General features: G+C 42.7%; 1 protein-coding gene and 1 long non-coding RNA gene across 3 annotated transcripts; one reads left to right on the top strand and one right to left on the bottom strand.

Moving 5' to 3' along the window:
* Nucleotides 1–48,332: 48,332 nt before the first annotated feature.
* On the top strand, nucleotides 48,333–119,226 carry LOC310754127. Of its 2 annotated transcripts, none has more exons than XR_014543635.1 (4): nucleotides 48,333–48,529; nucleotides 100,610–100,696; nucleotides 111,904–112,364; nucleotides 115,029–119,226. It is a non-coding gene; the product is annotated as an uncharacterized lncRNA (long non-coding RNA). The 2 variants fall into 2 exon arrangements; XR_014543636.1 differs by having other exon boundaries at nucleotides 48,387–48,529; nucleotides 111,904–112,371; nucleotides 115,046–115,985.
* LOC310753963 (high mobility group protein B2-like) lies at nucleotides 106,947–107,684 on the bottom strand. Its single transcript, XM_083595291.1, has one exon. It carries the CDS (start codon nucleotides 107,639–107,641, stop codon nucleotides 107,084–107,086), a length of 558 nt encoding a protein of 185 aa, XP_083451417.1. The 5' UTR covers nucleotides 107,642–107,684; the 3' UTR covers nucleotides 106,947–107,083.
* Nucleotides 119,227–144,179: the final 24,953 nt, after the last annotated feature.

Here is a 144,179-nt window from a genome sequence, read left to right as displayed (position 1 = left end):
TATTTAATAGCCCTCCAAAATAGTAGACACTTAAAGCTGGGGATGGGAGAGATCTCTGTGCAGTAGGTTATATTCTGCCCTAATAGGGATTCTCAAATTTTCTATTCCCGGGGCCTATTTGACTCTCCAGGCCACCTTTGACAGGTGGGTGGGTCCAGTTTCCCAGCCCTGCTATGAGCCAATAAGGCCTTTTATTTTCTTTTAGGTAGCTTCTCCTCATACACCTCTCAAAGTAATTTTTACTTATCTCCTAATTTATTCTCCCCTTCTTCTTTCGCACTAAATATTCTCCTTATTTGGCTAAATTGTCTGTTCCTTTAATCCTTCCTCCCACCACCTTTAACATTCACTTATCCCTGTTACAACAGTTTCCATCTCTTATAGTCTTCTCCCTCTCTCTCTCTCTCTCTCTCTCTCTCTCTGTGTGTGTGTGTGTTCACCCCTTTTAGCTATTTTCTTTCAATGCCTTCCCTGGTCCTTTCCCCTCAGAGAAGGGAGAACTCCTTCCTCCTTAAGTTTCTTTGTATTTGCCCATCTTTACTCAGCAGTTGGTGGGTTGGTGGTAGTGGCTTGGGTCCAGCCAAACGGTTACAAGTATGGCCAGATAGTGGAGCAGGTCAATGAAGAGTTCTTGGGTGGGTTACAGCACTGAAGTCTTCCTGAAAGTGGACTGAAGCCTCCAGTGGCTCACAGTCTTCCATTTGAAAAACATGATCTACGTATCTATGTTTCTTAATAGGTCTGAAGAAAGATGGTATCAGGTCCAGAGGAAAGCCAGCAGGCCAGAAAGTAGGCACAAGACACACAACTCTAGCATATCTCAGTCTGCACCTGTGTCTGCACCTGCATTTGCATAGATAGATGAGCCCAACCAGAACCAGCCTCTTTAGAAGATGGGGCAGAACACTGTTGGACCATTTACTCATTTGGTCCCTGCTCAACTGGCAACTGATGGACCACCCATTGACCATTCATGGTGGTGTCACTGAAGTATAGCAGATAGCAGGTGAAAAGCTTTCTCATCAAAAAGTCACTACAGTGCAACAGAATGAATGGCCTAGGGCCATGATTCAATGACACCTGGAGTTCAAGATCCTTGGTACCATAAAACAGGTTCATTCATACCAGAGATGAGGAACTTGTGATCTGCAGATGTTGTTGCACTACAACATCTATCATTCTTGACTATTAGACATGCTGGGTGCGGATGATGGAAGCTGGAACTTGACACCAAGGATGGATGTTCCCCATCCTTGGTTTGCAAGATTTAAAAATGTGACTTTATCAGCATCGCTTTTTGGGAGGTGGGGGTGGGGGTGTCTTTTGGAGACTGCATGTCTTGAAAATGGAGTCAAGTGATTACAGAGCCAGGCTCTGCTTGTTTTTAATCATCTCTATAGTCCTAAAACAATCTTGGATAATTGCACAACTAAATATGAACATTGACCTTTGTACTTCCTAAAGCCCTAAATCAGTGAGTGAAATAGTACAATTATTTGTCAACATTTGAATTCACGAAGTGAGAGCTTAAGCCATGACCCATTCCCCAATGGTGACATTTTCTAATGGACTATTGTGTGCCTGCCAATAAGAACTGGATGCCACAACTAGAGATCGTATTCAGACAATGCTTTGGTATGACGCAGTGCTAATTTATGTCCCCTCATTTTGGATACAAGGGCAATCTCATTTGTCAAGTAGCTTTCCCCCTTTATGTACCCTTGAGCCCTAGGAGCCTCACTTTAGTGATTCATTGTATTTTTATTGGGAAATGCATCCAAATGCATAAGTCACCCGTACATTGTGATTACTGCAATGCCTCCTTCATTGGCCTGAAAGACTAGCAAAGTGGTTTTCCACATTTCATCCCACCCCCAACATCATATAAATTTGCTTGTAAAGAAACATTTGCATGGTGCTAATATGGAAAACCTGACAAATGTTTAAAGAGTTGAAATCTAATGAGCATTAGCCATTAACCCATACACTGTTGGTGACTCACAAATTCTCCTTGGTGAGCAGCAGGCAGGGGCCTTTTGGGGGCTGGGCCAACCTGACCTGGATCTGGACCTCCAAGTGAATCCCCCCCCTTTTATGTTCCTGCTGCAGATGCAGCTTGTTTTTAAGGGCTAGTATATTTTCCTCCAGCTTATGTGCAAAACACATGTGATATGAATTTGTTTATATGCTTAATGATGTTTCTTCATGTGCACCCAGTGACTCTAGGGTCATAGAGTCCAGCTTCATGCATCAGTTGATTTCTCTGTGATTCACTGTGGTACACTGTAATGATTGGCAGCTGAATGTGAGAACTGAAACTATGAGAAAGTAAGACTTTTCGTAAGACTTATCAGTAAGTATTGTAATCTCATAGGTGATAGTATGAGAAGAAGCTAAAAGGTTCTACAACGAAATCTCTTTCATTTTCTTAGACAACAGTCCTCAGCATTGCTCAAAGCAAGGCCTATAACTTAGTTTTGTGTATTGGACGAACAGTGTACGAACTATTGGAAATTTCAGCTCAGATTCAAACTGTGATAGTTTAGACAGGGGACAGCTCAGTGGGAAAACATCTCACCAAGTATTAAATATCTTCCCCATAATTTTTAGACATAATTAAAAATTTACAAAATTTAAGATTTACAAAAAAGAAGTACACATACCAATAAATAAAATTTAGAAAGGGACAAGATTAGATGTGGAAGGTTCCCCCCCCAAACAACAACAACTCCTTTCACTCCACTCCACTCTCCCTTTCTTCCCTCCCAAGGTGCCATTGGCCTCTGCCTGCCCCTCTGAGCTACAAACTCTCCTCCTCCTCCTCCTCACCATTTCTCCAGCAGACATGATGAGCTGCCCAAGGGAAGATGCCAGCAGCCACGGAAAGGCCACGGAGAGACAATGGGATTCTCCCTTGCCATCACCACAAGCACTATTACATCCATCTTTCTGAACTTGGTGGTGGCACTGGTAGGCAAAATAGGCACATTCTGGGATCAAATCCAAAGCTGGTATGGCTTTTGTAATTCTGGGACTGTTCTTGGAAAATTGGACACAGAGGGTATGATATGGGCTACCTGATCAAATAGACAGTTTTTGAGCTCAGGACGCAGGTGGCGCTGTGGGTTAAACCACAGAGCCTAGGCCTTGCTGATCAGAAGGTCAGCGGTTCGAATCCCCGCAACGGGGTGAGCTCCCGTTGCTCGGTCCCTGCTCTTGCCAACCTAGCAGTTTGAAAGCATGTCAAAGTGCAAGTAGATAAATAGGTACCGCTCCAGTGGGAAGGTAAACGGCATTTCCGTGCGCTGCTCTGGTTCACCAGAAGAAGCTTAGTCATGCTGGCCACATGACCTGGAAGTTGTACGCTGGCTCCCTCAGCCAATAAAGCGAGATGAGCGCCGCAACCCCAGAGCGGCCACGACTGGACCTAATGGTCAGGGGTCCCTTTACCTTTTAACATACAATTACTGATGGGTGAACTGCCTTTGTTAGGGTCGGAGCCTGGCTCAGGAAAATTGAGCTGTTTTCCCTCAAACCATAGGAGTTTGCCTGGTGCTGAGATGGGGAAAGTATAGGACAGATAGGGAGTTGGGAGTTGGGAAGGTGTGTTTGTTGGAAAAAGAGTTTGGCTGTTTCTATAGCTTGGATTAAAATCTGAACTGAGAAATAGTTTTTGGGACCACAATACCTCTCTTATATTTGATAAAAAATATTTTTGGTGACAGATATTTGTAATTCCAGAGGTGATATTGCTTCACAATCTAAACTAGACAATGCAAGAACATTTCGGGGGGGGGGGGGGTCAGCAGGAGACAAGGGCAGGGAGGGAAGAATGTGGGCAAATGCCCTCAACATACACTTTGAAAGCCTGGGATCTTTTCCAAGTCAGAAATAAAGAGCACTTTAAAATTTAATTGTTTCACAGGTCACATCATTGGCTACTGGCATCAAAATTTAAGATGGCATTAAATGGGGGAGGGAGAAACCCCCAGGGATTCTAAAGTAGATGTGAAGTGATCCTATTTGCTCTCCCGCTCACAAAGATTTTATCTATTCAGATAAGGATGGACAAATAAATGACAAAGAAGAACATTGGGAGCAGGACGATTGTCTTTGCACTTCACGGAAGTCTCCAAATACCCATAAACTATTTGGCATGTCTCTCACCTTTATGTAGCTCATCAATGACAATGACCGAGTTTTGCACTTGGAAGCTAAAATACTTTTTTTAAAAGAAAGAAAGTAAAGGGAATGTGAGCAAATGTGGGGGAAATTATGGTTTGCAAATGTAAATGCCCTTGATGCTGAAATCCACCTGGAAGAAAGGCTACACCTGTTTTCAGCTGCCTTTGACAGCCCCTCTAGTTGACTGTGGGAATTGGAATACTTACAAAAAGCCCACGTTCCATTAACTCAGAGCCCAAATGGTGCCATCCGAGCCCCTCTCTCTGGTCCTCAGGACTCTCTGCAGGCTATGCCACTTCCCTAAGACAGCCCTCTCACTGGCTTTGTTTCACACCCTCCATGTGTGTTTTTGCCTGACTGGAATGTGTCTTTGAATGCTGATATTGCCTCTTCCTTGCTTGATGGAGGATAGTGAGGGTTGTGTGAGTATGTACCCTGCTGTACACACATACAATATTACATTAATTGTTCTGCATACCCATAACCGGCATATGGCCCCTGGAAAGTAGCCTGGAAGTAAGGGGTGGATGCGCCTTCCTTGGAGGTTTTTAACAGACATTGGTTGGCCATCTGTCATTGATGCTTTAGTTGAGATTCCTGCATTGCAGGAGGCTGGACCAGATGACCCTTGTTGTCCCTTCCATCTCTACAATTTTATAAAGTGCAGCCCTTGGGCTGAAAATTGCAGGGAGTAACCCTGGAAGACCCTACCGAAGGTCTTTTGTTTTGGTTCGTTGGCACCTAATCTCTAAACCTCATAGAACCCCAACGTGGTTGTGAACCCTCTTTTTGGGGGAATTGTTTCCATAATTTTAATATGAGCCTCAGTGTAGAGAGGAAAGAGGCTGGGAATGACAATGGGTAGAAATGGCTGAGTTTTTTCCAGTTGTGTGCAGTGGTGAAGAGTTCTGTGACAGGAGAGGCATTTTGGGCCTCCAGAATAAAAGGGAAAATGGGAAGGAGTGGGAGAATGCATACACAGGTCCTGAGTGCCAATATCATTGTGGTTCTGTGTTGAGCCCTATTCAGAAATTAAGTGTTATATGTGCATGAGTAGGGAGTAGGTCACTGCTAAGTAGCCATTCCTCCAACACACTCCATATTGACTAGCCCTCTTCCCTGGCATCTAAGCTTTTGCACATATGCACAAAGATTTTCTCCTTGTAGACCAGGAGTAGACAATGAGGTGCCCTTCACTTATTGTTGGACTTCAACTCTCATCAGTGTTTGAAAAGGAAAAGATCCCGACTTCCTTTGTCTCCTCAGCCTGGTCCTCGGACCCTTCTTGGCATAAAAGAGTCCACGAGAAGAGTGTCCTTGCAGAGTATTTTCTGCTTTTATTCTTAAAAGTCTTTATCTGCAAAACGACTGACGAACTGTACACACATCAACACTACCAGCTTTCTTTAACTAATTGATTGACTGACTGACTGACTGACTGACTGACCAACCCACCCACAACCCACACCAACATTGACCACTCTATATATACAGGTATAATTAGGTGAAAGGTTGCATGAGTCATTGAAGGCCACTGACTCATGCTGACTTAGTTCTTTTAGCATTAAAGAAACAGCGGCCAATTTTTAGCCGTGACAAACCCCAACCAGCATGGGCCAATGAGCAGGGATGATGAGAAATGCAGCCCAATAATGTATAGAGGACAGCACATTCGTTGTCTCTGCTGAATACTTTTGCATTGTATACACAGATCCCAGAGGTGAGTCTCATTAGATACATACAATGCAGAGGTGAGACAATTTTATATGGTTCCACAGCCTTCTCAAACATTGATAAGGACATGTAAGTGTATCTTCTGAATAGGGATTAGTCCTTGCATGTGTCAACATTTAGCTCTGCTGATGGAAGCCTCAAAAAATTGGGATCAATCCTATCTATTATGAGTTTCAGGGGATCGCTACAGAAAGGGATGGAGGAAAAGGAATGAGAGTGTGAAAGAGTCCAGATCACTTTTGGAATAGCTCCATTGGTCTGTCAGATTTAATATCCCAAATGAATTTAACCTAACAAGCTTAATTAAAGGGAAAGAAACAGAAAGAAACAGCAAGAAACAGAAAATTCTATTCCTCTGGGAGTACAGGGTGTACAGTTCATCCAAATACAGACCCTAAAAGTTCTGGTGCAGTAGTATTTTTTCATAGCCCCAAAATCCACAGCGCTGAATTTAATGACCTTTGCCTTGTGTTACAAGTAATGGTCCCTCTGTTATAATGAATAGCAATAGTGCTCACTATAATGCAGACACACATGGTGGACCTGAGAGAACATTACTTTTCAATTGAGTAATTATCTCAGGGTAACTGCTGTATCGTTGACTGTCTGCCTGATGCCTGCATATTCCTGCCTTTGGATTGGACTAACAGCCTTTTGGTCCTTTCCAATTGTGGAACCCAAACTTGGGGAGAGAACTGTAGAATTCTGATGTGAATATTCATCAGCATTTTGGTATGAATTTCTCCCAATAAATACTTTTTATATGCTGTTTTGGTTAATATACAGTTTTAGGGGGGGAAATCTTTTACTTTTCAACAAGGTATGAACAAAACACAAGGTTTTCCCTGTCAGCATTTCACTCCTCTGTTGCTGGATGTGTGATTGCTACATCATATGTCTGTGTTTACTTTCCAGGCTTGGAAAGTGTGAGAACAGAAGCCAGTCTTATCTCTTCTGCTTGTACTGTACTTTTGTACTTTTTTTCTCTCTCTCTCTCTTGGAGAAGAAGTGAAAGGATGCCATGATTGCTTTTTCCTGTATATATTACTTAATAAATACTTAGAATAAACACACCTATGCTCCACGTTGTTTCTGCTATACACTACTGATAGAGTTTGCACATATCTTTTGATATGTGTCACTACAGTGCACCAGGACTGCAGATTGGAGAACGCCCCGGGGCTGCGCTTAATCAGGAAGATGCCCAGAGAGGTCTGTCTCATCCTGAGGGCTGCATGTGCCCCCAGGCGGCGTGTTCCGACATTCCCCACCCCCCACCAAAGTAGCAGATTAATTTATCAGTTTTTGCCATAATCTGTTTTCGAATTAAGTGGGTTCCAGTCATCAATGTATTCATTAGAATTTCTGACAAAGGAGTACAGTGGTACCTCGGGTTACATACGCTTCAGGTTACATATGCTTCAGGTTACAGACTCTGCTAACCCAGAAATAGTGCTTCAGGTTAAGAACTTTGCTTCAGGATGAAAACAGAAATCATGCTTCGGTGGCGCGGCGGCAGCAGGAGGCCCCATTAGCTAAAGTGGTGCTTCAGGTTAAGAACAGTTTCAGGTTAAGAACGGACCTCTGGAACGAATTAAGTACTTAACCCGAGACAGCACTGTACTATATTTCAATAAAGTCGCCTGCATCACATATATTATTCAAGGCATAAACCCTTTTTCAGTTTTTCTGCAAGAAACAAAAACACCCTCCCTTATGTAATGTAATGCATTTTTCTATGGTGTTTTCACAAATACAATGTTTTCTATGCACACTTTCCCCGAATATATGCATTTCTGTAAACATTGTTTAGTTGGACAACTGTATTACATGCAGAAGGTTTTATGCCTGGCATTTCCAGTTGGTGCTGGGAATGTACCCCCTGCAAAACCCTGAAGAGCAGCTGCCAATCAGAGGAGACAGTATTGAGCTGGATGGACCAATAGATCAACTTGATGTAAGGTTTCTATGTGCGTCATTCAAACATCATCAATGCCATTTGATCACATTAACAGGGCAAACCTTTCCCTATAAATTTAGCCCTGAAAACACAATCATTTACACACACACACACACACACACACTGAAGGGCAAAATGTAGGCACTTTGGATTCTTTGTAATTTGTTTTAAATATTTTTATTTTTTTTTACATAATTTTTATTAACTGGCCAATCACATCAAATTAAATCACATCACATAAATTCCAAATTACAAAGCCAAATTTTTAAATTTTGTTGGGGGAACCCATACTTCAAGATCCAAAGGGGGATTCAGATCATCTTCTTATTACTGCGTTAATGTCCAAATCAGTCCCGATCAGTCCAAACAAAATTCATAATTCTATCCAGTCTTATCTTGGTGTTTCCACATCATATCTTGTTCATATAATTTCTATTTTTCCTTTACGATCTCTTCTGTTAGTCTCCTTAAGCCGATAAGCAAAATAATAATCCTGTGTGGATTTCCCGTTCCTCCACTAAGTCCAGATGGTTTCCATATATCTCCTTCGTAGATAGCATCACTCTTTCCATTATAAATTTGGCATTTGTCACTCTTAAGTCCCACCGAGAAGTTGATCCACGATATGTAAACAACTCTATTTCTCTCTTTCTCCTCCCAGACCCAAGAGCTCCAACAATGCCTCCCAAAATGGCGACGGCATTTTTAACTGCGTCATTCCAAAACTCTTAGCTTTCCAGCTTCATCTTGAAACATTGCTTTGGTTCGAAAGTTTATCTCCACACAGCCTTAAATCCACAGCTTAAGTCCTTAGTTTCTGACTCATTAGGGGAGGGGATTCTTGTTAAATCACATAAGAAAAAGGAAGGCAGGTTTTCCCCCCTCCCCCCTCAGTCATTTGTCATACCGTATCTTGACGTATCTTCTCATATTTTATTCTTGTCTTGTTATCAGAGATCTCTTCTGTCAGAAGTCTTTACTCCCCTTTTTCCTTGAAGCATGTGCAATTTATCTCGTCCAAATTGTTTCTTTTGAAGATGCTTGCAACTAGCGGCGCGAATCAGGGACAGCGTCCAGGAGTGCCGGAATCCCACAGGAGGGCTTTGTGCCTAGTGCCCCCACCCCCACAAATTCGGGGGTGGTATAGGGCACAGCAGGCAAGAGCTGTCCCCCCCACAATCCTGGGGAGGTTAAGGAGGCTAATTACCCCCATCATAGCCTCCAAATTACCTTGTGTGGGTCGGAGAGATGTTATTGTCAGCCATCTTCCGATGCGCCACCTAGTGGCCCCCTTGTTTTAAATATTTTGGCTCAGATGTCTGAAATAACATCAGTTCTCCTTGCTTGTCACACTTGACAGTTGTTTTGCATTTTATGTCTCAGTTATCCTCTTTCACATCCAGTGTGGGTAGTTTTAGGTGTGGGGAGGGGGGCACAGTTTGGAAAAATCAACATTTTATACAACACATTCATGTCTATTTTTCTTTTGATTCCTTAGTAAGCCTTGACAACATTGTCAACAATTACACAACATATAATTCTATTTCTTATAAGGGCACTTTGAAAACTTACCTGTGAAGTGCGCTTGTTGAATATTATGATTAATTTGCCTGTCAGAAGCATTTTCCATGGTAGCATTTCATTCCTGAAACACTCTCATTTCTCCATATTTCCAAAGCCATTTTAGGTTTTTTAAAAGTTTTTTTTTATCTTATCGGTTGCTCTCTCTCTTTCTCTCTCTTTAAAAAAAAAGTAAAATGATGGTTTTAAGTTAATGAGAGAACATGTATGCAATCTCACACATCTCTACTCAGAAGTAAGTACCATTTAGTTCAATGAGACTTACTTCCAGCTCAGCATGTATTGGGAGTGCAGCTGGAAAGCACCAACTGAAAGTCCTGGTTTGTAGAACAATCCTTAGGGTCTTCCATTATCTGGCTCACCTGCACTTTCAGTTACTGGATTGTGTTAAATGGCATTGGCAAGGTACGTATATATTCTGTGACCAGGGTGGCAGAACTCAAACCTGGGAGCTGAATCAGGTCTCTCTGCATGGTCCTCAAGAATCTCCCTAGGACACAGGCATATCAAAGCCTTCTCTGCACATATTTTTGGCTCATTGGAATGTGTTCTTGAAATGTGATGGTGTCTCTTGCTCCCTTGGATGTGTGTATGCATGGGTGTAGAAAGCTCTGGCTAGAATGTAGTCTAGTTTGCAAATTTTAAAATTCACAACAGTCTGTTCATCAATTTTTCCTCTGGCTTTGCCCATCAGTGGTAACCTACAGGCCAATGTTGTCCTCTGGCTAAGGAAGTCACCTCATTCTATGCTGCACCATTGCTTCTTTTATACAGCAGTATTTGTGAATTCTCATACGCTTTCAACAGATTGGGGGGGGGAGAGAACAGTAACACAAAGGATATTGCTTGGAGCTTGGAAACATCAAGGAGAGGGGTAGATTGGATAACATCATTTGCTTGTTTAACAGGCTTGTATTCACCTTTCCCACTATTTGTGCCCTTGCGGTGGCTTGCAAACATGCTTGAATAAAGATGCATAAAGAAAGTCTCCGCATGGGAGGGCTACCCCGTGAAGCTCTTCTGCCATAAAACTGTGGGGATGGCGGATGCAGCATGGGGGCACACCCCCACCTCAGCATAAGACACGCCACAGCGTGTCTAGCCGCCATGCCCACTCTCTGACCTTTGCCTCCCTCGCAGAAAGCTTTGCTTAATGTTTCACTTGGCTGGAGCGTGATGAGTGAGGCAGACTTTCGAGTATCAGGGGAACATTTGGGGGAAGCACCTGGTTTGAAGCATGTATCACTCATGCTAGAAATGTGCCCTTGCTGGAAATAAGTTAAGTTCAGGGTGGTTTCACTACTGTTTCCAATTGTTTATTTCTGCTAATAAAAAGAGGCTCTGCAAAGCTAGCCGGCAGCTTGCTTGCTTGCTTCTGCACATGTCACATGCATTCAACTGCCATGTCGTCCTCCCTTATTTCTACAAAAACCCAAAGGGTCTGTCAAAGCTACAAGCAGTAGACCACTTGTTTTGTGTCTCAAAGCTCTTAGGCCCATTACATTGATTTCCTCCACTAAGCTACCAAGGCAACAACTGCCTGCACAGAAATACTGAAACTAATTTACACTGAGTCAGACCTTTGACCTTTTATTGGTGCCATTTACCAAAAAGTTGCAATCCAAACATGACCGGCCCTACCATTGTGCAAAGCATACCAGTCAGTTCTGGCAGTAGATGCTGGAGATGTGCAGCTGTTTATGCATTCATAGCTCAATTCTTCTCTCTAAGAAGCTCAAGGTGGCCTGCATGGCTCCCCCCTCCTCATTTAATCCCCACAACAACCCTGTGAGGTTGGCTGAGGGGCAGTGATTGATCCAATTTCACCCAGTGAACTTCATGTGCAAGTCGAGATTTGATCCCCAGTCTCCTAGGTCCTTGTTCAACACTCTAACCACGACACCACCCTGGTTCTACAGGACAACAGGTGTGTGAAATCCTTAGAACTATGGGCTATAGCATTCCTTTTTGGGCAGAAAGGCTACTTGCCACTGCAGATGGGAGATGATCTTTGTTCCTTCTCAAAAGCCAGTAGCATTGCTTACCCAATGCTAAAATGGCTTTTATTTATTAAATGAGTGGCCTATTTTTTTCTTTTTCTTTCTTCTTTTTTTGCATTTCACATGAGTTTCATGTGTGTAATTTAAAGATACAAAAAAGCCTAAACCATTACATTGCCAGTATAATTTCCTCCCTATAGTAATCATTTTAAAGGCCCACAGGCAACAGCAGTAGGTGACTGTCATTCCTACTTCATTAAGTGAAAGAAAATAAACACCATTTATTTTGGAAATGTAATTGAATGCCTTTTTAGGGAAAAAAAATTCTCATTATACCAGGCAGGAGATTGAACATAAGCTTTTAATGTTTCTTCTTCTTCTTCCTGCCTCTAATAAGTTAAATACATTGTTTGTAATCTGAAATTGTTTCAGGTACAATCAGCTAGGAACTACTTAAACAAGTTTTTTGCTTTTTTTTTTTTGCAAGGCATAATTAGGAAACTATTACAGCAACCTTCTTTGTGCAGCTCACCTTGGTGGGCGTTTTAATCTCAGATGAGGCTGGTTTGGTCCCTCCGTGTTAAGACCTCAGTGATATTTTACACACTTTAAGTAAATGGTTGTAAAAACATTGGAAACTGTATCACACCAGGTCAGATTCTTATGCCATCTAGCTCAGCATTGTTTACACTAGGGGCAGGGAGACTTTTCCAGATCAAGGGCCACATTCTCTTGTGGGGAAGATGGGACCATGTACCATCTACTGATAGGGTCAGAGACATAACTGAGCGCAGCAGTGAATGTCACTCTTACCTTTGTGCACTGGTCTACTTTTCAGCCAGACGGAAATCAGAGAAGTATGCAGCCTTCCTCCATCCAGGCAAGCAAGAAACATTAGCCTAGTTCAAAGAGATATTCAAGCCAGGTGTGTGTGGTCTACACTCACTGGCAGCAGCTCTCCGGGGTTTCAGACAGGGAGTCTCAGCTTTACCTGGGGATATTGGGGTTTGAGCTAGGGCCCTTCTGCATGCACACCAGATGCTCTACCACTGAACTATTATACCTCATGTTTTTGGGGTTTGTGCATGGTATACAAATATTGGATTCCGGCCAGCACTTGTTCAACACTGTGTAAACTGACAGAAGCAAATCTCCAGAGGTTCAGGCAGGTGACATTTGCAGCCCTACCTGCAGATGCTGCTGGGGATTGAATATGGGACCTTCTGAATGGACAATGGATTCTTGACTGTTGAGCCATTGATCTTCCTTCAAAAAAATAAAGCTGTGTTTTTTATTATGATTATTATTAAAGGGGCATTGGCAACTGGTATAAGAATAATTTAGAAGCACTTCTCTGCAATGGACAACTAAAGCAATGAGGTTATTGATGCAACAATACTTTCTCTGTTTCTCTTTGTCATGTACAAGGTACAGTACAATATAAAGTTGCATTCATTGTCCAGCCCATCAGCAAGCATTCTGATACAGTCACTTATGCACTGCTTTGCCAGATGCAATGCCATAGGAAGGTTATAAGAGGAGTGGATTCCAATACCACTCTTAACTTTATGAGCCATGAGCTGTTTCTCATTGTACAACATGAACTCTGGGAGAGAGACATTTTATGAAGCCTCAAGTTACTTGGATTGCTTTTATCCACCCAAATCTATGCATGCTTGCTGAGAGATAAGGCTGCCTTTGCTTGATTTAAGAACGCCCCATTTACAATTCTGCCATGTTTTTGTCACTTGCAGCACTGTTTCATTTCTACTGAAGTTCGCCTTCTGACCCAAACGACATTTTCCACCTCGCTGCCCATTGTGGTGAAATCATGTAACTATTATAATTTACATAATTATGTAAAAAATAAAATTGCCATTATGTTATTCCACCCCTTTATTCCAATCCAATGGAAACACAATGCAAATGGGCTGGGGGAGTAATCTATTGTGTATTATTTGCATACTGAAAGCAGCAGCACAAAACAATTGTATTTGCCAGATTGATTTCCATTTCAGACATGGGCTGAAGAAGTGAATGTCATCCATTTTTGCATCCATTTCTGTTTTTGTTGAAATTATCCAATAGCCCTGCTCCCTGGTCAATATATATAGGATTCATGTCTACTCTAAGACCATCGACAGCACATTCCACCATTCTGAGTACTGAAGCAGATTGGACAAAGGCAGCTGGACCTTTACTTCATTGCTGGTAGTGGGACATTATAACCACTATGGCATTAAAACCAATGCAATAAACCCCATGTCTGAATGCTGCCTAGGGGTGACCAAAGACATTTTGGAACCTGAGGCAAAGCACAGGATGCTGCCAGAAGTGGATTTGGGTCAATACAACTGGTCCCCCTGCACTGGGCGCCAAGCAGGACATTGCAGTTATTACATAGTACACACGCAAAACAGAAGGCAAAGGCCGGGGGCATCAAATTTTCGCCTTGCACAGGGCTCTGCTGAAATTTGGAAGACCAAAGTCCACCTCTGATGGTGGACCTATTCCAAGTTGGACTGGGAGTTGAATTTTACTTCACTGATTGTGATAGGACTTCATCCCTGCACTTGAGAGCAGCTGCATAGCTTAGGGGGTGCAGGTTTGGTGGTGTGGCACACACAGCTCTGGAAAATGGCCGAAAGGGAGCAATGGTGAAGGAGATTACGTCACTGCCTTCTACTGCCTAGCAAAGAAACAGGAAGTCATTTTCAGCCAAAGGCCACATTTCCTTTCAGACTGCCCCTTGAGGGTTGCATGCCAGTGGTGGAAGGGAAAAAGGACAGAGCAATGAATGTAAATTATACCTTTGTACAGTATGTTACTCTCAGCACACAAAGAGCATTATCGGAATTCAAGGACTTGCTCCACCCAGGCAAAAACACATAGGGTGTGGAACCCGTCTGGAGAAAGTGCTGTCTGGAGAAAGTGCCGTATTCATTCCCCAGGTTGCTGACCCCTGTCTTAGCCCCTATTGCCTGAAACACCTGCCTCACTCTGCCCTAATGGTAGGGCCAACCCTGGTTGTGACCTGAATGAAGAGAATGTCAGGTTGAAGACTCATGGGGGTGGGGAAGGCATCAGCCCCCGTTAATTTCCTTGTCACATGTGGTCCAACTAACTTGGTTTGCCTTTGAATAAATTGAGGTTTCCTAAAGCAAAAGTGGAGGTGGTGGGGCTTCTATCATTAAAACCAAAGAGAGATTGCAAACTGGCCCATAATTAATATCAACCCAGCTGCTTCTGCCCTTGTGCATCTCTTGAGGAATAGAGACGGGAGGATTTTGAAAGCACTGTGAATTCTTGTGTGGGATCAGCACTGCTTGTTCCAAATCCTTGGGAGAAATCCTTACGGGCTTCTGTGCATTCTTTCTTTCCTTTTCCTTTTTTCTTTTGCTTAATAGCATTATGCAGACTACACTTGCTGACCTATAGATTTATTCCTACAGTGTTCTCTTCCAATGCATAAGAATACATTCAGGCTCAATGCGGAAGGTGAGGAGTTGACAGAGCGAGAGAGACTCTGTATTAATTAGCTGGGTGCAAGAGTCATGATTAATCCCAGGGACTTGGTGGGAAATGAGTTGGAGTTGGAAATCAGTTCTGGCGCCTAGATAGCTTGCTTTATTGTTTTATTTTATTATTTTATTTTATTTTAAAATTATAAATACATTACCGGGAAGTGTCTCCCACCTCCATGTGATACATATTTCCTTAGACCTGCACCTGAATAAATGTGTTAGGGTCAAACAGCACTTAGTTACCATCAGTGTTGCTTTTCCTGCATGAAATATATATTGTGCAGTTTTAGTCATATCTAGAATCAGACCCCAAAGGCCACCCTTTCAATATGGAGGAAGCTGCCTTATACAAAATCAGAACATCTCTGCTGTATCAAACAGTTGGTCCCTTACCTTTCCCACCCTGATCTGGCCACAGTGATCCATGTGATGGTCACCTCCAGGCTTGACTACTGTAATTCCCTCTACGTGGGGCTGCCCTTGAAGTTGTCCCAGAAACTCCAGCGGGTGCAGAATGTTGCGGTGAGGCTCCTTACGGGATCCTCACCACAGGACCACATTCACTAAGTGCTTTTCCAGCTGCACTGGCTCCCTGGTTTAAGGTGTTGGTTTTGACCTTTAAAGCCCTTTGCGGCCTAGGGCCCTCGTACCTACGGGACTGCCTCTCCCAGTATGCCCCGTGGAGGACCATAAGGTCCATAAATAGCAATACTCTAGAGGTCCCAGGCCCTAAGGAAGTCAGATTAGCCTCAACCAGTGCCAGGGCCTTCTCAACACTGGCTCCAGCCTGGTGGAATGCTCTGTCTCATGAGACCAGGGATCTGCGGGATCTGATTTCTTTCCGCAGGGCCTGTAAGATAGAGTTGTTCCACCTGGCCTTTGGCTTGGAATCATCCTGATCCCCTCCCCCTCTTTCCTTTTCCTTCTGTGATGGAACCCCTACTTGGGGACTTCCCTGGCTTTTCTCTGGCCCATGTAGGACCAGTCTGGATAGTTGGCCTTGGTGAAGATTTGACGTTTTATCCCCCCAAAGAGTTTTTGATCTGGGCTTCCACTGAAATGAGGCTGCATTTTAAGTTGTACTTTAATCCTGTTTTTACGTTGTATTTTAATCAATTGTTTTTATACTTGATGTTAGCCCCCCTGAGTGTGGTCTTGGCTGGGGAGGACGGGGTATAAAACAAACAAACAAACAAACAAACATTGGTCTGTCTATCTCAGTATTGATAGTGACTCTCCAGGGTCTCAGGCATGATTTTCGCCCAGCCCTACCTGGAGATGTGAGGGATTGAACCAGGGACCTTCTGAATGCAAGGCAGATGCTCTACCACTGAGCTACAGTCCTTCCCGCTTCCATCTTCCAATCTATCAAATGACACAATCAACTACAGAGCACTCTGTAAAGCAAGGATTTACAGATTGCACAATGGAGCTCCCTTCCCATACTCCCCTTGAGCCCCCAATCCTGGGGAGGACACAGAGCATGTACAGGGGAAGGAGAGGGGAGAAACTTCCATTTCACAATTGCAAATCCTTGAGCTAATGGAACAAGGATATTGGACAGCACACCGCCCAATGAATATTACTTCATTAACTTTGTGGTATGTAAGCCCTGCTGCTGTTTCGGGACCCTCCGTCACATTCTGCTGAGAGACACCCCAGGCAACTGCCCCCAGGTCTGACCTTAATGGCATCAATGTCCAGGGGTCTCCTCTGTTGCTTAGCTACGCTTTATTACTTGTTTGTTTGTTTGTTTTTGTTTTTGGGTCCAGAAAGGCCAAACGTATGTTCTGTGATGCTGCTTTAATGCAGCAAAAAGTCTTTGATGTAACAATAATGGCAAGTGATTATCTTTCATCCTGATGAGAATGGAGGACTTGGGTTGGCAGGGCGGAGGGACTCAGATGTGGAACATCATGACAGCCCTAGAGGACTGCCCCTGATTAAAGCTATTTCCATATCAGCATTTGGGAGCGATCGCTTTCAAAATTAAACCATGGAGAAATGCTGCACTTGGGAGGCAGTTATTATCACATCTAATAATAACCATGGGCCTTGGTCATATTAATGATCTTGACAAGGAAAATAACACAAGTGACACAGCAAGATGCATTTATTTAAAGCTCAGGTGGTGGCCCCAACCTCATTTAATGTGGCCCCCATAGCCTTCGAAAGCTATTCCATTCTACCATCCCACCAGAGTTTATTCCTCCCTGTTCATTTCCTCCCTTTGTTTTCCTGGTTTTTAAAAGACGCCCTCCCTTTATGTATAGTTCCAGGACAATTGGAAACCCCAACATTTTATTTCATATTTTTTAAAAAAATGATTTTATTATTTTTTAAAAAATATTGTTTTTATTTATTGCATTTGTATCCCATCTTTTCTCCAAGGCTCTCAAAGTGGTGTCTGTACTTCTTTCTCTCCTCCTTTAGGGACATGGGTGGCACTATGGTCTAAACTACTGAGCCTCTTGGACTTGCCAATTGGAAGGTCAGTGGTATAAATCCCCACGATGGAGTGAGCTCCCATTGCTCTGCCCCAGCTCCTGCCAACCTGGCAGTTCGTAAAGCACACCAGTACAAGTAGATAAATAGATACCACTGCAGCAGGAAGGTAAACAGCGTTTCCATGTGCTCTGGCTTCTGGCACAATGTTTATATTGTGCCAGATATGGTTTAGTCCTGCTGGCCACATGACCCGGAAAGCTGTCTGTGGACAAACGCCGGCTCCCTCGGTCTGAAAACAAAATGAGTGTCGCAACCCCATAGTTGCCTCTGACTGGATGTAACTGTCCAGGGGTCCTTTACCTTTACATTTCCTCCTTTAATCCCCGTGATGATCCTGTGAGTTAGGTTAGGCTGAGAGGCAGTGATTAGCCCAAGTGAACTTCATGGCTGAGGGAATTTGTACCCTGGTCTCCAGGTTCTAGTTCAACAATCTAGCCATTCTACACAACATATGCTGTGCACAGGTAAGTTTCTAATGCCCAGTGCAGTTAAGTAATGCAATGAGCATACAGAAGTAAATGGTAGAACGTTGTATGCTGCACTCTAGAACCAGAAAATAATAATGGTAAACAAACATCTCCTTTCCCCAACTCTCCCCCCGCCCCAGCTGTTTGAGAATAGATTGATGAATTCTGATTTCTCTCTGTGTGTCCTTTGCTCTGTGTAAAACACTGAAATAAGAAAGGAGTTGCTTTCACTTGTATTTCAGGACAGCAGCTGTACTGAGCTGTTATACCCAAAATCAAAACATCAAAACCAAAACCTGTGTACTTATTGGAGAGTAACCCAATCAAGCCCAGTCAGGCTTACTCCTGAACAGAATTCCCTCCATAAAGTGGGGAATTCTAATCTGTGGCAGTCACGTGCAACACTACCAAATCATTCAGACAACCACAATGACCCTCAACAACCAAATGATGCAAGTGATAAGTGCAAGGCACTGGTGTAAATGACAGGCTTTCATTGCACCTAAACGATGGCAGAGGATCTCTCTTGTGCTAGGTGGATCTCTCTTGTGAAGCTGTGTCAGAGGCATGGGCATAGCCAAGAGGGAAGGGCAGGGGGTAGCTGCCCCCCTAAATAAATAAAAAATCAATAAAAATACTTAACTAACTGAGTTTCTGCCCCCCCCAACACTCCTCCCAACAAAAATCCTGGCTACACCCATGGTCACAGTTGGGGTGCAACTGCAGAAAAAGGCTTTCCCCCAGGAGCCATTGACATACACTTAAATGGCAGACAGCCTCTCAGAGCACACATTGTTGTCGCTACTATGCAAATACAGTTATGTCTATAGACAGAAACAGAATTACAGTGAAATTGACATTCTAAGACACATTGTTATGCTTTGCTTTGATTTCTTTTGCTTCCATTTATCTGTTTATCTTCCCATTCCCTCTTCTGTTCATGTTTTGCACTTTGCCCACCTAACCAAAACTCAGCTGTCCTTCATCTTGCAGCTTCCTTTATTCCCTTTGTTGGCTGTCCTTAGTGGCATCTGTGTAATGCTGTGTTTTTAATGACACATGTAGCATAAGATAAGCTTGAGAGATGGCAGGGGGGAAAGGCAAGGCAAATCTGAACTGGGAAAAGCCTGTGGATTTTGCTAATGGTTGCCATAGTGGGATCTGCAATTTAACAGTACAGCTGAACAGCCTATCTTCCCCTGTTTTCTGTAAATATACACATATTCTTACCACCCAACCCCAAGAAATCCCTAAATATTTAGGCTGCATGAAATACATGCTGGCTAAGCCTCTGAGTGCTGTCCTATACATGTCCACCAAGAAGCAAGTTCTAGTTGATGTCAGTGGGGATTAATTCCGAAGAAAGTGGGCAGAGTGAGGGTTTGAAACTGGATCTGGATTCTTATCTCCCCCACCTATCACAGTCCAAATTTGACATGTGAGTAGAGCCACCCAACTGTCAATCACCTGACATTATAATGACAATGTAAGTGTTGACAATCAGCTGGTTGTGCATGGGTCTTTGGAGGCAGCGCCAATCAACTGGTGAGCAATACCAGCATCCCCCCATTTGGCTGATGGGTTGGGGGATCCCCAGTTTGGGGGCATAAAACGGCTGAGCTAGCATGCAAACATACGCTGCACCACTGAGTTTCAGCCCTTCTGGTTTGAGTGGAAAGATGCAGAACCGTGTTCTTTATCACAGAAACATAGAACTGTAGAGTTGGAAGGGACCCAAAGGGTTATCTAGTTATTTAGCAGGAATCTCAGCTAAAGAGTCTCTGACAGAGCCAAACTCTGTTTAAAAGCTTCCAATGAAAGGGAGTCTACCACTTTCTGATGTAGTCCATTCCACTGTTGAACAGCTCTTATCATGAGAAAGTTCTTCCTTATGTTGAGTTGGAATCTCCTTGCTTGTAATTTGAATCCGTTGGTTTGGCTCCTGCCCTCTGGAACAGCAGAAAGCAAGCACGTGCCATCTTCCACATGACAGCCCTTCAGATATTCATGTTATTGTGTTTAATGATTTTGTATTAAGTTCTTATGTTTTACTGATTCCCACTTAGATTTTTGTTGTTGTTGTTTCAAAGACAAAACACAGTTGCATATTGGCAACCCTTCCAACAAATTCCAAAATAAACAAGTAAATAGATAAATAAAATTCTTTGTGGTTGCAGTTGCTTTCATTGTTTTACTGTTGATGGAAATTTGTTTTAATTTCCAGCAAAACACAGTGAATCCATAATGTCATCATATCACGTCAGGTGTATCACTGTGGTGACAATAATATTTGTCAGCAGAGCCAATTTGGCAGGGTGGGCAAATAAGCAGAAGGAAAAATGATATTGAGATAAACAGCAATGAAATGATACAAAAGTATTCACCCTGGGTGCTGAAAGTGTCCTGGATCTGGAGGTGCTTTTCAACACACATGAAGAGAGAAAAATACTAATCATTTCAGTTCGCCTCTAATTGAGTCCCAGTGGACTTGTTCACCTTGACTGGAAAGATGCAGTGAATTCCTAATAAAACTAAAACAGAAATCCAGGTAGGTAGACCTGCCACGAGTGTTCAAATCTATGGAAATTCTTATTGTGCAGATTTTAACATGGACCAGAATGAGAGCACATTGATACACATTGCTGAATTTTAGCATCACAAAGATGATGCAAAACCTCCCAGTGAGTTGGACGAAGAGAGACATGTAATTGATTAGAACTCTCCATTAAAATTCAAGGCTAAAAGTCCAAATTGGTCACATTGAATGCCAAGCTAATAAATGATTTTATGTCTGCACCACCTTAACAGTGTCTCCAGACCTCACGTAGTGTTCCCTTTGAAAGCTGATATGTATTCCAAAAGATGCCCAAACTGAATGGACTATTTCATTAGGCTGATGAGCTTCAAAGCAGTCAGGGGGCACCTTCCAAGTTTGAAGGCCACTGAGCATAAAATTAATTCTATTGCAACTGCAGGTAAGTATCAGATAACCTGTTCCCTATGTGAAATACTTAATATGATGCTTTGTGTGAAAGGGCGGGAAAGCAATCTATGACTCTTCTATAGTTATTTACATTAGGAGACCAGAAATAAGGAGGCAAGACAAAAGTTTCGGGGGAAAACCATGTGTGAGAAGGAGCCCTGAACTCTTCAGGCTCTGAAGCCTGTTGACTAGATGAGCCTACCCTGAAGGGAGTAAACACATAGCTGTCAACCGTCCCTTATTTGGCGGGAAACTCCCTTATTACAGCGCCGTGTCCCGTTGCTGTCCCTTATTGATGATGTCCTTAAATTTCCCAGGTTTCATGCTCGCCTGGCTCAGGAGGGAAGCAGTGGCTCGGGGTCCTCCACAGCGTGAGAGATGCATGCCGTTGTCCTGGCACGAGGAGTTCCATCGGCGCTTCCCCGCCCGAGAGGGGGGGAGGGAGAGAGACTCTTGCCCACGCCGCCCACGAGCCCGGAGGCGGCAGCGGTGGTGGCAGCTGAGGAGGCGGACTGAGGGAGGAGGAAGAGGAGGGGATGGGGAGGGACGCAGAAGGGCGGTGCTTCAGTGGCTGCCACGGCACTTCAGTGGCCGCCACGGCACTGCAACCACCTCATGCCGGTTGACAGCATCTGTCAATCCTACCAATGTATGTAACTCTTTACAATAGCAAAATCCCTTATTTTGGCTGCTGATCCCTTCTTTTCGAGGCTGCTGGTCCCTTATTTTCAAATCTGTAAGTTGACAGCTATGAGTAAAGATTCCAAGTCTTCCCATCTGCCACATCCTTAAAGTGAAGGAGGTCTTCCTGATTCAGAATCCCGCGGGGCTGTAAAACCCCAAGTCAGAGATACAGGTTAACTTCAGAAGTTATATATATACCCTGCCCCATGTGTCACAAAGCCTTATGTGTAAGTTTATTGCATCACTATTCACCTTAAACATGCTGCAGGTACTCACCATCTGTCTGAATCTCTTCCCTTTACCGCACACACCTTCCAAGTGACAAAGGCTATTAAACTAATCAGTCTAATTATCCAGCACCCACAGCTAACTGTTCCTTCCCAACAGTACAGTGTGGAATAGGCATGTTATTTTCACCATTTTCTACTTTTTTGTGCACTTTTGTACACATATATTTGTATGGATCACTACACCACTCAATTTGGAGAAATGCAAATAGGTTTTGTGCATTCCCCCCCCCAGGGCAGTGCATATAAGGTAGTATAGTAGTACCTCGAGTTACAAACACCTCAGATTACAAGCCCCACTAACCTGGAAGAGATACCTTGAGTTGAAAACTTTGCCCCAGCATGAGAATGGAAATCATGTGCCAGTGGTGCAGTGGTAGCAAGAAGCCCCATTAGTTGAAAGCATGCCTCTTGTTAAGAACAGTTTCAGGTTAAGAACGGACCTCTAGAACGAATTAAGTTCGTAACTCGAGGTTTGTTGTTGTTTAGTCGTTTAGTCGTGTCCAACTCTTCGTGACCCCATGGACCAGAGCACACCAGGCACTCCTGTCTTCCACTGCCTCCCGCAGTTTGGTCAGACTCAAGTTTGTAGCTTCGAGAACACTGTCCAACCATCTCGTCCTCTGTCGTCCCCTTCTCCTTGTGCCCTCCATCTTTCCCAACATAAGGGTCTTTTCCAAGGAGTCTTCTCTTCTCATGAGGTGGCCAAAGTATTGGAGCCTCAACGTCACGATCTGTCCTTCCAGTGAGCACTCAGGGCCGATTTCCTTAAGAATGGATACGTTTGATCTTCTTGCAGTCCATGGGACTCTCAAGAGTCTCCTCCAGCACCATCGAGGTAAAGGTAAAGGTAAAGGTACCCCTGCCCCTACGGGACAGTCGTGTCCGACTCTAGGGTTGTGCGCCCATCGCACTTAAGAGGCCTGGGGCCAGCGCTGTCCAGAGACACTTCCGGGTCACGTGGCCAGCGTGATGAAGCTGCTCTGGCAAGCCAGCACCAGTGCAGCACACACGGAAATGCCGTTTACCTTCCCGCTATAAAGCGGTACCTATTTATCTACTTGCACTTAGGAGTGCTTTTGAACTGCTAGGTGGGCAGGAGCTGGGACCGAAAGATGGGAGCTCACCCCACCGCAGGGATTCGAACCACTGACCATATGATCGGCAAGTCCTAGGCATTGCGGTTTTACCCACAGCGCCGTACCACTGTATTAAAGTTGGAACTGAACTGAATTTCTCCCCTCATCCCTAGATGTAAAGACAAGGTTTTAAGCTCTGGTGCGCTGTTGAGTTTGCAGGAAGATGTGCTGAGAACTGCTCCCCTGCTCCTCAGCTGCAAAGCTAACTGTCTGTGCTGTCAGAAAGCTGGCCTTCCACCTCTCTGCCGACTTCCTCTCTGCTCCAAAGGTACTGTTCTTTGGGCCTCGATGTCAGACAGTTACATTTTGGAGAGATTCTGACTTAAACCCAGAGGCATTCTAAATTCAGGGGGAACCTCATCATTTCTCCCTCTCCTGAAATGTGATTCATGTCAACCGAATGCAATCACCTTTAACTGGGGAAGCCAGACTTTTGAACTCTGAAAGGCTAACGTGTTGCATGAAAGATACTATTTCCCTAACATGTAGAAGCAGGAATCTCCCCCAGGAGGAAAGCAGCAAGGTGGATTCCTTTCATAATTATTCACGGTTCCTTACATTTCTGAAAGTGGGGGGGGGAGCACACTGCAGTATCTCCTGTACACCTTGGTAAAAAAATAATCTATTTCGAGAGGGTTTGTGGAAATAGATATTAAAAAGTAACACTCCTGCTATAAAGAAATGAAGCACACTGCAGACAGTATGCCACACTATTTGGTTGCTTGAAATGCATTTTGCATGATGTGCAATGGCTCTGTTGGGCCCCACAGGATGCAAATGTTGCTTAAGAAGACATTGTGTGCACGTATTTTTAAAGGCAAATCAGAACTGAATGATCCCCATGCACGTTGCAGTAATCTAACCCATTGTGATAAGGCAATCACAATTTAAACCATTGTGATAAGGTTGCTTCCTCTGCTGTGAGAGACAGATATCCTTGCAGGCTACAAAATTCTAACTTTGAAGGAGTGAGGGGAGAGAGGTTTAAAAGTGAGAGATTCCAGTCTAGGAAGGTTAGAAAATCTGGTGCTGCCAGCGAGTTTGCCCTCAGCCCCTCTTCCTCTGCAAATATGACACTCTGGGGTTTGCGCCTGGAGGGGAAAGGTTGTGGGGTGGGGGAGACAGGTGATGACCACCAGACAATGGACAGGGGTTTATGCCTGACACATTGGTGAATGCAATGAAATTAGAGCATTGGTTTACTCTAGGTCAATTTAGTCTAGACAGGGGTAGTAACCCTGAGGTCCTCCCTATGTTGCTCAAGACCAATTGCCATCAGCCTGCATGGTTGCATGGTCAGTTGTCAGGGATGATGAGATGTCCAAAACACACCTGGAAGGCTACAGGTGCCACATCCCTCATTTAGACTGGCAAGCAGAGATTATGTTGGGTTTTTGAAAGGGGCGTTTTCCAGCCCTGTCTGGAGATGCCAAGGATTGGATCAGGGACTTTCAAAGCTCACATTCGTACCCTCCAACATGTCAAAGTGAAAAATCTAGACTCTGTCTTCTGGGGCCATGCTCCAGTGTGAGTTATGTGATTCACGCAAGATCACAGCCCCGCCAAAAGTGCATTTTGGGTGTGAGACCATGGTGTGCTCAAGCATGAAAAAAATGGGATGTTCTGGGACCGTTGATGAGTGTGCATCTTGTGGATTGTTTTCAGTTTAGTTGTCTTGATTATATGGGCAGGACTCTTGCGATGATGTAGTGACTTCTTTTTGTCTTAACCCTTGCCCAGTCTGTTTCCAGTTGTAAATTCAGTTTTTCACATTATCACTTTTAAAAATGTAATCAAGTCTATTCAGCAGCATTCTACTGCACATTTTAATGCAAGTTTTTCTTAATATACACATCCTTATATGCCATTTTGCTGAATAGATGCTTTTGCAAATCAATTTTCCCCAGCATAGTTCATTTCTATATATTATTTTCCCTGATATTCATTCTTATGCACACTTTATACCAGTACATGCATTTTTGTACATATGACTTAGGTGCACTGCATTGCAAAACTCACAGTGGTGTGAATTTTGAAGGATTGCAATGTTTTGTTTCATGTTCTTTTTCAGAAAGTATGAACTAATAGATTTACATTTCCATGTGAACTGAACTGAAGTCTCTAGTTGCTTCTCAGAGCCATTCTTTTTTTTTTTTTGCCTTTTTTTGTCACAGAGCCCTGTCTTCACTGCCATGTTTTCCAAGTGTATTGATATGAAACGGCAATCTTGAAATGTTTAAGAATCCTGGGAATAAAAGACCCAATTCATCTCACTAAAAACATCTACAACCAGAAAAGTCCTCCAAAACACTAATTAAGATCTCAATTCACTTGACAGTTGAGCCACATTCTTTGTCAGACTGGAGATTTTATTTGTTTTCTGTGCTATGTTGATTAAGAGGTCTTCACTTTGGTCAAACTTCACTGTTTTTTCCACGACTGACAGACAACAGAGATGACAACCATGGGAAGAGAACAGAATATACTGCATGCAATTTGTCGCTGCAGTCCTGTTCGTTTACTCTCACAGACACAAATCAATAGGTTTATAAGTGAATCTAGCTGGCTGCTAGAATATTACCCGAACTTCTACCAACAGATGAGTTTGATCTTTCCACCATATTGGCATTCACTTTTAACACTTGTTAGCTATTGTGCCCAGCTATATGTTTGTAAGTAAGCATTTTCAGAGAGCAAAATATTGATCACTATTTTTTTTATTATTTTTAAAAAGGTATGTATGATGAGATGGGGATAATGGAATTTAGAACTTTTTGTGGGATTTGTGGCATAAGTGTGTCTCTGCAACTTTCCTAGTTGGACCAACTCTGAACTCCACAAGAGGCCAGGCATAGATGTCACTGACCCTGAGTTCCACTTGGAATGCTGTGTAAAGTCCTGGTCATCTCACCTCAGAAAGGTTCTTGTAAGGTTGGGAAAAGGTTTAGAAAAAAGCAACCAAAATGATGAGGGGGTAGAACAAGCTCCCTATGAGTAACAGTTGCAGTAAATGGGACATTTTAGTTTAGAGAAAAGGCAAGGGAGAGGCAACATGATAGTAGCTTATAAAATGATGCATAGCATGGAAAAGGGGGATAAAGAAAAAGCTACCACCCCTCTCTCATAACACTTCTTTCTTTCTTTCTTTCTTTCTTTCTTTCTTTCTTTCTTTCTTTCTTTCTTTCTTTGATGATCACTCGTAGCTGAGTAAGATTGTCTTTCATGAACACTGTCTTAACTGTGAGTCTGTGACTGTGGAGGCTAACTCTGGATCCACACATCCTTCCATAGTAGGGACATAGGTTTCCGGGTGGGAGTTGATCATGGTGCGGATTTGCCAAACGTGCCTTCCTCTTTGCTCATTTCTCCTTTTTGCCCTGAGTTTGTGCTTCTTCAAAGTCCACCTTTGGTAAAGGCTATTCTCCAACTGGAGTGCTCGCAGGCGAGTGTTTCCCAGCTATCAGTGCTTATACTACATTTTAAAAATATATTTGCATTCAGAGTATCTTTAAACCTCTTTTGTTGTCCACCAGTATTTTGCTTTCCATTCTTAAATTGCGAATAGAGTAGTTGCTTTGGAAGACAATAAGCAGGCATCTGAACAACATGACCAGTCCAGCAAAGTTGAAGTTGAAGAATCATTGCTTCGACACTGGTGATCTTTGCTTCTTCCAGCACGCTGACATTTGTTTGCCTGTCTTTCCAAGTGATATGTAAAAAAAATTTGTAGACACCGTTGATGGAATCTTTCGAGGAGTTGGAGATGGCACAAACATACAGTAAAGTTGGTAGTACAATAGCTTTGTAAATGAGCATTTTGGTTTCCTTGTGAATGTCCCGATCCTCAAACACTCTGTGCTTCAATTGGGAGAAAGCTGCGCTTGTAGAGCTCATGTGATGCTGCAATTCGGCATCAATGTTGGCCCTTGTGGAAAGATAACTGCCCAGCTAGGGCTCCAATAAAAATGTATGTTAGAAGATTCATGACACATAAAAAAGGAAGTACTTCTTCATGCAATGTAGAATTAAACAATGGAATGCAGTCCCACAGGAGGCACCAACTTGGATGGCTTTAAAAGAGGATTAGACAAATTCATTGAGGACAATATGATCCATGGTGACTGCTCTGTTTACAGAGTTAGAGGCAGTAATGCTTCTGAATACCAGTTGCTGGCAACCATGGGAGGGGAAAGAGCTCTTGTGCTCAGGCCCTGCTTGCAGGTTTCTCATGGGCATTTGTTGGCCAATGTGAGAACGGGAAGCTGGACTAGATGGGCTACTGGCCTGTCCCTATGTTCAGGGACAGTGTTCGTAACCCGAGGTGTTTGTAACCCGAGGTACCACTGTATATCTGTTTGATGCTCTGGACTCCTTCAAGATGAAGGACAGGCTATAAATGAATAAATATTAATGATAATAATTCTTGGCTTTATCTATTCCTGAAATTCCATGGTTAGAAGCAGCCTCTTCATTGTGAGTCTATATCACAACTATCATCATGTGCTAATAGTGAACTTGTCCTCTATGTGGATCCTTCTATAGTAAGATAGAGAGAGGTTCCTGCACAGGAATGACTTGGGGAAATACAGGGGGGGGGGACATAGAAAAAACTCTAAGGTGGAGGCATAAATTGACAATGAGCATGCTCAGTAGTCATGGAATGCTGTCTGACAGGAGAAAAACAAGGGGGAGGAGGAATGGAATGGAATATCTTAGAAGAAAGTATGGCTGATTGGTTGAAACTATCAATCGAAACTATCAATCGAAATGAATCGAATCAACAGTGCAACGTTTTGTTGCATGTCCCACTTATAGCTATTATTCTTTACCTGAAAACATTTCTGTTGGAAGGGGGAGATTCCTCAATCCTCATAACAATCAGAATAGACCCACTGAAATTATTATACACTATTACTGATTGATAGAATTCATTTCCATGGGTCAGTTCTGAGTATACAGAGGAGACACACTAAAATGAATGGATCAAAGGCAGACATGTTCATTGATTTCAATGGGACTGAATAGGCTTCAATGGAGGGAAGGTTTCTGTGTAGGGATATTTCTCCATGTGTTGCCGACATCGGTGGAATTCTGACTTCAAAGCCAAGCAGGTAACAAGTCTCTGTGCCTAATGAAACCAATGGCCCATCTTTAACTAAGTATCAGATGTGGAATGGAAGAATAATGCCTGCAACTGTTCTACATCCGCTTTGATATACTTCATTTTTGATCTTCACCACCTGCTGGATGCAGCACCGGCTTTGTTCCCATTTTCTGCCTCCTGCTGAGAGATATTTAAATCAACCAATATGCCAAAACCCTCAAAAAGTGCAGCAAGCCAGGGAAAGGGGGTTCAGTTTGTGGCAAAGATGAAGGCAAACGTTGTTTGTCATCTCTTGAGATAAAAGCCAAAACTTTCTCATTAAGATTCAGACATATACAAAGTGATGGCAATGAAAGCATCACAACTGGCTATGGTGCACATTGTTTTGAGAAATTCTAGATTGCTTCCATAAAATATTTATATTATATATAACAAAAGGAGATTAAAAACAAATGTATGGGTTAATGTGAAAATGTATTATGAAAATGAGAGGAGGGAGCTAATTAATTAGAATGCTGGTACTCTGTCACCATGCCACGCTGATTGCAATCCCCCCCTCCACATTTGCGTTTTCTTTTAAACAATTTGAGGGATGCATTTTAATGATGCAGGCAGTGTAAATCCTGCACATGGGAAACAGGGCAATACAAGTGTGAGGGGTAATATAATCAAGACCCAATGCCACTGGAGAATGAAAATTATTATTATTATTATTATTATTATTATTATTATTATTAATTTATTATTTGTACCCCGCCCATCTGGCTGGGTTTCCCCAGCCACTCTGGGCAGCTTCCAACAAAGATTAAAAATACATTAAAATGTCACACATTAAAAACTTCCCTGAACAAGGCTGCCTTCAGATGTCTTCTAAATGTTAGGTAGTTGTTTATCTCTTTGACATCTGATGGGAGGGCGTTCCACAGGGCAGGCGCCACTACCGAGAAGGCCCTCTGCCTGGTTCCCTGTAGCTTTGCTTCTCACAATGAGGGAACCGCCAGAAGGCCCTCGGTGCTGGACCTCAGCGTCCGGGTAGAACGATGGGGGTGGAGATGCTCCTTCAGATATACTGGGCCGAGGCCGTTTAGGGCTTTAAAGGTCAGACCAACACTTTGAATTGTGCTCAGAAACGTACTGGGAGCCAATGTAGGTCTTTCAAGACCGGTGTTATGTGGTCTCGGCGGCCGCCCCCAGTCACCAGTCTAGCTGTCACAATCTGGATCAGTTGTAGTTTCCGGGTCACCTTCAAAGGTAGCCCCACGTAGAGCGCATTGCAGGAGTCCAAATGGTAGGTTGTAATATTCAGATTGATATGTCTTTTACTTTTAGGGTATCCAGCATGGTGTCTCACCCCCTAGATGCCCTCTCATCAGCTCCATCCTGCATGACCAGTGGTCGGTACAGTGGGAGCTCTAGTCCTCAAACATCTAGAGGGTGCCAGGTTTCACATTTGACCATTTGATCTATCAGGTTCCTTTTTTCATAAGCCAAAGCCGCAAACACTCAGGCCTTTCTTCAGAGTGGAAGCCCTTCAAATTCCTGTCTCGTTGTGCACCTTTTCAGTCTCTGCAGATTTGTTTTGAAACGTGGTGAGAAAATATGCACACAGTATTCTAAATGGTCTCTTTCTCCTCCTGCCTCTTTCGTATATGACAAGGAACATCAGGTCTGGAGGGCAAATGCTTTTCCATGTGGCCCTCAGTCCTACCCTCCAGCTACACCCCTGACTGATCCTGCTATGCTTACACACAAAGGCACACACACACACCACATTTCAGCCAAGATCTCATAAGATGGGTCCCATCTTATAGTAGTGCATACAGTAGTACAAATCACAATAGAAGCAAAAGTGCCACAGAACAAAAAAAAGCAGGTAAATGCCATAATTAAAGAGCAGCGGCAATAAAACAGCAGCAAAACAACAATAATAAACAGCAGTATTCAACTCAGCACAATATCATTAAAACAAACAAAACAACCATCACCTGATGAATTAGCAGCAGAAACATTATTCTTATCAAGAGAAAGCAATTTGGCAGAAAAGGGTCTTGATTAACACATGACAAAACTGGGAGGTTTATTTTCAATCCCTTTCCTGACAACCCCTAGTATGGCGGTTGCCTTTTTCTCAGCTGTCGTTCACCAAGTTGATATTTTCATTCAGCTAGCCACCACTGCCCAAAATCCTCTCTTTGACTAATCACCTTCAATATGAACCCCTTACTGGCGTACCTAGTTTGGATTTGATTTATTATATTTCTGTGCTGCTTTCCATTCCAGTGAATCCCAAAACAGTTTACAAGCAATAAGCAGCAACAGCGGCAATAAATGTAATCAAGTATCACAGCTTTAGCACAAAACATCAAAATCACTATACCTGGGCCAGAGCAAGCTGGCCTTCCCAAGTCATATAATCCCATTAACAAATAATAAAACAATTAAAAGTAATTATAATCTATAAAAGAATATTAATCTTACTTATGTGCAATACTTATATTTGTATGATGAATTGTAATTGATTTTTTCCCCAGTGTGTGTGTGTGTGTTTGTAATTGCTACATACACCACTTAGGAACTTTGGTAATTAAGCAGTATAAAATAGCTGAATCAAATAAATTACAACAACTAAAAAGTAGGCTAAACAATGCATGTGAAATTGAAATGTGTTTTACTTTTATTGCTCCAATGTATACCACTTTATATTTATTTACACTTAACATTGCTTGTGATTTTGATGTCTAGCCTGGGGGGGTGGGGATAGAATTCTGGTCTTAAATTCCTCTGCTTGCCAGTTCAAGATACTTTGTGAGCTTTCACCCTAGAACTCATAAGCATCTATTGACTGTTGGAAGATGCAAGGCAGATAAAAGAAAGTCCTTCTTCATGGAGGACATGGTTAAACTATGGCACTTGCTTCCACAGTGGGCAGTGATGGCCACCAACGTAGATGGCTTTAAAAGAGGACTAGACAAATTCATGGGGGGGGGGGCAAGGTTTTCAAGGGCTACTCACCATGATAGCTATGCACTGGCTTGGTTCAGCAAGCTCTTTCTTTTTAATGAAGCTGCCTGTAGGGTTTCTTGTGGGTCCTGTGAGCAAAAATATTATGAATCAATCCCCTGTATCTTCACTTTGCATATTTTATACAGAGCAGATATGGAGAACCTCTGGCTCAGTGCCTGAATGGAGCCTCCCCCGCCCCTCTATCTGGCCCTCAAAACTCTCTGAGGCCACACCCCTTCTCTTCAAGTCACAACTATGCTTTGCATCTTCCTTGAGTATTTTTGCCTGCACCAAATGCATCCCTGTACCTGCCGGTCTCACAATCCAAATATAATGCATTCTCAGGAAATTGTTAGGTGAGTATTTCAACTGAGTCCTATGGGGTAAATTCTAATGTGTCCCTGACCACTGAATTTTGACCCCCCAAATGATGAAAAGACCTGGTAAGACCCCGGGGGAAACATTTGAAACCTTGTGAAAGGCAAACAAGGAAGGAAAGGGGGAGGAGGCCTCTAATTTCTCCCCCCATCCCGTTTTCTGGCAAAATGGCTGCCATGGACCAGCAAAACGTTAGGCAAATAAGGCAATCCCCCAATTTCCCCTCCCCCCCGACTTCCCTCAACTTCCTCTTCTCACTTTTGATTCTCTTTTTGCCTACCACTGAAATATGGCCCAAAAAACAGTATTTATAAGGGAATGGGGTCCTCAGTTTGAAAAAGGTCCCTACCTGTGATGATGCCCATATCATTTCCCTCAGCTCTCAATTTCTTGAGTGCATTGAAAAGGAAGAGGAAGAGAAAAAGGGGGGAAAGGTGCCTTACACACCAACACCCCACTAACCTGCCTACAAAATATATCTATGCACAATTTGGTGGATTTAGCCCACCTTATAGTTTGCAAATTTCATCCACTTGCACATTTGATGCTTGCATATTTCATCCACTTCTGTGAATAAAGTTATAGCTGCTATACATTTCCCACTGCATTGCATTGAATGAGGGGAAATGATATTTGTTTTTAACAAATCTGACTAGGTCACAAATGACAAGCTGAATTGGAAAGGCACAAAATGGCTCAAAGCCAGCTTGGGCTGTTTTGCAAACAGATACAAGTTGAAACCTGTAGCCCATATACACATGTATGAGTTGCTGTCTGCATTGTGCAGGAGTGTGACTAGATGACCACCATGGTGTCTTCCAACACTTTAATCAATGCCATTTAGGATAATTTACAACTTGCTTCAAATGCTATTTTTGCTAAGAACAAAAATTGTTTCTGGGAACTGGTAATCAACTGTCTTAATGAATATCATTTTCCTGGAAATTCTGAATTTTCATGTAATGGCGCATGGAATAGGGAGAAAAAGAAGATTATCACCCTATCGTCATTGTACCATGAAGGTTCTGCAGTAAAACATTCATATATGCAATTGTATTTCAAGCTACTTTTTATAATAGCATGGTTGGGAGGACTTTAGATATTATCTAGTCCACCAGTTTCCAAAATAGTATTTGATTCCCACAAGTAGGTTATGAGATGCTTGTGGGTTGATAGCTAGACTGTTAGCAGTGGGCATCCAAGCAAAAACTGCCAAGACAATATCACTCTATCCTTTATTATTTCAGCTTGGTCTATATGTGCAGCAGAACATGATGGTAAAGAGGGGGTAGACTGGACTGTACAATTGCAGTCTACAGGTGGGATGTTACCTTTCTGAACAATTCACTACAGAAAATAAAACAGCAAAAAACAGCAAACAGAAACCCACCACCATCAACAAAGACAGTAGAAAGTTGTCTGCTTTAGAATCTTTCCTTTCTGATGAACAACTTAAAAACAAAAACCAAACCAAACAACAACAACACTTACAGGAAGGAGTTTCTATGAATATTTTTCAAAAATGGCACCCACCACTCACAAGCTAAAGTAATACATAAGAATAGTCCTGCTGCCTCAGACAGAATTATACTCTGGTTTTGCCACCAATTTTTGGATCCTGCGCATTCCTGAAAGGATCCGTAGCTCACTTGGTCTGGAGCTAGGGATGGGCAAATCTGTCAAGTTTGGTTTCTTCCAGTTTCTTATTTTTCCAGTTTTAAATTCCCACATCAATTTGTGATTATTATTTTTAAGTCCTCATTAAAATCCACCAGCATTATATCGCAAATTTCTCCCATTCCTGCAAAACAATTTCCCCTAATATATATTTTGTTTGTTATTTTCAATTATTTATTTATTCCTAATTTATATCCCACCATTGGAGGCATCTTGTCCAACCCCCTGCAATGCAGGAATCTCAAGTGATCATACATGACAGATGGCCAGCCAATTTCTGCTTTAAAATCTCCTCCTGAGGGAGACCATTCCATTGCCAAACAACTCTTACTGTTTGAAGTTCTTCCTAATGTTTAGTTAGAATCTCCTTTCTTGTAATTTGAATCTGTAGGTTCTTGTCTTACCCTCTGGAACAGCAGAAAGGATGCTTGCTCTATTTTCCATATGGCAGCCCTTTAGATTTTTGAAGGTGGCTATCATATCTCCTTTCAGACTCCTCTTTTTCAGACTGAACTTACCAAATTCCTTCAACTGTCCCCCATGAGGCTTGGTTTTTCAGACCTTTGATTAGGCAGAGGGGCTTCTGAGTAGTAGCACCCACCCTGCTGAATGCCCTCCCATCAGATGTCAGGAGATTGTTAACCTTTAGAAGACATCTGAAGACAGCTTTATATAGGGAAGCTTTTTAATGTGTAATGCTTTATTAGGTTTTTTATATACTGTATGTTGGAAGCTGCCCAGAGTGGCTAGGGCAATAACATTATTATTATTATCATCATCATCATCATCATCATCATCATCATCATCTTGGTTGCCCTCCTCCACACACTTTCCAGCTTGTCAATATCCTTCCAAAATTGTGATATCCCAGAACTGAACATACTACTCTAGGTGTGGACTGACCAAGTAAGAATATAGTGGTACTATTACTTCCCTTGACAGGGTCACTAGACTCCTGTTGATCCTACCTAGAATAATATTAGCTGTTTTTGCTGCTGCATCACACATTTTTGCTCACACTTACCACTTATCTATGCATTTTTTATTTTTTCATTTTACACCGTGGTTGGAGAACTGCATTGCAATATTTGCAGAAGTGTGGAATTTGAAGGGCTGCTGTGGTTTGGTCCTTGTGTTGTGTACGAAGGTATGAATTAGGTAGGTTTTACTTTAAATGGGAATTGAATCAGATTTCTCCCTCATTCCTAGCTGAAACCTTTGTGTTGCAGCTTCCAAGGGATGTGACCCTTCCCTCACCAGCTGTCCAGATTTCTCTCAGCTAGGTTTTATTTATTTCTTTTCATCTTTATAGGGAAAAGCAGTAGAGTCACTTACTGGAAGTGGGGCTTTCAGTTACGACAATGAACATGTAAATAGAGTACTTATTAATTTTAAGTGGAGAAGACAGCTTTTGTAGTCTCATTCCAAGCGTAAATCAGAGGTTCTGGGTGAGTGTGCAAGGGTTTTTCTTTTTAAAGAACCATTAAAAATGCTTGTGAAGATGGATTATAAAAAAGGAAGATGAATTACTATTCCAAATATCTTTCCACAAGCAAACCTTGTAGGTCTAGTGAGGAGTCATTCACACAACCAGCAGGATGCATAAGTACACAAGGAATTTGCATGTGGCGACATTTAGCTTTTAGCCCATGGTGAATTGGTTGTTTGACCATGACTTACAAGGTCTAACTATATACTAAATTGTGAAATGCATCACTACAGGGTGCCTGTGTTGGTCCTTGCATGTTTCCATCTTGCTTCATGAGGTTTTCAGCATATAAAAATAATTACAGAAGCCAACTTTGACTCCTGTCAACCCTGGCTAACATAGCCTGCATGGGAAGGAATTATAGTTCATCAACATCTGAAGGGCACTATGTTGGAGAAGGTTGGCTTATAGTCTTTCAAAGGGATCTCCCCTTCCTGAACACTACAGCATGTATGTCCAGCTTTACCCCTGTTATGTAATGGAACATGAAGGTGGAATAAAGATGCCTACCTAGATAAGACAGAATAATACCTTTGTCCGGTGCTGTTTTATTGGATTGAAAATTGCACTTCACAGGTAGGGAACAGAGTACAATTTCCAACAAAAGAAAGCCTCGCATTATAATGAACATTAATTATTCATGGAACGGCATGGCGCTTCCTGGAGCAAATCTCCAAAATGATATCCCATTTCATGTAACTGAACCATTTCAAACGCCTTCAAAGGCTCCTTTGGAAAGAGCTCATTAACTCCTTATCAGAAGACAAACTGGATTGTACTGCTGCAGCAGCAAATATGAAAGCCCCCAGAGCTCTCTGCAATGAACAAAAAGGAAGAAAGTCCCACTTCTTTTGGATTTATTAAAGCAATTGTGTAGGGCCAAACCATACAGTCCTTAGATCTAAGGGACTCAATGTGGGAAGCTCATATATTTCCATTGCCTGCCCCCCTCCCCTTACTAGGGGATAGCCCCTGTGAACTCACTTTTTCCACTTCACCCCTCCTGTCCCCCCCCACATAGAACCTGTCTCTACCTGCTGCAATTTCTTTTGAAAGTCCCCCCAGTGCAGGCTTCCATTTTTGTAGTAGGTTCCATTTAAGAACCCAAGAAGAGATAGATCTCTGGACCAGCCCTATGGCTCATTTAGGCATTACTCTATTCTCACTTCCAAGGGCATTCTGGGAAAACCCCGAAATGGCTACTTCTAGCAGCAGCTGCAGAGTCAATTCTTTTCCTCCAGTTTCACCAGCAGGAAGAATTATTGTAAGAATTAAAAAAACCAGGGTGGGGTGATGACTCATAGATGATAGCGTGTTCCTTTACAAAATATTCATTCATTAATGAAACACAGAACAAACCACATATTCATGAGACAATGGGTTCTAGTATGTTCAGTGGAAATTCGTCGCAGGGAAGTATGCACAGGACTGTGGCTTTCATAAGGTTCTATGTAGCAAGCATTAATGTAATTCCGAAATGGGGGGGAATCATTGCAAACCCCCTCCAACCCCCCACCACAAAACTCTTGGCTGCTCTGTTGCCCCAGTTCTCCTTTAAGATTTCTATTAATACCCATCTCCAACATGAATCCCACCAGAACAGACCTTACTGATGTTAATGTTTGTTAATGCAAAAAATTAAAATAATGAAAATGTTATCAAATGAAAATGCAGCAGCAGAAACCCATTTAGGATTTAATATGGATGTCTGTATCTTTCCGCCTTTTATTTTAAAATAGAACCCACACACTGAAGGCCAACAAGGAATGTGGGAGAATTGGTCTTGGTTGCCCTGGGTTTCATCTAATCAACCTTGGTTTCAATCTAATGAATCCTATACATTCCTGAAGTGACCTATCTCGAAAGAGGTTACTGTGTGGGTGTATGTGGCTGAAGAAATGATTGGAGACCTAAAACAGATAATAAAACTTGTAGGGTGGGGGAGAGAACTCTCCCATGAACTTATGTCCAATCTTACACTGTTTCCTCATGTCTTAAGCAACTCTGAATCTTCCAGATAGAAATTACTCATCTGAAGTAAAGATTTTGGCACCAATTTACTTTACTTCTTACTGTGTTGCCTTTATTTGCTAAGTTCTTCTCCCAGCTCAATTGGATTTTATCTGCTGGAGCCCTCCCCTCTTTCTATATCATTTAAGAAAAATAGATTGTTGACACTTTCATCCGTTTAAGCTCCTTATCTCAGGGTCTTTGTACAGACTGCACTTTTTGCCTACAGATTCCATTAAGAGACGCTGTTTCTTTTCACTCTAGTACATGTTGGTGAAAAGGCAGAGGAATGAGTGAATGCTCCATACACTTTCAGAACAGGAAGTCTCCTAGGATGCAGTTGTAATCTGGCACAAGGGGAGCAGGGAGGCCCAAGATCCTCTCTCGGCCACTGGGCGAGGTTGGGCAAGTCACGCCCTTTCAGCCTTACCTTCCTCACCCAAATCATGGCTTTTGCCCTTGGATGCTAACCTCAAAATATAGTAACATTTTGATATGGGTGACATTAAAAAGCACAGAGAGAAAAGTTGAACACTTTGTTATAGAATGTATTATTATTATTATTATTATTATTATTATTATTATTATTATTTCTATACTGCCCTTCATCTGAGGATCACAGGGTGGTTTGCCGTATAAAAATACAAAATTTTTACCATAACACAGTTTAAATGGCCATAGATTGTTTAATTAGCCAAAGGCCTGGGTGAAAAGGAATGTTTTTGCCTTGTACCTAAAGATATGTAACGAAGGCTCAAGACAAACCTCCCTGGTGAGAGTGTTCCACAAGCAGTGAGCCACCACAGGAAAGGCCCAAGTGAGCAGCCTGGATGCCACATCAAGGAGAGAAGGGGGTGGGGCTGGATGCTACATCATTCTAGAAGGAAGAACAGGGCAAAGGGAGAGAGAGTTTTGACAGGTTCTGCAAGATGGAGAAACAGAGGCTTGTCTTGCTCTGTACTGGACCCACAACTATGGATTGAGGAAGCCAATGGGAAGGCAATATCTGTTGTGTTAATGCTATGAGACCTTCCATCATATGTTCAGGTCATATGGACCATTAGGTCCAGTCGTGGCTGACTCTGGGGTTGCGTCGCTCATCTCACTTTATTGGCCAAGGGAGCTGGCGTACAGCTTCTGGGTCATGCGGCCAGCATGACTAAGGTGCTTCTGGTGAACCAGAGCAGCGCATGGAAACACCGTTTACCTTCCCACGAGAGCGGTACCTACCGTATTTTTCGCCTTATAGGACACACCGGCCCATAGGACGCACTTATTGGGGGGGGGGGGAATAAAGGGACGGAAATTATCCCCCCCACAGCCCCAAAGAGCAAAGAAGCCATGACAACGAGCGGGATGGATCCCGCTCGCTTTCCTGGCTTCATTTTTAGCCTTGGGGCTGGGGGTCCGGGAGTGAAGGCGAGGTTGCGCAACCTCACCATTGCTCCCTGAGCTTGTGGGGCTGGGGAAGCCCGAGCTTCCCCCGACCCCAGCCCCCAGAACGGGTCGGAGAGTGATGGCGAAGCTGCGCGCAGCTTCCCCATCGCTCTCGGAGCTTGCGGGGCAGGGGGCGGCCTTCTGATTGGCAAGTCCTAGGCTCTGTGGTTTAACCCACAGCGCCACCCACACCCCATTTCAGGTCATATATGTGTGTGTAAATAAAAACATACATTGTAAAGACACCACAGTCTCCATTGACCCTCATACTAAGAAAATCAAACCCTAGGTAAGTAGTACTGTAAGGGAAAGTCGAAAAGAACTTTGAAGAGAGTTCAAAGGGACACAGGAAATGTGGTGTACAGAAGACCCACTCCCCGGCACCGCTCTGGTGGGGGCCCCAAGTCCTTCTGATTAAAGCTTGAAGCACAGCCCATGGACTGTGTGAGGCTGGTGGAGGCCCCTGGCATGCCAGGACTGTGTCTTCTCAGAATCGGGTTGCTTGGGAATGCAGCCCAAAGCTGGTGGTAAACTCCATCTAAGGCTAAATATGGGCACAACCCTGGGTAAGTGCTGGAGCCCCTGAAAACTCTCACTGCACAGACATTGGGGTGCATGCAGATATACAGAGGCATTTGTGTTGTGCTAAGTTCCTGCAATTAAAAATTGTTGTATGTACCAAATTGTAAGAAAGAGGAGGTGAACAGAAAGAGTCAGATGTCACAAAGACTCCTTGGGAAGCTTGACAGGCAATGGGATTCTCTCTCTCCCCCCCCCCCCAATCTTTATTTTTCTCCACAATGGCAAGTAATTATCACAAAGGATGCTTAACTTTGGGGAAAGAAAGGAAGAAATGCTTTACAACATGCTGAAACAATTGTGACATGCTGAGGAGAAAATGAAGACATATGACATATGGGGATATGAAGAATGCAATATGCTTTGATAGACTTCATTGTCTGACAGTTAAATACACCAACTGTTTGACATAAATGGCAAGGCGCGTGGAGGTAGCAGAACAAGAAACCTGTCTTGTATTCCATGTGGGATTTCCTTATATAAATTGTACAGAATACTGTTTTTTTCAATGTACAGCTATGAGCTAAGGACATACTTGTAGGGTTGAGAGCTTCAGCAGGGCTCATGCAAAATGTCCCTCTGTGACTAAGGCTACCTTCACACCATACATTTAAAGCACTATCATACTTCTATTAAAAGTCACGGCTTTCCCCAAAGAATTCTGGGAGCTGTAGTTTGTTAAGGGTGTTGAGAGTTCTTAAGAGACCCCTATTACATTCCCAGAGTTGCAATGCGTGGCTTAACAGGCAATCCCTCTTTGCATTGAACTCTGGGAATTGTAGCAGAGGAAGAAGCCATGGTTCAGAGCCTTCCCAGTAAAGCCCCTTGGAGTCAGGCTCTCCACTGAGACTCTCTGCAAGTCTCACTGGCCAGTTTTTTCTTGGCTTTAGAGTGAGGAGGCAGAGTCATCCAATCTCAATGAGGCCTCTACTTTGTCATAGGCATCTGGTCCAATACTGTGGGGAAAAGGATGCTGGACTAAGTAGGATGCTGGACTAGAGTAGATCAACCTTTGGTCTGATCTAGCAGAACTCATTTTATGTTCTGGTGTTTTCTGCCTAGATCAGCTCTGTTCTCCTTGTCTAAGAACAAATGTGAGCAGAAAAGCTGACTGCAGCTTAAGGTCACCGGGACCCCAAAGGACGTGTCACTAGTGCTTTGAATTTTCTTCCTTTTATTACCCAAAGGAAGCATAAACTCTCAAACCAGAAGGCAAATGTTTTGGTTGGGTTCATGGTGCGGTTAGCATACAATTTGACTCATAGAAATGCCCACTTTGTGGCTTCCCTTCTCTCTCTCACGTACATAGTCTTGGAACAGTGCAAAGTCTTTATGTGCATAGGATACATATGAGCTGAAGCAACTGCTTAGAATTTAAATGTTCTTCACAAATCTTTCAAGATCTATAGAAATACATCCTAAAGCGAAAGACTGCTCAGAGACCTTTTGTATCCCACTGTTACGCTGTTCCTTGTGAGATGGGTTAAATGTAAACTATCATTCTTTCCTTCTTAAAGCAGGCAAATGTGTGAGCTCTTTCTTGATTTATTGGATTCTTTTATGAACTCCATTCAATAGTAAGTTTGTTCACATATTACACTGAAGCATGTGCTGAAAAGGTGCCTGCCTGGTTTCAACAGGCAAGAACTTCTTCTGAAGACTGATTTTGTTACAATGTGGAGCAAGTATTGTGAGCACCGGTAACCTTGCCATTTCTGTAGACTGAGGTAGTCATATGAGGAATAGAATTATTCACTCAAGAGGGAGAGAATTTTGTAAAGAAAACAAACTTTCAGTTAATTCATGTTTTCCCCTTTTCAAAAGTAGGGAGACACAATACATTATGCACTCTTGATGTGGCTGTATGTTTGTCTGTGTTCCATGTGATTGTGTGCGGTGTTTTACCAACGTACTTGACTTCATTCAGATGCCAATGTAACACTGCACAAAAATAATCTTGGTGCAATGCTATGCTAGGTCACAGCAGGACCAGTCAAAGTCATTATGCTGCCTGAGGCAAAGGACAGGATATACAGAAGCTGGCTAGACCAGCAGGCAATTCCTTCTTCAATAACTGAGGACATGCAGGGCAGGGTGTGGCACAGACAGGCCTGTCCTCTCTGCTGATGTCTCACTCTGCCAAATGTTAAGACTGGCCTTGAATCACACTGAGATGATGACGATGATGATGATGATGAGGCACTGTTTTATCAATCTATGTGCTTCAGTAACTTGTGGGGCAAGGGAGATGGTGGAACTGAAATCTGCATCAAATTCATGTTCAAATTCCATAATTCATTGTGGTAACAAATGAGGCATGCAAGAAATATAACAGTGCAGTGTGCTTCAGGGTTCCAGTCAATCAACTATGCTCCTTTCTAGGATACACCATTCTCTTTCTCCTCTCACCTGATCTTTGGTTCCTCACCATCAGCAAGTGGTCTGCTGGTAATCTAGGCCCACTGAGCATGCTCAGTCCTCATTAGGCTGTTGCAGAAATTCCATCTTTCCCCTTAGTTTTCTTTGAAATAAAAATATTTTGCATTTCTGAAAAATATTGTGACTCCCTTGAACCCCATGCCCCTTGTCCTCAGGTCTTATGGATGGCTGTTGCTGTCAATAATAATAATAATAATAATAATAATAATAATAATAATAATAGAATTTATATACCACCCTACACCTGGAGGTCTTGGCGGTTCACAGAATAAAATCAAAATAGAAAACCACAAACTACCGTAAAAACAACAACCCAATAACCCCCACCCAAGCTATCAGGACCAGCCTTCAGCAAATTGTGGTTGCTGTTAGAAGGCTTTCCTAGGAAATTCAAGGGGAGTTGGAATGCCAGGGGGCAGAACAAACTCAGGAGACAACAAAGGAATAGAACTGGGGGGAAATTGCTCTTTCTAAACTGTATGTATTGAAATCTTGGATAATGCTCCAGCAAATATTTCACTGGTAACCTTTACTGCTTTGACAATGCTTGACAATTTATTGCTGAAAGAATAAGGCTTCTACACAACTGTCAAGCAATTTTTCTACCTGGATTTCACTGCTTAAATATGTATTGTCTTAGATGCTTTATGCTGACCCAGTCAGGATTTTTCCTGTGCTCAAAAGCTTTGCTGGCTCTTCTGTATGCCTCTCCCCCTCTCCTTGAAACCTGCCTATAGTTGTCTGCAAAGCAGCTTTATTTTACATTTTGTCTTGAAAGTCACTCTGCTTCACATTTGTGTGTGTGTGTGTGTGCGCGCGCGCGCATGCAAGCATGAGGAATGACACCTAGAATTCCCAGTGGGCTTCCTTCTTTGCTTCAAGGGAAATTTACTGTGCAAACTTCCATATATGTGTTTAAGCAGCATCATGTAAGGTTTGTAAGAGAGGCAGACTTAGGCCATTCACACCATATGTTTAAAGCACTATGGCACAACTTTAAAGAGTCATGGCTCCCCTCCCCCCAAGCATTCTGGGAGCTGTAGCTTGTGTTGAGTGCTCAGAATTAACAGAAAGCCCCTATTCCCTTCACAGAGATATAATTCCCAGAATGGTTAAACAGGGAACTCCACAAACTGTAGCTCTGTGAGTGGGATAGGGGTCTCCTAACAACTCAGAGCAGCCTTACCAAAGACTGCTCCCAGAATTCGGGGGGTGGGGGTGGAAGCCATGCCAATTCAAAGTGGTATCACAGTGCTTGGAATGTATGGCGTGAATATGGCCAGAGACACAGTCAGACACATATTTAATTGTCCCCAAAGATTTTAGAGCCGGGGTGGGGTGGGGAATGCGGCCCTCCATGTTTCTCTATTTGCCCCTCAGGAATCTCACCAGGCAATACATTCACCCTAGCCATGCCTCTTCATTCTAGACCATGACCCTCATCAACCTGACACCATGCTCTTCTTGAGTGTTTCTAGTTGGCTGGAACATGTCCTTGAACTCTTGTTTGTCTGGATGGTGGACAGAGTGGTGTGGGCGTGTAGAAACCAGACTACTGTACAAAGGTAAAAAAAAAAAAAAAGAATTCATTGCTCCATACACTTTTGCCTCTGGCATGCTGCCCTAGAAGGTTGTGAAGAAGGGAACATGACTTAGGTCATGTTCACTGAAAAAACAACAACAGCCTGAAGTCCATTCTCTTCAAAAACAACATTTGTTCAAATTTATTTAAAGTTATTGTTTATTCATGGCATATAGAAATCTCACCCTTTTTAAAAATAACTCAGGGACCTATACAAGGGCTTCCTTCTGTTTATTCCTCACAACAACCCTGTTAGGCAGTTTAAGCTGAAATAATGTGATGGTCCCAGGTCTGCTTGTGAATCCCATGCTACCTATATGAGGATCTGAACTTAGCCCTTATGCATCTGCCTTCCCTAAGCTACTATATCAATTAGAAAACCACATATTCACAGCAGGTCCATGTTGCTACAAAAAAGCTGATCCAGCATAATTACTGAGACTTAAAAAAAAAAAAAAAAAAGCTAGCTGGTCAAGATTCTCTCAGTCTCCATACATCCCTTTCTGCAATATTAGATTTTATTTAATTAGTCTAAAAAATATTTATATGCTGCTAGTCATAAAAAAACCAGAGTGGTTTACAACCGTTATGCATAAAACCATACAACAAAAACCATATAAAGTAGTTCAAGTCAGAAATTGTCTAACTCTTGTGGAAAGATTTATTTTTAATTGCCTGAATAAGCCTGATTGAACAGAAAAGGTTTCAGAAGGCATTTATAAGTTGGCATGGAAGGTGCCCGCTGAATATTTCTCAATACTGGGCCAATGACATTAAAGGCTCAGTCTCTTGTTGTTGCTAAATAAGCCTCACAAACTCAGGGAATATTACGCAAATGCTTCTGCCAATGATATCAGTGACTGAGGTGGGATATAAGGGTTCAGGTGGTCCTGGAGCTGGCACAGGATCTTGGGGTGTGGGAACTAGGCACTTCCCCCGTATGCGCCCAGCACCCTGGTGCACAAGCGCCCCCTGTCAGCGGTGGAAACTGGGTGAGTGCAGAGGACTTGCTCCGTGTGTTCACCCAGCCCCTGCCTGGCACATGAGCACCCTCTGCATTCTGTCCCCACCTTAGCACCGGGAGGGCATGGAGGGTGCTCTTCAAACTCTGCCCCCTGCCCCCACCCAGCTTGTGAGTGCCAGCCCATTAGTGCCAGGGCTAAGTGAGCATGCAGAGTGAGCCCTCTGTGCTCACCCAGTCCCCATTGCTGATCAACATTCGAAACTCCCATTGTTCTAGGGAATTTCATTAATGTGAGCAGTTTCTGAGCTCTGGGCACAATACTGTGCCTAAGATTTAGAATTAGGATTAGAACTGCCACTGCTGGAAGGGAATTTTCAGCCACTCTCTTAAGATTGGAGAAGGGACCCTCTTAAGACTATTAGGGGGTGGGCAGGGGAAGTATGGCTTTGTTTTTTCCAGTCTTCAGCCACAGTTCATTCATTTTCAGCTTGTATTCTTGTTATAAAAAAGTGCACCCAGGTACTATGTTGGGGCACTCATAACCTAGGTTTAATGTGCCATTTACCTCCTAGCTTTCATATCTCAGTTTCTAACACTGCCGCTGATGGGCAGTCACTCACGCACCGGGGATGGGAACAGGTGCAGAGGAAACTCTGCCCCCATTTGGCAGCGGCAGCAGCCTTTGTCCCTTGACAGTGGGGCGTGGGGCAGTAACCTCCATTCCCCCATGGGAGAGGATGCTCCTGCTCGTCTGCTACGGGTGCTGGGGTGTGTGTGCTACACCACTGCAGCCAGTGTAGAAGTTTAAACAATGGTAGCACATGTTGTTGGCCAGATGTCCCTGTTGACAGTCTGCTCACAGCATTCTCCGCCAAGTGTAGCTTCTGAACAAGACCCCTGGGCAGTTCCACACTGAGCACATTGCAGTAATCTAGCCTCAGAGTTACCAGTGCAGGATTACAAAGTTGAGGCCATCCTGACCAATATGTTAATAATAAAACAAATAATATAAATCCCAGAACATTGTGAATATGTTGCAAATCCTAAAACACTGAAGACTATAATCAGCGTAGTGATATTTATTATAGCTAATGAGACATGTTTTGATCATTTTTCATTAAAGGAAGCAAAAAGGAAACTAAAATAATTATAATAAAGCATCGCACAACCACCCATCCCAGAGTATAATTCCTGCAAACTCCTGGGCATCAGAATGTGGAAGATTAAAATATGTTTTATTTATTATCTCTCACATTAAAGTAATGTAGGGACCAATTATGTTTTGTAGTACATAGCTGAAACTTAAAAGTCTGTGTGTGTGTGTTGGCTGGTTAGAGCTTTTTGTAAGACTGATGCTAGGGTTAGAGTCTCAGTGATTAAGATTCTGCTTTTGAAAATGTGGAAGGTGCAATTTGTAAATGTAATTTTATTTCCTTGTCATGACAGCAAGGCAGAATGAGTAATACGGTTCTTGCTGGACTTCCCCATGGTGAAGGTGGGCCTCACTGGGTCATGTAGCCTCCTCTCGATGCTCATGATGTTTTGTGTCTCTGTGTGTGTGTGTGTGTCACTCGTGTGACCTTACACAAACATGACAAGCCCCCCCCCCCCGTGTCAAGCAGAACTTGGTGCTTCTGCCTGAGGGTCATCTGGTCCACACCCACCCACCCACCCTGCAATTCAGGAATCTCAACTAAAGTATGAGCAATATTGTGAAGAGTTTGGAGGATCTGCATCTGTACCAAAGAGACATGGTTGTCATGTTCACTTCATGGCACTGTATGTTCTGATAAAGCAATGTCTGACTGGCTTTGAAAAAAAATATGAACAAAGTTCTATTTGGTTAAAAAAAATGTTCGAAATGCCATGTTTAAGTACCTCTGCATTGTGTAAAACCATGAAGTTTTATATGATTTCGGATTTTTCATATTGAATTCGCAATATGATCTTGATTTTTCCATATAATATTAACACATCACCATGACAAATTGAAACAAAAAAATTTTTTCCCTTCCAGTAGCACCTTAAAGACCAACTAAGTTAGTTCTTGGTATGAGCTTTTGTGTGCATGCACACTTCTTCAGATACAAATTGAATTATGACAAATTGAATTATTGTTGAATTGGTTAAAGTAATAATGAGTGAGCTCAACTAGACTCAAATCATATTGTTTCTATGGCCTCCCAGCACCACTGGAGGACAATAGGGACTGAAAGAAACTAGGGTCCTTAATCTAAAGAGGATTCAGTTACTGAAGCTGCCACACAGATGGAGCTGCAGCTCTGTTTAAGGACCCAGCCTGAGTTTGCTTGTAATTCAGGTAATGCTTGAGCCTGAGAGTCATACAGAGAACGTGCTTCACTTTCAGCAGGGACTGGCTGTAAAGATGACATCCAGTGCAGTGGCATAGTGTGGGTTGCCAGTGCCAAGAGCTAGGGAAGCATTGCACCCCTAAGACAAGTAATGTGGCCCCTAACCAGTGCCTCCATGCAGTGCTCCATGCAGTGCTGCTGGATGGAGCTTTGGAGCAACGTTGGGACATGTGTGTACGTATTCTTGGGCTGGGGTGCCACCACCACCACTGCCACAATTCTTGCTGTCCGCCTGCCTCCCCAGCAAGTAGGGGATGCCACATGGCCAAGGAATACAAGGGCCCATCCTTTCTCAGCTCCTGAAGTGAAATAGGCAGGCAGGACACAGAGCGCCTCTCATCAGAATAGCAGCCACAGAGGTGCACCCATAAATTTCTTTGTGCTCAGGGCACTCACCCCAATATGACCCTCCCCTCCCACACACCACACCTCTGGTCTAGTGTAAGGTTGGGAAACACTGTTCTGAGAGTGCTCCAATTGGAGAATAGCCTTTACCAAAGGTGTCATGGGCTTTGAAGATGCTTGAACTCAGAACAAAAGGGAGAAACGTGCAAAGAAGAAGGCATGCTTGGCAAACCCTCACTATGAACAACTCCTGCCCGGAAACCTATGTCCCCACTGTGGAAGGACGTGTGGATCCAGAATTGGCCTCCACAGTCACTTACCAACTCACTGTTAAGACCGTGTTCATGGAAGACAATCTTACTCAGCTACGAGTGATTGCCGAAGAAGAAGACGAAAGAAGAGGTGGGTATGACTCAGGGAAAACTTCTAATTGGGCAATCTTAATCATGCCCATGGGCCAGAAATTCCCCACTAATGAGAAGGAAGGAAGGAAGATAAAAGGTGCCATTATATTTTGCTTGCTTGTTTTCCTATGCTTTACAAGATATCAGATTATAGGAGAACATGCATTTAAGAACCAATGATGAAAGAAAGAAAGAAAGAAAGAAAGAAAGAAAGAAAGAAAGGGAAGTCTAGGCTTCTATTCCATCCAGTCACAGCAAGTCCCACCCTCTCCTCCTTCTGTACCTCTTGTGTACCAAGAAACCTATCTGGAATGCAGCACAGTGAGATTCTGAGCTGCATTTGTGTGTGACCCCAAACTGGACTTTGCAAGAGCACTCAAACTGCAAGATCAACCAAATTGCAAGATATAACTTAAGGAATTCCCCACCCTTTTACCCCTCACCCCACCCCACATTGTTTAAAAACATTTTGAACAGCCACAATCTCTTCCAATGAAGATGTAAGTCCAGGTAACAATTTCACACACTACGGCAATTACTCTTTTGTGGCAATCATGTTCAAAAATGCATTTAACAATCCACACACCTTTAAGATTAATGGCAGAGATGTGATACCAGAAAAAAAAATATTCTAAAGATTGATGTCAGATTTAAAGAAGAGGTCAGAGAGAGAAGGAAGACCTTTTCTCATTAAATGAGAGTTGAAGGATGAATATCAGGAAATAATGAGGGAAAATAAGCCAGATTTTATGGACAGTGAAAGCTTCGATCTTTTAAAGTTTGATAAATAGGCATAGCAGGGTGGTCTGATCAATGCGGATTAATAATGATGCCTTTAAAAAAAGAGGACACGGAGTTCCATGCATATTTCTATGACACATAAACATTTATAGAAAAAATGAAGCATGGTATCTTAAATATAAAGTGATGGAAAAATAGTCATGTTTTTATTATGAGATCACCACAAGGTCCTCACACTGCATTAATAAGAACTTGGTTTGCAGCAAAGAATGTCCCATGTAATGATGCAGCTTATTTTCAAATAAGCTAAACTCAAAGATCAACACGAGGGATTAAACTAATTCACAATGAATGAGGAAGAAATTCAGTTCACATTTAAAGGGAAAGTATTTTTCTGAAACAATATGCAAACCCAAACACAGCTACCCTTCATTATTCACACTTACTGGGGTGAAGGGTTAGCATGCAAGCCTAATGGCTGCCTAGTTGTTCCAATAACCACAGGAATTCAAAGTCTTCTGTGAATGATCAAACAGAACAGACCTCAATTAAAAAGAACCCACAGGATTGGAAAGTGGTATGCAGAAGAGCACGAGAACCCTGCAAGCAAAGTTGCAGAAACTTCACTCAGACAACATAATAGAAAAGCAAACCACTGACACTTCAGACAAGGAAGGCCTGGCCAAAATGGTGTGAGGTGGCTCAAGGGCAAGGCAGGGCTTGAAAATGACTTACATGTCAGATGAGCCAGTGAATATATTTCATAGGTTAGGCATGCTCCTAAAGCAACCTGGACAGAGGCCTTTCAGCATCTTGAAACTAGAATAGAAACCCCTTCAGCTAAAATGCTGGATGTAACTAAGAAAGCTAATGGATCTGGTGACAGTCTGAAATGGAGATTCTCAAAATGACAGTGCAGGATCTAGAGCTCATGCTTGAAGATCAAATCAACTGTGAGTGCCTCAATAACTTTTGCTTTGGCGTGCACGGCAGTGTCTGTGTGTGTGTGTGTGTGTGTGTGTGTGTGTGTGTGTGTGTTCTATCAGATGCAGGGGGAGAGGAATGCTTTCTTAGTAACATTAATCCCAGAACTCACCTCATTCTGATTGATATTGAGAGAGTGTTGGACGTGTCTTATAAGGCCAAATAGTGGTCTTGTGTATGGGACGCAGCACTTTCAGAACACTTAACCCACCACTGTTTAAGGGAATGGCAAAACATGATAGCATTGACAAAATTTGATTTTCTTTTATCCGCTTTATAAGCAAACATAATATAAACTGTTGCCCTCCAGGGACTCGGACTTCACACTGGAAAGATTTTCTTAAGTCATGACTGGGAATCAGCTTTTCTCCTCTTGGTTGCTTTAATACAGTGTTGTGCTTGTATGTTTATGAACTGTTGTTCATGCAGTGCCCGTGTTATATTTACTTGTTTTATTAAAAATTAAAAACAACACATTTAATAATAATAATAATTAACACTTGTCTGAATTTTGCAGTGCCATTCTCTGGTCAAGCAATGTGTACAAAAATGCATATTTTAGCTAAACTAACATACAAAGATACATTATTATATTAATGAAAATGGGTTTACCAAAATGTGTGCATTGTTAGAAAATACATGTGTATTTTAGAATAAATTTACACCAAAATGTTGATGAATTTCTAAAGATTTCTTATAAAAGGATGTAAACTGGTGTGAAAATGTGGAGCACAGAATTTAAGATTGGAGAAATGAGAAAATGAGAGAGATGCAGATTGACAAATTTAGATTTAGGTGGGACAACCAACTGATTATGCAGTCATTTGATAGGAAGTTATCAAGTGCCATAACAGATAACAGAAAATTAAATGTATGTATTCATTAGGTCTCTCAGGACTTATATACAATACCAGAAATTATGGAGTATAGATTTAGTTAAGCTAATAAAAGCATCATGTAAAAGACAGAGAACTTAACTGTTCCATTCCTAACTGGGGGACCAGATGTATGTTTGATGCATTTATGAGATGTTGGGCTCTGTCAAACATGCATGCCCTCAATAGCTTCAGATCAAATTTGTGAAAAGTCTCCACTGGGGGGGGGGGGATGAGTTGGATCCAGACCTGCAGAACAATGCTAACTATGCCTACTCAAAAGAAGTCCTATTGAATGCAATGGAGTGTACTCCTTGGTAAATGGAGTTAGAATTGCAAACTATATTAATCATACTTTAGTCCCATTGTTTCAATTAGTCTGAGATTATATGGAAGTTGTACAGTGGTACCTCGGGTTACAAAACACTTCGGGTTCCAGACTCTGCTAAACTGGAAGTAGTACCTTGGGTTAAGAACTTTACCTCAAGATGAGAACAGAAATCATGTGGCGGCAGCAGGAGGCCCCATTAGGTAAAGTGATACCTCAGGTTAAGAATGGTTTCAGGTTAAGAACAGACCTCCGGAACGAATTAAGTTCATAACCAGAGGTACCACTGTATCTATGATTCAGATAGGTAGCTGTGTTGGTCTGACACAGTTGAAATATATAAATACTATCCCATGCTTTTTCCTGTAGGACTAATTGCAGTAATTAACAGTCGTCAACAGGTTTACCATACCCATTGAGTCAATCACCCATCTCTTACTACCCACCTGAGAAAAACCCCACCCCACCCTCCCACTATATATAAAGGTCTGGTGAATTCTGTTTTAGTGTATCTGAAGAAGTGTGCATGCACACAAAAGCTTATACCCAGAACATACTTAGTTGGTCTCTAAGGTGCTACTGGACAACTTGTATCTATGATGTTTAGCTGATGTTGCAGTAAGCATTCATACATATATTAACCAACCCTGAGTTCCATGGAGTACTGTGTCCAGTTTTGGGCACCACAGATTAAGAGGGGTGTGAACAAACTGCGACATTTCTGGAAACGGTGACAAAAACAGTGAGGGCTCTGCAGATCGAGATCTCTGAAGAAAGAGTGAAGGAGTTGTGATTTTTTCACCTGGAGAAGAGATGATTAAGTCATCATCTAATATTTGAATGTCTGCATTTATGACTGAGCAGATTTGTTTTATGTTGCTCCACAACGCAGGACACAAAGCAATGGGTTCAAATTACCAGAAAAAAATTGAAATTAAGAAGTATTAAAAACAAAATCATGATGGTGAGCACTTTGACAGTGGAACACAATGCCTTGTAAGTTGTACTTTCCTTTATTGGAAGTTTTTAAGCAGAAGTCAGATGGCCAGCAGTCAGAAATGCCATAGTGGTGGATATCCAACGTTAACTGGGTTGAAAGGTGGATTAGATTGCTACTGAAGTTACTTCTACTTCACAGTGCAATCCTATGAGTGCCTACTTAGAAGTCTGCCCTTTTGAGTTCAGTTAGGTTTACTTCTAGGTAAGTGAGTATAGAATTTCAGCTTCCGTCTCATTGAAAAAAGTAGGACTTAGTGAAATAGTTACGACTGGCTTGTAATCTTGACTTCAAAGACACTGGGCTATGATTTAATTAGCTGTCTCTGGTACAGTGCCTGGGAGTTTACCCATTTCCCCCCATTGGCACTTGTTTACTATTATAACTAACTTTTCTAGAACAGTGCCTTTCCTACGATCCCCCTAGAGGCAAGGAGGCCCGATTGCCAGCTTTACCAGTTAAATTCATGCCAATAGCCCATTCTTGCAGATTTGGGAATGATTATGTGTTTCTTTCAAATGCCTTAAAAAGGTGCTTGTATTGGTGCTGTGGTGACATGCAAGTGTATGTTTTACATTTAAATGAATAACTCATGATGAAACAATTGTATCTGATTAATTTTTCATTAGTTGACAGTTCTAATTAAAAAGAAAATATACATTTTCAGTCCATGCTCAGGAGGCAGCCACTGTTGGAAACAGGGTCTGACCTTTTTGACTACTTAAATATTTATGGCTGTACAGTGAATTTCTGCTTATAAAAGATGGATTTAGTGCATACAAGGACCTGGACATGTCCTCAGGCATGTTGCCTACAAAGGAAATATTTCACTCCCACCCTGCACTTGCCAGTACACTGATAGAAATCATTTTGATAAAGTTAGCTTGTTTCTTTAGTTTGTTTTTCAAAAGTCAGGCCAATCTGAATCCTTTTTATCTTCTGTTTTATTCACATACCTCACTCTAGTTAAAATACTTGAAAGGTAACTATTCGGCAGACCCTCAAGTATGATGAAATCCTACTTGCATCAAAAAGTCTACCACGTGATAAAAAAAACTTCATTGCAAAATGGGGAGTAACCTCTTCTTCTGAGACTTGGGGCTAGAAGATGAAGCGAGAGGAATAAGCAGAGCTGCTTCCAAGCAGGTCAAGTTGGGTGAGGCAAAGTCTTGGCAAAATCAAGTGAGGCAAAGTCAAGACAAAGCTTTTTAAGGAGTCCAGGACCATGGTCAGATCCCTATAGGCCCTGCTAGCTGAACTGTGAATGATCTCAGCCAAAACCTGGGGCCATCTGAGGCTTTATATATGCTGGCAAGGGCTATACTATTGTTGGCCTCATAGTTGCAAGTTTTGATGACTTAAAGGATCTTTGTCTGATTTTACAGGCACTGGCAGCTGCCAGGAGGAAACTGGGGGAGGTACAGAAGTTCTCCTAGTTGAGCAGACAGCATTTTCTCCTCGTTTATATCTTCTGCAGGGTAGTGCTAAGTTTCAGTGGGCATGACTGGCAGTGTTACTGCTTTTTGTGAATTTTTCAAAATGGTTTCATAGCCTCATCATGGATGTGATGAAATTGACTCTGCCAGTCCACAAAGGTTAGATATTGACAATACCAATATCTTTTAGTCCTGAAGGTACCTCAAAAATTCCTTATTGTTTCATCAGTCACTATAACAGTTCATTCAAAATTGGTTTATTAATCCCTTGCCTAAATGATGGTGGTGGTGATGATGATAACAACAATTGCTTAATATTAAAACAAACAAAATATATAAGTTCTATTTATCCCCATGTACACATATGGTTGAAAGGTTCACACAGTCACTATCCATGGTTTTTCCAGTATGTGAAAAAGATGTATGCATGTACCAAAGTGTGTGCAACCATTCAAAGAGGGACCTGGACCAATCAAGGCCATCTTCTTGCATAGAGGACCTTTATGTATATACATCAGCACATAAAAAAACCCTTTTTCATGCTGGCCAAACATTAATTGGTGAGGAGGCATTTCTCCTGCAGGCACCAGAGCACACACATGTTCACCTGACCTGTGCAGGCCCCTCACACATTTCTACACATGGGAGCAGTTGTGTGCAGCATATGCACTCTTATGTCATAGGCCTGAGCCCCAAGTTAAGGACTTTGCAACATTCCTATCTCTGGGTAAAAATGTGCAAAATTCTTTTGAGAAATCCCACACCTCTTACATAGAAACTTCCATGTCTGCCTCAAAGGCTTGCTTTATGTGAGATAGCAGAGAAACTCTAGCATACACCTTTCAAAATGATTTGGCACACTCTTACAAAGCCCTGCATGATTTCAGACAACTCAGGCTAGCTGTCCTTTCCTGGGAATGCACTATTGTTTAATGTACCTTCATTCAGAACAATCCTATTCTATAAATTATGTATAAATGAATGTCTCAACTGAATGGACACAACCTGCTTGAGTTTCATGTCCAGACACCTGCATTTATCCACAGAAGTGTTGGGATGTTTGGTGATAAGGGTTTATAAATGATGGTTCCATTGTACAAGCTGTCAGTCAGCCGAGTTGTGATTAACCCATAGAGTTAAGAGTATGTTTTCCTGTCATGTACTAATAAAGTCATTTGTCACTTTTTATTTTGTACCTCAGCAGGCACAAAAGAGCAACTTCCACCTTCCTGTTTAATTGCACACCTACCGTTATTCCATCTGACAGCCAACCTAAAAGAAGAGCAAGCAAATTTTTTGGCCAGGTAGGTTTGCTAATTAGGCCATGCTTTGGATGTTTAAGTATAGGGAATCACAGAAGGGCTAAGTTTAATCCATAGTGGTTCTAGCAGAGCAGACCTTGAAGCAGATGCAGCTGTAATGTAGAGCCTGGCTATATATACAATTGATTGTTTGGTATGTTTGGGATGGTAGCATGTAGATAGGTTTGTCTATAAGTTGGTCTATAAGGTGCTACTGGACAATTTTATATATATATACATATTCCATAGTCACCAGCATTCCAAGCTTCTTCAGAAACAAACAAACAAACAAATAAAAATAAATACAAACAAACATAAATAAATCAAGCCAATGGCCCATCTAATCCAGTATCCTGCACAGAAGTGGCCAGCCAGATGCCTGTGGAAATCTACAAGTAGAACAGGAGCACAAAAGCACTCTCCCCTCTTGAGGTTTCCAACAACTGGTACTCAGAAGCATCAAAGCCTCCAACTAGACTTGCTGCGTCTTGTTGCTCTCAGGATACTTCATGAGACCATCTCCTTCCCTCCTTCCAGCCTTCCTTCCAGCCCCTCCTGAAAATTCACCCTTTCTGTGATTTTATTTGCTAAATTTATATATACCAACTTTCATATGTGTATCACAGGGCCGTTTAGAGTAAAGCCTTTTGAATTGCTCACTCATCCCCACAGCCATACTGCAACCTTCCCCGACCAACCTTCAGAGGTTTTGAGTCACAAATCCCATCCATTCCAGCCACCATGGCCTATCATTGGGATTGATGGGAACCCAAATCCAGAAGCCTCTGGAGGGCACTGGTGAGCAAAGGCTCCCTACCTGTATTTAATTCTAAATCCACATAGCTGAAATAACTGAATATGTTTACACTGTTCCTTCTTCCTCTGTTGCTTTCCTTTTGACTATTTTTAGTCTTGTGGGGGAGTGACCTGTTCTTTCCTCCTCTTCTCTGCCATTCCTTACCAGTGATAATATACAGAAGAGTCTAGGGCATAAGAATGAAGACTCCATCACCACTACCTGCTACTGACTCCCCACCATGGATGTAAGAATTAGAAAGAGGAGGGGTTTATAATCACCATTAGCAATCTTATTCTGAACTAAATCAATTCTTTGGACTGACCCTGATGCATTTGTATAGGGACAGGGGGGAAATCTCTGAATTTTAGTTTCAGGTCCCCCCCCCATTCTTTCCCATTTGCTGCCCTCTGATGTGAACCTGCCCTATGCCAAAGGGCAAATTGGTGGGGGGCCCTCCCTCACCTAGTTGGTAGTGAGAAAGACCAAGGCCAGAATAGTGAGAAAGAGATGGCTAGAAGCAGGTAGAAGCCTGAGAAAGAGAGACATGCATGATTCCTTTTCAAACCCCAAGGAAGCGAGACCTTCTGGTGTGAGCCCCTCTACCGTAGGCTCAGGTTGTATGTATGTGTAAACCTGATATCATAAAGGCACTACAGTCTCTGCTGTCCCTCATTCCAAGGAAACTGAGTAAGCACCTGGAACCCCTGGAATCTCACACCTCTCAGACATTTCTGGAAGAGGAATGAATAGTGTGGTGGGGGCATCACCCCAGAGGCAATGAGTAACTGCCACTTCTCAGGATAGAGAGGGGGAGGTGAGGGACGTGGTGCAAATGTGCCACCCTCCTCATTAGATTGGCTCTCCCAGCAAGGTACAAGTGTGTGGACCTCACCACTGCCCCTCCCCTCCCTCTATTTTTCCTGATACGTTGGCATGACTAAGGTAAACAGAAATCAGGTGAGCAGTACAACCTTACCACAATAACTACTGTGGTATCAGCTATGCAAATGCATTTAATGCACACTTTCCCCTAATATATGCATTTTTATAGATATGTGTATTTGGTTGGAGTAATGTGTAGTCAAATTTGTAGAAAGGTGAATTTAGGAGGATAGCTCTGTTTTGGTTCACACAGTGTTTTGGGAAGTGTGAATTAGGCAGGCAGGCTCTCATTTGAATATGAACTGTACCAAATTGCTTCCCCATCCCTAAATTTGTATTCCATGCCCATTTGTTTCTGAGATGTGGTGCGTCATGATCTTATATATAAATTACTATAGCTTTATACTCTTTCTTCTACAGAAGTGTTTGACAAATGTAATTTTCTTCCCTGTTCCATATCTCTGCTATATCTTGTTTCTCCACAAATTCTTTTGCCCGAGCTTTCAGTCTAAGCAACTTGTTTGAATTTATTCCCCCCCTTGCTCTCTTTCTCTCTCTCTCTGATAAGTGAATTAAAATGACAGTAAGAAAACCAAAAGCTCAAGAGGTGAAAGAAAGAGGCAAATGAAATGGCTTTATTTCCCAGACACCATAAATCAGAACCTCCCTACTTATAATGTAGCAAGATGATCAACCGATTCCTTCATGCATGCTGGGCTTATTTGTCTTTTCCAAACCATGGTACTTCACTTCCTCAGAACATACATTGAATAAAATACAGTGTAAAATTCAGCTAGGTAAGGCTGAGAGTCAGGGACTGGTCCAGGGTCACCCATTGAATGGGATTTTGAACCTTGGTCTCCCAGGTCCTAGTTTGACACATAGTGGCCTTTTCACAGAATGACAACTATCTATCTAACACCTGGTCATGCTAAAGTACATTGATTTCCATGTGTTGGATTGTGGTTACAGTTTTTCAGCACATAAAGACTGGGGCAAGTCTGTTTCCCCTTCAATTCCTTGTTGGAAGGACTGGCCCTACCATTAGATAAAGTGAGACAAATACCTCAGTCAGGAAATTCTGGGATGGTAGTGACAGCACAGTGCTGAAAGACAGAGCTTTATGGAACATGTGACCTGCTCTGGGCCCCCAGAATTTGCCTGCTACATTCAGGTTCAGTGAAGGGTGCTGTCTTATTACCAGTGCTGAAGTAGGATTCAACTGCCAGTGCAAACAGGTTTTGTACAGGGATCTGTGGTGTGTGTATGAGCATGCACACACACGTTTGTGCATGTGTGCACATCCTGTCCTGGGCTCGGATTCAACATATAACCAATGTTATATATACATCAGTCCTGGCACAGTCCTCAAGCCCTGCACCTCAGGATAGCCACATTGACAGCCTCCCCTAAAATCTGGCCAGGGACCCCATTTTCAAGCACAGCACTGTTGAAATTATAATTCAGCAAAACATCACAAATCTAATGATGCTTCTCACATGATTGTATCATAAAATTATGCATAAACTCACATATGTTCCTCAACTTTAAAAGGCTTTAAGAATATGGGCAGGATGGTGATTCATTGCCTCGTATCCTTACACCAGCATCCTCTCCCTGGTTGTAATAAGTGCCCAAGGCCTCAGTTTTTGAGAACAGAACTGCAAGGCTTCACTCTCCCTTACATGTGCAAAATCCACAGAGAAATAACGCCACTCTGATGAGCAACATCATAAACCATAATGACAAAAAAAAGTACTAGAAAGGACTGTTCAAACAGCCAGTAGCAGATGTTGGAGAAATAAGCCTTATGGATTTATGGTCAGTTAAGTCTGACAGATGGAGATGAGAGATTAATCCTTTTCTTCCCTGGCAGACTCAATCCCTTTTCCCTAGCCCCTCATAATTGCCTTTCATCAATGGTCTTAGCATTTCAACCATTTCATGTGATAGTTCTAAACTTTAGTTAACATTAAACAGCAACATGATTTTGCCTCAGGTAATTAAGAGCAGGTTGATATGCCAACTTGAGCAGGTAATATCTGGGAAAGCTGGTGTCATGTTCTAGTATACAGATTCAGTGTAACTTTTTGCATAGCCTGTGGGGAGCTGATGCTTGCTCCAGACCTTGCGAGTGAGTAAGTGCTAACAAGGCTTAAATGAGGGTGGACTAGCATCCTAACAACTGAAACTATCAGACGCAAATAATATTGTGAGTCCAAGGCGGATTCTGATTTGTGGTTTTTTACTTGATGCCCATCTCCCCAACAATGTGTGACAAACTTTGGAAATGTGGAAGAGTTTCAAAAGCCGATTGTGATAAAGGAAAGAAATAATAATCATGGGGGACTTCAACTCCCCCGATATTTATTGGGACTCAAACTCTGCCAAGCGTATAGTCTGACAAATTCCTCCAATGCATAGCTGAAACATTGCTATACAGTGGTACCTCGGGTTAAGTACTTAATTTGTTCCGGAGGTCTGTTCTAAACCTAAAACTGTTCTTAACCTGAAGCACCACTTTAAGTAATGGGGCCTCCCGCTGCCGTTGCACCGCCGCTGCACGATTTCTGTTCTCATCCTGAAGCAAAGTTCTTAACCTGAAGCACTATTTCTGGGTTAGCGGAGTCTGTAGCCTGAAGCGTATGTAACCTGAAGCGTATGTAACCTGAGGTACCACTGTACTGTATATAAAATACTTTGCATTTGTAGAGTGCTTTCAAGTCCTTCAGATTTATTTATCATTTATTGGATTTATATGCCATCTTTTTCCCCAAGGCACCCAATTTTTAAATACATTATATAGAGTTTAAAGGGACGGTGTGCTCTCAGGACAAATGAAACCCAGTGGTATGTATGTTCCCTGACCTGGGCTCCCCCATTTCTGCCTTCCCTCGAGGTAGTCCCAAGGAACGTGGGAGAGGAATTGCCTAGTACCTCTCAGGCCTGGAATGGTTGATGGTTTTGTCAGATGCTGATGGTACTGTGCACCCTGAATTGGGCTCCTCACTTCTCCTTACCACATTCCTGTGAGTTTGTATTCCCCCAGTTGCAATAGCAGATCATGTCCTGCTTGCACTCATGTACTGCTTGTAGGCTTTCCATTTTTTAAAAAAATAATATTTATTAAAGTTTCAAAAAAAATTTACAAAAATAAGGAAAAAGAAAAAAGAAAAAATACAGAAAAAGTAAAAACAGTTAAAAAGAAATCCATCTTTCCATAACTTATCTTTCATTTACTTATTTCCTTGACCTCCTCACACCTCCCTTTTTTGTATTCTAAATCAATTGATTGTTTCAGCAAGTCCTTTCCATTCTTGTATTTATCTTATTAATTTATCTTAATATATTGTAACTTTATATTCTGACCTGTTAACAATCCATTCTTCCTTAACCCTATATAACATTACTGCAAAAACCACATTACTTCATTCCAACATCCTTTTAACATTCCTTAATTTTACAATGTTTCTGTAGATAGTCTTTAAATTTCTTCCAATCTTCTTCCACCAACTCTTCTCCCTGGTCTCGGATTCTGCCAGTCATTTCCGCCAGTTCCATATAGTCCATCACTTTCATCTGCCATGCTTGTAGGCTTTCCATAGGCATGTGGCTGACCACAGTAGAAAGAGAGTGCTGTTTATTTGGTCAGAATAAGCAGTGCTGCTTTTTATGTTTCTGTGAATGAGTGCAGTGGATTATATTACTTCTACCAAGCCTTCTGGCAGAGGGTGTTTACAGAAACAGGCTATATTATGGGTCAACATGTGGAATGCACCCCAATATTAGGACTGTTGACTATTTTTAGAGATAGGCAATCTGATCTTTGCTATAAAGAACTAATTACTTTTCTTTTAGTAGCGGATGCCGACTCATGGAATTGGAAATGACTGGAACACCCGTGTATCTCAAGTTGGAAACAGAATGTATGCTCTGTTACTGTACCAGAAAAAATAATCAAGAGATTGCTTGCATTGAATAATATAAATGATGTTGAAAATATGACATCATTTTGTAAAAAATACTTTACTGATAATCCTGAAGAATGGCAAACTTAACTCAACTGCTTTGTCCTGGAGGGGCAGAGGGGGACGAGGGGAATTTAGCTTTAGTATCCTCTCTTTTTTTGGATTTATTTATTGGAAATCAATAAAACTATATTTATTTAGAAAGAAAGAAAAAAGTTTTTAAAAGCCTGCAAGCCCTGCAGAGGAGCACAACTCTTGCTTTGTAAACTTAAAACTCATCAGTCGATAATGCAACAAAAAAGAGCATTGTAGAGTGAAATTTGCTTACTTAACAATGAACTGAATCCCTTCATCCTCTCTGACTAATATCTACACCCACCACCTTGATATTTCTTGTCCAGAGGAATTGGGGAGCTGTGTTGTTGCCTTGATCTGCTATATTATGTGATGTGAACCATGCAAGTGAGATCATCCAGGGATGGGTGTCCAGTGAGCATTTCTCTCTTACAAGCTGGTCTCACTTTCAAATGCCAAATGTTCATGAGGCCATACAAACATCATTTGTTAGATATATAGCATTGACTTCAAAGCCCTGGGAGTTGTGAGTAAGGGGTTGTCATTAATCTTCAGACAAATGCTGAAAGAGGCTACCTTGGACACAACTAGATCTTCCCCTAACATACTTTGGAGGGACATTGCTGTTTGATATGACAACTATGTAACAGATTAGATTACGATCTGGGAAACATGGATTCAAGTAGAACTTTTGCCAGGGATTCATTATATAGGTTTTCTTGACACATAGTCTCTCAACCTCATGCAACCAAATGCAAACTGAATTTGGCATATTAGGTTTGTAAACAATCAGTGGTAGGAGTCTTGTTTTGTGGGGAGCAGTTGCTGTACATTTTTAAATGCTATAGTGTCATACATTAAGATCATGTTGAAACAAATTGGGCAAGGTCTTGAAGGCTCTATTTGAAATCACAAACACTTCCAATTGCACATTAAGGCTTTCTCTGCTAGTGGGCCCAGTTCAAGCTTTTTGTGTTAATTCACAAACTACAGAACAAATTACCTTAAGGACTATCTGATTCCTTATGTTTCATCTTAGTCATTGAGATCCTCTGCTGTGGCACTTATTGTGGTTCCTTATGCCCCCGAGGGTTGCTTGATCTTCGTTAGGGAATAAGTGTTTCATGTGGCAGGCTCCACTTTGCAGGAGCACCTTCCCAGGGAGCTTAGGCATAAATCATCCTTGCCTTCTTTTAGACATCTCCTAAAAACTGCATTTTCCAGACAGACCTTTGTAATGTGATTTTTTTTTTTGACCAGCTAGTATTCATAGATGTTTTAATTGATATTTTTATTGTTTTTGTTGCACTTTAGCATGGTGTATAATGCCTTTCCACATTTTCTTTCACAAAACTATGGCTTATAAATATTTAAACAAATAAGGGAGCAAGGGGTTGGCCCATAGCTCAGTCATATTTCACATGCTCTGGAGGCAGGAAACTATGGATCCAATCTCTTGCAAGCTCCCTCTGTCTGAGAGTCGCCTTCTGCCAATCAAGACAAGCTCTGGTTGGACAGGCCCAATGATCTGATTCAAGTTAAGTAAATTTTTAAAAATTCTGCTCCAATGCGGCATTCAAGAACACTTCAGAGAGTCTCCTGTCCTGGAATGCTTTTCCAAGAGATGCAATGGGGGTGTAAGCCTTCCTATACAGCTGTATTGCTCGTTTAATCATATTCTTTTTAAAGTCATGAATGGAAAACTCTGTGGCCCTCCAGAAGTCAATGGACCAACTCTCACCAGTGCCAGTCAATATGGCCAATGATGTGGGGTGAGTTGTAGGTGAAGAATACATTCCTCATCTCTCTTTTAACTAATGAGCAGCATAGGATACAGCTTTTGATGGTCAGATCCTCAATCCATCTAGTCAAGTTTTGTCTGCTTCCTCTGTCCAGCAGTTCAGTAAGCAGTAGTGGCTGGTGTCCTTTGGGATGCAGAAAGCAGGGAGACCAGTGGTAGATGGAGTCAATGACAGACAGAGACAACTAATTCTAGTTTTGCCCTGCCCGGCTGTGTTATATATGTGCAACACTGAGATTGTAGAGAATGGAGCAGACAGTCAGCATAGCTTCCTGGGCTGGTTAGTAAAACAACAGGTACTTGGGTGTGAGCTGAGGGCAGACTGAGCTTTGTGGGAAAGTGTCCCATTCTTCCTAATATACCAGCCTCCACTATGTAAAAGAAACAGGGTTTTGCCAGTCCTGCTGCTTTAGGTTCTCCTAACTGGAAATGCCAGGAATTCAACTCGATGCCCATTTCTGCATGCAAAACATGTACTCAGTCATTGAGCTATACAACCCCTTCATTGGTTAGAGCCATTTCTATCTTGCATGGGATATCCACTTTTTGGCAAGCTCTTTTAAATTAAGGGGTGAACAACAGAGATGGAAAGTCACATTGCCATTCAGAATAACTGAAGCAGTTAAGGAGACAGGGCTTAAGCTAAAGCATGACTCTTTCCCCTGTGCATTCAAGTTTGTTCCTCCATAATTAAGACATGCAAATTGGTTTGCATAAGTTTCAGAAGCGTGTCCCACAACCTGCATCTTTGTTTCCGCACTATTTGTAATGTACTGATGCTACTAATGTGTATGCATTAAACTCAGCTTTGGGCTGGCCACATTCCAAGAGTACGTAAGCATAGAGAACAATTAGAGGAAGGGTTCATATGAATAGCATAGGACGTGGCTAATATCTCTATTATAACTTTCTGAGAACTATGCAATTATTTTGTCTCTGCCTTTCAAGTCACCTATGTAAAGGTCAGAAAAATACAGGTGTTCTCTTCTTTAGTAGGCAATGGTTCTTTACTTGACAAAAGAAGGAATTAGGAAATTATATGGAGCCCACCCAGGAACTAAAACAGGAGTGTGCCACGACAGAACAACTGAAAGAAGAGGATGTTGCTGAATCTTGGGCGCCAGAGACGGAGGGAGCAGCGGCCCAGCAGGAACATAAATTTTTGGAGTTGACAAATGAACTTGGAAAAAACCAGACTTGGAAAGATAACGTTTGGTTAGGTTTGGAAATGGGGGGCTGGATAGACCCCCCTTTACAGGGAGATTTGGACTTTTCGAGTCTGGCAATGGGCCGTCTGATGTCTGGAGCTGTGGGGGCTCTCAATTTTGGAGGGAATCTGGAACATGTTTTTAAATACCATATGGAGTCCAGTCTGGTCTATAGAAAAGGGGCTGATTTGTTGAAAAGGGTCCAAAACATTACCAAGCTGGAGTTCCCGAGAATGAAAGGAAAATATGAAGAAGAGCTGTGGAAGGGACATGGAAGAGACTTGAGGGCCTCGGATATAAGGTTACCAGGTTAATGTGCTAGATTAATAGGTTAAAAAGGACTGACAAAGCCCGGGAGCAGGAGGAAGGGACGCTGGATGAAGATTGGATAGTTTTTCTCTTTTTTTATATATAATTAAGATTGTTCTATAAAATTAATGAATGTTAGAAAAATGTTGAAATGAAATTACTTGGCTCTTGTAAAAATGTCTAAAGAATTAGGTAAGAATGTTATGGTTAGGAGAAGTTGGTAAAAATAAGATTTAAGCTTTAAACTTTAAGGTTTCAATATGATAAGATGAAAACAGAATTAAGGTAATGTAATGACAGAATATTATGAATTAAGGAAAGGATTTGCTGCGATTATTATTAATCAGGATACAAGAAAAGGGAGGAGGAGGAGGTCAAAGAAAGAAGGTATTGAAAGTGGGGAATCTGAGAATGATGGTTTTATTTTTTTTTTCTGTCTTGTTTTTTCTTTGTGTGTGTGAAATTTTTTATTATTTTTTTTAAAAAAACCTTTTTTCCAATAAATATCATTTTTTTTAAAAAAAAAGACAAAAGAATGAATTGATTTTTTTTTAATAAATTTTTTATTGGTTTTTCAACACATATTAAAGACAATACAACACAATACATAAACAAACAAACATATAAACACGTATAATTTCTTTAACCTTTTTTCCTTAAACCTTCTTTCAACGACTTTCCCATACCTCCCCTTTCTGCATCCCTGTTTTAAATCTTTCCAGCAACCCCTAATTTCAATTACTTATAACACTTTCTTTAAATCTTTTTTCTCATATCCAATTGTTTGTCACTGCAATTCTATTTTGCATTACCCAAGACATTTTAACACTCATTAATTTTACAACAGTTCTTAAGATAAACTTTAAATTTCTTCCAATCTTCTTCCACCGTCTCTTTCCCTTGGTCACGGATTCTGCCAGTCATCTCAGCCAGTCCCATGTAGTCTATCACCTTGGTCTGCCATTCTTCCAGTGTGGGTAGCTCTTGTGTCTTCCAATACTTTGCTAAGAGTACTCTTGCTGCTGTTGTAGCATACATAAAAAACGTCCTATCTTTCCTTGACACCAATTGGCCTACCATGCCCAGGAGGAAGGCTTCTGGTTTCTTCACGAATGTGCATTTAAGCACTTTTTTCATTTCATTATAAATCATTTCCCAGAAGACCTTGATCCTTGGGCACGTCCACCAAAGGTGGTAGAAAGTACCTTCAGTTTCCTTACATTTCCAACATTTATTATTGGGCGTATGATAATTTTTGCAAGCTTGACTGGGGTCATGTACCACCTATAGATCATTTTCATAATGTTCTCTTTTAAGGCATTACATGCCGTAAACTTTATACCGGTAGTCCATAACTGTTCCCAATCAGCAAACATAATGCCATGACCAATGTCTTGTGCCCATTTAATCATAGCTGATTTAACCGTCTCATCCTGTGTATTCCATTTCAACAGCAAGTTATACATTCTTGACAGATTCTTAGTATTGGGTTCCAATAGCTCTGTTTCTAATTTTGACCTCTTCACCTGGAAGCCAATTTTCCTGTCCAATTTGAAAACTTCATTTATCTGGTAATAATGAAGCCAGTCTCTTACTTTGGACTTCAATTTCTCATAACCCTGCAATTTCACTTTTCCCTCCTCATGTTCTATAATTTCCCAATATTTTGGCCATTTGGATTCCATATTAAGTTTTTTCACTTCCTTGGCTTCCATTGGTGACAACCACCTAGGGGTTTTGTTTTCCAACAAATCTTTGTACCGAATCCAAACATTGTATAGTGCTTTCCTAACAATATGGTTTTTGAAACCTTGGTGGGTTTTAACCTTGTCATACCATATATATGCATGCCAGCCAATTCTGTTATTGAACCCTTCCAAATCCAAAATGTCTGTGTTTTCAAGAAGCAGCCAGCTTTTCAGCCAGCAAAAAGCCGCTGATTCATAATACAGCTTTAAGTCCGGCAGGGCAAACCCCCCTCTTTCTTTTGCATCAGTTAGTATCTTAAATTTTATTCTGGGCTTTTTGCCCTGCCAGACAAATCTAGATATGTCTTTTTGCCACCTCTTGAAACAATCCATTTTATCCACAATCTGCAATGTTTGAAACAAAAACAACATTCTCGGCAAGACATTCATCTTAATAACAGCGATTCGGCCTAACAAGGAAAGTCTCAAATTTGACCATACTTCTAAATCTTTCTTAACTTCTGACCAACATTTCTCATAGTTATCTTTAAATAAATTCACATTCTTAGATGTCAAATTAATCCCCAGGTATTTCACCTTCTTTGCTACCATTAAACCAGTTTCACTCTGGAACGTCTCTCTTTCAGCAACTGTTAGGTTTTTATCCAATACTTTCATTTTCTGTTTGTTCAACTTAAATCCTGCTACTTGACCAAATGCTTGTATTAGCTCTAAAACTCTTCTCGTACTAGTGTCTGGCTCTTGTAAAGTTAATACTAGGTCATCTGCAAACGCTCTCAATTTATATTGTTTAGCTCTGACCTGAATCCCTTTAACCAGCTGGTCCCCTCTGATCATGTTTAATAAAACCTCCAAGACAGATATAAAAAGTAATGGGGATATTGGGCACCCCTGTCGTGTCCCTTTTTCAATAGCAAATTCTTCTGTTACCACATTATTTACAATCAGTTTTGCTTTTTGTTCAGAATAAATTGCACCTATACCATTCTCAAAACCTTGGCCTACCCCCATCCCTTGGAGATTCTTTTTCATAAAACTCCAAGAAATATTGTCAAAGGCTTTCTCCGCATCCACAAATATTAATACTGCCTTAGTATTAATATTAACTTCCAGCAACTCCATAATATCTATTATGTTTCTCACATTGTCTGACAAATGTCTTCCTGGAAGAAAGCCCGCTTGGTCTTTATGAATCTCCCCCACCAAAACTCTCTTCAATCTTTTTGCCAAAATGTCTGCAAAAATTTTGTAATCCACATTAAGTAATGATATAGGGCGGTAGTTCTTAACCTGATTCTTCTCAGTCTCTGACTTTGGTATAAGTGTAATATACGCTTCTTTCCACGATTCCGGTGCCTTCTTCCCCTCTAAAATTTCATTGCAGACCTCCTTCAACGGTTGTATAAGCCATTCTTTCAAAGCTTTGTAATATCTGGAGGTCAGTCCATCAGGTCCTGGAGATTTTCCCAATTGCATATTTTGAATGGCTCCCTCAATTTCTTGATCAGTTATCTTCTGGTTCAAAATCACTTTACTTTGTTCGAAAATTTTTTGTAATCCATATTTTTAAAGAAATTCTTCTATTTCTTTCTCATTCACCGGCCCTTGTGCATAAAGTCTCCTGAAATAACTCTGAAAAAAAGAAGGAATTGATTAGTCAATTAAGTCTGAGTAAATAAATGCTACAAATTTCCTATGATCCCTCTTCTAGCCTCCAAAATATATTCACCTGGGGTAAAGCATCAGAATTTTCTAAATTGGGGATTACCAATGTGATGCTATGCAGATTTTGCTTGATTTCAACTCCCATAAGCATGACCAATGGTTAGGGATACTGGAAGTTGTAGTCCAGTAACATCTGGAGGGCTTTCCCTGCTTTAAATGGTTCTGGAGCATCAGGAAGCTTAGTTTGGTCAGAATCAAGTATATAGTTCCAGAGTTAACACTAAATACATTACTTCTGGTAAATGAGCCACCATGGCCGCTAGGGGCCATGAAAATTTGTATCCTGGCCTTTTTAGACTTGTCTACCCATGTACTATCTGAAACCAAAGGGGTGCATTGGTTGCCAGATGTGAAATATATTGGCATTATTTTCAGCTCTCTTAACTACTTCCCTTCATGAGATGGACCTCTGTCCATTGTACAGACAGAAGGATTATAACCTCAGCCTCAGCTGTTTGGGGCTTTAGCTTCAGCTTAATTATTTCTTTATTAGATTTATATAAACCCTTAGTCCCAAAGGATCAGCAAGCAATACAAATGTTTCAAACAACCGTAAAACATCCTAAAAACAAATCCAATACAGAGCCAGACTGGGAAAGGTATTAGAAAGACTTATTGGTAGAGAAAGTTCATCAGTAGGTTCCAAACACAACAGCAGCTGCCAGAACACTAGAGGACTGATTCCTACACTGTGTAGAAGGAAAGGACCTCCTGAAGAGATGCTATCTTCAGAAACCCATCTCCAGCATAGCATAGTGAACAACTGGGCATCTAAGGGGTGACACAGTCTTTCAAGTACTTGGTTGGTTGCCTGCAGGCTTGTACAAATTAATGCAGGCCCATCTCCAGCAAGAATTCAGATGGCTATTCCCATATTTTCTTTACCTTTAAACTGCCCTTAAATTTGTTGAAAGACCTTTTATCTGAGTGCTGTGCTACTATGACATTTAAAAATAACTGTCATTTAAATAAAGTTCTAATGTGTGATCAGTCTTTTCCTAAAGGGGCATTTTCTCAAGGTTCACATCAACACAAAATGCAAGGATCTTCTCAACTGAGCACTGCTAAAATATTTAATGTTTTTCAAGAGATGGATCCCCCCCCCCAGGTGAAATTGCTCCTGGAAGTATTTTATACTAAAAATGCCACTTTGGTTGAGTGATAGTAGTCTGGCACTAGCATTCTTCATTCTGCACCTCCTGAAAGAAGAAATGATTTTAAAAGCAGTGTCATATAGAGAATATCACAGTTTTCCATTCATTAAAGAGAACAGAACACAAGCGGTAGTTCCTAATTTAACTATGGGTGAATATGGTGCTAGTTTACCACTGAGGGCATATCTGTGGTGAGAGGTGAGTGGAGGGTGGGAATTAAAGGTGGACAAACCATTTGGTAGGCTGGATGTTAGGAGCTCTGTTGATGAGACAAATCTGGGGATATGGATGCATGGTAGGTGAAGTGGGATTGTGTCTCCTGGCCCTGCACCTGATTTGCACATATTCACCTCAAGCTCTAAAATCAGCTCTAGAATTGGAGCACATGTGACTTTCTATATCCTTGTTGGCATCCATCTGTCTCAAGAGCCAATGGAGGGTGCCTCCGGGGGTGTAGTCAAGCCACTGGAGAATCACTTGTAGAGGGGCTGCAGAGACTTGTAAATCATAACTGCTACCTCTTGCATTGTTTTTCTGTGTTAGCAGCACTGAAGTGACCTCCCAGGGCAGTGTGTATGGAGATCCTGGGCTGCCCAGAAAACAAGAGCCCCTCTTGGATTCACTGATGTTGTCCAAACAAAGACAGAGAAATACGTTTCATGCCAGCTTGACTGCAAGGATTACCAGAAGGAGGCATACAAAGCCTTTTCTTCTCCCAAAGATATGCCACAAGGCAGTGGGACCAGAGTTTTCCTTCTCCTAGATGAGCTACCTTCATATGTTGATGAGCCCCATTTCCCCCTCTCTACAGCACATGCAAAAACCACTTTTTTGACCATTGGGCCCACCACTGGTCTCCTCTACTCAATCTGCCAGAGCCTATTTTCTCGTGGTTTAGCCAGCCAGTCGAAGCAATTCCCAAGGTGTGGCCACTGTCACTGAGTGCAAAGTGGGGACCAAAGGTGGTGTGCACAAGAACTTAAAATCCACAATACAATATTAAAACAACATAAAAACAAAATTACACAATTTCTTTTTTTAAAAAATAAAATAAAATTAAGAGGGGTGCAAGTATTTGTCAAGCTCGATATTTTAAAATGCTTGGGGTTTATTTTTGTTTTGTTTTTAAAAAATACTTTTAACTAGCCCCCAAATGAATACAGTGTTAGTAATGGTTGTGTGTCTTATGAGAGGACATTCAACATCAGGGCACCACTACAGATAAGGCCCTTCTCTTATGCACTTGTATAGTGAACTTTGTTCTCTTATATAGATGAAACACAGAGAAAGGCCTGTTCTGAAACAACAACAACAACAACAACAACAACAACAACAACAACAACAACAGAGAATTCCTAGTGCATCCATTTCACCTTGGAAACAAGGCAAATTCAGATTCCAGAATCTGGGTAGAAGTTTGTATATATATTTAGTGTGGTTAGATAATTCTACTAGTTCAAGCATTGCCATATGCCATAATTACTTGTCCTCAGAGAGGGAAACCTATCTGGAAGCATACCTCTTGCAGAAATATAGAACAGTAGTAAGCTTATCTGAGAGTGTAGCTATAGCTATAGGAGTGAAGTTCACCTCCAATTTGGATTCAGCAAGAAGTATCTTATAGCTGTCTAAAGTCCAGGTAACACTGTTCTAGGAATTTGCCAAAGGTCAAAATATGGCAATTGGGACTATTGCTTCACAGGGTCTAGAGTGAAAAGAGGAGATGGTTATTAGTGCACTGTTAGTAGTGTACTGCCCTTCCAGAGTCTCTACTGTGAACAGGATTGGCCCAGGCTCAATGGAGTGTTATCATAAATCTATTCATTATTTCTTTAAAGGTCTGATCTTGCACTGTCTTCACTGAATGAATTGCAAGAATGTCTGCTGAGTCAAAGAACTCAAACCCATCTGTAGGGTTGGGGTGATTAAAGGGAGGTGGTGCTTTAACTCAAATCCTGCAAACCTTATAATTGAGAAATAATTGGATGGCCATTGTAGCTAAGCATTACATAACAATTTATCACCACATCTACAAAGATTGGAGGTTTAATTACTAGAAGTAATAGATACTTAAACTGATCAATTGCAAATTGGTAATGAAGTTTGTTCTAATGACAATAATGTTGAACTTTTCATTAACGCTGAATTAAATCCTCATGTTAGAGTGTTGGAAATTTTAACTCCCAATATGCTAGCTTGTGCTTCAAAGGTTTTGAAAGAACTCTCAAAAGGGCATGTTGATGGACAGAGTGTCCTAGGATGGACTGTGAAGTTAAGAGGTTAAGAAACCTCCACATAAGATAATAGAAAGGATGAGTAAACTCTCTTAGGGTAAATCCATTACTTATAGTGAGCTAAATTTTAATGAGTTTGTGTAATAGTCTACTTTTTAAGTTCTAATGTTTAAGTGCATGAACCCTGAAGGCCAGTGCAGTTCCAGCAGAGGTGCAGTGTGTGTGTGTGTGTGTGTGTGTGTGTGTACATACACAAGGGAGGGTAGCTCCAGGACTTTTTCAGTACACAATCAGTAATGCAATCTGCTGGAACACCAGGGTAATTTATGGACTATCTTTGCTCTTGCAAGGAAATAAGGTGATAATGTGGCTTTCAAGTTTTACTGTGGCTTGTGATAAGCATAAAGGGAAGTCAGAGAATGAGGACAATAATAAAAGAGACTGGATATACTTTCCATCCTATTTTTGGATGGGATTCCAAATTCAGCAGCTTAAATGGAAATGCCTCTTTGCAAGAGTTTTTTTAAAAAATAAATAAATTATAAATGTTATTATGCTTATATTAGTTAGCACAAAAATATCCATCAAATATTTCATATATATTTTTCTAATTTAAAAGTTTTTCCAGTTTGAACTGCCTTTTGAAATCAACCTCAGTCTGGTCTTTGGGGTGCATAATTTAATGTCATCTCACCCCATGGTCAGATGCCTAGGACTCAGCATCTCATGTTGTGGGGGGGGTGGCCTTTTAAAATCTATTGTGTGGCCTCTTATGCATGGTCAAAAAAGGGGGGAGGGAGAGGAAATGCATAAGGATAAATGAGGACAAAATGGAATTAAGATTTGCATGTGCTAATCTATACATATGTATTTAGAAATAAATAAATGGAAATACAATAAATCCCATCCTATTGATGAAGACTGACCAGGTCGCCTCTGTGTCTGCTTAGTACGTTCTTCATCTTTAAACTGGATTTGGACTGAACAAATATTTGAAGACAGAAGAAATTTTCTGAGAGATGGGGGGGGGGGGACTGTCCTATGTAAAGCAGGACACATAATCACCCTTGAAGAAGATCAGTCAAGCCTCTGGGTTGCATTCAATTAATTGTACCCAGAGCAAGCCCACAGAAATGAATGAACCCAAGTTAGTCATGCCCATTAGCATCAGTGGGTCTATTGTGAGTAGACTAGCGTTGACTGTCCTTCTTTGTCTCCATAATGCAATCTGTAGAGAATACTATTGGTGAATTTGACTGTACCTGTTTTATTTTGCTTTGCTGGTAAGTGACATCAATAATAGATGAGGTTTTCCATGGAAGAGCAGCTTCCGAGACATGAACTGATAATCCCTAACCACATGCTTGGGTTTTGTATGTCTTGCACAGGATTCTTCCACCTCAGCAACAGCCATCTTCAGGGCTTGAATTATATCAGTGATCTCCAGCACTTAGCTCCAGGGTGGAGTCATGAAACATAAAAGACACTAATATAGAAAAGCAATCTCTGAACAGGCAAAGAGTGATTTCCCTCTAATCACCGTGTAACTGCAACCTGCATCCATACATGAAGGGCTGAGCTTGGTTGAATTAAGTTAGTTTAATTGGTTTTCTCTGCAGATTCCCCAACTTGAAGTGGTATCTTGAGTCTTCCTTGGAGTTGGTGTGATGGCAGTCCAAGCTCAACCCTTCTGCAGAACCGGAAGCATTCTTCAGAAGGGTCAACTGATTCATAAGCCACAGACGTTCAGTTAGACGTCCAAGGCTAAATGTTTGTATTTCAATAAATCTTCCAGCTAATTACGACCTGAGTGCTGTGTTATCAAGATGGTAGCCTGGTCTCCTGACATTTCCCTCCCAACTCCTGAGGCAATGGAACTTGTGCCTTGCAGGAAGGACTGGAAGAATTTTTCTCTCCTTGCTACCTGAGCCCTGGGTTTGTGAACCAGACAAAGACATCATGGCCCCACTAGCTTGGCATTCACCCCAATGTGCATGCCCAGCCCATAAAGCAACCCTGTCACTCACTAAGCAGATATAGTGTAGGGAAATGCCAGAGTGCCCTTATCTCACAATGCCTCAGGATTAAGGGTCCCCAGATCTAAAGCCTTTTTTCCGGCCTAGACCAAAGGCCAGATTAAGATAGATAGATAGATAGATAGATAGATTTATTGCGGCCATTGGCCCATATCAGAAACAATACATCAAAATTTATCCATAAACAATACAATTTAAACAGTTCCAAAATTAAAACACCCATATAAAACCAATTTTACTTCAGTTAAGTAAACACTATACACAATAAGCTCCCTCTATGTAAACTGCAATTCAAATCCATCAGATTTTGGGGGGTATGCGTCTTAGTTCTGGCACTTATTGATGGTACTTAAGTTTAGCTAAGCTGTCAGTGTCATACAGAGATCCATTTCTCCTCTTTTGAAATAAAACAACAGTGTGTAGAAGGTAAAATGGGGAGCAATTGGGGGCTCCCTTCAAAATACATACTCAGCCCCATCAGTAGGTGACTGGCAAGCCCACAATGCAAAAGGAGGGAGGAGGAGCAGGGCTATATATGCCAAGACAGGTCAATTATACCCCAACACTTCCCTAACACTTTTGACTGGGAAGTCATCTGCACTGGCTGTCATGCACATTTATATGAGAATACACCAAAACATGATCTCCCAGTGAGTTTGGTAAAAATCTGATGCATCCATTTACTGCAGAAATACTGTCTGGATAACATACCTCTACCAAAGTAATACATCTCAACATAGATGTAATTCGTGAACATAAATCCAGTCATTGGGGTATGGGATGGTGTCAGGGGTTCAGGAGCAGAGGGAACGGATGGCGAGGAATCGGAAGGAGAGGTTAGCGATGATAGCCGTCCGAGATCTCTAAGTCTGTCCAGCGAATCGGAGGATTCACAGAAAGGGGCTCCCGTGGGCAGAGCTGGGGGGTTACCAAGAGGGGCACCCCAGGAAGAAGGGACCAGAGGGGATTCAGAGAGCAGCAGCTGGAAATCCGGACCAGCTACTCCACCAGAGAGCAGCAGGGGGGAGGAGTTCCAGGCACCAGCGACAGGCAGCTCTCCGGCAGCAGCCACGCCTGCGTCAGAGAGCGAGGAAACGGTAGAGAGGAGGGTCGGAGACAGCGCGCGCGCGCCAAGTTCAAATGTACCAGAGGGAGGCGCAATGAGCAGCCCGGAAAGGGAGCCAGGTCCTAAAGCCCGCCGATCTAGGGAATAGACGTAGAGACGCACGCTAAGATGTGGAAATGGAAACTATACTTCAATAAAGACTTTATTCCGTTCTACCGGCTAGCGTTGGTCCTTTGTGAGCCGGGACCTAGAGGCAGTCTCTGACAGTAAGTCCCATCACCCGAAGTTTTCATCAGTTCTCTTTGACTCAAGCGGCGTGTGGGGAGCGAAGCAGGGAGGAAAGAGGACTGGTGCCTTTGGAGCTCACAAAAGTCAAGCGACATGTCTACTGAAGAGCAAATTGCTTCCCTGCGAGAAGCGGTAACGCAGCTCAGCGCAGAGATAATCGCCTCCAGGAAAAGAGAGGATGAAGCGGCTGCTGCATGCCGAGATCTCCAAGCCAGGTTGGAAGTGCTTACTAAGCAGGCACAAACGGGTTCCAGATCCGAGGGAATCGGGTTGGGAAGGACTGGAGGCAGCATTGTATCTCACTTTGATGGGAATTTGCAGCAGTACCCCAATTTCCGAGCAGACGTGCAGTTTGCGCTGAAACTGCTGGAGAAAGAGTTTAGAGATGAGCAAGAAAAAGTGGGGTTTATCTTGTCTCATTTGCATGGAGACGCGAAAGCATGTCTGCGCAATCTGTGGAGAGATATGGACCCAGCGCTCCAGAGTTCAGCTGCATTCATTAAAGCGATGGATTCTTGCTTTCTATCGAAAATAGACATTGACATTGCCCGTAAGGACATATTTGAGCTGAGACAAGGGAAAGCCAGCGTGAGGCAGTATCACTCCCGCTTTTTTGCATTGGTCAATGCCTTGGGGTGGGACAAGGATTCCCCCCCCGTTAGAGATCTTTATTGGGAAGGATTGAACCCCCAAATCAAGGATGAGATAGCGCGGGGGGAGAGACCCAAAAGCACCCAGGAAGTGGTGGACAGATCGCTTGCAGTGGGGGTGAGGCTGGAGGACCGCCCTTGGGACAGAGGAGAAGGGCGTTGGGGACGCACACCAGCCAGAGTGCCCTCCCTCTTGCCCAGGGATGTCGCGCGTGCGCAATCAACGCCTCCGCAAGCAAGGGGGGAGGAGCCAATGGAGATCGGCGGTGCTAGAGCTCAATCAGCCACCAGAGCCTTAACACCGGGAGCAGTCAAAACAAAGCAGCCTAGAGGGAACAGGAAGTGTTACATCTGTGACAGTTCGAAGCACATGGCGAAAGAGTGTCCCCAGAGGCTCCACAAGCACACTGCAGCTTCTATGACAGTAATGGGAGCAACTCAGCAAAGTGAACCACGGCAGGGAAACGGAAGCACTGGGGGCCAGCCAGGCGAGTCAGTGAAGAAGTCCCCAGAGATTTTGAAGCCCACGGATCCCCTCCCGCCCAAACCAGTGGTGCAGCTCACCGCATCGCTCCAGCTGCCCAGTGGTCTCACTTTAGAAGTGCCGATTACGATTGACTCTGGCAGTAATGCGGACTTTATCGCACTGGAATTCCTTCAACAACACAACATAGCGCTACTGCCAGCCACACTGCCCCTGAACGTGGTCACAGTGGATGGCAGGGAACTGCTAGGGGGGCAGGTGGTGCAGCAGACACCACCTATGGTGATGCAAATTGGGAATCACCGAGAAGTCATCAGCTTCAACGTCACCCAATTGTCGGACACGCCCATAGTGTTGGGCATGAGTTGGCTGGATAGGCACAGTCCGGCATTAGCGTGGTACCAGCGGCAATTGACCTTCTGCTCTTCCTACTGCGCAGCGCACTGCATCCAGACCTGCCAGGAAGGAGAGGGGCGAGAGGATGCACCGCAGCTACACCTAGGCATGGTGCAAGCGGTGCCCAACAAGTACAAGGAGTTTTTGGAGGTCTTCTGCGAGAAGGAGGCGGACAAACTGCCCCCCCACAGACCCTATGACTGCAAGATTGATCTCCTGCCGGGGGCAACGCTGCCAACAGGGAAACTGTATTCCATGTCTGAGGACGAACTGCAGGAACTTAGGGAGTTCATAGACCACAATTTGAAGCGCGGGTTCATTCGGGAGTCGAAAGCTGTAGGGGGCAGCCCAGTATTCTTTGTGAAGAAGCGAGACACGCCCCAGAAGAGGCTTGTAGTTGACTTTCGAATTTTGAACTCGAAAACCAAGCCCTCGTCCTTCCCCATGCCCAAAATAGACGACCTGCTCGCGACGGTTAGGAAAGGACGCGTTTTCACCAAGTTGGATCTGCGAGGCGCGTACAACCTGATTCGTGTGCGGGAGGGCGACGAGTGGAAGACGGCCATGTTCACACCACTGGGCACCTACGAATACAGAGTTATGCCCTTCGGATTACAAAATGGCTCTCACTGTTTTCAAGCCTTTATGCATCACGTGTTGGCGGGACTCCTTTACAAGAAATGCGTATGCTTCCTGGACGACATCCTGATATTTTCTGAGTCGCGAGAAGCGCACGAGATGGATGTCAGGGAAGTTCTGCGGAGACTAAAGGAGCACAGGCTGTACGCCAAGCTGGAGAAGTGCCAGTTCGACGTGACGGAGGTGGATTTCCTGGGCTATAAACTGTCGGACAAGGGGCTCGCCATGGACAGCGCCAAGGTTCGCTCAGTATTGGACTGGAAAAGCCCGCGCAATAGGAAGGAAGTCCAGCGGTTTGTCGGCTTTGCCAACTTTTATCGCAAGTTCATAAAAGGGTTCGCTATGCAAACGGCGGCCATCACCGACACGCTCAGCTCCAAGAAGAAGAAGTTTATCTGGACGGAGGAAGCGGAGCAGTCCTTTCAGAAACTCAAGCGTCTCTTCGCTTCCGAGGAGCAGCTGCTGCATGTGAATCCCAGCAGACCGATGAGGGTAGAGACGGACGCCTCAGACAGAGCCGTGGGAGCTGTACTGTTGCAACAAGATCAGCAGGGGGACTGGAGGCCGTGCGCCTTCTACTCAAGGAAGCTCAGCAAGTCGGAGCAGAATTACACCATCTGGGACAGGGAGTTGCTAGCCATCCATGCAGCGTTCAAAGCGTGGCGGCACTTCCTTATCGGAGCCAGACACACAGTGCAGGTCCGCACGGACCACAAGAATCTAGAGTACTGGCGCACGGCGAGGTTCCTGAATCAGAGGCACATTAGATGGGCAGAGTTCTTCGCGGACTTCGACTTCAAGATAGAGTACATCCCGGGTGACAACAACATCATGGCGGATGCCTTGTCCAGAAAGCCGCAATACCTCGAGGAGGAGGCACCGTCGGCAGCCAAGCACATTTTCGCACCGGAAGCGTGGGCTTGCGCCTCGGCGACCGTGGATCTGGACGCCGTACGTCGAGCGTTGCAGGAGGACCCCTTCGCGCTAGCCAAGATGGAGGAGGTGCACAAGGGCACGGTGAAGGACGACGAGTTCCAGATCAGAGACGGTTTGCTCATCCGCAAGGGAGCACTCTACGTGCCGGGGAATGACCTCCGCGCAAGGGTGCTGCAGCAGCTACACGACGCCCCCACTGCCGGGCACTTTGGCAGAGAAAAGACTGTAGAACTAGTGACCAGAGACTTTTGGTGGCCCAAGATGCGGGGGGAAGTAGCGGATTACGTCTCGAGATGCGACACTTGCCAAAGGGCCAAGTCAGTGCACAAACCGCCGGCGGGTTTGCTGGAACCGTTGCAGACGCCGTCTGAGCCGTGGGAACGGGTGGCCCTGGACTTTGTCACGGATCTGCCCAGTTCGAGGGGAAAGACGGCAGTGCTTGTGGTGGTGGACATGTTTACCAAGATGGCACACTTCATTCCGTGTGCGAAGGTGGCCACGGCAGAACAGACCGCCAAACTGTTCATAGACCACGTGTTTAAGGTCCACGGTCTGCCACGATCTATTCTATCCGACCGGGGGCGGCAGTTCATCTCGAACTTCTGGCAAAAGTTGATGGGCATCCTGAACGTCAAGATCAATCTAGCGTCGGCGAGACACCCGCAGACCAACGGACAAGCGGAGAGGGTCAACGCCATCATGCAGCAGTACCTGAGATGCTACGCCAATCAGCAGCCTAACACGTGGGTGGACTACCTGCCCCTCGCAGAGTTCGCTTACAACAATACGAAGCACGTGTCGACGGGGGTGACGCCGTTCTTCGCCAACAACGGGAGGCATCCCAGAACCTTCCCAGGTTTAGAGAGAGTGGGGGAGGGGGAGCCGCAGGCAGCGGAAGAATTAGCGTCAGAGTTGCAGGAAGTCCACGAACAGCTTAGGAGGCAGTTGGAACTGGCCAAGCACGCATACAAACTGCAGGCTGACAGACACAGGAGAGTAGGGGAAGACATACAGGTGGGAGACTGGGTTTGGTTAGCAGCGCAAGCAGTGCCGACCAGATCGTTGGCCAAGAAGAAGCTAGGGCATAAGCAGCTAGGGCCTTACCAAGTCCAGGCACAGGTCAATCCAGTGGCCTTCCGGTTAGCGCTTCCGGAGGGTTCCAGAATGCATCCGGTCTTCCATAGATCGGTGCTCACGCCCTACAAAGCACCGCATAGATTTCACGAGCCAGGCACAGCACCAGATCCGCCCAGAGGAGAACCCAGGGAAGGGGGGTCGCCAAGAGGGGAGCGCATCAACGAAGCCACAGAGATTTTAGACTCGAGATGGGGGGAAGAGGGAGTAGAATACCTTCTTGCCAGAGAGGATACCCCGGCCAGCGCCAACAGTTGGGTGCCGGGCTATGCCTTGGACGAGCCTCTTCTCAAGGAAGAGTTCCATGCCATTTTCCCACACAGGCCCATGCCAGCCGAGTATTTCGATGACTGGCTCTTCACACCCACACTTTCAGGCAGCACGTTCCAGGGGTTCGACTCGGACGAGGAGACGGCACCACACATACGCTCTCCGGAAGGTTCACCCTCGGGTTCTGCCTCAGACCGCTCCTATTGGTGGGATAATCAACCAGAGGAGCAGTGGCGCAGGAAGTGGCTGGGGGGTCCCTGGCAGGCATCACCCTCAGAGGGGAACGGGGGAGAGATGGACATGGACGTGTTGGGGGAGGACGTGGGATTTGAACACGAAGGCAGGGAGATGGAAGCAGAGGAGATCGACGTCGACGAGCGCACGGAGGACGAGCCAGACCTGCCCGATGTGATGTACGACACGAGGGAAGAACTGTATCCGGCACTCACCCCTGCCACGACGGAGCACCCAGAACCCACACCGGAAGGAGGGGAGGGGGGAAGGGGGGGCTTCGAGGGGGGGATGGATGTCAGGGGTTCAGGAGCAGAGGGAACGGATGGCGAGGAATCGGAAGGAGAGGTTAGCGATGATAGCCGTCCGAGATCTCTAAGTCTGTCCAGCGAATCGGAGGATTCACAGAAAGGGGCTCCCGTGGGCAGAGCTGGGGGGTTACCAAGAGGGGCACCCCAGGAAGAAGGGACCAGAGGGGATTCAGAGAGCAGCAGCTGGAAATCCGGACCAGCTACTCCACCAGAGAGCAGCAGGGGGGAGGAGTTCCAGGCACCAGCGACAGGCAGCTCTCCGGCAGCAGCCACGCCTGCGTCAGAGAGCGAGGAAACGGTAGAGAGGAGGGTCGGAGACAGCGCGCGCGCGCCAAGTTCAAATGTACCAGAGGGAGGCGCAATGAGCAGCCCGGAAAGGGAGCCAGGTCCTAAAGCCCGCCGATCTAGGGAATAGACGTAGAGACGCACGCTAAGATGTGGAAATGGAAACTATACTTCAATAAAGACTTTATTCCGTTCTACCGGCTAGCGTTGGTCCTTTGTGAGCCGGGACCTAGAGGCAGTCTCTGACAGATGGTTATGTCTCTGCAATGTTACACTTAGTCAGCCTCTGTTACTTTTTGGATTGCTGTGCATGCACTTCTAAATTCTTTCAACTGTCATACAAGCCATTAGTATCACCTGGATTTTCTTTGCAGAATGTCAATTACGACCTTGTTTAAGAAAGTCAAGACTATTTTCTCTGATTGCATGGAGACTAGAAGGCCTTGCTAATAAAGTTCCTGTTCATTGCCTCTTGTTGTGTTTATTAGCTCATTTGGTTCAGTGTACAATCCTCTGCAGAGATATTATTAAGATCATGGAAGCAAAGATGGCTGTTCTGAAGTTCAGAGAAAAAACTCCGGAGTAAAGCTGTGTCTTGAATAGAATGTCACAGGGTTCTGCTCTAGACCCTGCTCTCGTCAATGTTTTTTAGAAATGACCTGGATGAGGGCATGGGAGGGATACTTATCGTTTTTGCAGATGACACAAAAGAACAGAATAGGATCGTTTCACCCTTATATACCATATCAATCACTTCACTCTGAAGGAAATGACCTTCTACAGACACCAGCTTATCAGTAGTTCTGCTCCATATCATGTAGGAATCATGCATTTCATATGTATTCCAACCCTCTGTTGTTGTTTTTTAAATTGTAGCATCTATTGAAGGCCTCCCTTTTCCAACATGCCTTTTAAGTGGATCTCTTTATCCTACTATGCACTGAATTTGTCTAATCGTATTTGAAAGAAATCCAAGTTTGTGGCCATCGCTGCCGACTGGGAGCGATTTCCATAGTGCTGTGTGAAGAATACTCCCTTCGTTTGATACGCCCTGAATCTTCTAACATCCAGCTTCATTGAATGCCCACAAATTCTAGTGTTATGAGAGAATGTGCTATCCCCTTTCTCCATGCCTTACATAATTTTACAAACGTCTGTCATGTCAACTCTTACTTCCCTTTTCTCTAAACTAGTGGTAGCCAAACTTGGCCCTCCAGCTGTTTTTGGACTACAACTCCCATCATCCCTTGCTAACACGACCAGTGGCCAGAGATGATGGGAATTGTAGTCCCAAAACAGCTGGTAGGCCAAGTTTGGCCACCACAGCTGTAAACTAAGAAGCCCCAAATGCTGCAAATTTTCATCAGAGGGAACTTTTCCATCCCCTTGTTCATGTTGGTTGCCATTTTCTGAACCCTTCCCATCCCTACAATATCCTTTTTGAGATGAGACAACCAGAACTGCACACAGTATTCCAAATGCGTTTGGAGTCCAGACTCCATGTTAAATTATTATATGTATATATATTGCCCTGATATGCATCACCTTACATGGCTAGTCAGATCCCTAAACTGCAAACCCCACAGAGGAGAAGCTTACTTCTTTCTCTTGCTCTTTAAAGTGTTGCAACATGAATGGTGTTTTGCAAAGAATGTGTAATAATGAATGCTCCGAGATCAGGACTTTGTACGCGTTTGATTCACTGTGCTTTGGCTTTCAGGGTGAAAACATACTTTGTATCTGATTGCTATAAACAACTCATTAATCTGTCTTTAGCTAGCAGGTAAAATGCTGATAAAATATCTCACATTTTCTCTGATGTATGGTTGTGTTTCAAATCTCTAATTGCAATATCATTATAATCCACATGCTTTTTGGGAAGCCTTACAAATCAATGCTGGGGGCTGTGATCCAATTTGTATGCCAGGCTGATTATATGCAATTGTTTTTGTGGCAATTTCCGCTTGGAAATTCAAATGGGATATAAATGCATATCAAAAGTCCAATGGTGCCTATTGTTCACTGGCATAATTTTATTCTGTAATATGATTTTCTCAACTTTTAAAATCACATTATCTATTCTGCATAGATTCCCCCCACCCCCGGAAATCTTTTTGGCATCACACTGTGAACCTACCTCCTCGCGGCCTGGAGAACAGCAAGTTAGATGAAGCTATAAAGGGCATGATTTATAAAGCAAAAGCAGAAAACTCGTGCTGTTAGATACATTGATTGTGCTTTGAACAAACCCACACATGGAATGCAGCAGAAACAAATCCTTTCTCAATGCTCAGAAGTTCCCTTAAAAGGCCATATGGATCTGATAAGGTCATAAGAATTTGCTCTGTTTTATCATTCCAAAGATCCATATAAGTTGGGGAAAATTTAGGAACATAGGAAACTGCCTTATACTGAGTCAGGCCATTGGCCCACATAGCTCAGTAATGTCTATGCTAACCATGTTTTTTAGGCAGGGGATCTCTGCCTAAAAGCTGTCGGGGATGGAACCTGGGACCTCCTGCATGCAAAACAGATGATATACCAATGAACTTTGCCATGTCTTTCCCTTGCACTTTACATCTCAAGGGCCACATTCCACCCTGAGCAACTTTCTGTGGGCCATATGCCCTTGGTGGGGCATAGCCAGATGCAAAAGTAGGGAAGTTCCTTCACACTCCTTCACACTCACACACCTTCCATCTAGGCAAGCAAAAGGCATTATAAATGTATAGCACTTTTGATGGTTATGGTTTCCTGCAAAGCATCCTGGAAACTGAAGCTCTATTTCACTTAGGGAGCCAGTGTGGTGTAGTGGTTAAGAGCGGTGGACTTGTAATCTGGGGAACCGGGTTCGCGTCTCCGCTCCTCCACATGCAGCTGCTGGGTGACCTTAGGCCAGTCACACTTCTTTGAAGTCTCTCAGCCCCACTCACCTCACAGAGTGTTTGTTGTGGGGGAGGAAGGGAAAGGAGAATGTTAGCTGCTTTGAGACTCCTGAAGGGGAGTGAAAGGCGGGATATCAAATCCAAACTCTTCTTCTCTACTCAACTGAAAAACAAAGACAAAGAAGGGAGAAAGATTTGATAATATCAAAATTATTTATGGTTTAGTGTTCCTCCAAGGAACTACAGTGGTACCTCGGGTTAAGAACTTAATTCATTCTGGAGGTCTGTTCTTAACCTGAAAGTGTTCTTAACCTGAAGCACCACTTTAGCTAATGGGGCCTCCTGCTGTTGCTGCACCGCCGCTGCACGATTTCTGTTCTCATCCTGAAACAAAGTTCTTAACCCAAGGTACTATTTCTGGGTTAGCGGAGTCTGTAACCTGAAGCATCTGTAACTTGAAGCATATGTAACCCGAGGTACCACTGTATAAGGGATAAGCACGGGGCTGTCTCATTTTAATCATAATCACCTTAAAGGGTAGGTAAGAGACTGGGAGATGATGACTGGTTCAAGTTTACACAGTTAGCTTAACTTCTGATTGTGGATTTGAACCTAGAATTCTTTCTCTCATATCCAATACATTATACCCTATTGGCAGATCAATGAAAAATCAGATTGCGGTTTCACAATGCCCACATGCTACCTAAACAGGGCTCTCCAAATGCTTTTGATCTGTTCCTTGAAAAAGCAAAGCTAATCATTTCAAGGCATCCATTAGATTATGGATTCTTGGCCATTGCCGCTACATGTGATACCAGATCAATATAAACTTGAGGTTTCTGTGTGTGTCCACGAATATTTTCCATCCCTGATGTGCAACTATTTTTCATTGCTGTTTCACTACCTGAAAAGCTTGGTTTGTGGACTGATAAAATGGATGCTTTTTGTTTTTGTGTGTGTTGTTTTTTTAGAGGAGACTAATAAGGGCACACTTGATCTCTGTCAAAACATTTCCCTCTTCCACTAGTCCTTCAGTGAATCAGGTTGAGTGATTGCTCAGAGGTTGCTGTTCCATTATGGATCATTCTGCAGGATAGTTCCTAATGCATACTTACAAAAAATATAGGAAATTCAAAACCATGATGGATTTAGACTTGTTATTGAATCCCAGAGCTAACATTAGAGTTGCATGTGGTGTGTTGGCACAAATATTTCATCAAGTCTTAATGTAAGGTAGAAAAAGTTCAAAACTATTGAAAGTCACCTTCCTTCTGCAAGGTACAATGAATTCTGGAGGTAGCTTTCTCTAAAAGTATGTTTGATCCATTATCTCTGGGAATGACTAAAGACAAATTACAGCAGTCCATCCATTGACACGATAGGGATGGATCTCATATTATTGTTGTTTTTGTAGGAGACAGATTTGGCCCACTGAAACAACCATTACTTTCCGTCATTCATCTTCTGTAAAAATTCCCTGTTTAATTGTCTTTACAAATCGTGCTACGTATTTATTATTGGAATGAGTGACTTTTCCTCTTTTGAGAGACTTTGGGTGCATGAGTGCATGAGACCAGGGTGTGAGTGGATGAATAACACTTTACCAATAAAATAAAACCCTAAGTATAAAATAAAAGAGAGGATAGAAAAAACAAGAGTGAATATAATGAACAATTGAGAGTATTCAGACTCTACCTGGCTGAAGGATGCCATCAACTCTCAGGCATGTGGTAAAGCCCTGGGACAGGGCAGAACTCAACAGAAGTGCTGACATCTGGCTTCAGTTCCTTCCTCATGACATACCTCCATGGCTTCCTCTTGCACACTGTTTTAAGGTAGTGAGACATGGGCAACGTATATCTTCCAAGACTGCTGCCTCAATGCCTTCCACATGTGACCTGTCAGGAATATTTTGAGTGTCACATGGTAGGACAGAGTTTCAGACAAAGAAGTGCTCTCTCAAGCCCACATTACCCATAGTCCTTTCTCAGCAACATCTATGCTGGCTTGGTCATTTCCACAGAAGGCAGGATGGCAGGATCCCCAAAGACATGCTTTACGGGGAGGTGGCTTCAGGCACCAGGCCCATTGGAAAACTGACCCTGCATTACAAAAATGTAAAAGTGCCATGAAGGCTGGCAACATCAGCCTCACCATGTGGGAATCCCTTGCAGATGACTGCAATGCCTGGAGTCAGACAGTCATGTTGTGCATCCATAGCAGTGACCGGAGGAGGGATGACCACTGAGAGGAGCACAGAGAAAATAAATGCCACAGTGCATCTGCATCCGCAGAAGCAGATGTCTTCATCTGCCCCAGCTGCAACAAAACATGCCTCTCCTATAGCAGTCTCTACAACCACAGCAGGTGCTGCAACCTTCCAACAGTTTGACCTCACCCCCAAAGGCACACTCCTTCATTCACTCATTCACTTCATTCATGCCAACAATCAAAAAGAATAATCTAATAATTCTGTTTTTATGTCTTAGGAAGATAGGAAGATGCCTTGTACTGAATCAGTTCATTGCTCTATATAGGTCAGTACTGTCCACAGTTACCTTTCCACCACAGGTAAGTGTGGATAAACCCTAACCGGGAGCAGCTCTCTAGAGTTCCAGGCAGGGAACTATCCCAACTCTACCTGGAGATTCTGGGGATTGAATTTGGAAGCCTCTGTAGGCAAATCAGATGCTCTGCAACTGAGCTGTGGCCCTTCCCTCAAATGACTGGATGATAATTATACAACCAGCTTATTTCTTGGGGAATTGTACTTCTGTAGCTGTTCATTCTTGGCCTTAGGAGCTTCCAATTTTGTTAAGAAATGTGTCGCAATGTGCATTGGTTTCATTATCTATGTTCATTATTTATGTTTCTGAAATATTTTACATACAGGGGCACTGTTAGATGTTTAAAAGACGCAAAGAACAGGGCCCATGAAACAAATCTGAATAGAATGCACATATGCGGATTTGCATATGTAGATGCCACTAGAAAATTAAAATGGTAAGTTGGAGCCCCCTAATAGAGGGTCCATGTTGTGCTCGACCCCTGAAACTCTTCCCCAACTAGCTTGTGGCTGGGCTTGCCCTGCTCCAAGCCAGTGGTGCCACAGTTATGCCACTGGCCTTTAGCCAATCGCCATCATGGCAAAGGTTGGGGGTTGGGTGTATCTATTTGGCAGCACAACGTAGGGACCTCCTTTTGCTTTGCGCTGCCGAACACCTGCCCACCCATCCGTTAATTAGGTCCTGTTTGGCCTTGCTTTGGACTTCGGTTGGTCACCTGTTTTGGAACGGGGGCCGGGTAGGAATATTTCCCAATGTAGCAGATTGGCTGTGGCCACTTGGTTTTTGCCTACCTCTTAGCAATCGTCACAACTTTGTAAGGTTTGGTGGTTAAAAATTGGTTTAGGGGAATGTGAGGAGGGGAGGTGTGGCCATCACCTGCCCCTCCAATGCATAGGGTATTCCGTTAAAGGAATCCGGGGGGTCTGCATCTCATCCGAAGCCCAGAGAGGGGCTAGGGCCGTGCCAGGACCCCCGGGAACCCCAAGGGTGAGCACCAGTCAATATACATTGATGGAGCTCCCCCTGCTGGTTGTTTACCCTTACAGGCTTCCAGCAGGGTGGGGCAGGAGCCAGATATAGTTTTGATACCATTGCCTAAGTCAATACCAGTCACAATTGTGTATTCAGTAAAGTTGTGGCCAAAATTTGCCCATTAACATTTAAACTAAATTCTGTCTCCACTGTGTCTTTATTTCCATGAGGGATGGGTTTTGGGGATCGGAGCACACATGGTTTGGCTTTGCACTGAGTAAAGTTTTATTTTAAGCTTTAAAATAGAGCAGAGTCAGAAGGCCCAGGGTCCACCATGAAAGGCCCTCATCAGAGTCCACCTGATAATGTTCTTTGTCTGCATGATTAGAAGCGCACTATCTCCTATACTCAGCCAAATCTTCCACTTTTAAACTGCCCAGGTTTTCCCTTACTACAGCCTGGAGCAGCAAATGGCTCAACTGTGCATTGTGTGATGAAAATACTTCATTTTCTCTGTCCCAAATTCTGTTTCAGCTTGAATTGCTATTCTATGTTTGAGAATTTTACCATGAATACTGTTTTCCTTGAAATAGATATTAGGCCTGTAATTTCCAGGATTCCCCCGGGTCCATTTAAAAAAATAAATCCTTTCATTGGCTACTTTTCTAACTTCAGTGATGGAAGCCATTTTTAGGAACAAGTTTTTCTGGGGGTGGAGTGGGGTGGTCAGAATACAGTGGTACCTCGGGTTAAGAACTTAATTCGTTCTGGAGGCCCATTCTTAACCTAAAACTGTTCTTAACCTGAGGTACCACTTTAGGTAATGGAGCCTCCCGCTGCTGATGCACCGCTGCCGCCGTGCGATTTCTGTTCTCATCCTGAAGCAAAGTTATTAACCTGAGGTAATATTTCTGGATTAGCAGAGTCTGTGACCTGAAGTGTCTGTAACCTGAGGTACAACTGTACCAACAATTTCACTTTTGAGTTCTTTACAAACTCTTGGATGATGCCATCTGGACTCAACAATCTTTATATTTATGTTTATTTCTCAGTGAGGCCTATGCTTTTGTCTCTTGCCTACAATATTTTCCTGACTTCCTAAGAAAGTTAGCTCATGCACATCTTCAGTGAAAACAGATGAATATAATATGTTCTGCTTCTCTGCAATCTCATTTTCTATATTTAGCTCACCTTTGACTCCCTTGTCATCTACAGGTCCAAACATTTTTCTAGCCAGTTTCATGCTTCTAATGTATTAAAAGATGACATAGTAGTGGTAGTAGTAGTAGTAGTAATAATAATAATAATAATAATAATAATAATAATAATAATAATAATAATGTTTTAGCTATTTGCTGCTAGAATCATAAATTGAAACAAAGTACACAGCAGCTCAGAGGAAAATCAATTTGTTTGTTTTTAAACAGAGCACAAATACAGATACAAGGCAAATATTGGCACCCACGCACACCCTTAATACAAAAACATACACATGCATGCAATGGTAAATCAGCTTTAAAAATATTGTAGGCCACTTACTGCTTCAGAAATTGAGGCAATCTGACTTGATTGGATTACACATGGTTGAATTTTCCTAAGCAGTAAAAGAATCAGTCATTCTCACCACTTAAAATGTGGACTAGATTTTTTGGGTTTTGATACATGTTTGCTTCAGTAAATGGGATTTGTATAGAGAGAAGATATTGGTTTTGTCAGATCACACCACTTCCCTTTGTGCATTGATAGATCTCTTCTTGTTTTGCCCAATATGACAGTAATAGTGCCACTGTATGCTGCTCTGGTCAGACCTCACCTGGAGTACTGTGTCCAGTTCTGGGCACCACGGTTCAAGAAGAACACTGACAAACTGGAACGTGTCCAGAGGAGGGCAACCAAAATGGTCAAAGGCCTGGAAACAATGCCTTATGAGGAACGGCTAAGGGAGCTGGGCATGTTTAGCCTGGAGAAGAGGAGGTTAAGGGGTGATATGATAGCCATGTTCAAATATATAAAAGGATGTCACATAGAGGAGGGAGAAAGGTTGTTTTCTGCTGCTCCAGAGAAGCGGACACGGAGCAATGGATCCAAACTACAAGAAAGAAGATTCCACCTAAACATTAGGAAGAACTTCCTGACAGTAAGAGCTGTTTGACAGTGGAATTTGCTGCCAAGGAGTGTGGTGGAGTCTCCTTCTTTGGAGGTCTTTAAGCAGAGGCTTGACAACCATATGTCAGGAGTGCTCTGATGGTGTTTCCTGCTTGGCAGGGGGTTGGACTCGATGGCCCTTGTGGTCTCTTCCAACTCTATGATTCTATGATTCTATGATTCTATGACAGAACATGGGGCTCAGTGTACCTCAAATTACCAGTTTCAGCACCAGCACCAGCACCTCTGAGCAGCTTCCAATGGCCCTCTGCAGCTGATCTCATAATATCAAGCCTAACTGTTTTTAACCATGGCATCTGCAGGCTTCATGGATTAGGTGGGAATGACCGCTCCCTGCATAAAACGGGGGGCGCCCTTTGCATGGACACGCACAGCCCCTGGATCTGGAGCGGCTCCATCAGCATAGGATAACATGGGGAGGGATAACACCCAATGCCTGAGCCAAGGTCTACCCACATTTGAAATTTAATAAAGTCGTGGCCAATTTAATCCCATAGCACATTGTCTTGAGTCGTTATTCCACATGACGGGGGGGGGCGCTCGGGATCTGGGGGACTCCGCCTGTCCACGCCATGAGAATAAGGAACCAATGGTTCATTGGATAGCACTTCTGTAATTTTTTTCCTCACCTCCACTTGTTAGAAGACTATTGCCACTAGTGTTTAAGACTATGGATTTCTAAAGGATTAACTTATAGTACTTTTAAGATACAATTGGTGGCATAATGTAGTCTCAATCCCACTGTGAAGGGTTTCACTGTCCTCCAGGAGGTCCAGGAGACAAGTATGGCTCTGCGATGCTGAGCCAAGCATCCTAGAAATAGGTGAGCAGATAAGAAATGCCAACCGAGCCTCCAGGCCTGGCAGGCTGAGAGATAAAGCCGTGGAGGTTTGTGCAAGCAGTGGGAATATGGAAAAGCCAGTATGGAAAGCAAAGGAATTGGAAGAAGAAAGAGAGGGCATGTGAGAGTACAGCTGAAACAGGAAGTGAGCAGGGTTGAGAAGCAGAGAAGCCTTCGAGTGATTGATACAGTGAAGATGAAAGACTGAGTAAAGAAAGGTGAGTTAAGAAGGATGGGTGGGTGGGTGTTCCAGCAGATGGGAATGAGAGCATGAAAGGGAGGAGTGTGTGTGCGGCTGGCAGGGAGAAAGATTAAGGAATGGATGCAACATTGTTATACAAGTGTGTGTGTGTAGAGTGGAAGCAGAGTGGTTGCAGTGCAGATCTATGAGGGAGCTATGAAAAAAATGAGCAGGAAAGAACTGTGTAAAAGCCAGTGCTCTTTTTCCAGGAGGACACAGGGGTACACATACCCCTAAACATTTTGTGAATCTTTGTACTTTTGTCCATTTACTGTATTTATTTCCCCCGATTTCAAGTATAAAATGGTGATTTTCTTGAGTCAAAATGAGAGTACCCCTAAACTTTTTTTAAGGAAAAAAAGCAAAAGGGGGAGTACATAGAGCATTTTGGTAGTGTGTCATACAGTTGGAGAATAGTGTTAGGAAATGAGGTTTCCGAACCTAAACAGAAACAGAGTGTCTGGAACACAGAAATTCAGTGTTGCATCCCAATACTGTACTTAAGGGTGAGAGGAGCCCAGAGTTCAACAGAGTGAGAAGTTCACTGGGTGTTGCAGATAGAAAAGAAGCATACAGGGGCTATGAAGCCACATGGAAAAAGAAAGCCTGCAGGCCCATTTATCCTGTTGCGTCAGTGATTTGTATCCCCCTATACTACCTGCTGTTTCATAAATTCTAGAAAGAATTGTGAAGTTACTGCTCTATCTGTGCCTCTGATATAAACCAAAAACAAGTTTGGCTCCTGACACAATCTGCTTACCACCATTCCAAAAAGGAAAGCTTATGTTGGAGTTCTTTTTCCCCTCTCCACTAGAATGGAACAGTGGCTATAAAAAGCAGAATGACTTATAACTTCTTCTGCTGCAATCAATTCAATAAGCTTAACTACAGTAGAGGGAAGTACAGTGCTAAAGCTATGCTCATAGTGATCAAAGCAACACCCACCCTGCCTCTAACAGGCAGTCTCAAATTCTTGGGTACGTGCTCTATCTCTCTTTCTCTCATTTTTGTCAGAGGGGGAAAGGTTTATGAATTTGTGCCAACCAGCACACATGGTCCAAATGCAAGCAATCTGCTGTATACAACCAGTATGTCTGGGGTTGTTCTTCCTTCACTGTGCCTTCCTGTGAGTGTTCAGAAGTCATAAACAACTACAGTGGTACCTTGTGTTAAGAACTTAATTCGTTCCGAAGGTCCATTCTTAACCTGAAACTGTTCTTAACCTGAAGCACCACTTTAGCTAATGGGGCCTCCCACTGCTGCCGCACCACCGCCGCGCAATTTCTGTTCTCATCCTGAGGTAAAGTTCTTAACCCGAGGTACTATTTCTGGGTTAGCAGAGTCTGTAATCTGAAGCATATGTAACCTGAAGCGTATGTAACCTGAGGTACCATTGTAGTTAGGAGTGACATTCCAGGCTGATTAGTTACAGCTAGGGGTGAAAATAAAAAAGAGGAAGTTGCAGGTTGGACTTGCCTGCACGAGGAAAGAGTACCCACACACTGTGAGTTTATACCATGGCGGAAGGATGTTATGTAAATCGATTTGTATATAGTCACAACTAAAATGTTTGTGAACCAGCCAATAAATAAAGTAACCCTTGACTGAGTATTTTGCACAAGTCTCGTAATCTCTGCTTCAAGCTGTTTAAAGCAGTTTTACAGAGGAGCCACCACACCAGCAGCAAGCACAGCCGAAGTGTGTGGACGGCAACCTCCAATATAAAATCATCAGAACATAGTTATCCTTCAGTTTATACACTGTCCCAAAATGTAATGATACAGTCCTTAGCTCAAAGCAGTGAGTAAACTTGCAGAAAGGGTTTGTTTGAAGAATACAAATAGAAAATTTCCAGTTTAAGCAACCACCTCTTCAAAGCCAATAGATATTTCAGAGTAGTAAATATAATATTAAGATGTACAAGCACGGCAAGATCCAGAGAGTGAGAGAGTGTGTTATTATTTATTAATTAAATTTCAATCCTGCCCTGACTCCCAAAGGAGCCTAGGGTGGCAAATAACAAGAAATCAGTCAATCGAAACATCTTAAGAACTTTTGATGTGCACTGGAATAGTTCTCAGCTTAAAAGGTTTGTTGAAAGAGGAAGGTCTTCAGTAGGCATTAAAAAGACAACAAAGGCAACATCTGTCTAATATTCAAGGTGAGGTGATTCCAAAGGGGATGTATTTCAATAATAAAGGCCCAATTCCTACATTGTGTGTCATGGACCTAACTATATAATGGTATCTGTAGGAGACTCACACCTGCAGTGATCAGCTGGGTTTATAAGAGGTGAGACAATCTTAGCTATCCTGGTACCTAGATGTATAGGGCTTTAACATTTTCATCAGGATTTAAATCAGGGTTTCCCAAACTTGGGTTTCCAGCTGTTTTGGGACTACAACTCCCATCATCCTTAGCCAGCAGGAACAGAAGCCATGGATGATGGGAATTGAAGTCCAAAAACAACTGGAAACCCAAGTTTGGGAAACCCTGATTTAAATATACACACACATCACAAATTGCAATGGAAGTGTGAAGAACTGGGTTTAAGACTGGAAAAATGAGCAACAGAAGGAATTGGAATGAGCAGATTTGTCCATCCCTAGTCTCTCCCAAGCTATGCCTGGGGATTGAGCCTGGGACTTTCTGCCTGGAAAGCGCCTGCTCTACCATTAAGCAAGAGTCCTCCCTCTTTCTTATTCTAGGGAAGAAAGAAAAAGAATCTGCAACTGTGAAGTATAGTTAATTTTTAACCACAGTGTGAGAGAAAAGAAGTTCCTAAACTCTTGGCATTATAATGACGTTTGAAGTTGCATCTGTTTTCACAGGCATTGCCTTGACTTCTTGATCTGGACTTCCTGCCTTTCATGATTGCTTTATTGTTTTAATGGTGTTGTTTCTATTCTGCATTTTGAATGTGGAAAGTTATATTTTAATGGTTCTGTTTATTATTGCCTTTATAGTTTGTAAACTGTTTAGAAGCCTACTCTAGCATTAAGCAGTGTATCTAATGATGATGGTGGTGGTACAGCTTATGGCCAAACAAATCAAATGACTGTTTGACCCACTGTTGAACAAATTAAAAAGCAAAGCAGGCACATGAACTCACTTTGAGAAATCTGGCTTTTGCTTCCTGATCTAATGTGATGATACATCAGTGCAGAGCATCAGGCAATTAAAGTAAATTGCATTTGCCATCCTTATTGGTGAAATTCATGTGCATTAGGAAGATGGCACCATCTCCACATGCTGGTCAGAGTGACTGCCAACATTCCTAACAGGAGGAAATCCATTTGTACCACCACACTAAGTAGGTATAAGATTGCCTCATTTTGGGATGTCTGGATAGTGATATCAAGAATCAGTTCAGTTGTGGCATCTTAAGACTGGAATTCCATTCCTGAGGAACCTTACTCTCTAAATGCTTTCCTGCCTTTAAAAAGTTGATCCAAATATTTCTCTTCCACAAGGGCTGAGGACTTGTGATTTCTGTTACCATTATGCTGTTACACTGGTACCTTGAGTTAAGAACTTAATTTGTTCTGGAGGTCTGTTCTTAACCTAAAACTGTTCTTAACCTGAGGTACCACTTTAGCTAATGGGGCCTCCTGCTGCCGCTGCACCGCCGCTGCACTATTTCTGTTTTCATCCTGAAGCAAAGTTCTTAACCTGAGGTACTATTTCTGGGTTAGCGGAGTCTGTAACCTGAAACGTCTGTAACCAGAGCTACCACTGTAGAATAATACTGTAAAGGTAAAGGGACCCCTGACCATTAGGTCCAGTCACAACCGACTCTGGGGTTGCGGCGCTCATCTAGCTTTATTGGCCGAGGGAGCCGGCGTACAGCTTCTAGGTCATGTGGCTGGCATGACTAAGCTGCTTCTGGCAAACCAGAGCAGTTTACCTTCCCGCCGGAGCGGTACCTATTTATCTACTTGCACTTTGACTTGCTTTCGAAATGCTAGGTTGGCAGGAGCAGGGACTGAGCAATGGGAGTTCACCCCGTCACGGGGATTCGAACCACCGACCTTCTGATCAGCAAGTCCTAGGCTCTGTGGTTTAACCCACAGCGCCACCCGCATCCCTTCAAATAATAGTGTACCTAGCATTTATTTAGAGCTTTCAAATATATAAGGTACATTGGTATGCAACTAAGTGCTTCTGCCAGCTCAAGAGAACTTTCCTTCCTTGTCTTCTACTTGTGTGTGCACATTTGTGCATGCACACACACACACCGTCCCTAAATCTCCTGCAGAGGCATAGGAAAAACTCCACAACAGATGTAGGTGTGTGGGAATATTGGGGGGGGGGAGGAAAAGAAGGGGGGTGTAGCACAGCTAAAAGTTCTTTCAGTAATACTAGCAGAAACACTACATTGGATACTGCCCAGTGTGTGTGTGTGTGTGTGTGTGTGTGTGTGTGTGTAAAACACACATACGAGGGGGGGGGAGCCCTGGCCATTAAAAATAGCCTGGCTGGATCAGATCAATGGCCCTCTTGATAATCCTCTTCTCAAAGTAGATAACCAGATCCCTGTGGGAAACCCATAATCATGAGAGTAGTCTTCCCTCCCATGGTTTTCAGCAACTGGCATTGAGAAATATTACTGCCTTGAGCCTTGGAGGCAGAGTACAGCCTCCTCTTCCTCCACGAATGGCTTTCTCCTTCATGACGACTGATTAGTACAACTTTGTTGTGTCCATAGACTCAACACTCCTTGTACCTTGCATTTGAACAACTGTGAAGCTCACCTATTTGTGTACAGAGGTTTTACACAGAATGTAATGTGTGAACACCTCTTAGGTAGCGTCCCATCAAACTCAATGGGAATGACATCCAAATAAACAGCCATAGGACTGCTCTGCACATTCCTGACACTTTTGCTCCCCTTTTATATGGTAATCCTCACCACCACCACCACAAACCTAACAACATAGACAACCCTGGTTCTGCCGAGGCACAAAGACTAAGAAAACTATGAAATAGGTGTGTAAACTCTGGAGTCAGAGGTACTACATTTTAAAAAGCATAAATATATAGTGATTATATAGATAATGAGCACTCACAGTTTACATTGTGGGTGCTCTTTGCGGGATCGCACATGGTGCTACAATTCCCAGGGAGCTTACTGGCAAAAAGGGGCTGGCTTGCCTCTCAGTGTTAATTTTTGGAGGTTCACGCCCAGCCTCAGTAATCAAGTCTCTTGCTGGGAGGTGGGGCCAGCCCCATTTATAAATAGGGGGTGAAGCCAACAATAGCCAGGCTTTGGAGATTCACCCTCCCTACCCTCCCTTTGTTTAATGTTTCTTGTTTGCAGGTTAACTTTTTCTTCCTGTTTAGTGGGCGCTGCTACGGTCTTTGACTGATTGTTGTTGAAGGACCAGGAAGAAATTTTCCTGCATTGGCAGGTTTTGTCTTCCCCGTAGCAATTCGTCACAACTTTGACGGTTATGGCCTTGGGTGGAATCCTTTAGTCTTTTCTTCCCTATGTGTGTGTGTGAGAGAGAGAGAGAGAGTGAAGTGGTGACTCATCCCCCCTGCGGCGGCGATTCCAGTGTCCCCATCTTAAAGGGGCTATATATATGGGTGTCACTGGCCATACACTGAAAGGTCATCAGTGAACTACCCTGCATGCAGGGATATGGGCTTGGCTGCCTGCTACACTTACGTCTCACAGATCACCCCTATATCCCATTTTCCTTGAAGAGCCCCAGTTCCTCCTGGCTGGGGGTATGGGAGGGATACATGCCCAAGGCGTAAGCCAAGATCTTCCTACATTCAGAAGGTTAATAAAGTTGTGGCCTAATTTTAATTCCATATAACATTGTCAGAGTCTTTATTCCCTCCTTATGATCCCTGATGGCTGGGGCTGTCACTGCCTGGTCACACAATCTCTGTAGGAAGATGTTGTTAAAGTGTGTGTGTGTATGCATGCTAGCAATTCAGTATTTTTGTTTTCTATTGAGGTTCCCCTTAGGGTGAAGTTTGGAATGCACACCAAATGTGTCTGTTGATATTAAAGTCATTAAGTAGCCTTTGGAGGTTTAGTGCAAGGCAAAATCCTTGGCCGATGGCCAGAAAGAGCCAACATCTTCTTTTTCTTTTACAGGCACTATAATAGACTCTCCATTTCATACTCACAAGGTTTAGAGGTTTAAATTCCTTTATTACAAGTTGGGATGGGTTGAGCAACTTATTCCATCCCTGTTTGCTCCCTCTGGCACTCAGCCAGTGGATTGTTGCTTTCTGTTCATTCCCACTATATCTCATTCCTTACCATTGTATACTGTTCCACCTTTTTGTGTACATTTTGTATGCACTTCTTACATAAGATTTGGACTTTTGATGTGAAACGCACACTTTTCAATGCTGCCCAATGCATTCAACAGTAAAACACACATTTTGCATGCATCTTTTATAAAATTGATATTTTTGTGCACTCTTTTCGCATGCTTAAAGTTCCCAGTTCCCAGAGAAATGCTGCAAAACCCAATTGGGAGTTGCATTGTGGTCTGTAAGCAAGTACAAGAGTGATGAATTGGACCAGTCTACTGTGCAAAGTTCACTAAACAAATTCCTCCCCATATCTATCTGTCATCTATCTATAATCTATCATTTCATGAAAATGACATCACACTTGATTGTAGAAAACCAAAAGGGAGAGTGTGTGTTTGAGAGAGTCCACACCCCCTGCAGAACAGGGTGAAATACTTCACCAGAAACCCAACATGACAAAGGCACACAAAGTGAAATGCCTACTATATAAAGGAACATAGGATACAGTGGTACCTCGGGTTAAGTACTTACGGTAATTCATTCTGGAGGTCTGTTCTTAACCTGAAACTGTTCTTAACCTGAAGCACCACTATAGCTAATGGGGCCTCCTGCTGCCACCACACCGCCGGAGCACGATTTCTGTTCTTATCCTGAAGCAAAGTTCTTAACCTGAAGCACTATTTCTGGGTTAGCAGAGTCTGTAACCTGAAGCGTATGTAACCTGAAGTGTATGTAACCCAAGGTACCACTGTATTGCCTTATCCTGATTCGGACCATAAGTCTATCTGGATCAGCATTGTCTACCCTGGCTTGGAGTGACTCTCCAGGGTTTCAGACAGGGGGCATTCCTAATCCTATTTGGAGATGTCCAGGATTGCACCTGGGACCTTCTGCTTTACCACTGAACTTTGGCCCATCTCTCTGCAAGTCCAACCAATGGGTACACACTGGGACTTCATGCTAAAATAAAATTGTTCTGCCTTGCAAAGAAACAGTCACATCGTCTGACTTCTAGGCTGCTGGTAGTCTAGCAAAATGCTCACTTTGTTTTCAGTTATCACTAGAATAATCTCTTCTACTGAGCATAAACATTATTACATATTTACTTTTGGATAAATAACAATACTCCCCCCCAAAAAAAAAGTTACCAGGAGAATCAGCCTTAGCGTTTTCTTCTCATTAGCCCTTTGCTTGTTGCCACCTGCTTATGAAACAAGAGCTAAGTAGGAAGTGCTAAAGTGTTCCCACTTGGCTAATGAGAGGAGACAACAGAACTCACTCCACTAATTATTTTTTTGCCAGGAGCAAATCTAGGGGCCTTGCTAGGTGAAGCTGAAAGCACTCCAACAAATTATATGTATGGAGACCAGTTCGGTGTGCATTTTAAAATCTTCCCACTGTTTTCCCCATTCCTTGAGGGCTTTATTCTTAAAGGCATCATTCTTTATAATAACCATCATGTGGTCCATTTTTGTTTTTGCTACAGCTTGTCTGTCATTCCTTGTACTGCCTCCCCCTCTCTTTCCAACTGACCCCTGAGTAACTGTTCTGCCTACCTATCTCCTTGAATAAAAGCAAGGAAGGAACTGACCCTAGCATTACCTGTAATTATATAACAAGTTTAAAATTACAAGCTTCCTTGTGGAAATGCTCATTAATCTTTCTGGCAATAGACTCCTTTTGTTGTGGAATATTTCCCAGAGTGCTGGAAGTTAACTAGATGTAAGAATTTGGCCTTGGTTAGGTTTATTGGTTTCTTATCCATTGCTTCCATTCTCTGAGGCTTGCTACTTGCAGGGGGTCACTTTGGACTGATTTGCATAAGTATGCTCTTCCTGTTCATACCCAGTGCTGACTTGCACAAGTGAAATTCCAGTAATTGCACAGGTAAAATTTTCATGTCACCGAGCATCACCTCACACATAATGGTTTGGAACCAGATTTTATCATGCATAGAGCAGAACAATTGAACTCACTTTAGCAACAATGTATCTACTTTAAGCATGATGGGAAGCTTGGCTCCAACCCAGTGAACAGATGGGTGACATACCCCTTAGCTTCATTTAATTCATTTAGATATAAGCCCTGGAAGTGGGTTGCGGACAATGAAGTGATAGCATGCCATACCTTTCTGTATGCAAAACTATTATCATTAGGTTATCATTAGGTGGCAGAAGAACTGAGGTACGTTTCACAGCTACTATTTGTGACTGAAGGAACAGAGAGAGTGACATTTCTCACAGTCCCTTGAAACTATCCTGTAGAATTGCAATTGCCACCTCAGGGTGTGTTTCTCATGCAAATGTTGAAATGGGCTGTCTCTATAATCCCATGTCTGTAGCATAACGATATGGACCTACAATTTGTACATGGACCTCAGGCAATGCACATGCATTGTTATGCTTGGAGAATTCCTACGCATAAAACTTATTAAACGACAAAAAACCCCGAATAAACTCTCCCCTCCAAAAAAAAAGCTTTAAAGGTATAGGATCTCACTCCCCCTGTTAAATCAGTGGGTGAGTGGGGAGAATAGGGATTGTACATGTGGGAGAACAAAGAGAGCTCAGACCCCAGAATTGAATTGTACAACCTCCAAATTGGGCTGAGGCAAATCAGGCTGTTTTACAAAAGAACCAGATAGGGGTCCAAACCAAAACTTGCAATCTGCACACACCACCCCTCCTCCTGATTCCCAGCTTCCTTCCAGCTTTTAGAACCAGGACATAACATTTCATGAAATGTCTTTCCCTTGTATCACTTCAATAACAATTCCAGAATTGCCGGTTTCCACCAACGATTTTTTCTCCTTCCTGCTGTTTCATTCTTCTTTCTGTTATCTCTTTCCTTCTATCGTCAGCTCTGTTAGATTACCGTGCTGAGATTTGCAGGGGCTTCTAATCCTGGGCTAATGTAGGGCTGCTCTTCACCTCCCTCGCCTTCATTTTATTTTTTAATATCTAGGACAAAGGAGGCTCTTGTTTGATGTTATATTTAATTACTCGGTAATGACTTGAGGTGAGGAGCAATCTAATTTCTGGAATGCTATTGGGCAGCCAGTCACTGACAACAGCTGAAAAGAAATCACATCTGCTGTGTGCAGCACACTTATTGTCTTCTGTCCCATTTCATGTGGACAGAAGGTGCTGTACACACAGATAGCCCATAATATGTAGCCCTGTTGCGCAGCATTTCTACTTCTTCTTTTCCTTGCCAGTTAGGCTGTCTCCATATTTGTAAAGAATTGTACGAAAAAGGAAACAGATACCACCCAAAGGAGAAGAGGGGGCAGCTGTTCAAATGCAGTTTGTCTTTTGTAAGGGTCCTTGTCCCTAAAGGTGGAGTTGGTGCACAACAGCAGTTTACTATTGCCATTCTGACACAGTCAAGCTGGGGTGTTTTTTTTTTGGGGGGGGGGGTTTCTACACACTTACCAGGAAATAAGTCCCATTGAATTCAATGAGAGCTCCCTTCAGAGTAGAAGTGCACAGGATTTTAAGGCTGCAGGCCCAACCCTGACTTATCAGGATAAAGCCCTATTTAGCTTAGAGGGACTTGTTTTTGAATAAAACATATGTACAATTTCACAGCAAGATAGCTCACAGCCTCTGTTGGCTGTTTCTATGTGACCTTGGCCTTTGACACCTGAGGTGTGTGTTTTAGGACGACCCTATTCTTGTGACCGTGAGATGCATTAACTGTTTTAATATTGATTTTTAAATTGTTGTTACCCTGTTACCCTGGTGAAGGGCAGGTAACAAGAAGAACAGCAACAAGAACAGCAGCAGCATGGCATTCTCTGCTCTCTCAAGAACAGTAACTAATCATAGAACCATAGAATCATAGAACTGTAGAGTTGGAAGGGACCATGAGGGTAATCTAGTCCAACCCCTTGCAATGCAGGAATCTTTTGCTGATACTTTTAACATCATACTTTGGGATTGCAGGTATATTCTTCTTGTGTTTTGTTTTTTCTTTTTCTTTGATTGTAACAGCCTTATTTTATGCTTGTACCTATAAGATATGGAGCTTTAGTGAATTTCAATAAAAACATTCCACCACTAACAACATCCAAGTTAATTAATCAAAGAAATGTTATCTAAATAATTAGATGATTAAATCTGCATAAATATGCATGTGAGGAGTAAATCTTGTTCTAAAGTTTAGGAAGATAAGAAGCAGCTTTATACTGCACCGTACATTTAATGCACTGATCTGGGAATTGTAGCTATGGGTAGAGAACAGGGGGCCTCCTAGCAATGTTCAGCACCTGTAACAAACTACAATTACCATAATTCTTCAAGGGAAGCCATGACTGTAATAGTGGTATTATAGTGCTTTAAATATATAGCATAGATGTCAGAGGTGCCAGCTTGTGAGGGAAAGTGGGGGGGGGGGACGTTGTGCACATGACATCAGGACATCAGGAGGAGCTGGGGGGGAGCTCAACATGACAGCTGTGCAGCCTAATGGTCAACTGCTTCTCTGCCTCCAACTGGTGCTGTCACCAGTGGGAGGTTGCTTCAACCCCCCTTCTCCTCTGTGGCAGGAGGAGGAGCTGGCCACTAGAGGCATGCCATGCTCAGATCTGCATTTCACCTCCATGCTTTTTGAGCATTGAGGGGCCCTGGTCCTCACCCAAAAAATAGAGGGGTGGCAAAAGGGCTTGGCTCCCATGAGCTGGTGCCCATGAGAGATGTTGCCCCAGACACAAAGGAACTTGAATGAACGAGAACTAAACATCCGAGATATGCTTTCCCCACAGTGTCACCAACATATGGTGAGCAGGTGTGCATGTGCCCACAGAGGCCTTCCCTAACATGCCATAGAGTCTTCTCCCCTCCATGGAAATTACGCTGGGAGGGCAGTAAATAATAGATATACATATGTGCAAGCATATTCCTAGACAGAGGCTATATTCACAGTATGCATTTGAAGCACTTTTATAACACTTTTCAGGAGACACTGGGACACACACACACACACACACACACACACACCCTTTGCAAGGGATTAGGAAGATACGCACAAACCAAACAAGAAATGGGGACAGATGGAAGTTGTTAAGTTGACAATAATGTTGAAGAAGCATTACAGTGAAAATTCGATTGAAGGAAACTGGCTGCACAAGATCTATAAAGTGAACTGGAGGTTGTTGGAACTGGAGTGGGTGTGGGTATTATGCTGGTGCAATATCTGTGGTAACAGTAATGCAAGGAAAGACAAAACATGACTTTTTAATCATCTATGTGATATTTATGTATTGTTGCCATGAAATATTAGTTCTCGTAGTTAATTGGTGGAGCTCACCATGCAGAATCTGTCCATATATAGAACTGTAATGAATATATGTGAAGAAGGAGCCATGGACGCACATGAGCCTGACTGCTGTACTTGACTCCTGCAGGTTGTTGTGGGAAGGAAGTGGGCTGGGAAGGACACTGCCATACCCCTCTGGGTGTTCTTTGATGGCAGCCCAAATGCATTACCATATGGGTGCCATAAGGGGATTGGGTCAGAGGGCACTGCAAGGCCAACTTGGAGCAAAACCTGTGAACTATATATGAGCTAAATATGAAGTGTGGAAGCAAGAAGATGAACTTGTAGAACCGCAAAGAAAAATTATCCCGAAGTGATACTGAGGTGGGGAAAACCTCTGGCCAGATGGATGGAGTTTGGTGGATGACAGCTTCTGGAGTATAGACGCTATCTATCTATCATCTATCTATATCATCTATCCAATTTCTATACCACCCTTCATCAGAGGATCACAGGGCAGTTTACAATATAAAAACACAAAAACCCATAACATAGTAAAAAAAAAACAAAAAAACACCAATATTTTTAAAGGTAATAGATTGCTCAATTAGCTCAATTTCCTGAGCATTTGTGTGTTGCAGTAGTTGTTGTTTTTCCCTCCCTAAGGTAGCTCAGTAGTGAGCCAGTAATTTGCTTGACCTTCTTCTTTGTAAAGCCAACCTGAGGAGTCACAGCATGGACCTCTATCCCCTTTGGGCATTGAAGACCCAGCAGGTGAACTTGGAGGACAGGGAATGCTCTGGGGCTCTATTGTAAACTGTGAGTAGTGCTGCCCTATAATTGTGCTAAGGAGGCATAATGTAAAGTATATACTGTTTCTATTACTGACTGCTGGAGCTTCTAGCAGATGCTTTCATTCTTCTTCATCTTCATCTTCAGTTCTGATAGGTCGAAGGGGAGAGAAAGCCACAAAAGAGATTAAGAGATTTCTTTAACACATTGCTCATGCTTGATTTTGTCTCTGCTTTGCAAATGGATGCAAGACAGTAAAAGAATTTTGCTACAAAAGAGATGTGAGACTAGAAAGCAACCTTAGCTTTCTGATTCATGGTACATTAAAATGCCTCAATTTGCATGCTTCAGAACCTCCTTCCATGTAGACACATCTCTAGTTTGCTCTTCAGTTGCCATGCGCTTCCCTTTGGTCTGCTGCTTCAAAGGGACAGTTTGGTCCTCTGCTTCAAAGGGGCAAAGGGAAAACCGATGATGCCTGCAATCTCATGGAATATTTGGTAATTACTATCCCTTTCAGAATTGTATTCCTTGTGAAGGAAGAAGAGAAAAAGGCAACAGAGATGTATGTGAGCACTGAAGGTCCTCCAAGAATAACATATTTGTGGTAAGCAAGAAAGAATTTCAACAAAGCCACCATTTTTGTCTACAGGTGGGGTATGCATATTCCTTTGTGTACACTACATTATATGAGGATGAGCATAAGCATAAGAAGAACCTGCTCAATCAGGCCAGTGGCCCACCTAGTCCAGCATCCTAAACTCACAGTGACCAATCAGATGTCTATGGGAAGACTGCAAGCATGACCTGAGTGCAACAACACCCTCTTCTCATGCAATTTCCAGCAACTATTTGGAACCATGCTGCCTCCAACAGTGGTGGTAGAGTTGGAGACTTCCGCTAAGGCAAATGATATCCTCTTCTACCAAGGACCATTACCCCACAAGAAAATTCACCTGAAGGCCACAAACAATTAGCCAGTTACTCCAATTGCATTAGGCAACAAACTGCATTTGTGTGAGAGAGAAAATATACAGCCTAAGAAGATACTACTGTGTATTGTTGCCATATCCTGAAGCTCTTGCTACTCTGATGCTGATCTGCTTAAATGACCATGACAACTACACTTGGAAAGCAGGGATGGGGAGCTGGTGGCCCTTTAGATGTTATTGGGCTACAACTCCCATCTTTCCAGATGATTGACCATGCTGGTTAGGGCTGATGGGAGTTGAGTCCAAGCAACATCTGGAAGGCTGCAGGTTCTTTACCCCTGCTGGAGGGAAAGGTGGGTGAAGACACGTGCTAGTTCCTTCTACCAGGACTGTTGTTATTATTTGCCAAAGCAAGCAGGTGATGAAGGGAGGGTTGGATGCTGCTGTTAAAAGTGCATGGAGCACCTTGCTGTAGGACCACCTGCTTGGCCACTCTCTTTGACAGCCCTCTCCATTGAGTAAATGGAAAATAGCTGCTAGGAAATGCCTCAGGACAGCATGAAATTAAGGGGAGGTATGCAGCCAGCTCTTAGCTCAGACAGTCCCCACAAGTGGGGTACAACAATACATTTCAAAACTTTTGAAAAAAGCAAAAAATGGTTGTATCCCAAGGAAATGTTTCTTAAAAAGTGCATTGTGAGGAATGAGTGATCTATAGTAGCTAGTGTGGTGAAACTGGTTGTATGCTGGGCCAAACAGAAATGCTGCCCCCTCCCCCCAGCTCACTGCAGAAATTAGGACGGGGGTGAAATGCAGCAGAACGAAAAAAACATGGGGGTTATTGGTGGCAACATGCAGAACTACAGTGTACTCAGAAGGAAGTCCTGTTGAGCTCAATAGAGCTTACAAACAGGTCAGGGTACAGGAGTGCAGCCTATGTCTTCCAAGTTTCTTCTCCTGATATAGGCATTATTTAGGAAACCCTTATATTCATGAGAGCATCTTTACCTAGATGTCTCTGTTCCTTTTCATATGTTGGTTATCCCTCAGTGGTAGGGCACCTGCTTTGCATGCAGAAAGTTCCAGCTTCCATCCCCAACAACTCTAGGTAGGGCTAGGATAAGATCCTGCCTAAAACCCTGTACAGCTGCTGCTAGTCAGTGTAAACCAGGGTTTCCAAACTTGGGTCTCCAGCTGTTTTGGAGCTATAATTCCCACCATCCCCGACCACTGGTCCTGCTAGCTAGGGATGATGGGAGTTTTAGTTCAAAAACCGATGGAGACCCAAGTGGACACTACAGATGGAAACTGTGGTGTAGATAATACTGATCTAGATGGACCAAAGGTCTGACTCAGTATAAGGCAGCTTGTTGTGTTCCATTATGAAGATTCTCAAGAAACCAAGATCCCACAGGCATAGTTTGCTTCTTTTTCCTGGTGTGAAAGGCTATGAACTTTTGTGTTTTCTTTCGTTCTTCCTACTGCAAAAAAACCCAGGAACTATTGTTTTTCTTACTGGATCAATATGTTGAAGTTGCTTAAATAAAATATGAAGACTGCAGTTGTGTGGTGTTTGACACACCAGGTTGCCAACCACCTCAAAGGGAGTGTTGACCCATGGATGTGAAATTCAGTCTTCGGTATAACTGGCTCACACAGTCCATCTAAGCCCAAAGGATATGTTTTTATTGGTTTTTATCATAGTGAGAATCTGACCCTGATTTCCCCCCCTACTTCCTATCTCCCTTGATATATTATGGATTAGAAGACCACATTTACATTTGTATGACAGCTTTGAAACATTTGGTCTTGCTGTCGGCCTGGAGAGTGAAATTTTATTTTATGTATATATGAATTTATCAGTCATATAGTGTTAGCTGCTGATGTAAGAAATAAACAGATGTGGGTCAACTCATAGGACAATTCCCCAAGTAGCACAGTATGGGTCAGATGTTTCCCAAGGCAAAACAGGAGCAGTGAGGAATGTCAGGCCTGAGGGACAAATGTGGCATGCCCTCCAACATGCCACAGAGGAAAACTGGGATGCGCATCTTTTGCATCCGTGCTCCTGCATGAGTCGTGTGATTTGCATGAGAGTGCCCCCAAATGCATGTTTTGGGGGGTCATGCTCTTGCAGGAGCCAGGTGACTCACACGAGAGCACCCCCCCAAAAAAGGGCATCTTATGGGGCTGTGCTCTTGTAGGAGCCAAACAGGAAATCCTGGGATCCAGTAAGAAGCTGGGATGACTTGTATAATTCTGGGATGTCCTGGTCAGATTGGGACAGCTGAGGGGGTATGCTATGGGCCTCCAGACATCTCTATCTATGCTGGATCTACACTGACCTGTTTAACAATATTAGAATGATATTAGATATGTTGTTCTAAAATGTCACAGATCATACTTGTAAATTAAAGTGTTTTTTATCTTGGTTTTTGCCCGTCAAAACGCTGTCTCCTTGGCCTTCACAGTTGAAAGAAATTTGCTTCTGAATGCCAGTTGTTTGAAACTACAGGAGGTGTGAGTGCACTTGTCCTTATGATCTAGTTGCTGATTTCCCATAGGCATTTGGTTGATCACTGTGAGAACAGGATGCTGGACTAGATGGGCCATTGGCCTGATCCAGCAGTAACTGGTAGAACAAATAGTCCAAATCAAACAATAAATCCTTTCATGCACTCTGCAAACTTCTTATTGGGTAATATAGTGGGGGTAAATTGCTGGTAGCTGCATGTTTCATTATTTACCTTAACCTAGAGGTGGGAGGCGGTAACTGGTCCTCCAAATGTTAGGCTACAACATCTATCAGTCCCAGTGTTCATAGTCAATGGTCAGGTAAATTAGTAACTGTAGTCAAGCAACTTCTGGAGCTGCTTCAAGTTCTGCACCTGTCTGGCTTGTTGCTTTTTGGAAATAATACAATCCATATGAGTTTACTTTCAGCTGCTCTCTTCCTCTCTGCTTGGGCCAGATATGGCCTGAGAGGCCAGCTGATAGGTGGGAGATTGAAGCAGATGCTGGAAACAGGATATACTTCCCTGTTTTCAAGTATAATTGCTAGACTGCATCCTAAGAAAGACAACTGACATTCAAAACGATTCAGATGTTATCTCCTAGTGGCCAGCCTTATAGCTCTGAGGCCTTCTCCTTGGAGCTTTGATTAGCTTGTCACTCTCCAATAATTGAAAGCTGTGCGGGGTCATGAAATGGCATTTCTCTCTGAGTCTCTCTGCTTGTTATGGTGTATCTCTGGTATGCTACAGAACAACCTTTCTCAGCCCAGTACCCTATAGGAGTTTTGTACTCCCAGAAGCCCTCCCCAAGATGGACAGTGCATGGGGATGATGCGGAGCATCAGGGGAGCATCAGGGGAGCACAAAGTTGGGGAGAGCTGCTACGGAACTCATTTAGGCTCCAAGCCTACCAAAAATGAGTAGATGGACATGGGATAAGATCTGAATATCGTATCTTATATATATATAGCAAAATTTATATATAGCTAGTTTGCTATTGTCCATCCATTGGTAGCCTTACAGATTACTGCAGTGTGCCCTAAGTGGAGCTATACTTGGGGTTGGCTTGGAGACTGCAGCTAGTTCAAAACACAGCAGTTAGGTTTCATATGGCACAAACTACCACTTGCTTGTGAAGTTATCCCTGGTTTATCCCTTAGCTACCTAGTAGGCCATGGTGGGAAGGTGTCTCCTGCAAGTCCCCAAGGTCTTAGAAGCTCACTCTGCAGTAGCTCAGAGCAGGGCTTTTAGTGTGGCTGCCCCTGCTCTGTGGAACAGCATTTATGTTGAGGCATGCCAGGGACCCACAACTGGAAACAGTTGAAGAAATTTTTGTTCCGACAGGTTTTCTGAGCTGAATAAAAGAGTCTTTGCTGTGAGTGTCTATTATGTATTGTTTTTGTTTATTTATTGGCTGTGTTTTTAACTGTTTTCTCCCCTTCTGTTTTTATTGTTTATCACCTGGAAGGCAAATGATGATGATAATAACTAATAAATAATTTATTAAACATGTTACTTGCCCCAAAGGTTTCCAAGCAACTAGCAACACATTTAGAAACAATAAAATAAACATATCATACTATAAAAACAAGTAAACTTCATAACAGTTACTGGAAGCTTTGGCAACCAACTGTATAGTTTTTAGGTTTCATTTCATTTCTAGGGGAAGTGTAGGATTGACTAATGTTGCTCAGAGACCCAGAACATTTTAAGAAATTCATGAGTGGAGATGGAAAAAGACAACTGGATAAATGCTTTTTTTCACCCAATCCCATTTTTCTTCGCTCTGTGGATATTTCAATGAGTAGACTCCTTAGAGTCATTCTTTAAGGCAGCTTCCCCCAGCCTGGTGATTTCTGGGGGTTGTTGGACTACAACTACCATAAGTTAGAACCATTCCCCATGACCCAGCACCCTTGAGTCTTTTCTTTTATTATTATTTTTTTATTTGTGTTTTATTGATCATCAGTTACAAATTAATTAGATGTAAAAAGAAGAAAAGAAAGAGAATTATATCAACAACAACAACAAAAAGGCAGAGTGCAGAGCCATCACAAAGAGGGAAAAATATAACAGAGGCAATCTCAGTTGAGGATCACTGGATGTACAGTATTCAGATGAAACTATCATTCCACAATGTTTTGTGCATTGCTGGCAGATGGAAGCCATACTCAATAAATTGTGCATATTCAATATGTTTCATAAAATTTTGTGTTTTTCTTTCCAGTACAATTATGAAATGTCCGGTCCAATTAGACCCCCAAATAGCTCTATTATTTTATTTACATCTAGAAGCTCAAGGAACGCCTAATAAATACCTTATTACCCTTGATTCTTATTGGAGCAGTCCCTTTATTTTTCAAAAGGAGAGCAAATCCCTTTAAAAAAAGAAAGCGTGTGTGACCTACATAACATTAAGATCTTCGCTGCGTGGATTTTTTCGGCCAGTGAAGCAGCAGGAGAATCTGCATTCGGCACAATGTTGTGCCTTAGCTCATGCAACAGCTGTTCTATAGGGAAAGCTATTTCGACTAGTTAGATTTCTGACACCCCTTTGAATGGTGGCTGGCAGGGAAAGACTTGAGCTGTCACAGCTTGGCTGCAGGGATTCGGTCAGAAGACAGAGAGTGAAGAAAAGATGGTGCATTCAAATAAATATAAACACTGCGTGGATTGATTCTTGCTGTGCATGCTTCCAAGTTTCCACTTTTTATGAATCATTTTTCTTCTCCAAGATTTGAGGGTTACCAGTAGTTAACTTCAATTTCAGAAATAGCCAGATGGTTGTACTTATTTCAGGCAAGGGAAGTGAGTGTTATATATCTGCAGTCAGATGAACAGGGATATCCTCTGGAAGACGATAATGTCCTCCCCCCCATCCCCCCTTCTCCCCTTTCCAAAATATTTCTTCACATTGCTGACAACTCTGAACCTGAACACCATATCGCTATATATAGTTGAGAGTGGGGAGCAATTGCCCATATCCCTAAGCCATGGTGGTCAAACACGTGACCCCCAGGCACACATGGCCCATGAGGTCTTTTGGCAGCCCTCAACAATGTCAACATCAAGTTCATTAACAGGAACGAGCTGGACGTAAATGACACTGTGCAAGTTGCAGTTAATTCTTTTTTTCTTTTTCAAAATTGTTTAAAAAAAGTAATACAATGCAATAGTATGCAAGACAAGGTTGACTACCAATTTTACTACCATTTTTAAAACTTTGCTCAAAATCAAGCTGTCATTGAATCCAAAGAACCATTAAATATGACTGAACATTTGACAATATCAGCTTTTAAAAATCTAACAATAGTGGCATTCATCTACTGCTTAAATTAGAATACAGGTCTCCCAACAATCACATTACCTATACACAATTCTGTACTGTTTTTATACTGAAGCTAACAATGAGCTGCATTCGACTTCACATTCTTAGCAAAATCATTGACTTTTGAGCACAAAATCTTTACAGCAGCTTTATAACTCCACTCTTCATCTTCATCTTCCTCCTCATCTTCCTTCTCTTCTTCTTCTTCCTCATCATCTTCTTCAGGTTCTACTTTCTTCTTGGAGCCATGCTGGCCTACCTGGACCTTTCTTTCCTGCATCACCCTTCCCCTTGGCACGATATGCTGCAACATCCTTCTCATACTTCTCCTTTAATTTTGCTGCCTTCTGCTCAAAGGGCTGTTTGTCTTTTGCTGTTTGCTCAGACCACATTTCACCTAGTTTCTTTGCTGTATCACCAATAGACAAACCTGGGTGGTCGCTTTTTATCTTTGGGTGATGCTCAGAACAAAACAGGAAGAAAGCAGATGGTGGTCTTTTGGGGGCATTGGGGTCCTCCTCCTCCTCCTCCTCCTCCTCCTTCTTCTTCTTCTTCTTCTTCCTCTCCCCTTTAGGAGGAATATAACTTTTCATCTCCCTATCATAATGAACTTTGTCACTCTTTGCCATGTTTTCAAACTTGCCTTTTTCTTTTGCTGACATTGTCCTCCATTTCTCAGAACATTTCTTGGAGAAGTTGGAAAAGTTGACCGAAGTGTCCAGGTGCTTCTTCTTATGTTCCTTGCGGCACGTTTGCATGAAATAAGTGTATGAGGACATCTTGCCCAGGGGCTTGTTCAGATCGCCTTTGCCAATGGCTGCGGTAACAGTCCCTGATCGGTGGGAAAAGGCGTTTGTGGTACTTAGCTCCTCACCTGGTGGAGCTGAGGAAGAGAAGCAGTGGCCATTGGCGATGTCGAGAGGGGGGTCAAGTAAAGCGCACGGATCACCTTCCTTCACTGCAGTCGAATGGGTTGCAGTTAATTCTTCATTAGCAAAGACACAATCTGCACAAACTTGCTGGAGTTGCAGGCCTAATGAGCACAGCAGCTCATCCCCAGTAGGTCTGACCCCCATGAAGCAGTTACTGAGACTGACAATCTCTGCCTCCCCACAGCTGTCTAAGACCCCTCCTCTCCAGAGCTTTTTCCAAGCAGTTGGAGATTTCATCTGGGTGAAACCATCCTTTCATCTGCCCTTTTCATGTCTCTTCTGGTTCTGGGAGGGAAGCTTGTTGCAGCAAGAGGGGGAGACATCTGCAACTCTGCACCAGTCTGATTCATTTCTGCCTCTAGGCCTCCTTTGTCCCATGCTCCTCCTTCAGCTTCTGCCTCTGATTCTGGTCTTTTTCTCTGCTCCAGACTCTGCCAGCTCACTAAATCCTCTTACCTCTTCAGCACCTCCTCCTCCTCCTAGTCTTTTCTCTCTACTCCCTCTGACCACACATCATTGTCCCATCACCAACCCTCGGGCTCTGAGAATTCTTTCCTTCAAGGTTCCCCAGCTGGTTCCTCCCAACATTCCTCTGCATCTAACTAGTCCATGATATGCATGTACAGTGCCCTCAGACCTACTGCCTCCAAATCACCTTTTTTAAGGGATTGAGGGAAGTGGGGAATCTCTTTTCAGCCCCTTTTCTAATGATCTCCAACATAAAATTTACAAAACAAAAAAAATTTTTTTCCTTCCAGTAGCACCTTAAAGACCAACTAAGTTAGTTCTTGGTATGAGCTTTCGTGTGCATGCACACTTCTTCTTCTGGTATCTGAAGAAGTGTGCATGCACACGAAAGCTCATACCAAGAACTAACTTAGTTGGTCTTTAAGGTGCTACTGGAAGGAAAAAAATTTTTTTGTTTTGACTATGGCAGACCAACACGGCTACCTATCTGCAACTAATAAAATTTACAGTTTTCCATAGCTGCCTCACAATGGTTCAACATCTTCAATTAATAATAATAATAATAATAATAATAATAATAATAATAATAATGGCCTCCAACAAAATATAAAAGAACATATGATACATCAGACATTATGACCCCAAGGTCACATTCCAGGTTATAGAATTATAGAATCTTAGAGTTGGAAGGGATCTCAAGAATCATCCAGTTCAACCCCCTGCAATGCAGAAATTTCAACTAAATCATACATGGCAAATGGTCATCCAACTTCTGCTTAAAAACCTCCAAGTAGAGTCCACAACCCGCTGAGGGAGGTTGTTCCAGCACCAGTGGAACCACCAGTCACCACCAGTTCAGTCCCATTAGTATATATGGGAATTGAGGGTGTTTTTGCCCCAGTGTGCATCACTTTACACTTACATACTTTGAATTGAATGCACCATTTTATTGCCCATTTACCAATTTAAGAGTTCCTTTTGGAGTTCCTTGCAATCACTTTTTTGTTTTAAATGCCTTGAACCATTTGGTATCATAAGCAAACTTGGCTACTTCATCGTTCATCCCCAACTTGGAGGGCTTTAAAAGAGGATTAGACAAATTCAGGGAAGATATGGCTACCAGTGGCGGCTAGTTATGATGGTTATGTTCTTCTTCCACAGTTGGAGGCAGCAGTGCTGTTGAATACCAGATGCTGGAAACCATGGGGGGGGGAGTGCTCTTGTACCTGGGTTCTGCTTGCAGGTTTCCCACAGGCAACTATCTGTTCAGCCACTATGAGAACAAGATGCTGGACTATATAAGGCCATCAGCCTGATCCAACAGGCTCTTCTTAAGTTCTTACATCCTAATCTTTCTGGGTCTCAATTTCTACTTTGGAAGAACTGTTCACTTATTCCTCAAGTGTCTGTAGATGTACCTTCATGGAACTCCATATATGTGGGGTTCTTGTGTAATTTTTTCTCCGGGTTTCCACAAATGCTTGTTCCCAATTTCTGGATTTGCTTCATTAAGTTGATTCACCCGGTCTTTGGAGGCTGCTTAAAGGCCTAATAGCATATTGAAGAAGAAATCTGGTCTGAAATTCATTGAAGCCTTCTGTGTTTTAACCTGGTTTCCCCTTGAAAGCCCCCCAGGAACATACAGGATTCAATATGAGAGAGAACTCCAAATAGCATTTCTTTTCTGAGCACTGTTTGAAAGCAGGAAGAAGGCATATCATCTAAAGCTTTTGAGAATAAATATAGGTAGAGGAAGGCTCGGATAACCTCAAATGGCGAAGATGTACAGACTTTCCCCTCCCACCTCACTCCTGAAAATCCATCTGTGATGCTAGTTATACCTGTTAACATCCACCTTGACAGTGCAAACCAGTTTCAAATGCAACAGAAAAATGGTACTAATTACCAGAATTTCTGGCTATGCCTATACTGGATTCTTCATTGGCAGGCTAATGGGTGACCTGCTCTGCCTTGGCTTTTATATCTGTAGTATGATTAGGAGGCTCATAAGCCGCATATAATACAAAGCCTTCTAAATTTAGCCCAATAATTGAGCCATGTGACATTACCTTTCCACTGATGAGAGGAGCTGGAAATCAATGCAATTGATCGATGTGATTTGCTGTCTTCATAATGAGAAAGGGAAATGTGAGAACCCTTTTTCATCGTTGCAGAAGCTCCCTGAAGCACAGACTCCAGCAAAATGTCCAAATGGTTCCAGTTTTGGCCAGGTAAATTCAGAAATCACCACTGAAACCATAGAATCGAATATCATTTTGGGTAAGAAGAAAATGTGCTGGTTTATGGTCCTCCTCTAAAAGAGGAGTGGGAAATACAGAAAAAAACCTAGCACTTGTTCCAGCTGGTCCATCACCTCCCGACATGCCTATCTCCTGCCAGCTGTTCTGTGGAAAGATCCTTATTTGCTTATTTTTGATGTTGATCATTGTGATTTTTGGATGCTGATATTACTTGCAAGCCACTGAAGAATGGGCTTGTGTACCGAAAGGCATTTGTAAATGACTGCAGTAACTAAATACAAAATTGAGTTTATTTTAGTCCTCTTTGAATAAAGTGTTGATTTAGATGCAGCCTTAAACAGACTCAGTCTACTGACCCAGCCTGTTCCACTTTGCCTTCACTGATTGGCAATGCCTTTCCGGAAAGTTAAGAGAATTAGAAACTTGGGGCACTCTGAAAACATTCCTGAGTTATGACGGTAATCATTTTGAAGTTCTTGGATTTTGAAAACTGTTCCCATCTGGACTGAAAAAGGAAATGAAGGGAGTGACACATGCTGGTTTTGCGTGGCTTTTAACAATCCACCTGTCCTGGGGATTTTGTGCCATATGGTGCTCTGCCTCAGGCTGCAAGAGAGAACGGGTGTAGCTCAGTAGCAGAGCAATTGTTCTGCATACAGAAGGTCCTAGGATCAATCTCCAGCATCTCCAGTAGAGGTGGGGAAAGTCTCAAGTCTTTTCTTTTTATTAATAGTTTGTATTCATGTTAATATAAATATATAAAAAAATAATAGAAAATATGAATAGAAACATGTATTAATAAGAAAGGAGGAAGAAATGAAGGTGGAAGGTGGAAGGAGGAAGGTGAATTTAATATTAAATTAATGTGAAAAAATATATAAGGAGATATATTGACTGCTGCTTTGTCAGAACTCTATAAACGTATACCATCTTTTGATAAATTTGTTTTGATCATTGCTATAAATTGTCCCCACCCCCATTATATGTTTGCTTTATCTGCAAGTCCATTTCCCAACTTTAGTCATTCCATAACTGTTGGGGGATTTGGGGGGCAATGGGAACTCACAGGCAACATTTTGGCAACTTCTGGGATAAAGGCTACCTCTGATTTTTTTGTTCTCATTCCTTCATTCAAGCCCCTTCCTTTGTGTCTGTATCAATGAATATCTTTTTCTTTTGTGTTTTAAATGTTAGAATTAGATTTTAAAATTTACTGTACTTTCTGTGTGATCATGAAAAGCATTATTTAAAAAAAAATACAGGATGAAATGTAGGAATGATTTAATGAAATGGATCCCAAATTCTCAGTAGGAATGTATGCGAATGTGGAGAACCACATACTAAATCACTCCAGGTAATTTTCTTTTATTTTCTGGCCAGGTATGTGAGGGAAAGAAGAGGAAAGGGCAAGAATGATCAATGCCTCACTGAAATATTTATAGAAATCTACAGCCAAATTCTGCAGCTGCTTGAAGATCAAGAGTGCCTCTTATCTCCCTCCATGGGTCAGAGAATCAAAACTTCCTTCCTTATTAGCTTTGGAGACAAAGGAACAAGGTCATCATATTCATCTAAATAACTCAAGACACCTGAATAACATCAGGGGTAAGGAGAAAGCGACATGCTGTACCGTGTAGACCTGGAGGGCTAGTAATGAATACAGAGTCTGGGAAGATGGCTATCCTGTCTCACAGCTACACCTGATTCATGAGTAAAGATGCTGCTCAATGGTCAGCAGGCTACTGCAGGTGACACAGAAAATCCAACTTTGGGATATTTTGGCCTATGGGAAGCCTACAAGCTGGACATGAATGCAATGCTCTCCCCTCCTGCAGTTTCCAGCAACTGGTTGTTGTTGTTGTTTAGTCGTTTAGTCGTGTCCGACTCTTCGTGACCCCATGGACCAGAGCACGCCAGGCACTTCTGTCTTCCACTGCCTCCCGCAGTTTGTTCAGACTCATGTTTGTAGCTTCGAAGACACTATCCAACCATCTCGTCCTCTGTCGTCCCCTTCTCCTTGTGCCCTCCATCTTTCCCAACATCAGGGTCTTTTCCAGGGAGTCTTCTCTTCTCATGAGGTGGCCAAAGTATTGGAGCCTCAGCTTCACGATCTGTCCTTCCAGTGAGCACTCAGGGCTGATTTCCTTCAGAATGGAGAGGTTTGATCTTCTTGCAGTCCATGGGACTCTCAAGAGTCTCCTCTAGCACCATAATTCAAAAGCATCAATTATTCGGCGATCAGCCTTCTTTATGGTCCAGCTCTCACTTCCATAAATCACTACTGGGAAAACCATAGCTTTAACTATACGGACCTTTGTTGGCAAGGTGATGTCTCTACTTTTTAAGATGCTGTCTAGGTTGGTCATTGCTTTCCTCCCAAGAAGCAGGCGTCTCTTAATTTCGTGGCTGCTGTCACCATCTGCAGTGATCATGGAGCCCAAGAAAGTAAAATCTCTCACTGCCTCCATTTCTTCCCCTTCTATTTGCCAGGAGGTGATGGGACCAGTGGCCATGATCTTCGTTTTTTTGATGTTGAGCTTCAGACCATATTTTGCGCTCTCCTCTTTCACCCTCAATAAAAGGTTCTTTAATTCCTCCTCACTTTCTGCCATCAAGGTTGTGTCATCTGCATATCTGAGGTTGTTGATATTTCTTCCAGCAATCTTAATTCCGGCTAGGGATTCATCCAGCCCAGCCTTTCGCATGATGAATTCTGCATATAAGTTAAATAACCAGGGAGACAATATACAGCCTTGTCGTACTCCTTTCCCAATTTTGAACCAATCAGTTGTTCCATATCCAGTTCTAACTGTAGCTTCTTGTCCCACATAGAGATTTCTCAGGAGACAGACGAGGTGATCAGGCACTCCCATTTCTTTAAGAACTTGCCATAGTTTGCTGTGGTCGACACAGTCAAAGGCTTTTGCATAGTCAATGAAGCAGAAGTAGATGTCTTTCTGGAACTCTCTAGCTTTCTCCATAATCCAGCGCATGTTTGCAATTTGGTCTCTGGTTCCTCTGCCTCTTCTAAATCCAGCTTGCACTTCTGGGAGTTCTCGGTCCACATACTGCTTGAGCCTTCCTTGTAGAATTTTAAGCATAACCTTGCTAGCGTGTGAAATGAGTGCAATTGTGCGGTAGTTGGAGCATTCTTTAGCACTGCCCTTCTTTGGGATTGGGATGTAGACTGATCTTCTCCAATCCTCTGGCCACTGCTGAGTTTTCCAAACTTGCTGGCATATTGAGTGTAGCACCTTAACAGCATCATCTTTTAAAATTTTAAATAGTTCAGCTGGAATACCATCACTTCCACTGGCCTTGTTATTTGCAGTGCTTTCTAAGGCCCATTTGACTTCACTCTCCAGGATGTCTGGCTCAAGCTCAGCAACCCCACTACCTGGGGTGTACGATACATCCATATCTTTCTGATATAATTCCTCTGTGTATTCTTGCCACCTCTTCTTGATGTCTTCTGCTTCTGTTAGGTCCTTACCACTTTTGTCCTTTATTATGGCAATTTTTGAACGAAATGTTCCTTTCATATCTCCAATTTTCTTGAACAGATCTCTGGTTCTTCCCATTCTGTTGTTTTGCTCTATTTCTTTGCATTGCTCGTTTAAGTAGGCCTTCTTGTCTCTCCTTGCTATTTTTTGTAAATCTGCATTCAATTTCCTGTATCTTTCTCTATCTCCCTCGCATTTTGCTTGCCTTCTCTCCCCCGCTATTTGTAAGGCCTCATTGGACAGCCACTTTGCTTTCTTGCATTTCCTTTTCATTGGGATGGTTTTCGTTGCTGCCTCCTGTATAATGTTGCGAGCCTCCATCCATAGTTCTTCAGGCACTCTGTCCAGCAAATCTAAATCCTTAAACCTGTTACTCACTTCCACTGTGTATTCATAAGGGATTTGATTTAGATTGTATCTTACCGGCCCAGTGGTTTTTCCTACTTTCTTCAGTTTAAGCTTGAATTTTGCTATAAGAAGCTGATGATCTGAGCCATAGTCAGCTCCAGGTCTTGTTTTTGCTGACTGTATTGAGCTTCTCCATCTTTGGCTGCAGAGAATATAATCAATCTGATTTCGATGCTGCCCATCTGGTGATGTCCACGTGTAGAGTCGTCTCTTGTGTTGTTGGAAAAGCGTGTTTGTGATGACCAGCTTGTTCTCTTGACAGAACTCTATTAGCCTTTGCCCTGCTTCATTTTGCTCTCCAAGGCCAAACTTGCCCGTTGTTCCTTTTATCTCTTGATTCCCTACTTTAGCATTCCAATCCCCTATAATGAGAAGAACATCCTTCTTTGGTGTCACTTCTATAAGGTGTTGTAAGTCCTCATAAAATTGGTCAATTTCAGTTTCTTCAGCACCAGTAGTTGGTGCATAAACTTGGATTACTGTTATGTTAAAAGGTCTGCCTTGGATTCGTATCGAGATCATTCTATCATTTTGGAGATTGCATCCCAGTACTGTTTTCGCCACTCTTTTGTTGACTATGAGGGCCACTCATAGCAACTGGTATTTGGAAGCAAAAAAGAAAAAAAAAAGAAAAAGGGTAAAGGACTCCTGGACGGTTACATCCAGTCAAAGGCGACTATGCCACTCATCTCACTTTCAGGCCCAGGGAGCTGGCATTTGTCCACAGACAGGTTTCCAGGTCAAGTGGCCAGCAGGACTAAACCGTTTCTGGCACAATGGAAACACCGTGATGGAAACCAGAGCGCACAGAAATGCTGTTTACTTTCCTGTCACAGTGGTACCTATTTATCTACTTGCACTTTGATGTGCTTTCGAACTGCTAGATTGGCAGGAGCCGGGACAGAGCAACTGGAGCTCACTCCGTCATGGGGATTCAAACCGCCGACCTTCTGATCAGCAAGCCCAAGAGGCTCAGTGGTTTAGGCCGCAGCACCACCCTATACAGCCTCTGACTGTGGAGGTTCTAACTTTCATCTTTATCCTGCTTTGTTTGTTCATTGACCCTGGCTACTAGTTTCTCTCATGGCTTCTCAACTTGTGACTCACCTCCAACAAGATTTCTAAATGGTGATTCTGTGAAACAGGATGCTAGATTAGATGGGCTTTTGTTCTGATTGAACAGGGCCATTTTTTTATGTTCATCATTCACACACTTATTTAATTGGTGATTTTTATACGGGGGGAATGTTGCTTTCAAACAAACACCACAAGCTGCTTTGAAAAGCCCATTCTTTATAGTCAATCTCATTTCAGCTAAGGTTTTGGGAAAATCTATCAATCAATGTCAGTGGTTTTTAATCAAATCCTTCATTCCAGTGCACAATAAGTGTTCAACAATATACCCCCCCAGGCCCCCAATAGGCTTCAGTGCTAACAGGTTACAACAAGGGCTCCTAATGGCAGATGTTTTTGAAAGAAAACATTATTGTATTATGAAATTATTTTGCTGTCCTCTAAATGCTAGTCTAAATAAATGAATTTCATTTGTTTCATTACTTCTAATTATGAAAATGAACTGTAATTCAAATAAATGAACTCCACGTTTTTCATTAGATTCTAATGGAAGGAGAAACTGATATACCATGGAACAGCCTATACAGAACGGTGAGACAGAGCAGGAAGGGGAGTGAGGGAGAAAAAGGTGTGTGTATGTGTGTGTGAAATTGACAGGTATATATTGTGTACAAAATGGAGAATGGTAGTCTTCCCTACAGGAATATTTGCAGGCCTGAAGCCCTGGGGGAATAGGGTAGTACAGTCATACTTCGGGTTACAGACATTTCAGGTTGCATTTTTTCAGGTTACAGATGCGCCAAAACCCGGAAGTACCGGAATGGGCTACTTCCAGGTTTCAGTGGTCGCACATGCGCAGAAGCACTAGATCACGCTTTGCACATGCGCAGAAGCACTGAATTGCATTCGCAGACGCGCTGCTGCAGGTTGTGAATGCTATAGGTTGCAAACGTGCATCCCGCAAAGATCACGTTTGCAACCCGAGCGTCCACTGTACAGTGTATGAAAATACCACACTCTTTGGATAGAAAGCACTGAATTTAGAGGCAGCAGAAGGCAGCAGAAAGAACTTACCATTGTAGCAGAGAGTTTCCTTCTCCCCCCCCCATCTTCTTTTAAAACATGCTAAGGCACTTTTAAAAGCAGGAATCCTTGGTGGCGGCATTTTTGCTGATATAATAACAGTGGAGCTCTGGCCACTCGCAGCACCATTTTTAGTTTCCTGAAAGCCTCTGAGAAGAGCACTTGAATGCATGCACTTGCATGGCAGTAAAAGTGACCAGAGCTTCACAGGCGCTGTTGTACTCTCAAAGCTGCCAGCAACTCACCCCCTCCACCCTAACGGCAACCAAAACAGCTTTCCCTCCAGTTCACCTCTTGTAATTGGGGTGGGAATAACACAATGGGACAAGATTGCATTCATGCATACATGGGACTTTCCTAATTTGTGCTCCTAGCTGGACGTGTATTGGACAGCCCACTGGAGGGTTCCTCATCTTCCTGTGTGACTTTTGGTAGGAGAGGCTAGGTTGGTGCTATAAGGAGGGAAAGGTGCTTATAAGGAGGGAAAGATCCACATATTCTGTTGCATCTTTGAATCCTGGCCATGGGCCTGAGCTCACCCTCACTTTATAAGGTGAACCATACTGTTCAGTAAGCTATTCAGAACATCCTATGATTTGGGGGAATGGCTGGAAATGTAAGTCATATGAAAACCTTGCTGGAGGGAATAATTGAATCTTTGAAGAAAGGTAAGCTTGTACAATGAGCACTCACACTTTACATTGTGGGTGCCCTTTGCGGGATCGTGCGCAGTGCTTTAGTTCCCAGGGAACTTGATGGGAAACAGGAACTTGCCTGCCTCTCAGTGTTATTATTTGGAGGTTCATGCCCAGCCTCAATAGTCAAGTTTCTTGCTGGGAGGTGGGGCCAGCCCCATTTATATATGGAGGTGGAGCTGACAGTAGCCAGGCAGTTGGCTCAGGAGATTCACCCACCCTCTCCTCCCTTAGTTTAATGCTTTTGTGTTTTCAGGTTAACTTTTTCTTCCTGTTTAGCAGGTGCTGCTGCTGTCTTTGACTGGTTGCTGTTGAAGAACCGGGAATAAATTTTCCTTAATTGGCAGGTTTTGTCTTCCCCGTAGCCATTCGTCACAACTTTGACGTTTATGGCCTTGGGTGGAACCCTTTAGTCATTTCTTCCCTATAGTAGGGTGTATGTGAAGTGGTGACTCACCTCCATGCGGCGTCGATTCCAGGGTCCCCTCTTAAAAGGGGTTATATATATGGGTGTCACTGGCCATACACCAAAAGGCTGTCAGTGAACTACCCTGAATGCGGGGATATGGGCTGGGCTGCCTGCATACACATACGTCTCACAGTGCACCCCTATATCCCATTTGCCCTAATGTGCCCTAGTTCCCCTGGCTGGGGGGCTGGGGGGGATACAAGCCCAAGGCCTAAGCTAAGGTCTTCCTACATTCAGAAGTTTAATAAAGTTGTGGCCTAACAAGTCCATAACACGTTGTCAGAATTTTTATTCCTTTCCTATGATCCCTGGGGGCTGGGGCTGTCGTGGCCTGGTCACACAATGAGTGTCCAGGACCTAAGAAATGAATTAAATTGTTGTAATAGTTGTAGTTGTCGCTGTTGTTGTTACTACTACTAGTACTACTACTACCAGTAATATATTTATTGTTTTCTAAATCACTATTTTAAAGCGATTTACTCATATAATAATGAAAAGCACTTAAAAATACAAAAAACAACAAGTACATTTTTAAAAAAGATTAAATCCCTAACAAGTGGAAAGCCTGTCAGAACAAAAAAACCATATTCAGCTGTTTCCAGAAAGTACAAGATCATGGGTGCATGCGGTATCTTGATGGAACTTCTGTTTCACAGAATGGATGGGGGAAACTGCATTGTAAGTCCTTCTCTGAGTTACTGGAATAGAGAAGACATTTCATTCAGCTCAGAAGCAAGTTGCATTAGAATCTATATGTTGTTGTTTAGTCATGTCTGACTCTTCGTGACCCCATGGACCAGAGCATGCCAGGCACTCCTGTCTTCGCATCTATATGTAGCATCTCTTTATAGTCAAAACTGAGATTGATTCAGCAAAAAATATTGTTCCAGGTATGTTGGACTCCACAGTGTCTGTATAGGAAGGATCTGGGTGGTTCAGATAACTCATAAAATCATGTAATTGTACAGTAGAAGGGACTTCGAAGCTGGTGATGTAATGCTGCAAGTGCCTCTTTGAAGGATATGATTGGGGGTATGTCCTGTGTTGTTGCCTTTCTGGTCAGAATTTTTTTGTTCATTGTAACTTTGTTTTGGAAAAGGTCTTTATATTTGCAGATGTTCACAAAGTCTTAAATTATATTGTTGTGGTGTGGGGGCTAACAGACAACAAAAATGTGCCCCACATGCTCATGTGACAGGAAAAAGATTTATATTGCAAATCTATTCAGTTGTTGGAAGATCTCTCTGTCCTTTCTACATTTGAATGCCTGATTATAATCATCAATTTGTTTAGATACTTGTCTGGACATATGGACTGCCTTGTATTCTTTTATATGTTTAAGTTAGGATTTATGGACTTTTTATTGTTAATGTTAGATGATGATGTCTCTATCTTGCCATCCATGCTATAATCTGTAAAAATAAAATAAAAAGTAAATTAGAACACTAAATAAAATAAATAAATAAGATTTTAAAAACAGCAGTCTGAAAGTCTGGCAAGTACATCTATCATCTATCTATCATCTATCTATCTATCTATCTATCTATCTATCTATCTATCTATCTATCTATCTATCTCTATCTATCTATCTATCTATCTATCTATCTATCTATCATCTATCTATCTATCATCTATCTGTCTATCATCTATCTATCTATCTATCTATCATCTATCTATCTATCTATCATCTATCATCATCTCTCTCTCTCTCCCCCCCTCAAGGCAAAATATCAAAATAGCTTCAGGGATGGCAGGTCTTATTCCTGACATATTATCTCTGATCTTTTCAAACTTCACACCTCTCATAAACACAGTTTTTCCCCACTTGTGTTTCCTTAAGCGTGGTGTGGAAACAGCTGTTCTGGAAAAGAGCAGCACGTTAATCGATGTATAGTTCTGCTCACCTTATCTTGGATGCACAGAAGCACAAAGGACGGTGACATTTTACTCCCTTGTGCTTTGTAAGTTGCGTCAAATGCTGTCGCACCAATGGTTTTTACAGGTACAGGGGAATGAGGAGAAGGAGGATTAAGTGACCAGAGATAAATCACCCAGCCAGGCGAGGCTGAGTTGAACCATATAGTTGGCAAAATTTATGAAGCATTTGTACATAGGTATAAATATCCCAACTTAAGATGAGCGCCACAGATGAGGGGTTCTCCAACTTCGTCCTTGGAGGCTTCCTCAAGTTTTGCTAAGCAATGGCCTAGCTCTTTCCAAGTATGAATAAGACAAAGAAGGAACCAATATATTGCATATCCACCATACAAAACACACGGAAAGCTGCCTTTCACTCATTTGTCCATCTAGCTGTCTACACTGACTGGCAGTGGACTTTAGACAAAAATCTTCCTTATCACCTGCTATGAGTGGAGAAGCCAGTTATTGTTGCTTCAACCCCTAGCTACACTTTCTTTCTTTCTATTTTTGCCTTCCTCTTATCATCACACAACGACTGTTACATCAAACTGATAGTGTCTATGTGATCTTAAAAAATTATATATCACATATCTATCACCAGCCTCTGCCCCTGACCAGAAATGCATCATTGGCAACTAATGGTTCAGCTTTTGGATGGTCCTATAGCCACAACCACTAGTGGAGGTGGAAACAGAAGGTTTTGCCGTTCTTACACACACACTGAAGCTGTCCATGCACATGTATGTGAACCTACGTCTGTTTGATTTGGGATTTCAGTGTCTCTCAGACAAAATGTCACAAATGGGTTGGTGTCTTTTGTTGTTGTTGTTGTTGCTGCTGCTTCCATAAAAGGAAAAGGTACGTAGAAGAGCTCCAGTAGCCTCTCTTTACAAGAAATGGAGGGGTGCTGTAATAATCCTAGTCCCAGTGTGGGGATTTGGGGGGGGGCTGCACACCACAGTCCTTCAAAGAAACCTTCTGGGGGACACATGCCAATGGCTGGTTAGTCCAGAGACAAAGGATTGCAGAGCAACAAATGAATATTGACTTTTACATACACCCCAGCTCTATACTCCATCCAGGCAAGCCAGAGGCATTGCCAGAGTTCAAGAACACATTCCAGCCAGGCACAAACACTCAAGGAAACACTCATGTTGGTGAGAAATGTGGCCAGCGGGGGGGGGGGGGGAATGTATGTCTACCTTGTGGAAAGTTTTGAGGATCAGAGAGGTCCAAAGGGTCACATTAAGTTCCATGACTTATGTTCCCCACCCCTGTGCTGGACAAAGTACCTGAATTTGGATGTTCACTTTGTATGTGAACACAGAGGGGACATATTTTATTGCATTTTATTGGTTTCTTGGTGTGTGTGCCCCCCCTTTCTTTATCATGCTCAGACACTTGGTTCAGAGATGACTAGGCTCTGCTGACTCATTTTGTGAGAAACTTGAAGGAGATGGCTGATAATCACAAATGTTTCTCTGAGCAACTACAATTTAGGATAGCAAACTTGTTGGGTCTTAGCCTTAATCCAAGCTGAGAGAAAACCAGAGTGCAATAATGAATAGAATTGGATTTTGCTAACATGCAGTATGAGTAGAAGGAGTAAAAAAACATCAACAACCACCTCATTTATAGCTGTCCTCACCACTCACAGCCTTGGATAATGGCAATGCTGCCACATTTCCCAAGATCCCAGAACTGAGGAATAGAAAACAGAGGTAAACTATTAGTGGGGGAGATACAATTGGGTTCCCACCCCCCACATCATTGAATATTGTGGCATTTGCAAACCACTATACGTAAGCCATTGGTGGGTGGTTATGTAAGTGAGACCATCAAATATGTGCCAGCAAATGTATCATACACTGTTAAGGATGTTTCTAAATCCTCCTCTTGCTAATGTTTCCATGAATTTTTCAGTTCCAAGTGGCATGGACTTTGTTTCAAAAGTCAAACCAGGCAAATGAATAATCTTCTAAAACTAATGGTGAAGGGAAAACAGTTGCTTTTTTTCAACACTGAACATTATGTCACTTGCCAAGCACTATGTGCAACCTATTTCTGGGTGGCAGTGCAAAAGTGTATCACAGGTTGCATTCAAATCATAGTATGTTCCATTTTCCCGAAGTTTCTCTAAATGTTAATTTCTGCATTACATTTGAGCTTTCACATTATGTAAAAACCACTTGTGGAAAACTAATGGAATACAGCGTAACTTTAGTGCTCATTTTCATGTTTGATTCCATTAAAAAAATCCATTTGCAACCCACTTAACCCAGAGAATCACAGGAGTAAAGCAACAAAAATTTGTGTGGTATTATTATTATTAGAATTAGAATTTATATACTGCCCTATACCTGCAGGTCTTAGGGTGGTTCACAGGATAAAATCAGAATATAAAACCACAAAGTACATTATCAAAATAATAATAAAAACACCCAATAATTCCCACCCCCACCCCACATGCCAATATGTATACCAACATGCAGTTCTTTCCTTTATGGGGGAAATCATGGAGGTTTTGAAGCACACTTGTGGAAAGCATGGGGGAGTAGCAACATTTTCCAGTGATGTCCTTTGTTGAATCACACCAAACCCAATGGGGTGAAGCACTTTTAGCCTTGCATAGCAGTATATTGGTCAAAAAACCACAGTGCCATAATACAGCAAGTATTTCAGTGTGAAAGGTATGTTCTGAGACAGAAGTGCAAGCATTATAAAGGAAACTAACACAATTTCCCCATGTCTGAATGCACCCATGGTGTCAGCATCGCCCTTGAGCCAGTGCCACCAACTGGACTCACACACTTCAGCCCCGACTGGGCTAGGCGAGCTGGGTAGCACTTCCAGAGACCACCTTCTGCACAGGAACAGGTCAAAGTGCTGTGGACTCACAGCTTAGAGTTGTGAGCACCGGATTCACTCCAACAAGAAGACAGTCGTCGCACAGCAGAGTATAGCAGAGTATAAACGACTCGGAGAGCAGCTCTGTAGAATATCTTCTTTATTCTATCTACAACTATAATACACAACTATATACAGAGCTAAATGAAAAAGCTGAACTGCACTGAGTGTCTGCAGCTGCTCTTAGCAGCAACCTTATCTCTACACACAATCTCTAACACTCAGTCTCTCTCTCTCTCTCTCCCCGACACACTGACTGACTGACTGACTGACTGACTCTTTGATGTGGTGCTGGAGCTGAATAAATAGAGAGCAGAACACCACCCTCCTCTCTGGAGAATCAGCAGACTCATCAGGAGATTCTTGGATATGGGAGGGGTGAAATCTCCTCACATGGTGTATTATGCACAATTAAGGATGTTTCGACAATTCTCCTCACCCCAGTTTCTTCCTAAATGTTTCAGACCCAAATGACATGGTGTTTGTTTCAGAAGCAGAACTGAACAAATCAATAATCCATTTAATACCAACAACAACAATCCCAATTTTTGCACAAGGCAGTCAATATGGCACCAACATTTTCACATCAGGCACTTCACTTTCCCATTCATTACCTGCTATATCCAACTTGGTTTTGCTCAGAGTAGACTCATGGAAATGAATGGATCTAAATTAGTCATGTCCTTCCCCACCCCAGTTGGGTCCACTTTGAGGAGAACTAGCATTGGATTCAACCCTGTATGTGTGCAATGTGGTTGCATTGCTTCTGTATCATTTTTTTTCCATCCATACACAGGATAGGGGCCACTGTGCAAGCTGGTGAAACACTGCACAAAAATGATATTGATGCAGTTTTACTGCCATGTGCATCCCAATCTCTGAATGGTGAGATATTTTAGGAGTTCCAGTGTGCACCCTGTGTCAGTTTCCTTCCAGTATAGTCACTGGAGACTTGTCTTGTTTCAGGGAAAGAAAGTTTTGTTTACACATTCCTATATAGGCTGAGCATAGCATGGGGTTCACAACATCAAGCCCACAGACATTGCTCTTCAGCAGCTTTCTAATGCAACTCTTGATGCTCTAGCATTGGATTCTCACAAAGAGAAAGTCAGGCCTCTGTCTCTTCCAGACTCAGTTCTCACAGTGCCAAACAATTGCCCCTTTCACACAAAAATACCACCTGAAGGCATCACCTTGAGCTGGGGCCAGGGGAGAACAATATGCCCCCTTTCAGAAGAATCTGACTTTTTTGTGGTGACAAATCATTGGTACATGCCCCTTTATTTCTGTTATGTTAAGTTCCTTTTCTCCAGCAAACCTGCTAGGCTAAGCTGATCCAACTAGGGACAGAATTTTCTGAAAATCTGAAAATTGAATTTATCTACTTATCCTTGTGAGGATTTGTGACTGAAGATAAAAACAGAGAGGGAGGAAATAATAGATGCCACCTTGAACTCCTTGGAGGAATGGTGGGATATAAATGTAATGCATATGTATAAAGTAAGCTAAATTGGATGGCTGGATGTCTTATACTTGATTCCCCACCCCCACCCCACTCACTCCAGGTAGGCATCAGGGGTTGGCATCATTGGACCTCTGGTACTGAGGTTCTTTCCACAGCAAGGAGACCACTGACCATCCCAAGAGCTGCTTGAACTGGTCCAGGTCTGAAGGCACATGAGGCCATCATCTTAAGAGGTATGGGTATGGTCAGTGCCTTTATGGGAGGCCACTGGGGAACCACATGTTTGCTGCTGTAGACTCCAGGAGGGAAGGAGAATTAGAAATGTTAAGACAATAAATATAAGAGATACTTCTTGTGTCTCAAAGCAAGTGAGGAATGAGATGAGTCAGGAAAGGAAACAATAACTCCAGCATACCTTTCCATCTCCTTCCTGGTGATTTGGTGTATTTATAGCAAGTGAAAGGAGAGCTGCTAGGGCAATAAGTGTGGTGTAGTGACTTTTGTTTGACTAGATCCTGTGAGACCAGGGTTCAAATTTCCACTCAGCCACGAAGCTCACTGGGTAGCCTTCAGCCTAGTCACTGCCTTTTAGCCAGAAGCTACCTCACAGGGTTGTTGAGAGGATAATAGAGGGAAGAAGCAGCTATGTCACTCTGAACTCACTGAATGAAATATAAATAAAAATAAAAATAGAGGAGGTGTAATAGTCAGGAAAAGAGGAGGGAACCGAGAGAATCTGGTCCAATGATCCTTCCATATCTACTGACATCTCTGTCTGTCTGTCTCTCTCTCACACACTCACACCTCTTCAAATGTGGAATCAATAATAGTTGCCCATTAAATGTTAGTAGCCGCTCAACTCTGCAAGCTGCGTAAAAAATAGATGGGAAGCAATTACTTTTAATCTTGCAATATTTTTCAGCTGCATAATCTAATCCTCCCCAGAATGAGAAGAAGCCCCATTTCAGCACTTCTTTGCGCTGAGCCTCAGTGGTTGCTACGGCAATCTCCAGGCTGGTGAGGCAGCACTTTTTTTGCAGCTTCCCACCTCCCTCCCACCCCACACCCACCAACACCTCCTCCTCCTCCTCTAAATATATTCAGAGCAGTGCAAGGAAAGTCCCAAGCCTGCATCTGCAATTCTTTTTAAGTGCATCCCAGTCCCCTGGTGGGGCTGAAGAAGCCTGCACATTTTTCATAGTCCCTTTATAGCTTAGGAGTGATTGAGGCAGTGGGGACTACATAATGACTTTGTGACTGCTGCTCCACATTCATGTTCCAGGGGATGATCTTTCTTGGTCTGTTCTGTACACACATTTTCTTTTCCATTCAGAATGCAAAAAGCACCATCATAATATCATTCCCCCTTCTTTGGGAGCAGGAGAGAGAGAGGAAAAAACATTAGATTAATTACAGAGCCTTATTTTAGAAACTCAGTCCTCTGCTGTGTGATATGTGAGGCACCACAACATATCCATTTGCCATCCCAAGGAGAATGACCCTGCCAGCTGAATTTTGGAGCAGTTTATTTCTTTAATTGTTTCTTAGACTTAGAACCCATATCCCAGCTGAAGCTGCCCAAGTGGTTTTCCTGGCATTGTGCAATACAGCTGTGTGTGTTTTAAGTAGCCATTTAGTGTGATTTCACTTTAAGGGATGTGGCACAGATGGCTTCAGGGCAGAATGTGACTATGTTTGTCCTCCCGGAACAGAAATTGTTGACTAGAACACACTTTCCAAAGGCAGCATCCTTCAGATATCTGTTTTCAGCACAAGTCATTGTGGGATAGCAGAGGCAACTCATGTATCTTTCTCTTCTTTCTTTTCTTCTTGGATTTTTGGATTAGGCAGCCAACCTTTTCAAACCCAGCCAACCTTTTTCTTTGAGGAGTTGGATGCCAGAAATCTCTTACAGAATTTTGGGAGCTCTTGTTCTTTAAGGATGTGGAGTCGTTAGGAGACCCCCATTCCCCTCCAAGAACTACAATTCCTAGGGTGATTTAAAAGCCAATCCCTTTGCACAGGGAACTCTGAAAACTGGGCTCTGGGAAGGGGAATAAGGGTCTTCCAACATCTCTCAGCACCCTTATTAAACTACATCTCCCAGAATTCTGCAGCGGAAGCCATCACTGCTTAAAGTGGTATAATGCTGCTTTAAATGCATGGTGCAAATCTGCCCATAGACATACTCAGGGCACACACAGGCACACGACCCGCCTCCTCAGCTGATCAACATAGGGTTGGGTGAGAATTTGATTCTGTTCTCAAATCTCTCAAATACAGTGGTACCTCGGGTTAAGTGCTTAATTCATTCCAGAGGTCCGCACTTAACCTGAAACTGTTCTTAACCTGAAGCACCACTTTAGCTAATGGGGCCTCCTGCTGCTGCCACGCCGCTGGAGCACGATTTCTGTTCTCATCCTGAAGCAAAGTTCTTAACCTGAAGCACTATTTCTGGGTTAGTGGAGTCTGTAACCTGAAGCATATGTAACCTGAAGCGTATTTAACCTGAGGTACCACTGTATGCATTTTCTGAAACAATAGGATAACTGAAACACAACCATCACTTGAAATTTGCACTTATCTGTATTTTGTGATGCAGAACTCTAGCCACTGTCTGCAAAAATATTCATCTATTAGGGACCAGTGCATAGAGATGAATATATTAGTGTAAATAACTTCCAAATGTGCATTATTGTATTAGGAGAAAATGCTTGCAGAAATGTGTGCATTAGGCAAAACTATGTACAAAAAGGTGTGCACAGGTTACAATTTGCAGTAAAATGATTTTTAATGAATATTTAAAATAATAACAATGCAAATTGCTGGAAAAAAATGTGAAGAGCTGAATTTAAGATTGGAAAAATGAGGAAAAGAGAGAATTGAAAATGGCACATCCTTCCCTCTCTAGCTGAAGAATTGGGTTATATTGTCCGTTCTCTGCTCATCAAATAGTCAATCTGATGACTGGGGAGAGATGATGGGCATCCCCAACTGGGCTTTGAACTCAGACTACTCCAGTGCTGTTTACCCCCCCCCCCAATTTTTTTCTCCTGCTACCAAAATCACTAAACATGAGGAAGGGCCATAGCTTAGTGGCAAAGAAACTGCACTGCATGCAGAAGGTCCCAGGTCCAATCTGTGAGATCTGCAGTTATAGAATCAAAGAATTGTAGAGTTGGAAGGGACTACAAGGATCATCTAGTCCAACTCCCTGCAATGCAGGAATATTTTGCCCAACATGGGGCTTGAACCCACGACCCTGAGATTAAGAGTCTCATGCTCTACTGACTGAGCTACTCTCATTCCTGTCTGTGAGAGATGATAGTCCAAAATCTTTGAGAGCCACTGCCAAATCAGATTAGACAACACTGTCTAAATAGACCAAAAACATGACTCGATGTAAGGCAGTTTCCGATTTTCTAATCAGATGTGCTGGGCTATAGCTCTGTGGCAGAGCATCTGCTTGGAATGGATAAAGTCCCAAGTTCGATTCCTGGCATGTCCAGGTAGAGCTGAGAATGGCCCCTGCCTAAAAAACCTTGGAGGGCGGCTGCCAGTCAGTGAAGACAATGCTGGGCAAGATGGACTTTCAGAAATGGACACTAATCTCTCTCCTTTTCCTCACGTGGAAGAAGGAAGAAAGAAATCACACAAGAAAGGGGTAAAAGAACAACAACCCACAACTCCTCTCCAATTTCTCTGTACTGTATTATATTTATTGCTATTCCTTGCCCTGTTCCTTTAACAAGAGGCAGGTGATGCAATTATTTGTCTGCCTCCTTCGTTAGTGGCTTTGAAGGAAACGCTGTGGCGCTAAAGAAAAACCATAAAGGGGAACGCAGGATCAGATGATAGTGGAGCTAAAACTGCAAGGCTGAACAAAAGCGAATTTCCCTCCTTCCTTTAAACACACTGCAATTAGGACAGGAGAATGACTAGCCCAGCTGTCGTGGGAGCCTGATGTTCGAGTCGAGTTTTGAAAAAGAATATATTATGCTTTTTATAGCTACTGTCAACAGCTATCAGGAGAAGGAAACAACTAGAACAGCTGGCAGGGGAGTCTAATGTCAGAGCGCAATTTAAGAAAGCACACTGTTTGCTTGGGCAACTGTCAGAGAAGGGAAAACAACAAGCCGGCCAATGGTGTGGGGGTTCATGGAATGGCACAACCCCCCTTGTAAAAGAGAGGGCAGGGAGTGGAAGGGGAAAATATAAAAAAAGGAACAGTACAGTTTTGAGGAAGAAAGGGAAACGTTTGGAAAGGTGCGTTCTTGTTTTGTGTCCCACCATGAGAACTTTAGATGAAGGGTGGTACACAAATTTAATAAATAATAATAATAATATGGCGGCTCTCATACAATCAGTGCTTTCATGAAGCCTACCACCATGATTTGATGGGACCTTCCAAAAGGAAGGGGCCATACCTCCGAGGAAGAGCATCTGCTTTGCATGCAGAAGGCCCCAAGTGCTATCTATGACCTCTACAGTGGGAAAGCCCTCTGCCAGAGACAACCACCACTTCAAAACAACCATTTTAAAACAAAAGTTCTCAAACCAATACAAGGACAAGGACAAAGCAACAACAAAAAACACAGCACAGATGGATTCAGCAAGTAAAACAAGGGGCTTGGCCATTCAAAACCTGAACCTCGCAGGTTAAAATAATTTACTTGTTAAATGCATGTGCTCATTAAAGCGTTATTTTAGAAAGCATAGGAGGAGAGCAACCCCCAAAGCCTCACCCCACAAAATAATATTGATTTACTGAGGAAGAGGGATTAGAAAACAGAGACTGTGTGTATAAAATAAAAGTGGTTGGAATGCATGGGATTTCATTATGGGAAGAGATTTACTGCAAGATTAACACATGAGCCTGTCCTTGGATGTAGGCATCATGTATTTGTTGCTTTTTATACCACATTATGCTCAGAAATCTAGATGCATTTTCAGAATCATCCTCTTTGATCTGAAACACAGGTGTCCTCTTGTACACATGTGGGTACAACTTCCTCTATTTGCGTTCCAGTTATTTGAAAACAACAACAAACAACAGAAACAACAGTGTCTGTGGGCATATGAATAGTTGTTATTGGCAACAGGAGGCTGGACCAGATGGCTTATGCTCTGATCCACCAAGACAAGTCTGGTGCTCTTATGGAGCACATTTAACAGACTATCATGCCTCTTAAACAGAGGAGACAATGTGGTTCCCATCAGATGTTGTTGTACTCCAACATTGGTCATGATGTATCGGTGCTGATGGAAGTTGGAGTGAAGCAATTTTTGGAGAGCATTAGCTCCTGCTATAAGCAAACAAGCAAAGACAACAACAGCAACAGCAGCTTAATCCCACCTCTTTATTTAGAGATGGAACCAACACAGACTGACAGATATACAATTACCATGACTCTATAGTAAGCACCCATCCATACTATTAACTGGACTTCACCAGTTTGGTGTTCTGCTTATGTTATGGATTACAACTTCATCCAACACAGGTATGCTGGCCGGAACTGATGAGATTTTGCATTTTGTAGTGCAAAACATTTGGAAGGTGCCAGGTTCGCAGCAGCTGCTACTGATATTTCAAGACTTGAATCCCCTTTGATCCCAGTTTTATTTCTATCCTGCATTGCATCTCACTAAACTATCCACCTTGCCAACACTCAGAATTAAAATGGGCAACATGTTCTCATTTGACTAATACTTTCTTGTCTTTCATTACAGTTTAACAGCAATGGCCAGACTAAAAATAACATCTTCCTATTTCTTACACATCTATAGGTAATGAAAAGCTTTGCATTGGAGAGGTCACTTCAGTGCTGCTAATGCAGCAAAAACAATGTGGAAGATAGTTGTTACAAGTTACGGGTCTTTGCAGCCACAGCGGGTGCTGTGATTCTCCAGTGGTTTGATTTTGCACACTCCATTCTCTTTCAAGACAGATGGATGCCAACAACATGAGATAATGAAGAGCACAAAGATTTCTTCGATCTTCTTGCTTAGATTTATGTCTCTTTCTGTTGGCGGACATTTTCTCCTCCAGGCAGGCTTGAACCATCTTTAGTTATATCTTTAAATATTTATATCTCATCTTTCTGCTATACAAACATCTGAGTTGCCTAACAAAATGTTGAAAACCTGGAAATAAACAAATGTCACATAGTAAGAGTTCTTTGTAAAGAGGGATAGTTAGACCACACTAAGAATTTTGGGTCTGTGAGGGAAATAAGGGTCTTCTAATAACTCTCCAGACCTGTAACCGCCTACAGCTGCCAGAATTCTTTGTGGGGAGCCATGACCCACAAAGTGTCTTGAAATGCGTGGTGTGAATGGGACCTTAGGAGGAAGCATGCATGATATATGGAGATGTATAACTATACCCTTGTTAATGTTGTTTTGTTTCCCTAAAGTTGTATAAAAAGAATGGGTGATAGTCAATGTTAGTCATAGTCACAGTAGATCCTTTGAAATGAGTGGACTTCACTTCATTAATTTCAGTGTGTCTGTTCTGATTATATCATTGAATGTAACCCCTTTTTCAATATGCAGAAGGGCAGCGGCCTACATCTGAACAACCCAATCCTCCCCCAATGCTTCATATGTGAAAGCTCATCTCAGGCCTTCATGAGTTTAGTGTGAAGATCTGATGCAGGTATCCTACCCTATTCAGTGGCCACATGCAACATTAAAATGACACAGGCAGAAAATATTTTTTTAATACTGAAAAACCTAGGTTTAATAACTGAAAAACCTAGGTTGTGCCACATGACCACTACCAACAGAGAAAGTGGGAAGGGATAATTTTTTTCTTCCTCTGTGATCATAATACTCAGGGTTGGCCAATAAAGCTGCAGGCTGGAAGTTCTAGTACAGACAAAATGAAGTACTTCATAGTTAAAATATTGATCCCCCACACAGAAGCAGAAATGGCTACCAAAGATTACACAAAAGGGGATTACACAAATTCATGGTGATTAAGGCAACTGGTGGCTGCTAACTAAGCCTCTGAATACCACTTGCTGAGAATCAGAAGTGGGGAGAGTACTAGTGGTGGCTTCACTGAAGCATTTGGAGGTTGCTGTGAGAACAGGGTGGTAAACTAGACACATGTTTGGCCATCAGGGCTCTTTATGTGTTTAACAGTAGTACCTTGGGCAAGCAGTTGCCTGTGTGTGCTATGGGATGGTGGGGTATCCAACTTAGTATGAGGTGTGGTGATGATGGTATCTCTTAGGATCTCAACAGGGGGAAAGTAGATATTTCAATCCCAGGTTCTAGACTTCTCTTCCTCTTTTGCAGCAGTGCCCGTCATCATTGGCAACTCATTGATGCAATGTATATCAGGGATGGGGAACCTGTGACCCTCCATTTGTGTTGGGCTCTGATTCTCATTCGCCTCAGCCAGCATAACCAGCATGGCCAATGATCAATCAATATCTGGAGGGCTGTAGGTCCCTCATCTTAAGTTAGAAAGCTTGGGAAGCCAACAGACAAAATCCATTGATGGAAAATTTGAGTATTTACATAATGTACAGGAATGTACAGGAAGTCAGGCAACTTTTTCCACATTGGAAATAATGGTAAAATACTATGATGATTTATATAGATTGTTTATGCATGTGTTGGTTTATTTACTTATGGATTTGGAGATCATTAAACTGTTTTTTCATATATTTATATATTTATATAGAGAGAGAGAGTCAAGCTATCTCACAGTAGTTATGTAACAGGAAAATGTGGTTTCTTACCGAAGCTACTTCTAGTAATCAATTCCGTAATGCTCTGAAATGTTGCTGGAGTGATTAGTGTGGAACTTCACACGGCTCTGATAACCTCTTGCCTCATTTTATGGATGCTATTTCTTTTCCTTGCCTTTGAACACACTGCCACCCCTCCTATTGTATCTGTACTGTCAGCACAACAGCTACAGAATCTGCTAAGCGATGTCTTCTAATGCAGAACTAATTAACTTTCTCCCTTGGAGACAGCCTTCCTTCTATGAAAAATCCTTGCTCTAAGAGCAAGTCTTCCATAACTGACATCAGACAAAGAGACCTTCCTTCTGTGATCTAAGTCATTTAACCCACACTTATCAGACATGCATAAAGTCAACATTATTCTCAGTATATATATTGCTAAATGAAATCATCAGATGATAGCACTTGCCAGTAAGATACATAGGCAGGTAAAGGACTCCATTGGTGGTGCCAAGTAATGACTTTTTGTGGGCACCATCAACTCAGTAACATTAATAAAGGACCTCCTGGAGTTGACCAATGGTCCTTCTAGTACTGCAGAGTCAGCAAAAAGCAAGCAGGCAAGAAGAGTTGCTCTAGTATTATTGCAAACTGTGAGCCACACTTGAGATACCATTGGCAAATTTCTCCTTCTCCCGAAGAAATGTAATGAAATAGTTTCACCGATTTCCTTGCCCATATATAGGGTGGACTGCTCAAAAGGAGATATATGACTGTCTAGGTATGCAGTCTTGATCCCCAATTTCCTATTGCCCAGAAGACCTAACAACATTATTAAGGAGCACTGGTTAAACACTGCTGAACAAAGGCCATATTTGGGGAACTTGTGGTTCCTAATGAGAGGAGAATGGCTTCTTTAAAAACTAAAGGGGAGTTTCCCACTCATGGGCACTCCTGTGGTGCAATAGCTTAACAATTTAAATAGCCTATATATGACTCTGAAATACTAGCACTGTGCACAAATAAATGGGCTACTAGTGACTGATGGACTAACACAGGCCCAGCAGGAGTGAGAAGACTAGCAACAGATTCTGTTTGAAATCAGTGCAGGCAGAAAGAATTCTGCAACGGCCAGCATGTGCAATCTGAGATCACCACCACTGCACAAAAGGTGATCATGGTTGGACATTCAAGCAACACACACACACACACACACACACACACACACAGAAAGTGAAAGCCCTGGTATGGTTCAGAAAAAGCTGCATCAGTTATCATACACAATGCTTATAATACTAAATGACTTGAAGACACATTTCAGTTTCTGGAGCAAATGGCTAAAGGAAGGACATGGTTCTTCAAGGATTTCAAACCGCCGAGCAAAAGTGGTCTTCTCTGAGGAATACTGTTGGTAACAGAAAATGTATATAGAATTTTAGGTGTGTTTGCAGCCCATGAATATTATATTTTTAAATTATCCAAATGCTTCCTTGTTCTTCTAGTAAGAAAGGCATTGGCATTTCATACGGTGTTGGATCCTGCCATGTGAAACCATAATCTCTGATCCAGCACATTTCAGTTTAGTTTTATAAGATGGAACTTTTTAAAAAGTTTTATTTTCTTTCTCTCAAGGTGTCCTTGTATTTGCTGGCTGCAAATAGTTTTCCCCCCACTATAAAAATATGTAATTATCAAACATATTGATGTTATAAATCAACTGTGTTCATTAATTCTACAGCAAATACAAAAGTTGCATTTGGAGCAGGGGTGTGCGTAACAGGATCAGCATGCTTATTTTCAGAATTATTTGTATTGATTTTGCATTTTACCATTTTTTTCCCCTGGTCTCTTTTCATTGCCCTTGGTTACTGTAGAGGCTGTTTGCTTTCTTCTTGAGCCTACCTGAGTTTCTGAGATTCTGCTACTCCAGAGTTTCCCTGGAGAAGATTTCATTTAAAGTTTGCTCACGGCTGCTGATGAAGAGGACAAGAGCACAAGAATGTAAGACATGCCTGCTGGATCAGGCTAATGACCCATTTAGTCTAGCATCCTGTTACTGCAGTGGCCAACCGAATGCCCATGGGAAGCCCACAAGCAGCATCCTAAGACAACAGCACTCTGCTCACCTGTGATTCTGAGCATCTGGTATTCAGATACATGGTGCCTCAGACAGTGAAGGTAGAACATAGCCATTGGGACTAGTAGCCTTTGATAGCCTTATCCTCCCCAAATTTGTCTAATCCTCTTTTAAATCCATCCAAATTGGTTTGCATCACTGCTTCCTATGGGAGCAAGTTTCACTATGTGCTGCATGAAGCATATAGTTCTCCATGCATTCTTTTTCCTGTCCTGAATCTTCCAACAGAGATGGAGACTCACCTTGTTCTGCGGTGGTTTGATGATACCAGAGGAAGCCTGTCCTCCTGTGTACTGAGCAGATAGTAAGGCGATGAATGGGAGAGACCCAAAGTTCTAATCTGAGGGCAAAAAGATCTGGGAAGCACCTATACCCTTGCAAAAGAGTCAGGATCTTCTCTTGAGATACTGAGGCTTTTAATTGTAAGGCTGAATTGCAGCAACTTCCCACAACTATGCTTTGAAAAGAGCTTTTGGGTGATGCTTCGTGGTGGGGTTAGCATGAAGAAATGGTGGAACACATTCCAGGGTTGTCTAGGCAACCCTCTGTTTTCGCAAAAGAACCTTATTGGCTACATAGTGTACATCATCTAAATGAATACTGATTGGTTAGGCTCACACAGTGAAGAGGAAAATAGAATAATGCCAGACATGGCATAGGAAAGTCTACTAGGATGTGGATTGTCATGGTTGGTGGGGGGGGGGACGACAAAGTAATATGTGACTTTCCCCTTTATCCCTTCTGTAGTTTAGTTCAGTCCTATTAAATAACACAACACTTTACACTTTTTAGAGTGAGCTGATGATAACAGGGGAAAGGGCATCTGTTTAGCGGGGGTAGATACAAGACTTGAAAATAATGCCCACTTTTAAAAAGAGAAAATCTAAGATGTTCCATAAGCACTTGCCCTCTTCCAAATTATCTCTGAAGTAACCTCATTCATTTACATTGTTCCCTTGGGTCATAGCCACAAGTGCATGATTTCCCCCAAAGAATGGTGGGAACTCCTCATGAAGTTCCCTTCACAAAGCTGCAATTCTTCACAACCTTAACAAACTACAGTTCTCGGTATTTTTTACATGTGTGGTGTGGATGTGACCTTTCTCTGCCTTTCAGCTGATTTAGATGTGGTATAAGCATGTATCCCAAACTGATTGGCTTATGTAGCACTATAATGTCACCTCATCCAGCATGTGATCCCTGAATGACTGGAATCATTCATTTTACCAGTCTAAGAAGAATGGCAAGGGGGACGTGCCAGAGGAGCAATGACCAATGGGCAGGAAAAAAGTGAATTTTTGGTTGATCTGTGCAGGTTGGGAAAATGCTTTCCCCCCTAAAAATAAAAACTGGAGGATATTTTATTTACTCTTAATTCTTTTCTTTCTTTCTTTCTTTCTTTCTTTCTTTCTTTCTTTCTTTCTTTCTTTCTTTTTTTTGCCTGTTGCAAAATTGCTTTTGCCCAACTTCTGTTTCTTTTCTAGTGTGCTGCCTGATGAGTATTCACAGCAAGGCAGATCTGCTTGCTTGGCTGTAGCTGCTTAAATTTCAAGCCATCCTTCCATTACCTGTCATTACATATTGATTACATAAATAGCCTTCCAGCTTGCTGTATGATACAGTGAACTGGAATTAGCAGAAGTGGCAGTGCTAATCCATTCTGATGTCAAGGCAGTAGTTGCTTGGTGTACTTCCAGCTCCTTCTTGAATATCCCCTAGATGTCCTTCTATCGACATTTTTCATCTGGCATTCTCTTGTACTATTAAGGCTGGAGAACCAAGGGCCAAAACCTCTCTCATTGACGATAGTTTTCTAAATTAGTTTTTTTGAGGGGGAGCTGGGGGGAAATTGTCTAATCTTCAAAGCTCTAACACAGCCTACGCTAATCTGGTCCCCTTCAGAATAATTCCTGGCCTGCAGCAGGAGGCATGGTGGGGCATAGGCACTTACTTCACCTCCTAGGAGGTTAATCACTGCTGCCTACTGGGAGACAGGGAGAGAGGGTGGGGAAAGTGAGAGCAGGACAGTAGAAACTCATTGACAGTACTGCCAGACTAGCTTGCCTGGTGTGATTGCATCATGCCAGTCTTGCCAGCACCTCATCCCTCCCAGTGAGCATTGGTGACTCACTTGCTAGGTCAGGTAAGCGCCTCTGCACCAACACTTCTTCTACAACTTTCCTATACCGGGGTGAGGGCAATTACAGTATAGTCCTAAACATCTGGACTCTCTATATGCTATTGGACTCCAACTTCTGTAGCCCAACTAGCACAAGCATTGGTCAGGTATGATGGAAGTTGTAGTCCAACAACAACATTGGGGCTGGGGCTGCCCTATTCTGAGGCAGAGATAATCCAATGAATGATGATGATGATAATAATAATAATAATAATAATAATAATAATAATAATAATAATAAATTTTATTTATATCCCACCCTCCCCAGCCGAAGCCGGGCTCAGGGTGGCTAACAACAATCAAATAATCAAACAATCAAATCATCCAACATTCTAAAAACATTTCATTATAAAAATTAATTAAAATCAAATTGATGGCAACCGTCAAGCAAAATTCTGTGCAGGTTGCCAGAGGAGGGAGTCAGGCTGCGCCCTGACCAAAGGCCTGGTGGAACAACTCTGTCTTGCAGGCCCTGCGGAAAGATGTCAGGTCCCGCAGGGCCCTAGTCTCTTGTGACAGAGCGTTCCACCAGATTGGAGCCGCAACCGAGAAAGCCCTGGCTCTAGCTGAAGCAGTCTGAAACCCATTTGAAGCCCACTAGAAACTCTAGTGGAGGAAAGCACACATCCTCTGATGTCACATCCTCTCATGTCCAGGCCCCAGATGTGAACTGATGAGACATGCCAGGGCTTTGAAATCCCAACTTGATTGGTAGCTTGATTGATCCATGATGACGACAGAGGCAAGCATGTATGGGAAGCATGACATTGTTGCTCAGAAAAACCACAGAATCCCTCAACCTCCAGGGCAGATGATCTACTAACATTGTAAGCTGCCTCAAGTCAGGTCAGTCTGCTAGTCCATCTTGCCCGATGTTGTCCATTATAACTGGCAGTAGTTCCCCAGGTCAGAGGACTTTCTCAGCCCAGCTGCTTGAGATGGAAGGGATTGAACTTGGGACCTTAAGAGCTCTCTCAGGCAGCCATGACCTTTGGTCTTTGATTGTGATAAATGATGGGGGGCAATTTTCAAACTGGGAAAGTACAGAAAGTACAGAATATAAGCTCCGCCATTTGGGAATGATTCATAATATGAAATGAACCTTGCTTTAGGTGAGGAATGTTAGGCTGTGGGTGGGCCATATGCATGCCTCCATGCCTCTCTCTCTCTCTCTCTCTCTCTCTCTCTCTCTCTCTCTCTGTGGTTCCCTGACCAAACTACGTCCACATTTCCTTTCCCCAGGTCACCCCAGCCCCACCAGCCCTGCTTTTCCTTGAGTATTTTACCTGGCTGAAATCAGTGGTGGACTTTGGTAATGTGTGTCATATGGACTTGTACTTGGGCTTGCTGACCAACAGCATTGTGAGTGAGCCTTTCAAACAGGAAATACAAAATTATGCAATACTTCCCCAGAGGTGGATTTTGTTTCTGTTTTTTTTTTTTATCCAATCACCACATGGCACACTTTAGCCATCTTTTCATGTGCAAACTTGAAATTGTGTTCCAGGCAAGCATCTGCTGAATGCAGAATCTAGGTTCTCTCCCCTCCCTCTGCCTGCCCATTGCAATTGCACGAAATAAAAATAGTAATTATGTCTGGTGGCCAGATGCAATAAAGTATGCTAATGGAAATTTCTAGATAACTTTATTTGATGATAAGCTGAAATGATCTCCATTAACACATGCAAAATTAAAGGGTAATAATAACAACATTTGTTGTGATGTGAGGAATGAAAGCTATTTTGCTCTCTTTATGGTCAAAGAAGTCTACTAAAAGGTAGCTGGTCTTCTCTTGCAATTGTTCCATACCCACTTCTCTGAAATGGGATCCCCCTCCCTTCATTTGAATGACATCTTTATTTTTATTTTATTTTGTAGGAAATGAGCATTCAAGCTGGCTTCTCTCTGTAACAGCCTCAGCGGGAAAATAAGGCAAGATCTAAAAATTCCAGAATTCATTTCAAGACAGAAATAATACAGAGGAAACAGCTGTATGGTACGGTTGGTACCCCTCAAGGGGTTTCTACTATGTCTGCAATTTAATTCTGTTACGGGGTAAATAATACTGGCTGCAGGCCAGTATGTGGTTCTGCCAAGCATGCATTTAACTCATCCACGGAGATCCATGGGGAATGAAAGTGCTTAACTTTGAGTGGATTGTGCCAATATTGTGACACCGAGAAGAGAGTTCAACTGGAAAAGCAAAGCAGTATAAATGTTGTGACCATCCCCATCATTTCCATTCATTTACATTATACAAGAGTAGGAGAGAGTCAAGTGTCTTCTAGCAGGAGCAAAACTGAGGGTGAGCAGATTCTCCAGATAAATTACTACAGAACTGAAATATTTAACCATCTATGGTCTTGCTCTCATGGACACATCAGGCTGCTTTGTACTAGCCCATTTCAGACATTCACTCTGCTGAGAAAGCATAGTATTGTTAGGCAAAATAGGCAACGGATTCAGGCAGCAAGTGGTGGAGGCCAGGGGTGGTGCTGGCAGCTCTTTTGCCGACTAACTAATTCCTTTTGTTTATTCAGGCAACATATGCTCTGTTCAATTACCATCATCTCTGAGATCTTGCAATGAAGGGCAGTATATAAATTTAATAAATAATAAAATATCAAAGTGGTATACAGGATACTCAATAAACTGAAAATAATTTAAAAAATGAGGTAAAACTTAAAATTAGAATTCAGTTAAAACACAAAGAAGAAGAAGAAGAAGAAGAAGAAGAAGAAGAAGAAGAAGAAGAAGAAGAAGTAGTCAGTAGGAGCCAAATGTTCAACAGGGAGAGGGCCTGTGTACTGAACACATGGCTCTAGGTGGATACAATCCATGGAGGATCACTGACAGTGATTAGGCAGGGATATAAGAGAATAGGCAGTCCCAGTGGTGTGGTGCTCAAGGACTGTGGGTTGGTCAAAGACTCATTACTGTTTCTGCAGCAGGATCCTTGCCTCCTGCATCCTAAAGCTGCCAATCAGCATGAAGGGGGGAGTTTTTTTCTGCCACTGCATGCTCCAAAGGCAAGCATTTAGGAGCACAGAAAACAAAGGAGTTTCAGTTTCAAGAGAATGGTGTGCAAGTTCTGCTATGTGCAATGGAACTTCACCATAGGAGCCAACTTCTAGGGACTGAGGTCCCTTCAGTCCCCCAATAAAATATTTGAGGGGCCACACAAACACCAAACTGATGGACATTACCATTCAAATGGTATGTGTTTTCTGTGTCTTGTGAATGATTATGCAGGGCAGGGAGCCCTGCCCCCCCTCAATATTTTATTCATGTCCGTCCCCCCGATTCTTCATTGAAAACACAACTGAAGTCACTCTGAAAGAAGATATTGGAGCACTCCAAATAATTTGCCCATTTGCATGCACAGAAAATGGTAGAGCCAACTGAAAGGCAGCACATTGAGATCTGCACTGATCATTGCAATGGGTCCCTTAATACTATTATTGTATAATGATAAGATTAGTGTAGAATCTTAAAATGGATGTGGCTGTGAGGGGCTTGGCTCTGTGAAATGTGAAGTTACTGTTCTGTACTTCTAAATTTGGCACTACATTATTGGGTGGCCCTTGAGCTTTCATGGACCCAAGTTGTTAAGAACATTGTCAATTAATGCAAGATGATCTTAAGCTCTCCTGGCCATTCCCCTCTGTTGGAGGACGGAGCTGTGTATACCAAGTGGCCTGTCTTGCACATTCCTAAACCAGCCTGCTGCCTCATATGTAGTGGAAGGCACTATGCAAGCAAGAAGGAACTGCATCTGGTCAGTGGAACAAATCCTCATCCCCTACAGGCCAACTTTGACAGGATAATGTCATGTGATGGTCAGTTATCAAAGTTCAAAGGAGGTTACTGCGCCCACGGTCATCAGCTACAGCAACATCCTTTGAAGATGCACCTTCAAAGATGCCTGCTGATTGGCAGTTACAGGGAGCTGCGAGACCAGATCACTGCCCTTTCGTCTGGTCCAGCAGTGCTCTTCTTATGCATATAGGTTCAATCAGACCACTAATCCATCTGTTGCCCTAGTTCTGTCCACTCTAAATGAAAACAGTCTTCATAGATATAGAAAGAGGAATTTCCCAGCTCTGCCATTTAAAATCCTTTTGGATTATGATATGGGGAATTAGAGTCACCTCTACTGGCACAGGACAGTCACAACAATTAGGGAATCACCTTGAAATGACATTGAAATTATAGCCTTGTTTTTTAGTCTTGCTGGCTTGAAAAAAGAAAATCCCTACACCATGACTTTGAAGTACTTGGGGGGAAATACCGCAAGATATTTACCACAATAAACAAACAAACAAAAAAACAAAAAAACCCTATTTTTGTCTGGAATTAACAAGCAGCCCACTCACTGAAATTGCAATGGTTCTTTTTTGTTGTTGTGGTGGTGAAGTTTTAAGTCTACATCAGTTAACAGGATGTTTACGCATGTGTTTTTATCTCAAATTAAATGCTAGCAGCCAAGATGCTGGGGCAGCAGTTCAAATTGCTTAACTCACTGGAAGGAATCAACGTGAGGGAGGTTGTTAAAGCTGATTCATCCTATTAGGTTTGTTGCTGGTATTCAGCTGTCTGCAGTCTAATGGGCTCGCCAGTCTCCTCCCGCCGATAAAAAGAAATAATATGTTTTTATTTCCACGGCCAACCACAACTTCGGAAACAGCAAATGTGACATCTTTCATGTTTATTTAGCTGCTTGCTTCTTCTTTTTTGCCTTCATGGATTTTTAATGGGTAGATATTTGATTGCCCTGCACACACACACACACACACACACACTAGGGCTCAGTGATAGAGCATCTGCTTATGCAGAAGAACATAAGAAGAACCTGCTGGATCAGACCAGTGGCCCACCTAGTCCAGCATCCTGTTCTCAAAGTGGCCAACCAGATCCCTGTGGGAAACCTGCAAGCAGGACATGAGTACAACAACACTCTGCCTACCTGTGATTTTCAGCAACTGGCATTCAGAAACATTGTGGCTGGTAGACATTAATAGCTTTTTCTTCCATCAATTCATCCAATTTCCTTTGAAAGCCATCCAAGCTGGTGGCCATCATAGCCTCCTGTAGGAGCGACCTCCGTAGTTTAACAATGCAGCAGGTCCATGGCATCTCCAAGTAGGGCTGAGGATGTCTTTGCTTGGAGAGCTATTACCAATCAGAATGGACAGTACTGAGCTACATAGGCCAATCGTCCTACTCAGTTTGAAGCAGCTTCCTATGCATAATTAGGAAAGTTGCTTCCATGGGCCTACTGGGGTTGTATCAAAATGAGATTATAAAGCCATAGCTTTCTGCTTTCCATGCAGGAATTCCCCATTTCCTGGGTAGAGTTGGAAGAGACTCCTTCCTGAATCCCTGATGATTGATGCCAGTCAGTGTAGACATCACTGAATTATATGGACCAGCGATCAGACTCAGTATAAAGTGCTTCCTATGATACTTTAATGTGTGTGCTTGCATGTCCACATGTGCATGCATAGTTTCCTTGCCATAAGGAAGGGCCATACTTGCAAAGATAGACAGCTTTCCTTGTTGGGATAATAATATGCAGAGGGGGAGAATGCTTCCTCAAGCTCCTTAGGGAAAAGATGGGATATAGGCAAAATAAAAAAGCCAAAATGACTTGGTCTGATCCTGAGGCTGTTTAGTACTCTCAGATCTGTAGCTATGGTACTAGTGGTGGTATAGGAATGAGTAATAAATATTCTTGTGAACCAACCTAATTCACACTTCTGAAACCAATATGCAAACTGAAACACAGCTCTCCCTTGAAATGTGCACTTGTCCAGATAGTGCTACGAAGCTATCCAACCACAAATGCTTTCAGAAATAAGAATAATCAAAGTATTGGGGGAAGAAAATACTTTTGTTATAAAATGCACACACACATAATGATTACGTTAGGAAAAAGAATGTGCAAACATGTCATATTAGGGAAAAAATGATTGGAAATAAGTGGGATGTGACTCCAAAGGAGGGGAGGAGTTGTAGAGGGCAGAGGAAGATATGGAGTGGGGCAACAGTACCATTATCATCAACGGAGGCACAACAAGAGGGTGCTGGTTGCACCCATATTCTCCCCCTATTCAAATAGCCAGGAAAGTCTTAGCAACAGTCCACCGAGTGGAAAATGCTGCTGGTCAATGCCAGGTCAGTGAATGGCAAAAGAACAGCTATCCAGGACTTGGTTCTGGAAGAACATGCTGAGCTGGCTTGTATTGCAGAAACCTGGTTTGATGAAACTGTTTGGTGGTGATGGTGGTGGTGGTGGAGTAATCTCTCTCAGCTTTGCCCTCTGGGATTTTCTGTACAGCAGCAGGCAAGGTCTGGGGTGTGGAGTTGCAGTGTCTACCATTATTGCATCCCCCTCACCAGGTGCCCTGTCCTGCACTCTGCTGGGTTTATGTGTGGATCTGAAAACAAGTACCCAGGAAAGACTGGGGATCCTGTTGGTGTACCACCAACCTTCCTGGGCGAGCTTGGGGTTGGTGCTGGAGTCCCTCTGCTTGTTGTGCTGGGGGCCTTTAACATTCATGTTGAGGCTAACCTGCCAGGGGTGACTCAGGATTTCATGTCTGCCACAACAATCATGGGTCTGTCCAAAGCAATTTTTGGCCCTATCCATGCTGCAGAGCACACTCTGGGCTTTATTTTCTGTGCTGGATTAGATGATGGTGATCTTAAAGTAGAGGGATTCCCTTTAGTTACATTGTCATGGTCAGATCACTACCTGGTGTGGTATAAACTCACAGGCTTTGGTTGCCTTCCTGGATGACTTAATGCTGGGAACTGGACAAGTGGAATGTGTCCCTGTTGGTTCTGCTGGACCTCCTGGCAGCTTTCAGTACCATCAACCATGGTATCCTTCTGGGCTACCTTGCTGGGATGGAACGTGAAGGCACTGTTTTACAGTGGTCCAAGCTCTCTAAAAGACTGTATGAACCTACTCAGGTTTCAAGATATTTGGGGAAGGCTCTTTTCTTGGTCCCGTCACCCTCACAGGAAAACTTGGTAGGGACATGGGAAAGGGCATTCTCAGTGGCTGCCCCCAGATTCTGGAGTTCCCTCCCTGGAGAAGCTAGAATGTGTCGCCCCTTGCAGTCCTTCCATGAAGATCTTCTTGTTTCAACAGGCTTTGGAGAACTAACAGCTCTTAATGAAAGGGCTGGTGCTGTGCTATTTTTATTGTAATTATTGCAGATTTTTAAATAATAATAAAGATGATGACATAATGATGATGATCATCATTATCACAAACTGATGTGGCAATGTGGAGAACTGAACCTGAGGTTTGAAAAATGAGAAAATGAAATATACCCATCTGTATTTTCTATGCTGGCCAGCGGCAGCTTTCCAATATTTCAGACCAGAATTTTCTCCCAGCCCTACCTTGAACCTGGGACCTTCTGCATGCAAAGAAGATGATGTACCATTGAGCTATGGCTCTTCCTCTAAGATAGCACTTGGTGCCTCCCACTTTCTAACTTTTGCTTGGTCATCTCTCTCTCCCCCTCCCTTTATGTTCTATAACTCCATACATCAAACTTGTTTGTCCAGCTGTTCTGCCTTATTTTTGCATGCTAAGCAATTGCTAGGAATATCCTTCTTTTAGCTAATTCAGCATCCTTCTGGTGCTGCATAAGTGAAAAAGAAAGTCTGTTTTAATACAATGCAGAGTATATTTTGGGGGGGGGGAAACAACAACAACCTAAACAAGTGTTTGTTGCTAAAAAGAAGACAAAAATGGACACCAGCAGTTTCCTCTCATCCCACTCTCATGCAATGATATGGGAATCCTATGGAAATGAGCCAGCTTTTCTCTCTCTCATCTCTCTCCTGTAAATTATTTATGATGGCAGATAGCTACTGCTTTCTTTTTTAACCAAACATTGCTCAACTAGGAATGTATTTAGTAGAACAGCTAAACGAGCTTCTTTCAAAACAGAGACAAGCACCATGGCATGGGGAAAGTAATTAGGAGCATGCGCAGGAAATGCTGTTCATCTGGGAAGCCATTTCCTGGCTCAGAATGGACAAATATCTATTTTTAGTTTGTGTCACTTTGACATATTTTCACCTAGTATTC

This window comes from Podarcis filfolensis (genome assembly GCF_964270895.1).
Source record: "Podarcis filfolensis genome assembly, chromosome: Z".
Taxonomy (NCBI): Eukaryota; Metazoa; Chordata; class Lepidosauria; order Squamata; family Lacertidae; genus Podarcis; species Podarcis filfolensis.
Note: the sequence above shows the minus strand (reverse complement) of the source record. Positions and strands in the feature narration are given on the sequence as shown.

Excerpts from the sequence above, each read along its gene's own strand:
- LOC310753963 (XM_083595291.1), bottom strand. The coding sequence starts at position 107,641 with ATGTCCTCATACACTTATTTCATGCAAACGTGCCGCAAGGAACATAAG.